Here is a 122,663-nt window from a genome sequence, read left to right on the forward strand (position 1 = left end):
CGCCTATCCATGCAAGTATCTTACGCCTGAACACCATGGGCTCTTATTTTATTTAGCAGTCTCCTGTGAAGCACCTTGTCAAAAGCCTTCTGGGAATCCAAATTGGCTCCTCTTTGTCTGAAGTCCACTGAATCACACATCAGTCAGACAGTGGATGGCACTGGTCTAGTCATGTCCTCTGCCTATGGTCAGAGGACATGCTAGTCACCAACTCCATCTACTGGAGCTAACAATTCCTCTCAAAGTTCAATTTCGCACTTAAGTTTTATCGTGAGAGAGGAAAGATATAAAAGAGACCTAAGGGGCAACTTTTTTCACGCAAAGGGCGGTACATGTATGTAATGAGCCGCAAGAGGAAGTGGTGGAGGCTGGTACAATTGCAACATTTAAACGGCATCTGGATGGGTATATGAATAGGAAAGGTTTGGAGGGATATGGGCTGGGTGCTGGCAGATGGGACGAGATTAGGTTGGGATATTTGGTCAGCATGGACGAGTTGGACCAAAGGGTCTGTTTCCGTGCTGTACATCTCTATGACTCTATTTACATGAATAGAGTGTTAACTTCCTCTTGAACTTCCAAAATTTCGAAATCTGGCAAAGACAATCAACCCTGGGAAAATTAATATGCGTTGATTTGAATGCCCGTACTGTGGCTAGAGGTTCATGGGAGATGACAACACTCACTGAGTGTTTGGCAGTGAAGACCAGGTCAGATTGTTGGGTCAGCTAAATTGGTTCAAACCCTGCCTTCCTCGTCAACCTCCTCCTGATTTGACAGAGAGCCAGCTTATTTGAAACTGGGCTGGAAATTGGATTGTCATTGGAACGTTTAAAAAAAAATTATAGCACAGAAGGAAGTAATTCAACCCAAGGGATTAGTTCATCGCCTCTGTAGAGCAATTCAGTCTGCCCCATTCTCCCACTGTTTTCCCGTAACTCTGTAAAATTATTTCCCTCAAGTGCTCCAACTAAATTTTGTTTCAAATCATTAATTGTCCCTGCTTCCAACCCCTAATAGAGAAAACCAGACAAAAGTAGATGTTGGCCCACCTATTTTATTTTCGGCCATCCTGGCAGTCAAACAATATGATACTTAAGTTGCTACTAATTAGGTAATCAATCCCTTAAAGCAACTTGAGGAAACCTTTCAGTAATGGAGAGCTTTGAGTATCAAAGGGACCCATGCCTAAGGAACCCATTCCTCCCAAACAATCCTCTACTCATCCTGTTTCAAAGGATCCCATGCATGCTATCCCAAAGTATTTAGCAACACGTTGGTTGAGGTATCTGTGTCATTCTGCAGACCCAAATTAATTGACACTAAAGTCGCTGTTTGTTCATTAAGTCCTGCCAGCCCGCCTCATTAAATGTTTCTGCACTCTGAAAACTCAGCAAAAGGTGGCTTCTTAGATGACCTACTGTGGGGATACAGGCCATTTGGCCCAAACCGACCCTCCAAAGAGTAACCCACTCAGACCCAATTCCTTCTGACTAATGCACCTAGCACTATGGGCATGACCCATCCACTTGACCCGCAAATCTTTGGATTGTGGGAGGAAACTCTGTGCAAAGAGTCACCCAAGGCTGGGATCAAACCTAAGTCCCTGGTGCTGTGAGGCTGCAGTGCTAACCACAGACCCACCATGCAGCCGTTCTTAGCTACAGTTCTGTAAACAAAGACAAATTTCCATTTATATAGCAACTCCTATCACCTCAGGAGGTTACAATTGGCTGCCAATGAAGTTCTTTCACTGTTGCAACATAGGAAAATGCAACAGCCAAAACAACAAGCTTCCCAGCTGAAAGAATCTGTTTTTGCAATAGTGATTGGCCTCAACACTGGGGAGCCCTCCCTTGTCATTTTACAAACAGCAACATGGGGTGATGTAGAATCAAGTGCCTCAGTTTAATAGCTCAACTGAATGCAAGTACTCCCTCAGTTCTCTACTGAACTGAAATGTTAGCCAGGATTATGCCATTAAATCCTTGGAGTAGGATAATGAATGCAAAGTCATCTGACTCAAAGGCAATGCTGCTTAACTCTGAGCCAAGGCTAACACTAAGCTGTGTTCTGTGCAGTTTATTAATGGCTGCAATTATATGTTAGAACGTGCATTGAAAATTGAGAATGTAGGTGATAGAGTGAAGAACAAAGGGTAAAGATCTGGTATTGATTTTGCACTTAGGTTGCATACATGTGAGCTAAAGGCTTAACTAAAATACATTTAAACAAAGTTTGTATACAGCCAATGGTCCATAGTGGTCTATTATTTATTGGTGGTGAAACATTTGCACTGACGCTGTAACAACAGAAGGATCATAGATGAGGATGAGTCATCATCTATTCCCAAACTTTATTTTCCAAACCTTAACATAGAACCAGCAGGCAATCTTTTACAGCTCTGTACTAACTAGTTGCAAGACTAAACTGAAAAAGAGAGGGATTTACACTTACATAGTGTGTTTAACAAACCTAACTACCCCAAAGCACGCTATCGCCAGTGGAGCACTTTTGAAATACAGGTACTGCAGTAAGGTAGAAAGTGCAGCAGCAAATTTTTACAGAAGGTAATGTGATGCTTGCAAGATAATCTGTTTTTGGTGATCATGGATGAGGGATAAATGTTGGCCTGTGCACTGGAAGGATTCCCTGGCTCCTTGAAATTGCACAATGTCTATGTAATAGGAAAAACAAGACCTTGAGCTGAAATCTCAACCATGGGACAGCATTTCCAGCAGTGCAGCTCTCCCCCGCGTATTGCACTGAAGATTTGGTCTAAATGGTTTTTGTCCTCAGGCTCTAAAGCAGGACTTTGCACCCACAACTTTCTGAATTGGGGCAAGTGTGCGACTTACTGACCCACGACTGTCAGTCTGTTTTCCCAATGTCAGTAATTAGGAGTAGGCTGCACCATCAGGATCATTGTTGTGTAAGGCGATGGTTCAGGAGGGGTCAATGTTGCATTAAGCTTCACCCATGCTGATAATGCCACACACTGTTTGATGGCAACAATGGAGGTCAACGCAAAGTCCCGAGAGGAGAAGATGTGTTCTGCACAGCTTCTGTGAGTGCTAAGTAATTATGCCCAGCAGGTTCATTTATATGAGACCAATTGCTATCATTCAATAAACTACTTATTTGCAAAATAAGTGCCTCTCCCGTTTAGACTTATCAATGATCTATCCTCTATTACCAATAATTAGACAGAATCAATACTCAACTAGAGAACTGAATTAGCTTTATTGTCACATGTACTCAAATGAATACAGTGAAAAGTTTATAAGTAGCCACTCTCAGCACCATCTTACGTCCAGAATACCTAGGTACAATGCTTAGTTACAGAATAGAGAAGCAAGGAAATGAGAAAATGAGGAATGTAGGGATATTTGTTGAGGGCTGTCCCAAACAGCTCCATGACACGGACTCCGTGCTTACGGTCTGTTCCCTGGGACACACGCAGAGACAAACATCCATTGCACCTGGAGGACCATCAACTCGGTGAAAGATGCTGTTTGGTCTGCTCGAAACTTGCTGGTCTTCCAGTTGAAGGAGTTGACCCCAACCAAGTGTTGCGGACTGGCACATTCCAAGCTCCAGGACTACGTGCTGAGGGATGCAGTTAAGCTTGGGGCAGCTGCCGCCAAGGCGCAGTGGGGAAAGACCACCGTGTAAGGTCTTCCTGCCAAAGAAAAACAGGGGTCCATTCAGTAATTGAGCCCTCAGCAAAATGCCAAGAGGTTGATTGTAAATATAGAGAATGGTGAACATCAAAGCTTAATTTGTTCTCTGTAAGTGAAGAGAGTATAGATCTGGATGGCTTCATTAACTGTACATGGACATAAGGATTGATTTTTATGAAGAAAGCTTTTTTTTGCATAAAAAATAGAGACATAAGGCAAAAAAACGTAAATTACAGGTATACACAGTCCAGCTATAGGTGAGGGAAACAGGTAGCAAAGCAAAATTAACATCATCACAGTTTCTCTCCAAAGGCTCTCTGGGTCGGTGGGATGGGGGGTTCCATATGGTTTGACTACTGGCATTAGTAACTGACATCCTTGCTTCGAACACTGGTCACTGCCATCCCCGTCTCAGGCATTGGTCACTGATGTCTCTGCATCGAGTTGCCGAATGTCGACCCGGCTTCTGAGGCCGGGGCCAGGTGTCCAAGGCAAAGACGAGGGAGAGGAGGGAGGAGAGAGGGAGATTAAAAAAAAGGAAAATGAAGAAAATTGTCCAGAGCAGAGGAGCTCCGACTGGAGTGACCGACTCCACTGTCATCTTACCCACTAGGAGAAAGGGAAGATGGTTGGCAGTGAACTATCCAAGCCAGAATACAACAACTGTCTTTGGTACTGACTGTTTGATGTTGGAGTTTTGACCGACTATGTTCCTGTGAAGTACCTTGGAATGTTTTATGACATTTAAAGGCATGATAGAAGTGCAAGTTATCAATGTGTTCCTGATGCCATTTGGAAGATCATGTAAATGCTAGTGACTTAATGCTCCAAATTGCTAATGATGATATACATATCAACTAACCAAGCCTGACAGTGAATGAATCTGAATTTATGAAGCATTTGTAAATTGCACAAATAATGATAAATTGATAGGCTAATCATGGAAGTAAATCACATCCAATGGGTTTTTCTGCATAATTCAAAAATAAATACAATAAGATAATGTTTCTTTTATGTCTGTAGTTGCTTTATCAGATTTCTATTGATTCTATTGAGTCATCTACTCCCCTAGCAATGAAAAAAGATGTAACTTAATATCAGGGAGGCCCTCATGGAGAGAACGTTTCAGTGCTGGAAACACATTTGTACAGTTTAGGCTGTTTGAAGTGCTCTTTAACATGTCCCACAGACAATCGTGCCAATCCTTGTTGAATGTTCTTTGCTTCACATAGTAACACATGCCATAGCAGGATGTTCTTCATCAAATTTCACTGATACATCAACTTTTAGAAAGAGACAAAAGAAACTGCAGATGCTGGAATTGAATCCAATTGATAGCTGGAAGGAAGGGCAGTCAGATTAAGGCAACAAACAGCCTAGAGAACACAACACTGAATTCTCCAATTTCAAATAGCCTCCCTTCCCAACCCCTGACTCCCTTCCCAGCCCCTCCCCCTCCCTTCCAGCCCTCTGACCGACCCATCCTTCCAGCTACCAACCGGATTAATTCTTCCCATTCACCAACCAGGCCATACCCTACACCTGCGTTCACCTATAACTAACCCACCATTCTACCCCTCTCCCCACCCAAAACCCTCCCCCACCTTTATCTGCAGACCCCCTTACACCCACCCCTAGTCCTGGAGAAGGGTTACATCCGAAATGTTGACTTCTCCACCTCCAGATGCTGCCTGACTGGCTGTATTCTTCCAGCCTCCTGCTTGTCTAACTTTTAGAAAGAGCTACCTAGTTGATCCAGCTTCTCCTCCCCAATCCTAGAGTCATGCAGGTTTTGCATTTTTAAGTGTCTATCTACTTCCCTTCTGCAACTTTCCATTGAATCTGCTTCCCTCACCCTACCCTTCCAAGCACTGCGTTCTCAGTCATAACTCACTACTTAAAACAAAATTCTCCCTGTCTAACTCCACAACTGTTTTTTTCACCAGTTTCCCTCAGTCTCTGTCCTTTTGGTGAGATTCCCCCTCCAACCCGTCAAAGAGAATGATTTTCGAAAAAACCCCTATAATTTCATGAAATTGTAGAATGTTTGCAACACAGAAGCAGGCCATTCAGCCTGTTGAGTCATGCTGGCTCTCTTGTAGGAGGAATTCACTCATTCCATTCCCTCACCTTCTCCCCGCAGCCCTAAAAAATTCCTGTCTTCAGGCACTTGGCCAATTGTCTTTTGAAAACCACAATCAAATCTTCCCACATCCTATCATTAGTCAAAATTCTAAATTCTCTGCACGCAAAAGCAAATTTTCTAATTTTGCCTTCATTTCCTTTGCTTCTCATCTTTGGTGTTGAAAGGAAAAGTTTCTCTCTCCCCTGTGATTTTGGCAAAGTCGATCACATCTCCCTCTCTCCAAGGCAATGAAAACTCTAATGTGTCCGCAAAACTGTCACCCCTTGTCCTTGGAAGCATTTTTGAAACCTCTCTATTCCCTTGACGTCTTACCTAAAGGCCAATACTCAAAATTGAACACAATACTCCAGATGAGGCTGAGCCGGTGTTTCATTAAGGATCATCGTAAGTCCACTGCCTTTGTAGTTTAGGCAAACACTTTATCAAACACTAGGAGGGAGCTGGAAATTAATGAAGGTGAACACGCTGAAAGATTAAAACAGAAATCCCAGCAGAGAGAAGAGCAGAGCTTCTTCAAGGTGGAAGAAACCTGTATACTTCAACCCAGACTGGTCAGCAAATTGAGAGAAAACATTTGCTTCAACAAGTTGGATATGAACTTCAGACAAGTTCTGAAGAAGAGTCTTATTGCACTCAAAATATTGACTTAGAAGCTGCTAGACCACTGAGTTTTCCTCGCCTTTCTGTTTTTATTTCAGACGTGCGGCAACTACAGTATTTTTGCTTTTGTCTGTAGTTTATGTCTTTGTTTATGGAAGCCAGGGTTCCTTTTTTTTTTCATTTTCCTGTTTTGTTCTTTCCTTATTCTTCTTATAAAAATGTACCTTTTCACCCATCTCTGTATAAACATCAGTTGACATGCACCCACCCATTCCACCAGGCATTCCACATCATCTAGATGTCTTTTACTCTCCTTCTCCTCGTTCACAACCTTCTTTCAAATTGTAACTCCATGCAGCAAGTTGAGGTCAATAATATCAGAAAAGGCAGTAGTGTGGTGCTAGACGGATAATGAACACTATTCCCTAGTCTGAAAAACAACCATTCACCAATAGTTTCAGATTGCTTAAATCAGCTATGCATCCAGAATGCCTTTTATTCTATGGGCTTCAACTTTGCTTGCAAGACCATGATGTAACACTTTCCACTTTTGGAAATCCACACACACCACATGAAATAACTCCACAGAGGCCCAATATTCCGTCACCAAGTCACCCTTTGTTTCCACATGCGCAGCGCTTGCTTGACATCGGCCCAGCTCCCTCAGAGCCAACTCTCGTGGTGAATAGAACCTCTGACATTCCTGTTTATATCTGTCAGCCAGCACTCCCTGATTGGACCAGATTAACAGCCCCAGTCAGGGAACTCACATTCCATGAGGTCCATGTGGCTGGCATCATTACAATCAATGCACCAAATCAACAGCATTATTCAAACCAAGCCTCTTTGTTGCTACATCAAAATACCTCAAGCACCTCCAAAATGATTTGTCTTTAACAAATCTGTGCTGACTTTCGTTAATTAATTCATATTTGTCTAAGTGACTATCTTTTTGTTTTGCTTTCCCTCCAGTTAAACTGTCAGGTCTGTAGTTGCTGTGTTTATCCTCACACTCTCTTTTTGAACAAATGTGCAACATTTACAATTCTCCAGTCCACTGGCACCATCCACAAACAATTGGAAGATTACAATCAGTGCTTCTGCGTTTCTGTCAGTAACCTCTGATGTACCCTCTTCAGTCCTGGTTACTTATCAGCTTTAATTAACTTTCTAATACCGACATTTCATGAAAATTTAGCCCACCCAATGTCTCAATGGCCTTCTCTTTCATTATCACTTTGGCAGCATCTTTTTCCAACAAAAACAACAAATACAAAATTATTAATGTAGCATTTCACCATACTGTGTGCATCCATGTCATAGAGTCATACAGCATGGATACAGACCCTTCAGTCCAACTAGTCCATACCAACCATTTTGCCAAACCAAACTAGTCCCATCTGCCTGCATTTGGCCCATGTCCCCTCAAATCTCTCCTCTTCACACACCTCCAAATATCATTTAATGTTGTGACTATACCTGCATCCATCACTTCCTCTGGCAGTTCATTCCATACATGAATCACACTCTGTGTAAAAACATTCCTTCTTGCCTCCTTTTTAAGTCTTTACCCTCCCACCTTAAAAATACACCCCCTAGTTTTGAACTCCCACACCTGAGGGAAAGGACCCTTGCTATTGACCTTATCTATGCCCCTCATGATTTTATAAATCTTTATAAGGTCACAGCTGAACCTTCTACTCTCCAGTGAAAGAAAGTCCCAGCCTAGTCAGCCTATTCTTATCTGTCAAACCTTCCACTCCTGGCAACACCATGGTAAATCTCTTCTGAACCCTCTCCAGTTTGATTTATGGGCGGCATGGTGACACTGTGGTTAGCACTGCTGCCTCACAACGCCAGAGACAGGGGTTCAATTCCCGCCTCAGGCAACTGTCTGTGTGGAGTTTGCACATTCTCCCCGTGTCTGTGTGGGTTTCCTCTGGGTGCTCTGGTTTCCTCCCACAGTCCAAAAATGTGCAGGTAAGGTGAATCAGCCATGCTAAATTGCCTGTAGTGTTAGGTGTAGGGTTATGGGTGGGTTGCTCTTCAGAGGGTCGGTGTGCACCTGTTAGGCCAAAGGGCCTGTTTCCACACTGTAAAGTAATCTAATAATATCCTTCCTATAACAGGGCAGTCAGAACTGGAAACAGTAGTACAGAAAAGTCCTTAACAACATCCTGTACAACCTCCCATGACATTCCAACTCTTATACTCAAAGGCCTGAATATTGAAAACAAGCATGCTAAATGCCTTCTTAAGCACCGGCCTACACGACACAAATTTTAAAGAATTATGTACCTGAACCGCTTGGTCTCTCTGTTCTGTAACACTATCCAGAGCCCTACCATTAATTGTATAAGTCCAGCCATTGCTTGTTTTACCAAAATGCAATGCCTCACATTTAGAGTCATAGAGATGTACAGCATGGAAACAGACCCTTCGGTTCAACTCATCCATGCCGACCAGACATCCCAACCCAATCTAGTCCCACCTGCCAGCACCCAGCCCATATCCCTCCAAACCCTTCCTATTCATATACCCATCCAAATGCCTCTTAAATGTTGCAATTGTACCAGCCTCCACCATATCCTCTGGCAGCTCATTCCATACACGTACCACCCTCTGCATGAAAAAGTTGCCCCTTATATCTTTCTCCTCTCACCCTAAACCTATGGCCTCTAGTTCTGGACTCCCCGACCCCAGGGAAAAGACTTTGCCTATTTATCCTATCCAAGCCTCTCATAATTTTGTAAACCTCTATAAGGTCACCCCTGAGCCTCCGACGCTCCAGGGAAAACAGCCCCAGCCTGTTCAGCCTCTCCCTGGAGCTCAGATCCTCCAACCCTGGCAACATCCTTGTAAATCTTTTCTGAACCCTTTCAAGTTTCGCAACATGTTTCCGATAGGAAGGAGATCCACTTCTCAGCACATCGAGCCAATTAATCAAGATCTCTTCGTAATCTTACATAACCTTCTTCACTGTCCTCCTTTTGACCCCTATTCTTCCATTTTTGCTATTTAGTTGCCTATAAAAAGATATTTGTATTCCTCATTGCATTACCTATATTTGGGACAGCACAGTGGTTAGCACTGCTGCCTCAGCGCCAGGGACTCGGGTTTGATTCCAGCCTTGGGCTACTGTCTGTGTGGAATTTGCACACTCTCCCTGTGTCTGTGTAGGTTTCTGCTGGGTGCTTCAGCTTCCTCCCACAGTTCAAAGATGTACAGGTGCGACGAATTGGCTGTGCTAAATTGCCCTTAGTGTTCAGGGAGGTGTTGGTTAGATGTACTAGTCATGGTTAAATATAGGGTAGAGGGAATGGGTTGGGTTTGCTACTCTTCAGAGGGTCAGTGTGGACATGTTGGGCCAAAGGGCCTGTTTCCCCATTGCAGAGATTCTATGATACCAGTCACTTCTCAAACTCTTCCTTTGCCTCACTCTGATTTTCTGCAGCCAAGGAAAGGCGATATATTTCCAAGTCAGGGAGTTGAGTAGCACAGAGGAGAACTTGAAGGTGGTGGTGTTCCCATGTATCACTGCCTGTGTCTTTCCAAATGGAGGTGACTTTGGGTTTAGAAGGCGCTGTCATAGGATCTTTGGTGAATTTCTGCAGTGAATCTTGTAGATAGCACACGCTGCTGCTACTGGATTTTGGTGATGGGAAGAAATGGATGCGTGTGGATGTGGTGTCAATTAAATGGGCTGCTTTGACCTGGATGGCATCAAGCTTCTTGAGTGTGGGCAGCCCTAACTGCACTCATCCAGACAATTGAGGAGTATTCCACCACACCCCTGACTTGTGTCTTGTGGATGGTGACAGGCTCTGGGGAGTCAAGAGGTGCATTACTCACAGCAGTCTCCTAGCCTCTGACCGGTTCTTATAGCCACAGGGTTTATATGGTGAGTCCAGTTGAATTTCGGGTCTATGGTAACCCCAAGGATGCTGACAGTGGGGGTTTCAGTGATGGTAACACCATTGAATGTCAAGGGGTAGTAGTTAGATTGTATCTTATTGGAGATGGTCAAAGCCTCGCATTTGTGTGATGTAAATGTTACTTGCCACTTGTCAGCCCAAGCCTGGATATTGCCCAGATCTTGTTGCATTTGGACATGGACTGCTTCAATATCTGAGGAGTCACGAAAGGTGCTGAACATTGTTCAATCATCGGCTAACACCCCCACTTCTGACCTTATGATGGAGGTAAGGATATTGATGAAGCAGCTGAAGATGGGTTGGGCCTAGGACACTACCCTGAGGAACTCCTGCAGAGATGTCCTGGAGCTGAGATGACTGACCCCCAACAACCACAATCATCTTCCTACCGTGCCAGATATGACTCCAACAAATGGAGTGTTTGCCTCCAATTCCCATTGATTCTAGTTTTGCTGGGGCTCCTTGATGCCACACTTGGTCAAATACAGCCTTGACATCAAGGGCTGTCACCTCTGGAATTCAGCTCTTTTGCCCATGTTTGAACCAAGTCTATAATAACATTAGGGGCTGAGTGGCCCTGGTGGAACCCAAACTGGGCGTCACTGAGTAGATTATTGCTGAGCAGGTGCTGCTTAATAACTCTATTAATAACACCTTCCATCACTTTACTGATGATCGGGAGTGGATGGATGACGTGGTAATCGACTGGTATTTCAGTGCTATTGAATGGCAAAGAGCAATGGTTACATTCTCACTTGTTGAAGATGGTCACTGTCTAGTACTTAGTCATAGAGTCAACAAAACTTACAGTACAGAAACAGACCTTTAGTCCAACCAGTCCATGTCAAAAGTAATCCTAAACTAAACTAGTTCCACCCGCCTGCTCCTGGTCCATTTCCCTCCAAACATTTCCTACTCACGTAGTTATCGAAATGTGTTTCAAACATTATAATTGTAATTGTATCAACAACCACCACTTCCTCAAGAAGTTTATTGCACAGGTGAACCACAGTCTGTGTAAGACATTTTCCCCTCATGTTCCTTTTAAATCATTCTTTTCTCACCTTAGAGCTAGTCTCGAAATCCCCCATCTTGAGGAAAAGACAACTACCATTAACTCTATCTATACCTTTCATTATTTTATAAACTTGTTGCCTCTCAACCTGCTACACTCCAGTGAAAATAATCCCAGCCTATCCAGCCTTTCTTTATACCTCAAACCTTCCCTCCCGGCAACATGCTGGTAAATCTCTTTTGAACCCTCTCCAGCCTAATAGTATCCTTCATATAACTGGGCGACCAAACTAGACACAGTACTCCAGAATGAGGCCTCACCAACATCCTGTACAACCTCAACAAGATGCCCCAACTCCTATACTCAAAGGTCTGAGCAATGAAGGCAAGCGTGCCAAACTCCTTTTTAACCACCCCAATCTTTGTGTGATGAAAACGCCAAAGAATGATGTACCTGAACGCCTAAGTCCCTCTGTTCTACAACACTACCCAAAGCCAAACCATTGTTTGTTGTACCAAAATGCAACACCTCACATTTATCCAAGTTGAACTCCATCTGTCATTTCTCAGTCCATTGACCCATTTGATCAAGATCCCTTTGTAATCTTAGAAAAATGCCCGAAATTCTCAGATATGGTGAGTTAGCATGAAAGGGGAATTGAGACCTTGGGCAAAAGAGCCATAATCTTGTTAAATGCAAGGGCAGACTTGAGGGGCTGAACAGCCTTCTCTTGCTCCTATTACCTATGTGTTTATGTTCTTATGAGACTGACTGCCCTTGACATCAAGGCCACATTTGAGAGAGTGCGGCATGAAGGAGACCTAACAAAGGTGTCATATAAATGACAATTGGCACTTGTGAGCTAAAACCTGAATATTGTCCAGGTCTTGGTGCACTTAGACATGAATGGCTTCAATATCTGTGCAGGCTTGCTTTTCAGACTGGAGGCCTGTGACCAATGGTGTATTACAAGGATCAGTGCTGGGTCCACCGCTTTTGTCATTTATACAAAAGACTTGGATGTGAACATAGGAGGTATTGTTAGTAAGTTTGCAGATGACACCAAAAATGGAGGTGTAGTGGACAGCCAAGAAGGTTATCTCAGAGTATAATGGGATCTTGAACAGATGGGCTAATGAGCTGTAGAGTGGCAGATGGAGTTTAATTTAGATAAACGTGAGGTGCTGCATTTTGGAAAGGGAAATCAGGACAAAGCTTATACACTAAATGGTAGGGTAATGGGCAGTGTTGCTGAACAAAGAGACCTTGGAGTGCATGTTCATAGTTCCTTGAAAGTGGAGTCGCAGGTAGATAGGATAGTGAAGTTGGCATTTGTTATGCTTTCCTTTATTGGATAGTGCATTGAGTATAGGGATTGGGAGGTCATATTGCGGCTGTACAGGACGTTGGTTAGGCCACTTTTGGAATATTGTGTGCAATTCTGGTGTCCATCCTATAAGAAAGATGTTGTGACACTTGAAAGGGTTCAGAAAATACTTGCAAGGATGCTGCCAGGATTGGAGGAGTTGAGCTATAGGGAGAGGCTGAATAGGCTGGGGCTATTTTCCGTGGAGTGTCGGAGGCTGAGGAGTGACCTGAAAGAGGTTTATAAAACCATGAGGGGCATAGATGGGGTAAATAGACAAGGAATTTTTCCTGGGTGGGGGAGACCAGAACTAGAGGGCAGAGACTTAGGGTGAGAGGGGAAAGATTTAAAAGGGACCTCAGGGACAACATGTTTCACATGGAGGGTGATACATATGTGGAATGAGCTACCAGAGGAAGTGATGGAGGTTGGTACAATTATAGCATTTAACAGGCATCTGGATGGGCATATGAATAGGAAGGGTTTAGAAGGACATGGGCCAAATGCTGGCAAATGGGAGTAGATTAATTTAGGATATTGGGACATGGGCATGTTGGATTAAAGGGTCTGTTTCCATGCTGTACATCTCAATGAATCTATGACTAACACTGTGCAACACTGTGCAATCATCAGCGAACAGCTCCACCTTTGACCTTATGTTGGAGAGAAGCCATTTATGAAGTAGTTGAACATGCTTGCATCTCAGACAGTACTTGAGGATCTCTTGCAGATTTATCCTGGAGCTGAGATGTGACCTTCACCATCTTCCTTTGTGCTAGATATGATGCCAACCAGTGAAGAGTTTTCCCCTGATTCCCATTGACTTGACTTTTGTTAGGTCTCCTTAATGCCACACCTTGTCAAATATGGCCTTGATGTCAAGGGCAGTCGGGTCTCATTGACGTCATAGAATCCTTACAGTGTAGAAACAGGCCATTTGGCCCAACATCAGTATTTCAAAGAGTATCCCACCCAGACCCATCCTCCTACCCTATAACTCTACATTTACCCCTGATTAATGCACGTAATCCACATATCAATGAACATATGGGCAAATTAGCCAATTCACCTAACCTGCACATCTTTGGATTGTGTGAGGAAACCGGAGCACATGGAGGAAACCCACGCAGATACGGGGAGAATGTGCAAACTCCACACAGACAGTCATCTAAGGCTGGAAAAGAACCTGGTTCCCTGGTGCTGTGAGGCAGCAGCGCTAACCACTGAGCCACTGTGCCGCCATCAAAACACAAAAATGTCAGAAATAGGATTAACGGAAAGCCATTCAGCCCCTCAAGCGTGCCCTTGCTTTTAACAAGATTATGGCTTATCTGCCCCACACGTCAATTCTTCATTCATGCTAGCTCAGCATAGCTGACAACTCCATGGTATATCAAAAATCCATCAATATCCTCTTTGAATAGAGAATTCCAAGCATCCCGTGCCCTCTGGGAGAAGAAATTCCGATGTATCTCAGTCTTAAATGAGTTTCCCTTTTTTCTTTAACAATGACGAAGGATCTGTTTCCGTGCTGAACATCTCTGACTCTATGACTCTTTGTTTGAGATTCTCCCACTAGTCGAAACATTCTCTCAACACATATCCTGTCAAGGACTCCTCAGAGTCGTGTATGTGTCAATAAGATCACCCCTTACTTTTTAAAACTCTAATGAATAAAGACTTATCCCGTTTAGGCACTTTTGATAAATCATCCCGACAGCAATCAGCCCAGGGATCTCTTTTGAACAGCCTCCAATGCCAATACATTCTTTTTTTTTAAATACAGGGAATCAAAACTGCAGACAGTGTTCCAGGTGCGACCACAAACAACACCCTGCACAGTTGTAACAAGACTTCCCTGTTTTTAAACTCCAGTCGCGAGCAATAAAGGGCAAAATTCCATTTACTTTCTTAGTTACTTTCTGCATCCGCATGCTAACTTTTCATGTTTCATGGCAACACCCAGATCCCTTTGTGCTGCATATTTTTGAAGTCTCTCCTCCCATTTAAAAACAGTCTGGCTTTTGATTATTCCTCACAAGTGGATGACCTCACACTTTCCGACATAGTTAAAAAAAACCCATTAGCCAACTTTTTGCCCATTCACTCACCCTATCTGTAGATGCTCACAGATTCCTTATGTCATCATTACAACATGCCTTCCCATATAGCTTCATTTCATCTCTAAATTTGGATACATACATGCTGCCTCCTCCTCCAAGCTCGATAATGACTAATTGAGGCCCTCGGACTGACCCTTGTAGAACTCTACTCGCTAACTCTTTCCATCCTGACAAAGACGCCATGTTGCTTTGTTTTCTGTGTGTCAACCAATCTGCAATCCATTACCTACCCCTTTAGTCCTGCTTTCCGTCTCCCCCCCCTTCTCAAACAGGGGAGTCCCATCAGCAGTTTTCAATCCATTGGTACTCTCCCAGAATCCAGTGAGTTCTGAACTATTTCAGCCAATGTCTCCCACTATCTCTGCAGCCACTTCCTTGGATATAGGCCGTCAGGCCCTATTACTTGTTTGCCCTTAGTTCCATCGGTTTGCCAAATGCAGTCATGCTGAAGGTGTTTACAAAAGCTTTTTTCTCACGAGCATCTTGCTTATCTGTTATTTTTAGGATGTTGATTCTGTCCTCCACGAGAAGACTGGTTTAAATGATCTGTCATTTTCTGTTTCCTGTTGTCAATTCCCCAGTTACATTCTCCACACTTTCTTTAGCTACTTTTTTTAAAATATATACTCATAGAAGTGCTTGCTGGTTGTTTTCATATTAACTTTTACTTCCATAATCATTTTTCTCCCTCTTTATTAGCTTTTTATCCACAGTTAGTTCCTGAGAAGAATCCCAATCCTTAGGGATATCATTAGTTTTTGCCACCTTGTTAGCTTTGACTTTTGATTGGATACTTTTCTTGACTGCCTTTATTAACCACGGTAGTCCAATCTTCTTATCAATTCCTTCATTTCAACCAGAATAAATTTTGCTGAGTGTTTTAAAATATCTGCTTAAATGTTTGCTACTATTTATCCAAAGCCATTATCCCAGCCTGCTTTTAGATAACTCTTCCTTCATATACCTGCCATTTGCCCTGTTTAAGTTGAGGACACTGGTTTCAGACCCAAGTTCATCTCCCTCAAACTGAATTCGAAATTCTATTGTTTTGTGATTTTTAACCCCTAAAATATCCTTAAATACAAGATCTCTTATTATTCCTACTTCATTAGAATTAGAAAAATTAGGTTTTGTTGTCACATGTACTCATGTTAAAAGATATTCATTACAATCCTTCTACAGACTGTCGTCACTCCACACTGGTGATTCCACTCATGGTCTCGCTCTCTCCCAAATTGGGCCAACCCCAACTGGACTCACCTAGGCCCAAGCCCACTGACCGCCAGCTACCCAGCTCTGGGCACCCAGCCTGCTGGCTGCTCCACTCTGCTCCAGGTCTGCCAACGACTGGCCATCCTCCTCCACTCCGGCCCACCAATTATCCCACTCTGAGCCTTCAGCTGCTACAACACTCTGATGCCATCACTGCCACTCTGTCTGCAAGGTAAGTTACAAAATTCTAAAAAAAGAGAACGAGAAAAGGGAAAAGAAGAGAAGTGGACAGAAAGGATGAGCTGTGGGCTGAGCTCGGACGCTGCCTACCCTGTGCCAGCCATCTTGGAATTACCCATGTCTACATCTAAAAATCCCAGGGTAGTTTCTGAACTTACTACACCGTTGGTGACAATCTTCGAGCATCTCACTGATCATTGAAATTGGACTGATTGGGCAGTAATTGCCTGGGCTGGATTTTTTGAGTACAGGATACACCTGGGCAATTGTCCACATGGTTGGGTAGCTGTATTGGCTAAGGGCACTGCAAGTTCCAGAGTCTTAGGTACTATTGCTGGAATGTTGTCAGAGCCCATTGTGTTTGCAATATCCAATGCCTACAGCTGTTTCATGATGTCATGTGGAGCGAATCAAATTGGCTGAAGACTGCCATCTGTAATGTAGGAAACTCTGCAGGTCTTGGTCTTACAGTGCTTCAGTTAGTGCCATGGTTTGGTCTTATATCCCTCTATTCCCTTCTCCCTCTTGAACACTGTAAGCTCCCAGTTAATGAATCAATGTTACCTACTTTGACTACTCTGTAGGAATGAGCTCCATGTTCTTACTGGTCAATGCAAAAGCATTCCTCTTATAAAAGTCACGAGTAGAGAAAATTTTACAAGGATGATGCCAGAAATTAAGGTTTATAACTTAACAGAAGAGTTGTGATCTCTTCTGTTGAGATAGGTTGGCTGAAGAGGCTCAAAGAACTTAGTCCAGCTGCCTGTGCTATCGCATGTAATTCCCAACACAGGTCGGTTCTGCTATAATGCGACAGTTGCGTCCCTCTGCAACCTTGGACTATAAAAAGTCGAGCTATGTAAAACCACGATAGAAAAATCGTGCTGTAGAAGATCGATATGGAATATTACAATGCCCATTTAGTGGAAAGTTCACGTTATCCAAATAGCGTCCCCAACTCATCAACCGTGTTACAGCCAATTAATGTTAATGAAATGCGTGTTATAACAAAAGGATCTGGTAAATGTCATATTAGACAAACTAGTGCCTTTCTTGTATTGTGAAGTGTACTGTGAAAATGACGATTGAATGTTCCTAGCAGAGGGCTTAATGTTTTCATTAAGCAAGCAGACATGGAGCTTTGGGTTGTTGCAGACATTCATAAAGTCATGGATAGAAATAAAGAGATATAAAATGTTCCTTGTATCAGCTTTATCTCACAAAGAGCCTATTAATTTTATACAGTGGGTAAACAATATGGCCATTAAACCTTGTGCATGGATGAAGTTAGCTTGCTCTCAGCTTCGTTAATGTCAGGATAAATTAATGATTCAGTTCAGTCAAAGGAAGTATGGATCAGAGGTATCAGTGGTGCAATGATGTAAGATTATCTTCAGCCCACACTCCCATAGAGTGGAGCATCGCACTTCATTTATGAATTTGATCAGTGCCCAGTGGAACAACATGTTACAAAATGCAACATCACATGAGAGAGGGGCATCGCAGATGGCGCTGTTAGCGCTGAATCCAGTTGGGGTTATGAGAATAATGACAACTTTTGTTCCGATTCAAAGTTTTCGCTGATGTCAGTCGACATTTTTCAAAATGATTCCTTTTTTTAAAAAAAGGTAATTAATTTGTGTTGTATGGGTGTCACCCATCCCTAGTTGCCTTTAATAAGATGATGATGGTCAGCCTTTTTTCAATTAGTGCAGTCTGTTATGATGAAGATGCTTTCTCAGTGCCACTAGCTAGGGAGTTCCAGGATTTTGACTCAAAGGTGATGAAGGAATGACAACATACAGACTGATTAATGAGAGAAAACCTTGCAGGAGGTGGCGTTCATCAGATCAGCAAAGCTTGAGCACTTGCCGGGCATCCTGAGGCTCCTCGCCAGTAAACACATTTTAATTTTGAGCCACTGCATCTCCAGCCTGTGTGTACCCCCGTTCATGAATATAGCTATTGTTGGAGGTGCCTGGAGCTGCCACATGGTTCTGCTAGAATCCTCTTTGGCTACGCTTTCTGCCACCACCCCTTCTTCTGATGCTAGTCTATAGTGATTGGAACAAGGTGAGTTCCCTAATTGGGACCTTTAACCTAGTCAAATCGGGAATCCTGGCTGACAGACATAAACAGGAGTGTCAGGGGTTCTGCTGACTAAAGGAGCCTGCTCTGAGCCAGCTGGGTCAGTGTCATATACTATGTATGTGTAAATAAAGGGTGAACTGGTGAGAGGATACTGGCTTCCGTGGAGTTATTTCAGACAACACCGTTTACTAGCATTAAGTGGTGATGGACTAACCATGAATAAGTCTTTGGCAGAGGAGGCACATACTCAAGTAACAGGTAGCAGCTCATTCCATTAGCTTCAGAATGGTTCACTACATTAACTACTAGCTAAAAGACAGTGCTATCTCTGGGAGATAATAACTAGATCTACATTACATGGCTGAAGACTGTAGAACTGACCAACAAATTCTAACAAATGAGAACTGACAAGTTCCTCTCAGAAGTAGTCAATGGGTGAAGCTATTCCAGAGCTTTCACATTAACCCTTTCAGGCCAACTGTCTAATATAACACTATCCAGTTGGTCCCACCTCTTTGCAAGTTCCCCACAGATCGGAATCCTATCAAGTAGATTTCCCTTACTCTTCAGCAGTTGCTATCTTCAGGGAACAGGGCTGTAGACACTTAGCAGTTCACTCCTTTTTGGAAATACTTGCTCACAAATTACCTTTCACAAAACCGCCCGCCAGAAATCAACAAGATATCTGACGCAGTGGCAGTCAGCAAAATACTCCAAGGGAACAAAGAAGCAGGAAGAGACAGTATTAAACAGCAACTCCGTGTTGTCTGAATTCTGTTGGGATGCTTGGATCTCATCAGCAGTCAGAGCACAGCCCTGACAGATTTATCAAAGGCGAAGCTATAGAATGGAAATATCTCCAAGCTGCACCACTGAGAAATAACTCTTCAAACAGAGGTGACTGGGGAGCAGATCAGTATGTATTAATTGTGAACAGGGACTGTCTATGTATGCAGAATAGCCTAGAGTGTGCTCAGTTTAACAGCCTCAGATATCTCACAAGCCCCAGCTCAGATGGAAAAGGAGTTCAATTAGTACAGGTGCCAGGGAGAAATCTGTTGCTGATGCAAACTCAGGGATCAATAACAAACTGGAGATCCACAGAGCAGGTGGGTGGCTTAAACTTGAGAAAAGACTTTCATGAGAAGAGAGCTCACTGGATTTCTTTTATTACCCCATTTGAAGATGAGTCACATCATCCTGTCATGATCCCCCTCACAGTGGCTCAGTGGTTAGCACTGCTGCCTCAAAGCATCAGGGACCCAGTTTTGATTCCACCTTCGGGTGACTGTCTGTGTGGAGATTGTACATTCTCCCCATGTCTGTGTGGATTTCCTCCAGGTGTTCTGGCTTCCTCCCACAGTCCAACAATGTGCCAGTTATGTGGATTAGCCATGGGAAATGCAGGGTTGCAGGGATAGGGCAGGGCGTGGGTCTGGGTGAGATGCTCTTCAGAGGGTCGGTGTGGACTCGATGGGCCAAATGGCCAGCTTCCACACTGTAGGGATTTTATGTCAGGATGGTTTCCTCAGGCCATGCCCTGGCTCAATGGGAGCACTCTCACCTCTCAGTCTGAAGATTCTGGTTTCAAGCATCACAGTTGAGGTGTTGTCCTCTCGCATGGATTTAAAAGATTCCACTATTTCAGAAAAAAAAGCAGTGTGGTTCGCTTGGTCAACATTTATCCTTCAACCAGCATCAATAAAGCAGATAATCTGGTTGTTATCATGGTGATGTTTGTGTGATTTTACTGTGTGCAAGTTTATATTAAGATTAGATTAGATTCCCTACAGTGTGGAAACAGGCCCTTCTTGTCACCATATTTGCTAAACTCCTCGAGTGATCACACTACAGTAGAACTTCATTAGCTGTATTAATGCTTTGGGACATCCTGAGATTACAAAAGCACTCAGAATTACACTTTCACTCACATGTACGAGGAATATCTGACCATCTGAACCTTTCAGAACAGAGCTTATTGCTCGATTAGCATCTTTTCCACCACCTTAAGCTTACACTGCCTCTATTTCTCCCCAGTGCAGTGCCTACAATCTACACAGCAGCAACGCTGAAAGCCCTTCTGAATAGCACGTTGGAATTTGTTTGTTATAATTCTATTAAAGAAAATGGGCTGATCATATCAGCATCATTTTGTTACCTTCTTAGTTCAATTTTCAAAAATTGTATCTAATAAGTGAATTTTCAAATCACCCCCCTGATTTTTAGACTCTTCACTTCTGTCTAATTCTATGGGCCTGAGATCTAGTCACGATACAGTTGAGTAACAATTCAGGATGTTCCTCCTGTAACATTTCAGTTTCTTTTATCTCCACTGGTTCTTCCACCATCCTTGATGAGGCCAGTATTCTTGAACTTGCCAGGTCATTCCCATAAATGTGGGGATATGTTATCTATGAAACAATGTCCTTATAGACAAAGTCTAGAGAAATTAGTTCATTTGAATAAAGAGGTTAAGTTCATGATGAACATGGACATTATACCAAAGCCGATCATGTCTTCACATTGTACTTGGGATCATAACACTTCTTCTACTTCCATTTGTGGTTATTTTCAATCTCCCTGACCTTCCCATGATTCTGAGACATTATATTTGGTCTGAGGTTTTGATAAAGCAGGGCAATGTTTGCTTTCAATCTTCTGCCTATGAGTTACGCTGCCAGTGAATATCCATTTACTCCAAGTGATTTAATAAGGCTAAATCCCAATTTGTGTTTTTGGCTTTTAACAACGCCATGGGTTTATCAATCTGTCTGCCTCTCCATCTAACTGGGGATGTAATGGGGAACTTTGACCTGGTTGATTCCTGCCTTCTGTTGTGAACTTCCAATATGATTCATTCATGACGTACAAACTGCTGTCTAAAACAATCTCATCTGGGAACCCATGCGAATGAAAGGTTCTCTTCAGTACTTTAATCACTGACTCAGCTACAGTTGTGTTAGCTGTGGAAACTTTGGTCCTTCTGGGATAGTAATCTGCCAGAATCAATGTGCTTTCAGTTGAAAGTTGAATAAATCCAAACAAGCCTGTGCTAAAACCAATGCAGTAGACTGGAAGATATTACGGGCTCGATTGATACCTGACCACTGATCACAAATGGTTGGCAAGACAATCTAAAATTCTCTACCTCTTTTGAAAGCTTTGGTCACCATATAGACTGTCGCACTCCTACCATGTCTGTGGTGATTTATAAATGGCCTTCATGAATTCATTTTTGAATTTTTCTCTTCATGGGTTCTACATTATCAGCCAGTGATCAAACATGAGCAAATCATCTATGCAGTCAGTGTTGCTTCTGTTCATGACATATTCTTAGAAGCTAGACTGTTGGACTGCACTTCAACCATCTCGATAAATGTTCTGATTTTGGCGCATTCTTCATCTGCATTCTGTGTGTCATGAATTTTTTGCAACTACTTCTCCAAACCTGATGACTGGAATTAGTTATTATGGTAAAAAATGGCTTTCTTTCTTCGATGAGGAACCATATCTCCTAATTCAGTCTTATACACTAACACTGTGAATTGGCTGTAATTTGTTCCTTCCTTACATCATGGACTGTCAAGTAGCCATATCGTATTAATTTGAGTCTGAACGTCTAGATTCACAGGGGCCTTTTCACTATTTCTTTAAAATCCAAGAATATATTGAGTGGCCTTCAGTCTGCAAGGGCCAGCATGGTTTGTGAGGGAGAACAAGCAATGAGATGACCAAAAAAAACAGCCTAATTGAGTCTGTGGATAAATGTATAACTGATGAAACTCAGAATATCACACAGCTTGGTGAACAAATAGCTATGAGTGTCTCAAGACTGATACCTCAGTAGAGGCAAAGGATGATTTCATTATCGCCCTAAGAATAGTCCTTTGTAATTGTGACAAAGATCACGCTAAGCCATAAACAATCTGCAAGTGGCAAATTGATTAAATGAGCATGTTGATTTCACCACCAATGCACGGCAAAATAAAATCCAAGAGCGTAGGTGAAAATGTGTTGCTGGAAAAGCGCAGCAGGTCAGGCAGCATCCAAGGAACAGGAGATTCTTTTCAGCATACATTTATAGATGGGTTAAGAATAAAGATCTGCTGACATAGCTTTCAGTTGTGGGATGTGTACAACTACCACTGAGAAGGATGAACAATGCCCAAGGATTCAACCTACTGCAAAGAAGTTAAAAATCACACAACACCAGGTTATAGTCCAACAGGTTTATTTGGAAGCACTAGCTTTTGGAGCGCTGCTCCTTTATCAGGTAACACCGGCACCTCCACATCATACTCCAAAGAAGAAATTGCCTATTTCAGGAAATGAAGGAAATCCAATACATTAAAAGCCCTCAGGTTTAAAGGGGCCTACAACTGTCAGACTGTGAGGATGAGAATGCAGTGCAATGGTCTTCCACTTAATCAACTATCAGTCTTCAAAATCCAAAGAGTGTGCACTGCAGGAGAAACTGAAACATCGAGGCCAACATCGAATTTGTCAAGCCAGAGATTTGGGGTGGTGAGGTTATTGGCAAATGTGATTTTTACACAAATACATGATATCAGCAATAAGATAAAAAGCTCAGAAGGAGATGTTGTAAATGGGTCTGAATATGTCCGAATTGATTAATACTGAAGATGTACTATCAGCACTACTCGCTATGATGATGTCCTGTGGTCTGGTCATCAGAAAGGCTCAGGATCTCAAAGTTGCTGCAGCAGAGTCTATCATAGTAATATAACTTGTAACTAGTTTTTAACATACTATATCTCAGAACATAGAACAGCCCAGTCCAGGCCCTTCAGCCCATGATGTTTTGCTGAGCATTTACCTTAATATAAGGCCAACCTAACCTACACACCCCTCAATGTACTGCTGTCCATGTGCTTGTCTAGCAGTTGCTTAAATGCCCCTAATGTCTCTGACTCTGCTACCACCACTGGCAGTGCACTCCACGCACCGACCATTTTCTGTGTAAAGAACCTACCTCTGACATCTCCCCTAAACCTTCCTCCAGTCACCTTAAAATTATGACCCCTCATGACAGCCATTTCTGTCCTGGGGAAAGGTCTCTGGCTATCTACTCTATCTATACTGCTCATTACCTTGTACACCTCTATTAAGTCACCTCTCTTCCTTCTTCTCTACAGTGTGAAAAGCCCTTGCTCACTCAACCTTTCTTCATAAGACAAGCTTTCCAGTCCAAGCAGCATCCTGATAAATCTCGTCTGTACCCTCTCTAAAGTTTCCACATCCTTCCTATAATAGGATGACCGGAACTGGACACAATACTCCAAGTGTGGTCTGTAGCTTCAGCAAAACCTCATGGCTCTTAAACTCAATACCCCTGTTAATGAAAGCCAAAACATCATACACCTTCTTAACAACCCTATCAATTTGGGTGGTAACTTTGAGGGATCTATGTACGTGGACCCCAAGATCCAGCTGTTCCTCCACAGTGCCAAGAATCCTGTCTTTAAACCTAGATTCAGTATTCAAATAGAATCACATCGCATTTATCCATGTTGAACTCCATCTGCCACTTTCAACCCAGCTCTGCATCCTGTCCATGTCCTGTTGTAGCTTGCAACAGCCCTCAACACCACTGACCTTTGTGTCATCGGCAAACTTACTAACCCACCCTTCATTTCTTCATCCAAGTCATTTATAAATATTACAAAGAGCAGAGGCCCAAAAACAGATCCCTGGGGGTCACCACTGGTCGCCGACATCCAGGAGGAATACTTTCCATCCACTACCACTCGTTATCTTCTTTCCACCAGTCAATTCTGTCTCCAGACAGCCAAATTTCCCTGTAACCCATACCTCCTAACTTTCTGAATAAGCCTACCGTGGGCAACCTTATCAAATGCCTTACTGAAATCCATATCCACTGCTCGACCTTCTTCAACTTGTCCCGTCACATCCTCAAAGAACTCAATAAGGCTTTTGAGACAAGGTGTGCCCCTAACAAAGCCATGCTAACTATCTTTAATCAAACTATGTGTTTCTAAATAGTAGTAAATTCTATCTCTCAGAATTCTTTGCAGTACCTTACTCACCGCAGGCGTAAGACTGACTGGCCTGTAATTCCCAGGGATTTTCCTTATTCCCTTTCTTGAACAGAGGAACAACATTCGCCTCCTTCCAATCATTCAGTACTACCCCTGTGGAGAGTATGGATGCAAAGATCTCTCTCTCTCCATTACAGACCATGTGCTTGTTGACTTTGTCTGTCTTTCTTCCTCTTAAAAGTCCTGTTGTTTTTGCTATTTTTTTTCCCAAGGTTCCAAAACAATTGCAACAGCATTTAAAATAGTAATTGCTGCTTCTAGAATTCAAGGAAATCACCTCCAACACTTAAAGTACCTCAAAAAAAAAGGAACAGCCTATTACAGCCAGAAATTTTCCCATCCTCCATCTTGGATTACCCAGAATCCTATTGGAAATATGTTATGAAACTTTTTTTAAGATGAGATTCCCTACAGTGTGGAAACAGGCCCCTCAGCCCAACCAGTCCACACCGACCCTCAGAACAATAACCCACCCAGACCCATCTCCCTCTTACTAATGCACTTCACACTATGGGCAATTTAGCATGGCCAATTCACCTAACCTACAATCTCTGTGATCGTGGGAGGAAACCAGAGCACCCGGGAAACCAGAGACACTGGGAGAAAGTGCTGTTTCCGTGATATACATCTCCATGATTCTAATCTCATTCCTCATTTCCTGCAATAATCTTGGATATATCCGGTCCGGCCCTGGGGTCTTGCCTATCTTGATGCTTCCCAGAATTTCTAGCCACTGATGACAGGCTCACTGGTCTATAGTTCCCAGGATTATCATTACCACCTTTCTTAAACAGTGGCACCATGTTAACGAATTATGAGAGAAAAAAGGGGAAATGAGATAGCTCAGGAAATAGAGTTAAGGAGAATTCAAAGGGTTTTTACAAATACATTAAGGACAAAATGATAATTCAGGAGAGGATAGAGCCCCTCAAAGATCAGCAAGGTGGCCTTTGCGTGGATCAGCAGGAGATGGGGAGATACTAAACAAATATCTTGCATCAATGTTTCCTGTGGAAAAGGACATGGAAGATATAGAATGTATGGAAATAGATGGTGACATCTTTAAAAATATCCATATTACAGAGAAGTAACTGCTGGATGTCTTGAAATGCATAACAGTGGATAAATCCTCAGGACCTGATAAGGTGCACCCTTGAACTCTGTGGGAAGCTAGGGAAGTGATTGCTGGGGCCCTTGCTGAGATATTTGTATCAACAATAGTCACAGGTGAGGTGACGGAAGACTGGAGGTTGGCTAATGTGGTGCCACTGTTCAAGAAAAGTGGTAAGGATAAGCCAGGGAACCTGACCAGTGAGCCTGACATCAGTGGGGGACAAGTTGTTGGAGGGAATCTTGAGGGACAGGATATACACTTATTTGCAAAGGCAAGGACTGATTTGGGATAGTCAACATGGGTTTGTGCATGGGAAATCATGTCTCACAAACTTGATTGAGTTTTTTGAAGAAGTAACAGAAGATTAATGAGGGCAGAGCAATAGATATGATCTATATGGACTTCAGTAAGGCGTTCGACAAGGTTCCCCATGGGAGACTGATTAGCAAGGTTGGAACTCATGGAATACAGGGAGAACTAGCTATTTGGATACAGAACTGGCTCCAAGGTAGAAGATAGAGGGTGGTGGTGGAGGGTTGTTTTTCAGACTGGAGGCCTGTGGCCAGTGGAGTGCCACAAGGATCGGTGTTTCATCATTTATATAAATGATTTGGCTGTAAGCATAAGAGGTATAGTTAGTAAGTTTGCAGCTGACACCAAAATTAGAGGTGTAGTGGACAGTGAAGAAGATTACCTTAGATTACAATGGGATCTTGATCAGATGGGCCAATGGGCTGAGGAGTGGCAAATGGAATTTAATTCCGATAAATGCGAGGTGTTGTATTTAGGGAAAGCTAATTGTAGCAAGACTTACATACTTCATGGTAAGATCCTAGGGAGCATTGCTGAACAAAGAGACCTTTCAGAGCAGATTCATAGCTCCTTGAAAGTAGAGCTGCAGGTAGATAGGATAGTGAAGAAGGCTTTTTGTATGCTTTCCTTTATTGGTCATAGTACTGAGTACAGGAGTTGAGAGGTCATGTTGCAGCTGTACAGGACATTGGTTAGGCCGCTGTTGGAATACTGCGTGCAATTCTGGTCTCCTTCCTATCGGAAAGATGTTGTGAAACTTGAAAGGGTTCAGAAAAGATTTACAAGGATGTTGCCAGGGTTGGAGGATCTGAGCTTTAGAGAGAGGTTGAATTGGCTGGGGCTGTTTTCCCTGGAGTGTTGGAGGCTTAGGGGGTGACCTAACAGAGGTTTACAAAATTATGAGGGGGATGGATAGGATAAATAGACAAGGTCTTTTCCCTGCGGTGGGGGCATCCAGAACTAGAAGGCATAGGTTTAGGGTGGTGCATGTGTGGAATGAACTGCCAGAGGAAGTGGTGGAGGCTGGTACAGTTGCAACATTTAAAAGGCATCTGGGTGGGTATATGAATAGGAAGGGTTTGGAGGCATATGGGCCAAGTGCTGGCAGGTGGGACTAGATTGGGTTGGGATATCTGGTTGGCATGGACAGGTTGGATTGAAAGGTCTGTTTCTGTGGTGCGCATCTCTATGATTCTATGACATCCACTTTCTTAATATCAATTTGTTCAAGCCTATTAACCGGGTCCACGCTGTTTTCACTGTTTAAAAGGTCCCTCTTTCTATTGAATACTAAAGCAAAAAACCCAATTTAGGATCTCCCCTACCTCTTCAGACTCCAGCCACAAGTTCCCTCCAGTACTCTCGATCGGCCCTAACCTCTCTCTGATCATTCCTTTATTCCTCACCTCAGTGTGGAACGCCTTTGGGTTTTCCCTCGATCCTCCAGACAAGGCTATTTCGTTCCCCCCTAGCTCTCTTTGGTCCATTTTTGAGTTCTTTTCTAGCTACCCTGTAATCCTCTAAAGCTGTGCCAGATCCTTGCTTCCTCTTGTTAACTGCAAGAGACTCTTTTAGTTCGACCACAAAATGATTTTCCTCTACCATGTTAGACTAAGCAAGTCCTGTAGTTTCCTACACTTAGAAAGGATAGTGGTAGAAACCTTCATCATGAGTAGAAGCTCGTACAGTGCCCACACAATGCACGTCACCATCATCACTAACATATTCATCGTCACATGATAATCATCATTTATTGTGCAACATGAGAATTTAATCTCAAAATGTTTTTAACTTCCTGGTTTGCTCTGTGTGAATCCCTCAGAGATTAGTCTTTAAACCGCTTGTTCATATTAGATTAAAGATTCTGCCAAGCATGAGAGAGTGCAGTTCATGCTCTCTTAACACCGCCTCCTGCAGTAAAAAGGAAAGTTCTTACATTGATACAGATCCTTTCCTGAACTCAGGAAAGCCAAAACACTGTATAGCCAATGGTGTACTTTTAAAGTGTCATCACTGTTATGATGTAGGGAAATGGGCATCTAACCTGTGAATAGTCAGTGCCCACAAATAGCAATCTGAACAGATCATTTTGTTTTAATGATGTAAATTGAGGGATAAATAATAATGATGACAGAGGGGAGAATTTTCCCTGTCATCTTCAGAATAGCGGTATGTTTTATTTTATGTTCATCTGAGACAACTGACCAGCATTTAATCCAACATATCATCCGAAAGGTGATATCTCAGACGGTGTAGTACTCCTGCAGTGCTATTAGATTAGATTACTTACAGTGTGGAAACAGGCCCTTCGGCCCAACAATTCCACACCGTCCCGCCGAAGCGCAACCCACTCATACCCTTACATCTACCCCTTACCTAACACTACGGGCAATTTAGCATGGCCAATTCACCTGACCTGCACATCTTTGGACTGTGGGAGGAAACCGGGGCACCCGGAGGAAACCCACACAGACACGGGGAGAATGTGCAAACTCCACACAGTCAGTCGCCTGAGGCAGGAATTGAACCCAGGTCTCTGGCGCTGTGAGGCAGCAGTGCTAACCAATGTGCCACCGTGCTGCCCTGTCAACCTGTACATTGTGCTTTAGTCTCTAGAATTAGACTCATACCCCATAGAAATAGCACCAGAGAGGCCTGTATCCCGTCACCAAGTCACCCTTTATGACACGTGCATAATACTTGTCACTGATCCAGCTTCCTCACATCCAACACTCAGAGTGAGCAGAACCTCTGACACTTCTGTTTATATCTGTCAGCCAGGGCTCCCTGATTCAACCAGGTTAACAGCCCCAATCAGGGAACTCATACTCTATTGTTACAATCACTGCATCCCTCCCTCTCTAAGGCTGTTTCCATAGGTCTGTTCTTTTCTTGTACAGTTTCCTGGGTGTTTTTGCATCAGATATGGTTCCTCCGACATAGCCTTGGATCCAGGCAGCATGTACCAACCACATCCCCCTCTTGTTGCTACTGAAATAACTCCACAGAAGCCGTCACCAAGTAACCCTTTATTTGTAACTGAAGAGTCCATGACACTGATCCAACTCCCTCAGAGCCTGCTATCAGAGTGAACAGAGCCTCTGACACTCCTGTTTATATCTGTCAGCTAGGGCTCCCTGATTGATTCAGAAATACAGCCCCAATCAGGGAACTCACATTCTATGAGACTAGCTGATCTCGTTACAATTACTACATTGATAAAAATTAACCAATGCAAACTGTATGAAAGAGATGATATTTATCTACAAGTCAGTCACACAGTTTAGCACTCTTGTCTTGCTTAAATGCATATAAAGGGATCTATCTTAGCCACAGCTAATTTCAATGTTTTAAGTGAAAATGTTTTGCCTTTGTGAAAAACAACATCTTAATTAAGCAACACAGTGTCTGTCTTCATTTTTCTACATGTAAAGATGCTATCCAAGCTTCTGAAATCTAATTGTGAAGCCATCCAGTTTTAATCTTGTTACTATGCCACAGGAAGTATTTATCCATTGATTCACCAAGAGTTCTGAAAAATGCTTTATCTTAAAATTGTCTCGTCAATCTGCTTGTTAAAACCTATTCTTTGAGCTTTCAATGTGTTCGGGGTTCTTGTGGATATTTAAGGATAAAGCTTCATTATATAAGACATAGGAGCCAAATTAGGCCATTCAGCCCATCTGCTTCACTATTCAACAAGATGATGGCTGATCTGATAACCCTTGACTCCACGTCCCTATCCTTTCCACATAACAGTGATTCCCTTGCTAATTAAAAATCTGTCTATCTCAACCATGAATTTACTTAATGACTCAATCTCAACAACCCTTTGAAATGCAGAATTGAACAGGTTCACAACCCTATTCACACTTGGAATATTGTGTTCATTTCTGGTCACCTCATTATAGGAAAGATGTGGCAGCTTTAGAGAGGGTGCAGAGGAGATTTACCAGGATGCTGCCTGGACTGGAGGGCATTCAATATGAAGAAAGGTTGAGGAAGCTCAGGCTTTTCTCATTGGAGCGAAGAAGGATGAGAGATGACTTGATAGAGGTGTACGAGATGATGAAAGGCATAGATAGAGTGGATAGCCAGAAACGTTTCTCCCAGGGCCGAAATGGCTATCACAAGGAGGCATAATTTTAAGGTGATGGGAGGAAGGTTTAGGGGAGATGTCAGAGGTACAGCCTTTACACAGAGAGTGGTGGGTGCGTGGAATGCACTGCCAACAGTGATAGTAGAGTCAAATACATTACAGATATTTAAGCGACTCTTGGATAGGCACATGGAAGGTAGTAAAATGAAGGGTATGTAGGTTAGTTAAATCTTAGAGTAGGATAAATGGCTGGTACACCATTGAGAGCCAAAGGGCCTGTATTGTTCTACGTTATATGTTCTATGCGAGAAGAAATTCTTCCTCATCTCTATCTTAAATTTATGACCCCCTTATTCTAAGACCCCTCTGGTCTTATCCTCTCCAACAAGGGGCAACTATCTGTCCATATCTATCCTGTCAAGTTCCGGAAGAACCTTGTATTGTTTATAAAGGTCCTCTCTTATTCTTAGAGTCACTACAGTGTGGAAGCAGGCCATTTAGCCCATCGAGTGCACACCAACCCTCCAAAGAGTATCCCACCCAGACCCAACCTTATTCCTGTAACCCGGCATTTCCTATGTCTCATCCACCGAGCCTGCACATCCCTGGGCACTATAGGCAATTTAGCACAGCCAATCCACCTCACCTGCACATCTTTGAACTTTCGGAGGAAGCCAGAGCAACCAAAGGAAACCCATGCAGAAAATATGCAAACTCAACACAGATAGTCACAGAGTCATAGAGTCATAGAGATGTATCGCACAGAAACAGACCCTTCGGTCCAGCTTGTCCATGCCAACCAGATATCCCAACCTCATCTAGTCCCACCTGCCAGCACCCGGCCCATATCCCTCCAAACCTTCCCTATTCATATACCCACACAGATGCCTTTTAAATGTTGTAATTGTACCAGACTCCACCACTTCCTCTGGCAGCTCATTCCATACACATACCACCCTCTGAGTGAAAAAGTTGCCCCTTAGGTGTCTTTTATCTTTCCCCTCTCACCCTAAACCTATGCCCTCTAATTCTGGACTCCACCACCCCAGGGAAAAGACTTTGTTTATTTATCATATCCATGCCCCTCATGATTTTATAAACCTCTATGAAGTCACCCCTCAGCCTCCGACACTCCAGGGAAAACAGCCCCAGCCCATTCAACCTCTGCCTAAAGCTCAAATCCTCCAACCCTGGCAACATCCTTGTAAATCTTTTCTGAACCCTTTCAAGTTTCACAGCATCTTTCCAATAGGAAGGAGACCAGAATTGCATGCAATATTCCAACAGTGGCCCAACCAATGACCTGTACAGCCGCACCATGACCTCCCAACTCCTGTACTCAGTACTCTGACCAATAAAGGAAAGCATACCAAACGCCTTCTTCCCTATCCTATCTACCTGCGACTCCACTTTCAAGGAGCTCTTTGGTCAAGGTCTCTTTGTGCAGCAATACTCCTTCACCTGAGATTGGAATCGAACCCAGGTTCCTGGTGTTGGGAGTCAGCAGTGCGAACAAAGCATAAATATTTGAGGCTGACAGGGCAGGTTGAGGAAGAGGGTTAGAGTTAGGGCAAGACGGCGGCTCAGTTGTTAGCACTGCTGCCTCACAGCATTAGGGATCCAAGTTCAATTCCAGCCTCAGGTGGCTGTGTAGAGTTTGCAAATTCTCTCGTGTTTGTGTGGATTCCCACTGGAAGCTCCGGTTTCCTTCCACAGTCCAAACATATGTATATTAGGTGGATCGATGATGCCAAATTGTGCATAGTGTCAGGGGATGTGCAAGATAGGTAGATGGGGTTACAGGGATGAGGGGGGTGGCGGCGGTGGGGGGACGAGGTCTCGGTGGGATGCTTTTCGGAATGTCAGTGTGGACTCTGGGCCAAAAGGTCTCTTTCCATATTGTCGCAATTCTATCATTAAAAATAAATTATGGGGGTGTACAAAAATGCATAGAATATAAAAGTAAGGAAGATCAAATGTACATTTATAAAATGTATAGCTGCAACATCACCTGGAGAATTGTACCAAATTTTGGTACTGCAAAGTTAGAAGGAAGTGAAAGCTTTAGAGGAGGTGCAGAAAAGGTTTACAAGAATGGCACCAGACAATGAGAGACTTGAGTTGCATAAAGAGATAGTGAGTTGTTTTCCTGAGAGATGATTGAAAGGAAATTTGATGCATGTCCAATTTCATAAGGGTCCTGGACAGATATAGGAGAAAGTGTCGAGAGTATGGTGCTGGAAAAGCACAGCACGTCAGGCATCATCTGAGGAGCGGGAGAATCAATGATTCTGGCAAGAGCCTTTCATCAGGAATGAGGCTTGTGAGCCAAGGGGGTAGAGAGATAAATGGGAGGGGAGGGGGCTGGGGGAAAGGTAGCTGAAAGTGCAACAGGTAGAGGGAGGTAGGGGTAATGGCGATAGGTCGGAGAGGAGGGTGGAGCGGATGGGTGAGAAGGAAAATGGACAGGTAGGACAAGTCATAAGGGCGGTGCCGAGTTGGAAGACTGGAACTGGGATAAGGTGGGGCAAAGGGGAAATGAGGATACTGGTGAAGTCCACATTGATGCCATGTGGTTGGAAGGTCACAAGGCAGAAGATGAAGCATTCTTCGTTCAGGCATTGGGAGGAAGAACGCCTCATCTTCCGCCTTGGGACCCTCCAACCACATGGTATCTATATGGATTTCACCAGTTTCCTCATTTCCCCTCCCCCCGCCTTATCCCAGTTCCAACCTTCCAATTCAGCACTGCCCTCATGACCTGTTCTACCTGTCCATTTTCCTTCCCACCTATCTGCTCCACCCTCCTCTCCGACCTATCACCATTACCCCTACCTCCATCTACCTATCGTACTCTCAGCTACCTTACTCCCCCAGCCCCATCCCCCTCCCATTTATCTCTCTCACCCCTCAGCTCACAAGTCTCATTCTACATGAAGGGCTCTTGCTCGAAACTTCAATTCTCCTGCTCCTCAGATGCTGCCTGATTTCCTGTGCTTTTCCAGCAACACACTCCAAGACAGACATGACAATATTATGGCTTTAAGAAGCGTATGTTGTTCTGGTTTATTTCTATGAAGAAAGGTTGAGGCAGAGGTGCCAATCAGTCTGGCTCAGCCAATAAATTAAACAGTTTGTGAGGTCTTGGGGTTTTTATTTAGTCAGAACAATAGAAGCAGCCTGAATGGGTGGGGTCAAGCTCCCATAGAGGCAGGACTTTTAGTTTTAGCTTTCTACAATTGCTGGGGTCTTGAAGCTGGGCTTGAAAGCTGCAGCTCCTCTCTTCCTGCTACTATCTCTCTCTCTCTGAGTTTTCTCTGTTTTTTCCTTGTGGGCTGGATTGCATGTGAGACAATCTATTTTCATGACGTTGCCTTTGCCAAGTGTGTGTTTATGTGATGTTACTGTATCGGAACAGTTACTGCTTAGTAGTTAAATAATTTATTGTTCTGCTAAGTTTTCCAATAGAGTTGGGTTATTGCAATTTTTTCTTTCTTTTGTTGTCTTTTAACTACAGTGTATAAAGAAAGTGTGTTTTGCTTGGTAGTTTGACCAATTGAATTACATCTGGAATGCAATCCTGACACTGGTCTTTAAAATACGCAAAAGTTAGGGTCTAAGCTATCTCCTTAATATTTTGAGTGGGTTTGGTCCGGTCCATAACACAGAATACACAGAGAGAAACTGTTCCCATTGGCAGTGTGTTGGGAGTCAGGGAATTCTAACTTAATACCAAAAAGTGAAATAAAGAAGATCTCTTTTACACAATGAATGACTTGAATCCAGAATGCACTGCCCGAGAGAGTGGTGGAGGCAGATACAATTGAGACATTCAAAAAGCAATTGAACAAACACCTGATGAGAAAAGATTGAGCTAGTGGAATTAAGGAATTAAGGCATCTCAATACCTCACATGTAAAGAATTGGCTGTATAAAGCATTCAAAGGTAACAGTATTTCAGGTAGATGAGGCTAAAGTGGCTGAAACATCAGTCAAAACAGAATAGCACTGATGATTGGAAGGAAATGATTTTGAAATTTCTTTCAAGATTTTGGGCATTCAACTATACACATTGATCTTCATGATTCAGATTGAGTGGAGAATTCTCAAAAGGACTTTTACCAACAACACGTTATTTCTTTCAGGCTAATGCGTTTCATCATTTGGTTTCTTGACATCAAGTCTTCGATTTTATTTTTTGAGTATTTTAGCTGAGGGTTGATCCACTTACAGTGACAACACGATTCATCATAGGGTCACTACTGGCATGGAGGAAGGTCACTTTGCCCATCACCAGTCCTATGGAACTACCCTATCAGCCCCATTACCCAGCTGTAAATTCATAGACTTGCAAGTTTATTTCCCCTCACTGCCTTTCTAACTTCCTTCCGAAATCATCAATCATCTCATATTCTGCCACTATGCTACGGTCAGTCATCATTTCCACCACCTATCATAGGCAGCAAGTTCCACTCCCTGCATAAAAATATTAAATTAGATTCCCTACAGTATGGAAACAGGTCCTTTGGCCCAACAAGTCCATACCAACCCTCTGAAGAGTAACCCAGCCAGACCCATTCCCCTACCCCAACACTATGGGCAATTTAGTATGGCCAATTCACCTGACATCCACATCCTTGGGATGGTGGGAGGAAACCCATGCAGACACGGAAGGAATGTGCAAACTCCACACAGACAGTCGCCCGAGGTAGTAATCGAACCTGCATCCCTGGTGCTGTTAACCACCAGTGCTGACCACTGAGCCACCGTGCCGTCCTGTTATGGACCAGATTAGATCCCCCTCAAATATATCAAAGAGATAACATACGCCTTAACTTTTATTTTATTTAAAGGCAAGCATAAGGTGCTTTGATGCAGACGTAATTCAATCAGTTACACTATTCGGCTTTACGCACTTTATTCTTACCCTATAGTTAAAATACAAACAAAAGAAAGAAGAATTGGAAAAACTTAACCCTACTGGAAAACTTAACAGAATAATAGATTATTCAACTATTAAACAGTAATTGTTCCCATATAGTAAGATCCCATAAACACACCCTTGTCAAAGACAAAGTCAGTAAAATAGACTGTAATGTCACATGCAATGTTTTTCCAATCCAGGAGGAAAGAATGTCAAGAGAAAATTCTGGCAGAGAGAGAGAGAGGGAGAGACAGAGAGAGAGAACTCAAGTGTTTTGCTGTGGAGGGAGAGATGTATGGCAGCTTCAAAACACCAATAACTACTGAAAATTACACTAAAGCCCTGGTTCGATGGGACCCTGACTCCATCCTGCATGATGCTTCTATTGTTCCAACTTTAAATAAAAACCCCAAAGCCTCACATGCTATTTATTCTATTGGTTTGGAACAGACCACTTGGCACTTCTGCTTCAATCTCTCTTCAAAGCAAAAATCAGGACAAAGCAATAATACTGTCACATTACTCACACACATACTTCCATCCCCAACCCCTCCAATGTCCCCCTCGTATCTTTCTCAAAACCTGAGATCTATATTCCCCTAGACCTTGTAACATCAGCCAATGGAATGACTATTCTTTGGCCTCCTTATTTAAGCTTGCCATAATCTTGGACACCTCGCTGGTAAGATTTTGCAGTTCAATGTAACTTTAAATGTAAGACCTAAATAAATGACAATCATAGACTGAAGTTGAAAGAGCCTATGCTTGATAAGTACAAGACCTATTCCAGGTACACATATGTTTTCACAAATTTCACACAATTTATAACTTGTATCAAAACAAGTATAAAAGAATGATAGTTAATAAAGGCGGCGATTTAAGCTGAACCTCTTGGAACACTGGCTCCTGTTTTCTGGCAGACTGGGTACATGTCTCTTGTTCTCACCTCTTGAATGAAGCTGTTTATCTGTCTTACATTTTCTTTCTGTACACAGGCTTTGCAACAGATCTTAGTGTTATACCTTGAAGGATGCTGGTGCCTTATCATACAAACATGATTAGAGTTGGGTTATACCATTGTCTCCCTTATGATGAGTCATGGCTGAGGTGATTGAATTAGATTTCTATCAATCAATCTGGAATGCTTGGATTCATCTGATACAATTGTTTTGTTTTGTAGTCTACAGTCAAGCTTACCTAACCAAATTATTATAGCTTGACAAGATTTTACAGTCAGGATTTAAAACTGAAGATTTGCTTGACGAATTACCAATCAGATATTGCTTCTTAGCATTTTCTCACTTCTAAATAACTTTTAGCTAACATTCAACTGAACTTATCCATCATCGTTTGCAAATTATGTTTTATATATTAATAAATATACTTCAATTTATAAAAACTCAATGCTAACAGTGTTACATTTATGAAAATGAACCTTACCTTACATTATCAAATGTCTCCTCCATTCCATTGTTTCAAGTAATACAAGTCCAGGTTCTTAAAGCTAAATTTGTAGCTAAAATTCATCCACACTGGAACCACGCGGGTGAATCTCCTTTGTTGCCTTTCAAGAACTTCACATCTTTCCTAAAGCATGGTGACCAGAATTAACCAGTTAGGGTTAAACATAACAAAGAACTGCCAATGCTGGAAATCTGAAACATAAACTGAAATTGCTGGTGAAACACAGGTCTGGCAGCATCTGTGGGAACAAAGTAGAGTTAACGTTTCAAATTCTTTAGAAACACCAATTCTTTAGGTGTTGCCCAATGAAAGCTTCATAATGATTCAGAATGATATTTCTGCTTTTGTACCAAATTAAATAAAAATTAAATGACTGAATGGCCTTCTTCAGCAGCATAATTTGTTTTCAATTCTAGGACACTTTTCAAATCCAAGATCCCATATGCTTTGCTTTCTATCTATCTCTCTAGATATTCTACAATCTTCAACAATCTATGCACCTGAAACCCAGGCCCTCCATCTCTACACATTCATTGGAGTTGTGCCATTAATTTTGTAATGCCTTTACACCAACACATACCATCAGATGCACTGTGTGGCATTTCAATTTCACTTGTGTGCCAATTCTTGCTAGTCTGTTGATGTCCTGTTGCAGCCAATTTATATCATTTGTTCATTTGGCAGTCATGAAAGTGTCCCTAAGTAGATCATAACTTGATAAGTAGATCATAGCTTGATAATCTTATCTGGGATCATAACATAATGCTGGTGGTTTGGTCTGCTCTGGGATTGTAAGATAATTTAAGATGAATGCAGTGACCACCCCTGCTACCACAGTCTACTTTTTGTCCGCCTCTACTGAACCTCATCATCAACCCAAGATTGTAAAATAAGACCAAAAGACATAGGAGCAGAAATGAGGCCATTCAGCCCATCGAGTCTGCTCCACCATTCAATCATGGCTGAGAAGTTTCTTAACCCCATTCTCCCACTTTCTCCCTGTAACCCTTGATCACCTCGATACTCAAGAAACTATTTATCTCCATCTTAAATATAATCAATGACCTGGCCTCCACAGCCTTCTGGGGCAATGAATTCCATAGATTCACCACTCTCTAGCTGAAGAAGTTTCTCCTTATCTCCGTTCTAAAAGGTTTTCCCTTTATTCTAAGCCTGTGCCTAGTATCACCTACCAATGGAAGCATCTTCTCAACATCTACTCTGTCCAGACCATTCAGTATTCTGTATGTTTCAATTAGATCCACCCTCATCCTTCTAAACTCCATTGAGTATAGACCCAGAGTCCTCATATGTTCCTCATAAGTTAAGCTTTTCATTCCTGGGACCATTCTTGTGAACCTCCTCTGAACATGCTCCAGGGCCAGTACATCTTCCTGAGATATGGGGCCCAAAACTGCACATAATGCTCCAAATGTGGTCTGACCAGAGCCTTACAGAGCCTCAGGAGTACATTCTTGCTTTTATATTAAGTCCTCTCAAAATAAATGCCATCAATTGTGGGCGGCACGGTGGCACAGTGGTTAGCACTGCTGCCTCACAGCGCTGGAGACCCGGGTTCAATTCCCGCCTCAGGCGACTGACTGTGTGGAGTTTGCACATTCTCCCCGTGTCTGCGTGGGTTTCCTCCGGGTGCTCCGGTTTCCTCCCACAGTCCAAAGATGTGCAGGTCAGGTGAATTGGCCATGCTAAATTGCCCGTAGTGTTAGGTAAGGGGTAGATGTAGATGTAGGGGTATGGGTGGGTTACGCTTCGGCGGGGCGGTGTGGACTTGTTGGGCCGAAGGGCCTGTTTCCACACTGTAAGTAATCTAATCTAATTGCATTTGCCTTCCTAACTACTGACTCAACCTCCAAATTTACCTTAAGAGAATCCTGGACTAGAACTCTCAACTCTTTTTGCACTTCAGACTTTTGAATTTTCTCCCCATTTAGAAAATAGTCCTTGCCTCTATTCTTTCTACCCAAGTGCATGACCTCACACTTTCCCAAGTTGCACTCCATCTGCCACTCCTTTGCCCACTCTCCTAACCTGTCTGCAGCCTCTCCACCTCCTCGAAGCTGCCTGTACCTCTGCCTATCACCATATCATCTGCAAACCTAGCCAGAATGCCCTCAGTTCCTTCATCTAGTATGAAGTAAAAAGTTGTAGTTGCAACACTGAGCCTTGCAGAACATCACTTGTCACCGGCAGCCATCCTGAAAATCTTCTATCCATGCCTCTGACATCATGGACTCTTACCTTACTCAGTAGCATCCTGTGCGGCACCTTGTCAAAGGCCCTCTTGAAGTCTAGGTACATGTCATCCATTGGCTCTCCTTGGTCTAACCTACTTGTTACTTCCTCAAAGAATTCTAGCAGATTTTTCAGACATGGCCTCTCCTTGATGAAACCATGCTGACTCTGCCCAATTTTAACATACATTTCCAAGTATTCAGAAATCGCATTTTTCACAAGGGATTCCAGGGTCTTACCCACGTGAGGTTAGGCTAATCAGGGGTGTTCAGTTAGTGATTTTCCAGTCCTTTGGGACCCACCTTGATTCTAGCAATTCCTGAAAGATCACCACTAATGCCTTTGCTATCTCTTCAGTTATCTCCCTTAGAACTGTGGAATGTAGTCCATCTGGTCCAGGTGATTTATCCACCTTCAGGCTGTTCAGTTTTTCTAGCACCTTCTTCTTGCTGATGGCCACCATACTCTGCTCTGCCCCCTCACTCTCTTGAACATTTTTGTATATTATTTGTGTCTTCCACTGTGAAGACTGATGCAAAATAATTGTTCAGTTCCTCAGCCATATCTTTGTTCCCCACTACTATCTCTCCAGTATCATTTTCCACTGGCCCAATGTCCACTTTTGCCTCTCTTTTGCCCTTTATATATCTAAAGAAACTCTTACAGTCTTCTTGTATATTACTGGTTAGCTCACCCTCTTATTTAATCTTCTCCCTCCTTATTTCTTTTTTTGATGTTCTTTGTGGGTCTTTGTAAGCTTCCCAATCCTCTGGTTTCCCACTGCCCTTCGCTACATAAAATGCTTTCTCTTTTGCTTTTATGCTATCCCTGACTTCCCTAATCAGCCATGGTTGCCTCATCCTCCCTGTACCATGCCTCTTTTTCCTCGGGATGAATCTCTGCTGTATTGCCTGAATTACTCCCAGAAACTCCTACCATTGCTGTTCCACTGTCTTCTAGGCTCCTCTCCTATTCAATCTTCCCAGCTCCTCCCTCATGTCTCTTTTCAGGTGTAATACCGTTACCTCTGATTCTATCTTCTCCCTCTCAAATTGGGGAGTAAATTCTGTCATATAATGATCACTGCCTTCTAAGGACTCCTTCACTTAAGCTCCCTTAACAAGTCTGCCTTATTGTACACTAATAAATCCAGTATTGCCTGTTCTTAGTGGACTCACCACAAGCTGCTCCATAAGCCATTTCATAGATATCCACAAATTCCTTTTCTTCCTATACCCTGATAACAAGGAAAAGACAAACACATAACCTCAACTCCAAGGAGAGGGAAGCACTAAAAGCACTAAGAAATGATAGAACATAATCATACTACCAGCAGACAAAGGCAGAATGACGGTCATCATGGACAAAGCAGAATACATCCAAAAAGCACAACAGCTACTTGCAAGATACTAACACCTACCAAAAGAGGGAGTTTGACCCCACCCCACAGCTCACCCATAGGATAAACAACACACTGAGGAACCTACAAAAATACGGACAGCTAACCAGGTTTGACCTACAGAGAATGAAACCTGAAAGCAACAACACCCCCAGATTCTATGGATTACCTAAAGTGCACAAACCAGACATCCCACTCAGACCCATAGTATCACTACCAGGGACACCATCACACAAACTGGCTAAAGAACTACAGCAGAAATGGAAACACCTGATCAGCAGATCCAGACACTCTATACAGTCAACACAGGAATTCTTGGACATCAGAAATATACACATAGACAAGGAAGAAATCATGGTCTCATTCGATGTAACGGCACTGTTCACCTCTATCGACAAAACCCTAGCCAGAGGAACAATAGCCAACCTGCTGGACATACAAAACAGACAACAGGACGTTGAACCTATCAACAAAGACTGCATACTCAAACTACTGGACCTGTGCCTCACAACACACTTCACATTCAACAAGCAAATATATGAACAAATCAAAGGCACACCCATGGGCTCACCGATCTCTGGACTCATAGCAGAAGCAGTAATGCAAAGGTTAGAACAGTCTTACCGCAAATTCAACCCAAACTCTGGGTCAGATATGTAGATGATACCTTTGTAATCATTAAAAACACAGAAATAGACAACACACACCGGATCATTAATGCCACACTCACAGGAATCCGATTCACTAGAGAGGAAGAAAAGGACAACCAACTCCCATTCCTAGACGTGATGGTACAGAGAACACCAAACGGAGAATTCACCACAAAGGTATACAGGAGAGCCACATACACAGACTAAGTCCTGAACTACGAAAGCAACCACCCCAACACACACACACAAGAAGTTGCATCAAGACACTGTTCAAAAGGGCCACAACACACTGCAGTACACCAGAACTACAAAAAGAGGAAGAAGAACACCTATACAATGTATTTGCCAAAAACGGACACCTGCGCAATTTCAACAACAGATGCCTATGGGAAAGACAACAGAACGAGGACATGCCACAACCCAAAGGACTAGTCACACTACCATACATCAAAAACATTTCTGAACTGACAGCCAGACTACTGCGACCACTAGGACTCAAAATAGCACACAAACCAACAGCCACACTCAGACAACAACTCACCAGGATGAAGGACCCGATACCCAGCATGAGCAAAACCAATGTAGTGTACAAAATCCCATGCAAGGACTGCACAAAACACGACATAGGACAAACAGGAAGACAGCTAACGATCTGCATCCATGAACACCAACTAGCCACGAAACGACATGACCTTAGTAGCCACACACTCAGATGACAAGCAACATGAGTTCGACTGGGACAACACTACTATTATAGGACAAGCCAAACAGAGAACAGCCAGGGAATTCCTAGAGGCATGGCACTCATCCACAGATTCAATCAATAAGCACATCGACCTGGACCCAATATACCGACTACTGCAACGGACAGCTGGAACTGACAACCGGAAGCGGCAGATACAAATCACTATAAATGCCAGAGGAAACATCACAGAAACGCTTCACAGGAGGCTCCCAAGCACTGAGGATGTCACCTAGACAGGGGACAAAATGTCTGCAACACAAATTCCCAGCTCGGCGAACAGAACCACAACAACGAGCACCTGAGCTGCAAATCTTCTCCCAAACCTTGAACTTCCTATACCCTACCAACCTGATTTTCTCAGTCCACTTGCATATTGAAATCCTCCATGATCACTGTAACTTTGCCTTTCCTGCACATCTTTACTGTCTCCTGGTGTATCTTGTGGCCCAGCTCCAGACTACTGTTTGGAGGCCTGTACATAACTCCAACTCTTACTTTTGCAGTTCCTCAATTCTATCTACACAGATTTTGCACCACCTGACCCTACTTTGTTTCTTACTATTGATTTAATTTCATTTCTTACAAATAAGGTAACCCCACTCCCTCTATCCACCTGCCTATCTTTTCGATAGGATGTATATCCTTGAAGGTTCAGCTCCCAATCCTGATCCTCATACAGCCACGTCTCCACATTGCCCCCCAAGTCATACCTGTCAGTTTCAATTTGCGTCACAAGCTCATTTACGTCATTCCTTATACTGCGTGCATTCAGATATAACACCTTCAGTCCTGCATTAACCGTCCCTCTTCTCATTGTCATTTGTTTGTGCAATGTGCCTTAAATTTAATTGCTAACCTTTTCTATGCAGTCTGTCTTATTTTTGTCTGTGCTGGAGATTTTAATAACCTCTCCCAAGTTCTGCACTCTTACCTCCTCCTTTAATTCGGATGTTCTAATTTCCCTCTTCACTGAACCCTTCCCACCATCCCCTCCATTTGTTTTAAAGCCCTGTCTACAACTCTAGTTGTGTGATTCACTGAGTTTCTCCCACTGTCCTGCAACTTGCAAATGATAAATGCCAAATGAACCGGTGTATGGGAGTTGGAGACAGCTGTGTTTGTCTTCACTGAATGCCATTAACATGCAGATTGCATTGTAGAAAATATGCATAAGCAAACTCAATTGTGTGTATACATAAACTTCAGTTTTAAGAACTGTCCATCTCCTGCTGAAAGCTAAAAGAAAAACATTCTGCCTGATGAATTTGCTTTTTAAATAGTTTCTTTTCCAGTTTACATAGAAATATGTTGAATTTTCAGCAGATCATTTAAACTCAAATGAGTCTATCTCATCCTTTATACCCTACTCTACTGCCCTTTACCTCTACAGAACCGGAGTCTAAGAATGCAGAAGTTAGGCTGCAGAGAAACAAAGTCCTGATTAGACCCCACTTGAAGTACGCTGAGCAGATCTGGACACCATACCTGAGGAAGGAGGTTATGGCTTTGCAGGGAATACAATATTGGTTTTCTAAGAGTTATATCTGGACTTCAGAGGTTAAGTTAGAGGAGAAATTGTACAAATCCGGTTTTTACCAGAATTTAGAAATTTAATGGATGATCTGATTGAAGTCTTCAAGAAATAAATAGGGAAAAACAATGTGGAAAAAGATAAACTATTTCCACTGGTTGGGGATTCTTGAACCAGGGGCACAGTCTGAGAATTAGGGCAGAACCGTTCAGGAGAGATGCTACCACATAGGATGGTAGAGGTTTGTAATTCTCTTCCAGAAATGGCAGTGAATACTAGATCGGTTGTTATTTTTGAATCTGAGATAGCTAAATTTTTATTAAGCAAAGGGATCTGAGCCAAAATCACATGGAGTTGGGCTACTGATCAGTCACAAACTCATTGAATGGCATAAGAGGCTTGAGGGGCTGAATGGCCTATTCCTGTTCCTATGTTCCTTCTCAAGCCCTATCCAACTCCTTTCTACCTAAACTGGACAGCTCTTTCCTCACTGAGGCTGCCCTGCCTTGTCATAGAAAGAAAAGATCATTGGTCCCATTCAGCTCAATTCACCAGAGTCTGTATGTGATATCCAACTATAGACTGGACATCAATATTAGTCAGGATTGATTTCTTTTGACATTCAGTAGACAAGCAGGAGGCTGAAAGAACACAGCAAGCCAGGCAGCTTCTGGAGGTGGAGAAGTCGATGTTTCAGTTGTAAACCTTCTTCAAGACTGGAGGTTGGGGTAGGGAGATCTGCAGATAAAGAGAGGGAGGGCAAGGGTTATGGGTGGGGAGTGGGGCGGAGTGTGACGCAGTGATGGGGAATACAGATGGTCGGGCAATGGAAGGAATGACTACAATTGGTAGCTGGAAGGGTCAGTCGGAGGAAAGGAAGGGAGGAGGCAGGGCTGTAAAGGGATCAGGGGATGGCGGGGAAGGTTATTTGAAATTGGAGAATTCAATGTTGAGTCTTCCAGTCTGTAGGCTGTCCAAGCGGAAGATGAGGTGTTGTTCCTCCAATTTAGATTAGATTACTTATGGTGTGGAAATAGGCCCTTCAGCCCAACAAGTCCACACCAACCCTCCAAAGAGCAACCCACCCAGACCCATTCCCCTACATTTACCCCTTCACCTAACACTACGGGCAATTTAGCATGGCCAATTCACCTAACCTGCACGTTTTTGGACTGTGGGAGGAAACCGGAGCACCTGGAGGAAACCCACACAGACATGAGGAGAACATGCAAACTCCACATAGACAGTTGCCTGAGGCAGGAATTGAACCCGGGTCTCTGGCACTGTTAGGCAGCAGTGCTAACCACTGTGCCACCATGCCGCCCCAATTGTGGCCTAATTCATAGCGACATTCAGGTGTCAAGAGCTGCCCACCTGATTTCATTTATTTTACACTACCAGCCAAAACATTAACTTCCCCCAATACTTTCTTGTTTGAAACGTCAGTGCAGCCAGGTTATAATATTATTGGTATCTTTTGTTTATATTGTACAAACTCAAACACAGAAATAGTGCAGCATAGATAAAAAGAGAGCATTAATGCAATGTGCTAAATGCAGACCAGAAGCTTCTTTGCCCTTCCTTTGATGGTGTGACATTTAGACAAGCGGTCTGTCTGATCATAAAACAATTGTATTGGAAAAAATATGAAGTTGACTTTAAATTTCTATTTATAACTCAGTCAATACTGTATGAGGTGAGCATGACACATATAAGAACCTGAGAGGAGTTAACAGTGTGATTACTCTTATGAAAAAGGGGAAGCAGTTTTAATATAAAGAGAGTCCTTCCTAATGTAGGATGATAGAGCATTTCTTTGGTCTGTGGAATCCTCTTCCCCACAGTGTAGTGACAGCAGGGCTTTGAATGTACTTAAGGCTGAGTTTGATAGATTCTTCATTGATAAGGACGTCAAGGGGATGCAGTGATAGACAGGAAAGTAAAGTCGACGTCATAATCAGATCAGTCATGATCTTATTGAATTCCAAACCTGGTTTGAGGGGGCAAATGGCATAGTTCTTCTCCTAATTTGTAAGTTTGTGTGTTGTTCCCAGACCCACTGAAAGGATTATGAACTACCCACCCCCTCAGTCACAGGAAATGGTACATACTAGTTACTGATACCCCGTATCTGCTGTACTCACTTAGACAAACTTACCACATGCCTTAGAGTATCTTGCTGCTGGAGGGAAAGAAGTCAGATAGACTCATAAAGTCATAAAGCATGGAAACACACCCTTTGGTCCAACTAGAGCCACACCAACCAGATTCACAAACTAAACTAGTTTCACCTGCCTATATTTGGCCCACATCCCTCCAAATCTTTCCAGTGCTCATCCAATGTCTTCTAAACATTATAACTGTATCTAAATACAGCACTTCCTCTGGAAGTTCATTCCACACGCAAACCACTCTCTGTGTAAAAAAATTGCCTCCCCCGTGACCTTTTAAATCTTTTTCCTCTCGCCTTGACAATTTGCCCCCTAGTTTTGAACTCCTTCACCCGAGGGAAAAGACCCTTATTATTCACCGTATCTATGCCCCTCACTATTTCATAAAACTCTATCAGGTCACGCCTCAACCTCTTAAACTCCAGTGAAAAAAGTCCCAGCCTAATAACCTTTCTTTATATCTCAAACCCTCCATTCCCAGCAACATCCTAGTAAATCTTTTCTAAACCCTCTCCAGTTTAATACTATCCTCCCTATAAATGGGCGACCAGTACTGGACACAGTACTCTTGAAGAAGCCTCGCCAATGTCCTGTACAACCTCAATATGACGTCCCAATTCCTATGCTCAAAGTTCTGAACAAAGAAGACAAGCATGTTAAAAGCCTTCTTAAGTATCCTGTCTACCTGTGATGCAAATTTCAAAGAACGCCTAATTCTCCCTTATCGACAACACTACCAGGACCCTACCATTAATTAGATTAGATTAGATTCCCCACAGTGTGGAAACAGGCCCTTCGGCCCAACCAGTCCACACCGACCCTCTGAAGAGTAACCCACCCAGACCCATTTTTCTCTGCCTAATGCACCTAGCACTGTGGGCAATTTAGCATGGCCAGTTCACCTCTCCTGCACATCTTCGGACTGTGGAAGGAAACCAGAGCACCCAGAGGAAGCCCACGCAGACACGGGGAGAATGTGCAAACTCCACACAGACAGTTGTCTGGTGCTGAGAGGCTGCTATGCTAACCAGTGAGCCACTGTGCCGCCCCAATTGTATAAGTCCTGTCCTCATTCGTATTTCCAAAATACAATACTTCACATTTATCCAAACTAAACTTCTCATTTGGCAATGAATGTATTCTTCATACTGGTCCTCCATTTTGAGGTATAAGTTGAGTTGGATCAGTACATTGTATTCACCAATTTTACTGGTTTTGTTGAAGGATTATCTTGCTTCTCACCTCTCTAAACCACCAAATTATACAGACAAATAGTTTTTTTACAGCATGGGAAGAAACCCTTCAGTCCATCATGTCTATACTGGTCATCAAACTGTCTATTCTAATACATAATGCTACGGGGCTGCATATCTTCTCTCATGAAGCCCCCAGAGATCTGAGTGTGGTGGCCCAGTGATTAGCACTGCTGCCTCACAGCACCAAAGAGCCACATTCAATTCCAGCCTCGGGTGACTGTGTGCAGTTTGCAGGTCTGCGTTTTTTGCTGGATGCTCCGGTTTCCTCCCCCTGTCCAAAGATACGCCAGTTAGGAGGACTGGCAATGTTAAATTACCCATAGCATCCAGCGATGTGCATACTATGTGGATTAGGGAGAAAGTGAGGACTGCAGATGCTAGAGGTCAGAGTCGAGAGTGTAGCGCTGGAAAAGCACGGCAGGTCAGGCAGCATCCGAGGAGCAGGAGAATCGATGTTTCGGCCATAAGGTCTTCATAAGCTCATTCCTGACAAAGAGCTTATGCTCGAAATATCGATGTCCTGCTCCTCGGATGCTGCCTGACCTGCTGTGCTTTTCCAGCATCACACTACATACATTATCTATGGGAAATGCAGGGATGCAAAGATAGGAAAGAGGTGGGTCTGGATGGGATCAGAGAGGCAATTTATACTTCATGGGTTAAATGGCCTGCTTCCACACTGTAGGGATTCTACGTTTCTAAGTAGGTCTTTACAATTATTAAAAGATTTAATACAGACAGAATGTTCCTCTACTGGGGAAAAGCTTAATTCGAGACCATCAATAAGACCATAAGACTATAAGACATAGGAGTGGAAATAAGGCCATTCGGCCCATCGAGTCCGCTCTGCCATTCAATCATGGCTGATGGGCACTTCAACTCCACTTACCCGCATTCTCCCCAAAGCCCTTAATTCCCCGAGACAACAAGAATCTATCAATCTCTGCCTTGAAGACATTTAGCGTCCCGGCCTCCACTGCACTCTTAGGCAATGAATTCCACAGGCCCACCACTCTCTGGCTGAAGAAATGTCTCTGCATTTCTGTTCTGAATTTACCCCCTCTAATTCTAAGGCTGTGCCCACGGGTCCTAGTCTCCTCACCTAACGGAAACAATTTCCTAGCGTCCACCCTTTCCAAGCCATGTATTATCTTGTATGTCTCTATTAAGTCTCCCCTTAATCTTCTAAACTCCAATGAATACAATCCCAGGATCCTCAGCCGTTCCTCGTATGTTAGACCTACCATTCCAGGGATCATCCGTGAGAATCTCCGCTGGACACGTTCCAGTGCCAGTATGGCCCTCCTGAGGTGTGGGGACCAAAACTGGACACAGTACTCCAAATGGGGCCTAACCAGAGCTTTATAAAGTCTCAGTAGCACAATGGTGTTTTTATATTCCAACCCTCTTGAGATAAGTGACAACATCGCATTCGCTTTCTTAATCACAGACTCAACCTGCATGTTGACCTTTAGAGAAATATAAATTAGCTACCAAATCTGTGAGAAAATTCAATTGCAATGTCTTTATATGAGCAAAATGAGAAGGTAAAATTTGCTATGAAATGGATTAAAGTGAATAGATTCATTTGCTGAGTAATTAGATAACTATAAGATGCATAAGGGAATAATGCAAAACAAATGAAAAACTTAGGGGAGAAGGGAGGAGACTCAAATGGACTAAAAGGAGCAAATGGCCTGTTTCTATGCCATATGTCTCCTGTAATCTTATGTAATCTTCCATTCTATCGAAACAGGTAGAAGGAGACTTGGATCAATAGCTCACCTGAAAGGTAGCAGCCCCACACTGCAGCAGTTCCTTAGGTACTGCACCAGAGTTTCAACCCTGGGTTTTGTGCTCTGTCAGGTACAGTTCAAGTAAGAAGGGGAAGACCACAGTAAGGAGCAGTGATTGACAGTGGGGTGAGAGTAAAAGTTAGTGACAGAGAGTGACTGAAATGGGCAGAGAGTGAGAGATAGTGTGGGGAAAGTGAATGGCAGTGACAGGAACTGTGTGACAGTGAGGGGAGGGTGGATGGCCACAGGGAGTGAGTGACGGTGAGGAGAGGGTGGATGGTCATAGGGAGTGAGTGACGGTGTGGAGAGGGTGGATGGCCACAGGGAGTGAGTGACAGTGAGGAGAGGGTGGATGGCAGTGACAGGGAGTAAGTGACGGTGAGGAGAGGGTGGATGGTCACAGGGAGTGAGTGACGGTGAGGAGAGGGTGGATGGTCACAGGGAGTGAGTGACGGTGAGGAGAGGGTGGATGGCCACAGGGAGTAAGTGACGGTGAGGAGAGGGTGGATGGCCACAGGGAGTAAGTGACGGTGAGGAGAGGGTGGATGGTCACAGGGAGTGAGTGACAGTGAGGAGAGGGTGGATGGCCACAGGGAGTGAGTGACGGTGAGGAGAGGGTGGATGGCCACAGGGAGTAAGTGACGGTGAGGAGAGGGTGGATGGCCACAGGGAGTGAGTGACGGTGAGGAGAAGGTGGATGGTCACAGGGAGTGAGTGACAGTGAGGAGAGATTGGATGGACATAAGGAGTGAGTGATGTGTGGAGAGGGTGGATGGCAGTGACAGGGAGTAAGTGACGGTGAGGAGAGGGTGGATGGTCACAGGGAGTGAGTGATGGTAAGGAGAGTGGTGGATGGTCACAGGGAGTGAGTGACGGTGAGGAGAGTGGTGGATGTCCACAGGAAGTGAGTGACGGTGAGGAGAGGGTGGATGGTCACAGGGAGTGAGTGACTGTGAGGAGAGGGTAGATGGAAGTGCACAATGGCAGTCGGGAATAAATGACAGTAAAATAGTAATTGGAAGATCCATGACAGGGAAATAGGAATGAGCATGGACACAGAAACAGAAACCACTGGTAAAAGAAGTAAACCAATGGTGCCATGGCGATAGACAAAATGGGCAATGAGGTAATTGGATGGAAGACGCTCAGAACTTTGTTGGACAGCAGAGGTAGTGGAGTTCAGACCTTTCCTGAGATCGGAAACAAAAACAGAAATTGCTGTCGAAACTCAGCAGGTCTGGTAGCATCAGTGGGAAGAAAGCAGAGTTAACATTTCAAGTCCAATGTCTCTTCATCACTATCTGGGTGAGTATCTCCTACACCCTGTCTATTACAATTAAATCCTTCTGACAGTGAAATGACCAGAAATGCACACTGTCCTCCAACTGTGACCAAACATAATCTACAGCTCCATTTGAACTTCCTTGCTTTTGTATTCAATGCTGAAAATGTGTTGCTGGAAAAGCGCAGGAATCTGAAGAAGGGCTCATGCCCGAAACGTCGATTCTCCTGCTCCTTGGATGCTGCCTGACCTGCTGCGCTTTTCCAGCAACACATTTTCAGCTCTGATCTCCAGCATCTGCAGTCCTCACTTTCTCCTTTTGTATTCAATGCTTTGACTAATACAGGCAAGTTTCCCATGTGCTTCCTTAACCACCTTATTTACCTATCCTGCAGGTCTCCAGGATTTATGTTGTGTATATCAAGGTCTCATTGATCCTCTGCACTTTCTGCAATCTCAACATTCAAGGTGCACTCTCTTGCCTTGTTAGTTTTTCTAAAATGCATTTTCAGGATTAAATTTCATTTGTCAATGTTTGGCCCACCAGACTAGCCTATCAACCTCCTGATCCATGAGTATTTTTGCGTGATAATTGTCATCTTACTATCATCCACCAGCACGAGAGGAAAGTTACCGGAGCAGCACTAGGAGTATTCTTGCTTTTTGAGGCCCAAGTACCTGGTGCTGATGTAGTACACTCGGATGCTCTGACACTAGCTGTGGTAGGCCCCAAAGCTGGGACCTGATGTTAGCTATGGTGGCCCAAGGGGGGATATTTGCTGTGGTAAGTCCCTACCATGATAAGCCCTGTACATACAGGCTATAAGGGTATCACAACTGAAGTAAAAAACTGCACCTTGTGAGCTGTCTAATGTTGATGTTTTTGTGTACCTCACTGGTACATCTTTATTCTAAGTACTATCCATGAGTTCCATTGTGTCTAATCTTCCAAAGTTCACCTCATGTGGCTACTGAATGCTCAAGGTAGAGCGCAACAGTTGGCCCCTAAGTGCAGGACTCTCACTGGATTTTAACAGGAAACATTCTTGCAGTCATGGTGTCCTCATCGTCATGGAAACAAAAGTGTTGAGAATACAGCTTGCGATAGTCATTGGGGGCATGACTTCAACCGGATTTTGACTCACCTATGTAGGACCCTATGGATAGATGTCCCCTCTGCATCTGTTCTGTCTGACTTAGTACACACAAAAGATAAAGCCTCAGCTTCTTTACGAGCTCTATTTTATTGCAATTCCATTTACGTAGACTGTCAAGTCAAGCGCATTAATCTTAAGTGTTCTAACCATTAAGTACCTGAGTGAAGGTCAGTACATTAGGGAACTAGGTAGTTCTCGTCAACAGGGACAGCTTGCAAATATTTAGCTTACACCTTCCACCTAGTGACAGTGGCAAAAAGGAGTAACGTCTAAAGGAATTGCTGAACATACAAGAAAACTGTTGACTAATTAGTCACTTTTTATCACATTGGTAAACATACAATGCAATATGATAATGAAATTGGTGACTGATCATTACAATCAATTTCCATCAATTAGGCCACTACAAATTCAGACCGGAGGTGACAAAACTCCAGTTTAAGAGAGTTTGGGACACCATAGATCCAATGTCATCTCTTCCTCACAAGCATCAGATGCCAGGTCTCATATGGACAGTATTCCAAACATTATATTCTGATTTGAATTTGAATTTGGGATCCTTGCATTGTCTTCCAAGACAGCCTGCACGAGAGACCAGTAATTGAAGTTGTTTCCATAGAGGAAGTTTTAATTTATCCTCTTGAAAGGGAGTCTGTATGCTCTGGATAAGACCACAAGGAACAGAAGTAGTTCATTCAGCCCATCCCGTAAGCTTTACCATTCAGTGAGATCATGGCTGATCTGATAACCCTCAACTCCACTTTTCCCTATAACCCACTGTCTGGCCAAAGCTAAAATTTTTGCCATGGTCAATATTGTCTAATCCATTCATGAAACAGCAATCATACCAACCATCAACCTTCATGTTTCCAACCAGTCTGCCCCTTTTACAGTAATTTATAACAAATCTTATTATTGCGTATCTGCTGCACTGTGGCATTACCTGCAGCTAGCTGGGGATGTCAAAGCTGTGGGGCTGGATATTCCACATACAGATATTGGCCATTTCTGAAGTTTAGCTAGTCCTCATAACCACAATCCAGAGGTGACACCTAGGTTCCTTAGATGGTTACCCTAAACTAGGATGATGACTCGGTGCTTCAGAAATGGATCAGGGAAGAAGAGGCAGGTCTGGCATTTTAAGGAGAAATTTCAGTAAGGCAACCTGTCACCTGATATCAAGGGGGGAGATGATGGAGAAGTATACTGGCTTAGTCAGCTGGTGGATACCAAGCTGACTAGGACCTCTTATTACATGTCTAACCCCATTCAACTGAGAATTAAATATTGCCAAAACTTTATACCCAGAGTTCAAGAGAAAAGCTAACCAATTAATGAAAGCTAATTAATTGTGTAAATCCTGCCCTGGTTTGTCTTACCAAAGTGCAACACCTTGCATTTATCTGAATTAACCCCATCTGTCATTCACTGCCCACTATACCACCAATTTTGGCATCACCCACAAACGTATTAACAATGCCCCCTAGATTCTCACCCAAACCATTTATATAAATGACCAACAACAGTGGACCCAACACTGATCCTTGTGGCACACTGCTGGTCACAAGCCTCCAGTATGAACAACAACCCCCAACCACCACACTCTGTCTCTTACTTTCTTATTTCCAAAAATGTCAAACATCTAGCGTAGTAGTCATTATAAAGGCTTAATAATGAAAATGAAATCCATTCATGAAAGCTTCAAAGCTTTTAAATATCTTCAAGTAGTTAAGATTTTATAACAACCAACTGTTTATACTCTAAAAAAGCCTCTCTAACCTGTCGATTAAACTATGAGCTCCGCGCATCATGTTGAGTTTTTTTGAGATTCAGTCAAGCATTCTTAATGACTTGCTGATATCTGTACAGGAAATGTCAACAAAGAGATCTATTGAAACTGATTGAACAGATGTTATACCAGCTGATCTGTCAATCAAATCTGTTCAGCTCATACAATTGTAACATTTAAAAGGCATCTGGATGGGTATACGAATAGAAAGCATTTGGAGGGATATGGGCTAAATGCTGGCCAATGGGACTAGATTACTTAGGACATCTGGTTGGCATGGATGAATTAGATCGGAGGGTCTACTTCCGTGCTATACATCTCTATGACTCTATGACAGTTTCTTGACCATCACTGACAACTGCAGCCAGTTTTATTTAACACTTTGGAGGGCAAAGGATTTGAAAGACTTCATCTCATGAAAGCTAAGCATATCTTATCTGCTCTTCATTTATATCTGTTCTGTCATTTTGTGACTCTCTCACTACAGCTTAATGCTCTTAAAACAGTCAAAATTGTATCCTTTGGAACTCAGCACTAATTTGTATGTCACCGTTTAGTTTGGGTTTCTGTTGGAAGTGGGGGTGTGACTTCTCCATCCAATACCTGCCTGAATGGAGATCTATGGAGTCAGGCTAACTCTGCAAATAGCTCACCCCAGAGGTCATGCACTTCAGCCTGAAGTAGAGTTTGTTGAAGTAAAATGACTGGCATTAAGCATGTGATATGCTCTATGATAAGATGAAGGGATGCAGCTACAGCAGATGGTGAGATTTTGGTATGAGTGTAGATGGCTTGTTCAAAGTTATCAACTTGAGTCATGCCACTTCAGCTGCACAATATTGGCTACATCACCTTAATGAAAGTAGAATACTAGACATTTGACAGCACATGAGAACATTCAGTTTATTGTGCCCAGTTAACTGCTACTACTCAGGAAGTGGGTAAAATGTGGAGAACACAGCGGACATTTAAAGCAAATAGTAGTATTGATGCTTTTAAGAGGAAGCTTACTCGATACTTGAGGGAGAAATGAATGGAAGGATTTTTTGAAATAAAGATAGAGGAGGCTCAGATGGAGTATAAATCCCCACATAAAGCTGTTCCTGTGCTGTTACATTTCTGTAACAGTACTTGCCTGAGTCACCATTCTGAGAAACTGATGCACATAATTCCCAAGTCCTTTCTAATTGCTCCTTTTCCAAGTTTTATCCACTCCTGTTTGAAATTGATTCTACCTCCACCATTGTGTTTGGTAGCAACAGGAGTAAACAATACCTTCTTACAGTCCTGGGCTGGTTTACGGAAAACCCTGTTTATGTGTTACTAATCTATATAATCCTAATCTTTACCTCTGATCTCTTGGTGTTAATCTTACATTTAGGCTCATTTACCATCAATTACTCAACAAGCAAAGCATTAAGTAGTTCAACGTGTGCTCTATACCTTTTTTTTCTAAGATACCTTTTTTTATTCATGGTTTCATTCCTTTCCCATGTTTTCATTCCTTAGTTTTACATGATGGCAGCTTTGAGAAGGTCCCTCGCAAAGTGAAATTGATGGGGGCCTTTTCTTGCAGAATTGAGATGATGAAGATATTGTGAGGGACCAATAATGAAGTTTCACCAATCTCTGATGTATTCTGCGGTCATCTGCTACTATTCCAGGAGGAACCACACTTGGACACATGAGCAGAATTACTCCCTTGGCTTTCTGAGTAGCCTGTTACTAAGTTGTGCCAAATGCTGCACTGTAGCTGGCATACAAAATCTGAACCCAAAAACGATTGCAAGAGGAAATTGGATAGGCACTTGCAAAACTAGGAGAATAAGGGAATAGGGCCGGCTGAGCTTTACAGAGACTGATTGGCCAAATGGGCTCCTTCTGTGCCACGATGACTTTATGATTTGACAGATTGGGATTATTCGAACAAAACTGAAGCCTATGGCCCACTGGGTTTTTCAGAATCACCTCCGGAGATAACTGCCATGTCTGGAGATCTGTAATGTGCACATGTATCAGTGAAGGAATAATTTAAATGCTTGCATTGCCTCCCTTAAACATCCTCTTTCTGAATGTAAGAGATCATTTGGACAGGACTGTAGCTGATTTCCAAACTATCAAACAAGATAACCATGTATAGATTGTCAGGGAAGGCAGCAGCATAGCAGTAATATCACTAGTAATCCAGAACCCCAGGCTAACTGTAACAGATGGTGAGAGTTGAATTCAATTAACAATATTCTGGAATAATAGCTAATTGTGACCACTTTCGACAGTTGTCTTAACAACATACATTTGATTCACTAATATCCTTGAAGGAAGGAATTCTGTCATCCTTGTCTGGTCTAAATGTGACTCCACATCATTGTGGTTGAGTCTCAATTCCCCGCAGGAAATTCGGGACGGGCGATCAATGTTGGTATAGCCTGTGACACCCATATGCCATGGATGCATTAAAAAAGTGAGCATTTATGCCCTTTATATCAACTCCCTTATTAGAAAAGCTCTTCACTGAACAGATTCATCAGGTACTATCTGGCTGAAGTGTTGTCATGTACTATAGTGACCATAATTCATGCAGCAGTCATGCTGCCCTCATTGGACTACACACTTAGGTGCTTGCATTGTTTGAAGGAGGAGAAGCACTTAGTCACTGGACCTACGCTGAAGCAGGGAGGAAGCTCATTGCAGCAAAACAGCATCTCAACCTGGGACCCTCATCATCTGTCTGTGGTGTGAGACGCATCAGCTATAAGTGTCCAACTTCAAGAGGAACTTTTTCATTGTTGTTAGGTCGTACAGAACTTGGGTACAGCTGAGAAAGCTGCGTACTATCGAAGACTATTTTGTCTAGCAACAATCAGGCCAATTCACAAGAAATACCCGAAGGGAGCTGCCATGGAAAATGCACCCATGGATAATGATTGACAGTTAACTGCTATGAGAAAGTGAGGACTGCAGATGCTGGAGATCAGAACTAAAAAAGCTGGAAAAGCGCAGCAGGTCAGGCAGCATCCAAGGAGCAGGAGAATCGATGTTTCGGGCATAAGCCCTTCTTCAGGAGTGAGGAGGGTGTGCCAAGCAGGCTAAGATAAAAGGTAGGGAGGAGGGACTTGGGGGAGGGGTGTTGGGAATGTGATAGGTGGAAGGAGGTTAAGGTGAGGGTGATAGGCTGGAGAGGGGGTGGGGGCGGAGAGGTCAGGAAGAAGATAACAGGTCAAGAAGAGGGTGCTGAGTCCGAGGGTTGGGACTGAGATAAGGTGGGGGGAGGGGAAATGAGGAAACTGGAAAAATCTGCATTCATCCCTTGTGGTTGGAGGGTTTCTAGGCGGAAGATGCATGCTCTTCCTCCAGGCATCGTGTTGCCATGGTCTGGCGATGGAGGAGGCCAAGGACCTGCATGTCCTTGGCGGAGTGGGAGGGGAAGTTAAAGTGTTCAGCCACAGGGCGGTTGGGTTGGTTGGTGCGGATGCCCCAGAGGTGTTCTCTGAAACGTTTGGCCTACTTGCGGAACGTTTCAGAGAACACCTCTGGTCCCCAGCATCTGCAGTCCTCACTTTCTCCTGCTCACACAGAATTCCCAGCCTGCAGCTACAGGAGTTATATGGCTTATTCAGATGCATTTCTGGTGAGTGGTAAACGCCAGGATGTTGATACACCCAATGAAGTATTTCAGACGAGTTGTCACTCTTGTGATATGGCAAGCACACCTGCCAATTTGAAACAGCAAGAGTCCACAAATAATAACATGAATAAGAAATGTCTGGAGGGAGGTAGACCAAGCACAGGCAGGTGGGTTTAGTTTAGTTTGGTATTATGGTCAACATGGACTGGTTGGACTGAAGGGTCTGTTTCTGTGTTGTATAGCTCTATGATAATGCCTAGATCATTTATTTTGTCTGATGTTGGGGGGTCGAGTGTTAAATATTGGCAAGCCCAGGTTTTCTTTGTAACAAGGCCAAGGGATCTTTTATGTTTGACTGAGAGAGCAAACAGCACTTCAGCTGAATTTCTCACCTGAACGATGGCACATCTGACAGTGCAACACTCCCTCGGTACTGCACTGAAGTGCCAGGCTAGATTCTGCGCTCAGGCCACTGGATTAGAGCATGAATGCACAATCCTCTGACTCAGAGTGCTACCAACTAAGCCACAACTGACACGTGAGCTACGGTTACGCACCTATCTAACTATGGAATTATGTTTATGGAATGCAGAATCAGAGTTTGGCGTTCTGCTTTATTGTACAATGATTACAGGAAGACTGGTTGCCATACAAACCTCTTCACACTTCAAAGTCAAAAATAATCCAACATTGTACTGCAGCCAAATTACTAATTACCAATTATAAACCCTTTCAGTTTAATCAACTGAGTGATACGTAAATATTTATTTAGTGTGTGCAGCCAGTCACTGATGATATAACACCAGTGAAGTAACATCACTTTTGGCATAATTATCAACTGTCAAGGACAGGAAGGCTCCTGTTTCTGCTCAGCTCATCCTTTTCTTAAGTTTAGGGGAGAGATGAATGTTTCATTGTGGTGATAACTTTCCTTTCGGGTGAGAAATGTCATTGCAGGAACTGGAATACCTTCAACTAACTGTGACGCAAGGCTGTGTACAGCTGGATAGTGCTCTTCCAATTCCGCACATTAAAGACAAATATCATTTCTAAATTGAGGTGGAAGGTCAAGTTCCTTTTGATCAGCCCCACCAATGCACTGTGATACAGCCTCAGAACAGACAAAACATTCTGCAGTCAACAGCTCCACCATTCACTCTAACATGGCTTCTGTGGAGAAGCACCTGACAGAGAAATGTATTTTTATTTCATTTTATTTTAATTTTCAGCAGTCGGGCATTACTGATAAATTCAACACCCATGATTCATTTACAACAATAATGTATATTCACTTTGCACCTTTATTGGAGCAAACTGGACTAAGGAGATTAACTGGAATGATACAAATTGATATTTGATTCTGCACCATTTAAGGAGAAACTGAAGCAGTAATCAAAAATTTGTGTCAAATCAGTCGGTTTTAAGCAGTGTAAAGGAGAATGTGAAGTGAATCACACATTAAACTAATTTGTATGTTATTTTATATTTTCTGCCTCCCTCCCTTTTTAAATAATGGTGTCATATTAGCATTTTTTCAATGCAGTGGAACCTTTTCCATATCCATAGAATTTTGGAATATTATAACCAATGAATCCACTTTCTTTGCTGCCACTTCTTATAAGACACTAGGATGGAGGTTCGTAGGCACTGGCGACTTGGATGCCTTGACTACATAGGGATGTGAACACTCGTATGAGTATTACTTGAAGGCATTTCTGGACCTGGAGACAAATTAGATCAGCAGGCATATGGTTGAATTGTATCTTTCTGACTTTTTATGAAGAAGGCTGTGATGGTCCATTTGTTTAAAGGTGCTTGGCCACTCCAGGTAACAGGTAAAAGCATACCATATTAGTATGGGACTAATGTCACGTATGGGCCTACATTGATAAGAATAGCAGGATACTGCCCTAGTTGTTTTAGCATTAAGATTCAAATATGTGGATGCCTCAAATATCCAGAAGCAGGAATTCTTTATTCCACTGTCTGCAGGTCATTACAAATGTGAAGGGAAATTAAGGTTAAACAAGGAATTATTTACTGAATTTACATGAAGTAAAGGCTGTAGTTTGAATTTTAGATTACTTACAGTGTGGAAACAGGCCCTTCAGCCCAACAAGTCCACACCGACCCTCAGAAGAGCAACCCACCCAGACCCATTCCCCTACATTTAACCCTTCACCTAACACTATGGGCAATTTAGCATGGCCAATTCACCTGACCTGCACATTTTTGGACTGTGGGAGGAAACTGCAGCACCCGGAGGAAACCCACGCAGACACAGGGAGAATGTACAAACTCCACACAGGCAGTTGCCTGAGGTGGGAATTGCTAACCACTGTGCCATCGTGCCGCCCACACGGAATTGAGCTGAGGAATCCTTTGTCTCTCTGCTCCTTCTTCCCATGAAACCTCTTTCCACCAAAGACAGCTCTTTTTCCAGAGATAGTCCATTCAACTTGTGCCAGCGGCCTGCCTTCCCCCATCGCCACCTGCTGCTGGAGTTCCTGTTGCATTAGGTTTTGTAACAATTCCACAGTGTCGAGGTCAGTTTTAGCAATACCAAACTTTGCAGAGCAGATATTTGTCCTGTCATTCTGAGCTGGATTTGAAACCCAGGTCTAAAGATATGCAGCACCATTCATGTCTGAATGAAGTACTTTGAAGTGTGGTCATTGTAATATGGCAAACGTAGCAAGAACCCAAAAATACCAATTAAATAAGTGACAAATAATCTAACTCAGAGGATGTTGATTGAGAGCTTAAAATTAAAGAAGCTCCCTTCTTTGAAATTGTGCTGAGGAATTCTTGCATTGAAATGAGAGAGCCCTATTTCAGAAGGTAGAGCCACAAAGTGGGTGTAGAACTCCTTCAGTACTACATTCAGGTGTCAGTCTAGCCATACTCTCTGATTTGTAGGGCAGCCAGCTAAATCACAGGTGGCACATGGGCATTGCTTCAATCCAACGTGAGCAAGTGTGAGATAATTCACAATAGCTGCTTTTGAAGCCGTTGAACCTTGCCATCTGGCAGCTGGCCATTGTGTTTGCCTACAAGTCAACAGCAAGTACACCTTTGGCCTGGCACCTATTCAAGAAGTAAATTGTTCAAAATTCTGAATGCAAAGCAGTAGGGGTGATGCAGTGAGGATTGTGAAATACATCATTAGTTCACTCTCCACACAAGGAACATAGGTGTATTTTGGGAGATGGATGGGGCGGGGAGGTGGGCAAATACTGTATGATGAAAATTGACTTCCTCAATCCTGTGACATAGGAGCTCAAGCAGTCACAATTCGGAGCTGTGATGTCTCTCTAAAATATTCTCTGTATCATAGAGCAGTATCCTTGCAAAAAAACTTCCCTTTTTTTTTAAGTTTGCATGACTCAAAATGCAAATAAGTGGGCAACCATTGATCTCAGAAAAGCTATTAGTCTTTCTGCCTAAGGTTATCCCTGAATTTGCCTTAAAGGCACTTATCAACCTCATTAATGTCATAGATCGGAATAAGTGCCATTTGATTATAAAAAGGTCGTGTTGGGAACACCTGAGAATGTGAAAGGAGCCCAGGGCATTCGTCCAGAAAAGAGACAGTTCTGATTCACTCAAAACAACTCCGTTTGTCAAAACAACTGCCCATTAAGAACATGCAAATTGCTCCATTTTGCTGCAAAATTGAAGTATTTTTCCACAGTCCACAGTAGATAATGTCACTCAGTACAACCTATAAATCTTCCTGGTCTGAATTACACCAGTTTTGCTAAAAATCCAAACTATGTCTTATTTTGCAGTGACTAGAAGATGGTTAATAAGAAACTAAGCTTGTCTGCAGAGGAAAGCAACAATATATAAATAACAGATAATTTTATTGAGTGATGTTGATTAAGTGTTAAATATTGATCTGACCAATGCACTGACTAAGGTGCAGTATAAATAATCTTTAAATAATTGTAAGACAGAGGTAGATAGATTCATGATAACCAGGCGAATGAGAGGTTATCAGGGATATGCAGAAATGGGCAGTGGAGGTTATAACCAGATCAGCCATGATCTTATTGAATGATGGAACATGCTCGAAGGGCTAAGTGGCTTACTCTTGTCTTGTTCATATAGGCTAAGATACAGAGTAACCTTTTCTCATTGTGCGAGGGGAAATTTTGTAGAAATATGGCATGACTGCAAGGGAGGGTTAATATTTTGAATCCAATGCCAGCTGAATGTGCCCACTTTCTGTCTTTGCCAAAAAACATTGGGTCATGTTTAGCTTTCACCTGTTCACCTTATATGTTCCTGTCTTCTGGTTTGTGAAAGGATTTGTTGGAATATGCTCATTGCCTCCCTCTTGTGTTCCACAGCCAGCACAAAACCAAAGGTTAAAAATGTCCTTCCATGACGCTATTCAGGCAACATGTCATCTATCTGCAACTTCCTTTGATACACATATGACAGTGCAGTAAACAATGCTTATTTGAATTTTAGTAAAGCCTTTGACAACGTTCCGCACAGTGGACTAATTAATAAAGTTAGATCACATGGGATTCAGAATGAGCTCGCCAATTGGCTTAATGGCAAGAGATAGAGACTAACAGTCAAGGATTGCTTTACAGACTGGAGGCCAGTGGCCAGCAATGCTCCAAAGGGTTCGGTTCTGGGTCAGCTTTTGTCTTTCATTCATAAAAATGATTTGCATGTGAATATAGAAGACATGGTTAGTAAGTTTGAGGATGACACCAAAATTGGTGGCATAATAGATAGTGAAGAAGGTTTTCTAAGATTACACAAGGATCTTGATCAAATGGGTCAATGGGCTGAAAAATGGTGGATGGTGTTCAATCGGGATAAATGTGAGGTATTGCATTTTGGTAAAACAAACAAGGATAGGATCTTGGGTAGTGTTGTAGAACAGAGGGAACAATGGGTGGATTCTTTGAAATTTGCATCACATATAGACATGGTGGTTAAAAAGGCATTTGGCACACTTGCCTTCATTGCTCAGTCCTTTGAGTATAGGAGTAGGGAAGTCATGTTGAGGTTGTACAGGATATTGGTGAGGCCTCTTCTGGAATACTTTATCAAGTTCTGGTCGCCCAGTTATACAAATGTCATTATCAAGCTGGTGAAGATTCAGAAGAGAAGGTTTGAGTTATAAAGAAAGGCTGGATAGGCTGGGACTTTTTTCACTGGAGTGCAGGAGGTTGAGGGATGACCCTTTAGAGATTTAGAGAGTTAACGGTAGTCATCTTTTCCCTAGGGTGGGGGATTTCAAGATTTGGGGGCACAGTTTTAAGGTCAGAGGAGAGAGATCTTAAAAAGTCATGACAGGCAAATTTTTACACAGGAGGTGGTTCGCATGTGGAATGAACTTCCTGAGGAAGTGATGAATGTGGGTACAATTACAACATTTAAAAGACATTTGAATAGATACATGAATAGGAAATGTTTGAAGGGATATTGGCCAGGAGCAGGCAGGTAGGACTAGTTCAGTTTGGGATTATGTTCGGCATGGACTGGTTGGACCAAAGTGTCTGTTACCATGCGGTATGACTCTATAACATACATACAGACAGACAAGTTAGGAGCAAGAGTAGGGCCTTTGATCTTGCTCTGCCCTTCGATTAGATCATGGCAATGCTGCTAATGATGTAAATATAAATAACAAACCAGATAGTAATATAAGCTCATTTGCCATCCTCCTCGTTACCTTTTTCCCCAAGATCAACATGTCATTGCACATCCTTCCACAACTGAATGGCACGACTTGCCTGCCACTCTCAACAACTACTCCCTTTATTTAAACATGTCTTGGCCCTGAACTGAATACACTGTAAATTCCTCATGTTTTTATTTAATTGTCCTTGAGATTCCTAACTCCAATGCACCTCTAATAAAGCTGCATCACTTGCTGCCTCATTTTTTTTTAATCACTTCAGTCCTTGCAGCAATAGTAATCCGATAAGGGTAGCACCCAGAAATGAACAATGAGGCAATGGCAGTGCATATTCAGGTCAGGATGTTTTATGCAATTTGGAGGGGAAGTTTGAAGATGAAAGTGCCACAAAGTTGCTGCTCTGTCCTTCTTGATGGTAAAGGCGACAGGGCCAGGCAAATGGGTCCAGTCATAGTAATCCGAATGTGTGTACATCCTGCAAAAGTACACAGTGCAAAGTAAAGGCAGAGATCTGAGCAGATGATCTAGCCTAATAATCCCATGCAGTTAATGAGGGAGTTACTGAAGTCATACTGTTGGGAATGCAATCTTCCATCTGCCCTCTCAGATGGATGCAAAATATTCCACAACAGGAACAATGCTGTCAGAGGCAGTCCAGAGAAGTTTCACTCAGTTGATCCCAGGCATGGAAGGATTCTCTTCTGAGGAGAGGTTGAGTAGGTTAGAGTAGGCCTATTAAAGGTTAGAAGAATGAGAGACTACATTGAAACATTTAAGATTCTTTGGAGGCTTGACAGTTGTTATGGACCAGACCAGACCGGCTCTAAAATATATTAAGAAGGTAGTCTAGACCTTAAGTTTTTCTTATTTTAAAGATAAATGTGAGACTGTGTTCCAGATGTAATTTGATTGGCCAAACTACTCGATGTTAAGCAGAACACAATTTATTCAAACACTATAGTTAAAATGTAACAAAAGAAAGAGGAACTTGTAATAACTTAAATCTACTGGAAAACTTAACTGTAAGTACATTATTTTACTTCTATACAGTAACTGTCCCAATATAACAACATCCCATAAACATATCCTTGGCAAAAGACAAATTCAGAAAACAGATTGTCCTATATGCTGTTCTCCAATCCAAGAGGAAAGAACATCAAAAGACAATTCTGGGAGAAACCTCAGATATGGTGTAGCAGCCGGAAGAGATTCACAGCCTTCCAACCCTGCAACAACTCAGCAACAACTGCCAAAAGCTAACTAAAAATCTGTGAGAGTTCCACCACACCCACTCAGGCTGCTTCTATTGTTCCAACTTTAAAAAATACCCATGGCCTCACAAGTTGTTCATCTCTCATTGACTGCTCGCCACCTGTCAATTTTTCTCGAAAAGAAACCAAGACAAAATACACAGCATCATCACACAGTATAAATGCAAAGAGTTTGTTTCCCCTTGCTGGAGAGTCCAGGGCAAGAGGCCATCATCTCAAAGTAAGGAGTTACTCATTTAAAACAGAGATAAGAAAGATGTTTTTCTCTCAGAGAGTGGTGAATCTGTGGAATTCTTTACTGCAGAAAGATATCAAGGCTGGACCCATTAAATATATTCAAGACTGATATAGAAAGATTTATAATAACTGAGGGTTAACATAACTCTCAAGGGTTATGAGGCTAAGGCAGGAAACTGGAGTTGAGGATTAATGGATCAGCCATGGTCTCATGGAATGGCTGAGTTGACTCAATGAGCCAACTGGTCTACACCTGCTCCTACACCTTATGATAATGCAGTTTGATAACACATTCTGAAGAAATACAGGGCAGTTCTCCCTAATGTCCTAGCTGATTCAGCTAATGATATTCCTCCTCGGCTAAAACAGATAATTAGATTCCCTACCGCACAGAAACAGGCCCTTCAGCCCAACAAGTCCACACCGACCCTCCGAAGAGTAACCCACCTCAACCCATTTTCCCTCTGACTAACGCACCTACCACTACGGGCAATTTAGCATGACCAATTCACCCGACCTGCACATCTTTGGTCTGTGGGAGGAAACCAGAACACCCAGAGGAAACCCACGCAGACAAGGGGAGAATGTGCAAACTCCACACAGACAGTCGCCCGAGGGTGGAATTGAACCCAGGTCACTGGCGCTGCAAGGCAACAGTGCTAACCACTGAACCACCAATAATCTGCTCACAAACCTCATTGTTGAATGTGGGAGCTTGCTGTGTGCTAATTAGCTGCTGCATTTAAGACATTAAAAGAATGGTGATATTTGAAAATTTTACAAAGGCTGTGAAACATTTTGAGACATATACAAGGTCATCAGAAAGTGCAACTCACCACCAGGTGTAGGTGAAGCAAATAATATAGACAGAGTTAAAAGGAAACTGGATAGCCAAAGGAGGGAGAATGGAATGAAGAGGTTATGACAGGGCAATGAAACATGGGAAGGGGCCAGATATAAGAATAAGCACTTGCATGGATTGGTTGGGCTCAATGGTCTATTTCTCTTCTTAATGAACAAAGCTGGACTCAAGAAAGGAATTTTAAAAACCCCTGCTCGAGTTTTAGTTTTTGGGTATTGCTCAACAGATGAGGATTAACCTCTTGTGCTTGCTTCTTCCAGCATTGGGAGACTGTGCTTTTAGCAGTCTGGGCCCCAAGGCCTGTAAGTCCCTCCTAAAACTTCTCCATCTCTCCCTTCTCATTTAAGAATCTCTTTAGCTTTTGGTCATGTGACCGGGTACCACCTTCTGTGGCTTGGTTCAGGTTGGAGTTGGTGTTACCCATACCATTGCCAACATAAATTGGGTGCAATGTGGGCCAGTCTGTCTTGAAATGATGCAAATTTGAGTATGCTCTCGACAAAGTTCAAATTGCAGCAAGCCTGAATCACTGATGAAGTTAAACAGCTTACTGTCAAGAAAGGTAATGCCTACATTTCTATAATGTCTCTGATTTCATAGAATTACAAGGGAGAACTGCCTGCTCCTCTTCAGAATGTCTTATAAGACCCTAAGGTCATAAAACATAACAGCAGAAATAGGCTATATGGCTCATCAACTCCATTCTATCATTCCCAGCACACGGTTGGTCTGATAACCCTCATTTCCACTTTCCTGATCTTCAATTCCCTGAATGATTAGGGTCAGTGACTGTGGGAAAAGGAAAGAAAAATATTTTGGATATCAAACTGAGATTTTAAAAAACTTTAATCTGGCCTGGAATTCATTTCCAGCTTAACAGGAGTGATATAATAAATACTTTTAATTCCTTTTTTTTGAGTCCAGCTTTGCTAATTTCTAAAGATTCTGCTTTTCCTCTGAATGGACAAAGCAAACAGATGAACTTGATCCGAACATCCATACTCTGCTACTGCATATATTAGCCAGGTCCATTGTCTGTCCATGAAGTACTACTGGAGATGGAGACGATTAAAGACATGGTACTTAGGTATACAACAAAAGATTCACTTTTGGATTGTATTTGATTGCTTACGGGAATGAGTGAATCAGTGACACTTCCTCCCCTGTCATTCCCTCTATCTCCCTCCCCTGTCACTCTCTCTCTCCTTCCCCTGCCTCTCTCTGTTCTCTGTCACTGTCCCTCCCTTGCCTCTCTCTGTTCTCTGTCATTGTCCCTCCCCGCCTCTTTCTGTCCCCTTCTGTCTCCCTGACCCATCACTCTCCCTCCCAGCTCTGTTCTGTCGCTATCCCTCTCCCACTTCTCTCTGTCCCCTCTTCTCACCCCTCACCCACCACTTCTCCCTCTCCCTCCCACCTCTCTGACCCCTGTCTCTCTCCCTCCCCCTGTCACTCTTCCCCCCTCCCCACCTCTGACCCCTGTCACTCTCCCTCCCCCTGTCACTCTTCCTCCCTCCCCACCTCTGACCCCTGTCACTCTCCCACCCCCCTGTCACTCCCCCCCCACCTCTCTGACCCCCTGTCACTCTTCCCCCCTCCCCACCTCTCTGACCCCCATCAGTGTCCCTCTCCCTGTCACTCTTCCCCCTCCCCACCTCTCTGACCCCTGTCACTCTCCCTCCCCCTGTCATTCTTCCCCCCCTCCCCACCTCTCTGACCCCTGTCACTCTCCCTCTCCCTGTCACTCTTCCTCCCTCCCCACCTCTGACCCCTGTCACTCTCCCTCCCCCTGTCACTCTTCCCCCCCACCTCTCTGACCCCCTGTCACTCCTCCCCCCCACCTCTCTGACCCCTGTCACTCTCCCTCCTCCTGTCACTCTTCCCCCTTCCCCATCTCTCTGACCCCTGTCACTCTCCCTCCCCCTGTCACTCTTCCCCCCCTCCCCACCTCTCTGACCCCTGTCACTCTCCCTCCCCCTGTCACTCTTCCCCCCCTCCCCACCTCTCTGACCCCTGTCACTCTCCCTCCCCGTCACTCTTCCCCCCCTCCCCACCTCTCTGACCCCTGTCACTCTCCCTCCCCGTCACTCTTCCCCCCCTCCCCACCTCTCTGACCCCTGTCACTCTTCCTCCCCCCTGTCACTCTTCCCCCCTCCCCACCTCTCTGACCCCCTGTCACTCTCCCTCCCCCTATCACTCTTCCCCCCCCTCACCTCTCTGACCCCTGTCACTCTTCCTCCCCCCTGTCACTCTTCCCCCCTCCCCACCTCTCTGACCCCTGTCACTCTCCCTCCCCGTCACTCTTCCCCCCCTCCCCACCTCTCTGACCCCTGTCACTCTCCCTCCCCCTATCACTCTTCCCCCCCCACCTCTCTGACCCCTGTCACTCTTCCTCCCCCCTGTCATTCTTCCCCCCTCCCCACCTCTCTGACCCCTGTCACTCTCCCTCCCCCTGTCACTCTTCCCCCCCTCCCCACCTCTCTGACCCCTGTCACTCTCCCTCCCCCTGTCACTCTTCCCCCCTCCCCACCTCTCTGACCCCTGTCACTCTTCCTCCCCCCGTCACTCTTCCCCCCTCCCCACCTCTCTGACCCCCTGTCACTCTTCCTCCCTCCCCACCTCTCTGACCCCTGTCACTCTTCCTCCCCCCTGTCACTCTTCCCCTCTCCCCACCTCTCTGACCCCCTATCAGTGTCCCTCTCCTGTTCTTTCCTCTGATGTAGATTAAGCGCGGAAACCCTCTCAGGACACTGAGCGAGAGTTGCTGAGTCTCGCAGCACCCCCTATCGCGGAGAGCCGGCCCGCTCCCTGCCCTGCCCAGAATCTGCTATAAATATTTGGCAGCTGCAAACTCAGGTCAGTCTGTGGGAACTGCTGCTTCTGATACAGTTGTCAACGAGCGAGAGGGAAGCCACAGAGCAAACCGAACCCGCCAATGAAAGGGGGGTGGAAATAAACGTGCTCGCACCTTGGTGTCAATTCCTGACGGCAGACTTTTTTCACAACGATAACTCCCAGATGGTTGGCTGTGAGGACAGCGAAGCTGCGAGACTTTGCGCTGTTACACCAAATAGGTAACTCTTCATATTTATTCAGCTTTTAGCTACAGAAATGTAATTGTCACCGGGGGTACGGTAGGTGAATAATTATTTGGGAAGTTTTTCATTACATTAGAATGCCTGAGACAATAAATGTCCGTGCTGTCTTTACTCTGCGCTGGTGTTGTCTAATATTACACTACTGTCTATAGGCTGTGTTAAAGTTGGATCTCGAACTTATTTGAACATCATCTGCGTTTGAAAAAAAAATTAAAACGATTCGCTCTCCATCTATTTCAGGCCGTGAGTTAACTTGCCAACGAATAGCAGCGGACTGAGTTGTGTAATTGTGTTTTGCTTTGACTGGAGGTTGGGATAGAATCGGTTCCATTAAAAAAAACTCTCAAAAAGGATATTTCAAAAGGGAGGGTCCAATGCAAACACTTGGGGAAAGGGTTGGGGGGGGGGGGGGGGGTGGTTTGGGACCAATTCCTTATTAAGTCTGGAAAGGGGAATTTCTTACAAAAGGGTGGGGGTGTCAAACAGAATCATGGAATCCCTACAATGCAAAAAGAAGCGACTCGGCCCAGCGGATCGACACCGACCCTCCGAAAATTCATCCCACCCAAACCCATAACCCCTCAGGGATGTTTCATTGCCATGAGCAATCTGCACATCCCTGGACACTACAGGGCAAAATATTTCTGTATATTCAATACACCTAACATGCACATCCTTGGACACTACAGGGCAAAATAGTTCTGTATATTCAATACACCTAACATGCACATCCCTGGACACTACAGGGCAAAATAGTTCTGTATATCCATTACACCGAGCATGCACATCCCTGGACACTACAGGACAAAATATTTTTGTATATCCAATATACCTAACATGCACGTCCCTGACACTACAGGACAAAATATTTCTGTATATCCAATACACTTAACGTGCACATCCCTGGACACTACAGGACAAAATATTTTTGTATATCCAATACACCTAACGTGCACATCCCTGACACTACAGGACAAAATATTTCTGTATATCCAATACACCTAACGTGCACATCCCTGACACTACAGGGCAATTCAGCATGGCTAATCCACCTAACCTGCGCATCTTTGATGCAGGGACTTTGGCGAGAATGAGACTGGACCTTGCAAAGAACACAGTTTGGGCTGGCCGCGCTGTTGACAGTGTCTCTTTCTGCCTTTCTTCAGCCCCGGTGGACAGGCTGAAACTGACCGGGGGTCCCCCGAGGAAGTGGACACGATCCGAGCCGGCGGCGGTGGGGAGTAAAGCCGGCAGGAGCGCGAAGGGCCCGGGGGAGCTGCCGAGGGGAGACTGATCGCTGAGTTGGAGAGATCGACCCACGTGTGGGGAGAAAGTCCAGATCCAACCCAGAGAGAGAGAGAGGAGGAGGAGGGGGTGGCGGGTTGTAAGATAAAAGAGAGAGAGGAGAGGAGTTTGCATCAACCTTGCAGCCATGCAATAAAAGTTAGTGCGGAAATTGCACCGTCCGCAACAGAAATACCAACCCGATGGCTTGGCTCTGCAACCAGGGGGGCAACGCGTCTGTGAACGGCTCCGGGCTCCGGCCGGACAACGCCAGCTCTCCGTGCGACGCCTCGGCCCCTCCGCCGCCGGTGCTGGTGGTGAGGAACGAGCTGGTGGCGCGCGTGGAGGTGGCCGTTCTGTCCGTCATCCTGGTGCTGGCGCTGAGCGGCAACCTGGGCGTGCTGCTGGCCATCCGCTCGAGCCGCCGCAAGGCCTCCTCGCGGATGTTCTACCTGGTCAAGCACCTGAGCATCGCCGACCTGGTGGTGGCCGTCTTCCAGGTGCTGCCCCAGCTCATCTGGGAGGTCACCTTCCGCTTCCAGGCGCCCGACTTCCTCTGCCGGGCGGTCAAGTACCTGCAGGTGGTCGGCATGTTCGCCTCCACCTACCTGCTCATCGTCATGTCCATTGACCGCTGCCTGACCATCTGCCAGCCGCTCAAGTCCCTGCAGCAGCGCTCCAACAGGCCCTACGTGGTCTGCTCCTGGGTGGTCAGCCTCCTCTTCAGCATCCCCCAAGTCTTCATCTTCTCCCTCAAGCAAGTGGTGCCAGGTGCCTATGACTGCTGGGGGGACTTTGCCCAGCCCTGGGGAGCCCGGGCCTATGTCACCTGGATCACCCTGGCCGTCTACGTGCTGCCCGTCATCGTGCTCGCCGTCTGCTACTCGCTCATCAGCCTCAAGATCTGGCGCAACGTCAAGTTGAAGACCCAGCGGGAAGCCCGCGCCTCCTCGTCCTCCTCGTCCGCCGCCGGCAGCCTCATGCTGTCCCGGGTCAGCAGCGTCAAGATCATCTCCCGCGCCAAGATCCGCACCGTCAAGATGACCTTTGTCATCGTCCTGGCCTACATGGTCTGCTGGACGCCGTTCTTCGTCGTGCAGATGTGGAAGGTGTGGGACGAGCACGCCCCCGAAGAGAGTAAGTCTCTCCCTCTTCCTCCCCCACTCCCCAACCCACGCGGGGCCAATCATCATGACCATCATCCAATTCAATCTCCCCATCCCCTTTCCCATTTTCATCATCCAACTCAACCCCCCCCCAAACTATTCCCACTTTCATCATCCAGCTCAATACCCCTATTCCCACTTTCATCATTCAATTCAATCCAGACCTCCCCATTCCCACTTTGACCCCATGCCCCATCTCCTTCTACCTCTTTAACCTTTATATATATTTCCTTCTTGAATACTCCCAATGCTTTGAACTGTATAGCGGAGAATTCCACATACTCACCACCCTCTGGGTGAAGACGTTTCCCTTCATCACAGTTCTAAATGGTCTACCCGTATCCTTAAGCTGTGACCCCTGGCTCTGGGCTCCCCGGTTATCTGGAACATCCTTCTTACATTTCCTCTGTCTAGTACTGTTTTTAAAATTTTATACGTTGTTATAAGATACTTCCTCATTCTTCTAAATTCCTGTTAATACTGTGCTAACTGATCCAATGTTTCTTCATACGTCTGTGAAGCCGTGCTAGGAATCAGTCTGTTACTTTTTTGTTGCATTCTCTCCATAGCTGTAACATCCTTTCTCAGATAAGGAAACTGAGTATAATACTCCTGGCGTGGTCTCACCAAGGCCCTGTACAATTACAGGAAGACATCCCTGTTCCTGTACTTGAATCCTCTTGCAATGAAAGCCATTTGCTTTCTTTACCACCTGCATGCGTAATTTCAGTGATTGGTGGACCCAGGTCTCATTGCACCTCCCCTCTCCTAATCATTCAGGTAAAAATCCGCCTTCCTATTTTTCCCACCAGTTTGGATAATCTCACAATTATCAGCATTATACTTCATTAGCTATGCATTTTCCCATTCACTCAGTTTGTCCAAATCACACTGAAACATCTCTGCATCCTTCTTTCAGCTCACTGTCCCACCCAGCTTTGTGTTGTCTGTTAACTTGGAGATACAACACTTAGTTCATTCACTTAAATCATGAATATATGTTGTGAATTGCTGTGGTCCAAGCATTGATCCCAGCTATTTAGCTATTAACAGCTTCACTTCCACTTGGTTATTTAGTAGAATGGGTACCTGAAATTATGCTAAATTTCAGAGAGGCGAGCAGGTGTAGAAGGTGAATGAGGGAGTGGTGTCTGGCACCATTAAATTAATTAATTTATATTGTTATACTAAATACTTATGTTGGTTAGAACAATTGCAAGTATTATTAGATTGACAGGTTTATAACAATTGTATTAAGTGTCACATTAATATTGTTCCATTAATTATTCTGACATATATGTATTAGTCATATTGACTGTTATTTGATTGTATTACCTTCACAGCCTAATATTGATTAAGTAACTGTAAACTGGCATGGGCAGAAGCAGATGAAGAAGAACAATGTGTGGGACAGAAAAGAGTGGAATGGGGAAAACAGAGGGAATTATGCTATTAGCACGAGCCTGACCTGAACAAAGCACGGACCAGTGAAAGGGATATAACATTGATTACTGGGACTTTAAACTAATTAATGAGTTCATCCGGTTGGAGAGGGAGGGGGGAGGATTTCAGATGGAGTACAGTAGATATAGATTATAATAGTTCCAAAACAGTTGAAGGAAACAGCATACCGAAATTTGGGCTTTAGGTACTACGAATAGAGAGAACATTAAAAGATGTAAAGTTATTAATGAAGGAGACAGAAGTAAATTGAGTGAAACATAAGAATCAAGGGACAGGTTATGGTATGTGACCCAAATAAACATTCTTTATTCAATAATATAAAGCAAAGAATTGCAGATCCGGGAGATCTGAAACAAACACAGATAATGCTGGATAAACTCAGCAGATCTGGCAGCATCTGTAGAGAGAGAAATGGTTAATGTTTCAGGCCAGGTGATCCTGCTTCAGAAGCATTCTTTACACACAAACAGAGAACAAATTGAATAAACTGCATTTGTTCATTTCAAGTTCAGTTTGGAGGGTGTGACACTCTAGCCAATATTGAGTCACGGATGCAAAATTGTCAAGTCTGGAAACAAAATTTACCCGTTTAAAGAGGCTACAAGAATGAGAGGGAAATTCATAAAATGGAGGAGCTGTAGTTCCAGTGGTTAAGGAGAAAATGACTTCAATTTTATGAAAGAATATAACAAAAGGTAATCACACAATGTAAACTTTATGGATCAAATTTAAAATGAGAAAAAAAAACATTTAAGACTCTTGTTGGAGTGGGATAATAACCTGGTCATAACTGTGAAGTAGTAAATTGTACTAATGTACTGATTAGACAAGGAGGAAAGGCAATATAAGATCATAGGATACAGGGACAGAAGCAGACCATTCAGCCGATCAGGTCTGCACTGCCAGTCAATGAGATCATGGCTGATCTGATAATCCTCAACTCCACTTTCCTATCCTTTCCTCTCAACGCTTGATTCCCTTACTGATTGCAAATCTGTCTTGTATATATTTAATGACCCAGCCTCAATAACTCTCTGTGGGAAAGAATTAGACAGCATCACTACCCTCTGAGAGAAAAGAATTCATCCTCATCTGTTTTAAATCTTGTGCTGAGATGATGCCCTCTGGTCCTAGACTCTCCCACAAGGGAAAACAGCCTTTCTGCATCCGCCTTTTCAAATCGCCTAAGAATCACATATGTTTCAATAAGATCGACTCTCATTCTTCTAAATGTCAATGAGTACAAGCTCAACCTACTGTTATTTGGTTGTATTACTTTCATAGCCTAATACTGGTTAAGTAACCGTAAATTGCCATAGGAATAAGCGGATGAAGAAAAACAATAAGACAGTCCATAAAACAGTCCCTCCATACCTGGGCGGTATGATTAGGTTCGGAGATATAGGCAATTTGGTCATTGCATTGACTTTTTTAAAAAAGGTCTTCCCTATTGGGGGTTGGCTTCTGGACAGGGAACAGAATTCAGAAGGAAAATGTGGAAACTGGTATTTGAGCTAAACTATAGACCTACAATAAAACCCTTGTGAAACTCCGAAAATCTCTTACTGCCTAATTGAACACATGGAGATCGGTCAATTATTTAGCGAGCTCTTCATTGCAAGTGCAGCTGTCCTTTTGAGTTGATTTTGGCCAAAGCACCAAACAAGCCTTTGTTCCTCTCTGCGGTGGCCATAACATGGGCATCTTGGATTTGCTCCTTCAGGAGACCCACCTGTGCCCATCGTTTCCCCAGTAGACGGCATCTTGATATAGGAATAATGGGTGATTTTAACTTTCAGGTAGTTGGGGATAAGTTGGATGATAATGAATTGTTTGAATGAGTATAGTGTGATAGTCTTCTGCCACAGTATGCCCTGGGACTGACATGGAGGCTGAACATATTTTGATTTCATAATAAATAATGACTAATAGGTCAGATTTAGACAATAGCCTGTGTGTGAGCAATGTGCTAATGTAATCACAATGTGATCAAGTTCAATATAATGTTTAAAAAGGAAGAAATACCAATGATAGATACTAGATTTAGCTAAAGCTGACTTCAAAGGCATTAGACAGAGATAGTAAAATGAACAAATCTGCTAATGGGTAAAATAACAAAAGATCAATAGAAGGTGTTCAAAAGATGACATACTGAGACACAAAATCAGTTTATACCTCTAAGGGACAAGAACCACCATGTGCCAAAAGAAAAGAAATGCAATGGATGACCAAGTGGATGTGATAAATGCAAACTTAATGAATAGAGCTTTTAAATGTTGAGAAGCTGGAAACAATTAAGATTGGAAGTGAGTTGCAGCCTTGGTATATTGGTCATTGAATTGTCATGAACAGGTACAGAAAATAGTCAAAAAGAGCACTGAAAGAGGAAGTATAAGTCATGTTTTCTACATAATCTTGATTAGACCACACCAGGAGTACTATAAACAGCATTGTGATCCACAACTTAGAAAGGATATTTTGATCCTGGAGGGAATGCAATACAGATTTAACAGAATGATACCTGAACTCCAATGGTTAGATTAGGAAGAGAGTTTACACAAATCAGTGTTACATTATTTGGAGATGCTGGTTTTGGACTGGGGTGTACAAAGTTAAAAATCACACAACACCAGGTTTATAGTCCAACAGGTTCAATTGGAAGCACACTAGCTTTCGGAGCGACTATCACCTGATGAAGGAGCGTCGCTCTGAAAGCTAGTGTGCTTCCAACTAAACCTGTTTGACTATAACCTGGTGTTGTGTGATTTTTAACAGTGTTACATTGCCTGATATTTGGAAGGTTAAGGAGTGATTTGGTTGATGTCTCAAGATATTAAGGGGAAATGACAGAGCAGACAGAGAGGAATTATTTTCTCTGGCTGGGATGATCAAAGCTAGGGTCCTAGTCTACAAATTAGAGCCCAACATTTCAGGAATAAAATTACAAGTTACCTTTACCCTAAAGGATGGTAGAAATTTGGAACTCCCTTCCACAAATCAAAACTGATGTTAAACCAGTTGTCAGTTTTAATTCTGGGATTGGTAGATATTTTTTAAGCAAAGGTATGAAGGAATATTTAGCAAAGATTGGGTTATCCCAGACTAACAATGATCTCAAGGTTACACACCAATAATGGCCTCATTGCCTGGTGAGACAGGCTGGAGAGACTAAATGCTCTCCTCCTGTTCCTCCATTTTAGATCATTATCAGTCCCTTTCATTATCAAAGTTAGTCATTGCTTGTGCACATAGTGTCACCTACTTTGTATTCTAACATATCTGTGGAGCCTAATTGTGGACCTGCAAGACTTTCCTCAGTGTGGTCAAGATTGAATTGTCTAATTTTGTTTGGACTGCTTAATCTTTCCAACGTCCCTTTTGTTCTTAGCTGCTGCTATTCTTTGATGCTTGAAGGGAATAATGTCACTACTTGAGATCACTCCCCAGGGAATTCTTTCTTGTGCATTTTTCTCCTAATGGTTGACATGTCCCATTTCCTGAGGTTCACCCTCAAGAGGTCCTTGAGTCTTAAACCTGACCACATCACAGGTGCATTCCCGTCCATGTTCAAGTTGTGAACACACAAGTGCCTTAGCGATCTAGTCATCAGCCTGTCTTGACAGAAATCATGGCAGCCCAGCCCATTTATTCATGGGAGAGGCTACCCGTCAGATTCCCGATAGAGTGAAAATCTCCAGAATGAGGCCATGCTAAATTGCCCACAGGGTTGTGTAGGTTAGGTGCATTAGTCATGGGAAATGTAGAGTAATAGGGTAGGGGAATGGATCTGGGTGAGATACACTTCGGAGGGTCATTATGGACTAGTTGGGCCAAATGGCCTGTTTCTACCCTGTATGAAAAAAAAGATTAGCAGTGGGAATTGCCAGTGGAAGAAACACACCTGTTTGCAGTGGAATGTCAAATATGACTATAAGAAATAGGGACAGGAGTTGGCCATTCAGCCCTTCATGCCTGCTCCACCACTCAGGTAGGATCATAGCTGATCCCACACTCTTTGGGTCGACTTCCCGTGTTTTCCCCATAACCCTTGATTCCCTACTGATCAAGATTCTGTCTCAACCTTAAATATACATGAGAACTCTGCAAACACCGCTTTCTGTGGTAAGGTGTTTCAAAGACTCTCAACTATCTAAAAGAAGAATTTCCTCCTCACCTCAGTCTTAAATTGGTGCATCTTAATTCTAAGTTTATACCTTATATTCTCCCATGAGAGGAAATATCCTTTCAGCATTTACCCTGACAAGTTATACAGTCATACAGCATATGAAACAACTCGTCCACGCTGACCATGTTCCCAAACTAAACTAGTCTCATTTGTCTGTGTTTGGTCCATGTCACTCCAAACCTTTCCTACTCATGAACTTAGTGAAATGTCTTTTAAATATTGCAACTATACCTGCATCCACCACTTCCCCTGGCAGTTCATTCCACACACAAGGAATGTGAGCACACCTCCCTGAGCTTTATTATAGGAGGGATAGGAGCAGACGGTATAGAAAAGTATTTAATTGGGGGAGGGGAATTACAATGCTATGAGGCAGCAACTGTGGAGCATATGTTCTCAGGGAAATGCATGACAGAAATATGGAGGTTGTTTAGGGAGCATTTGCTGGATAGGTTTGTCCCACTGAGGCAAGGAAGGGATGGTAGGGTGAAGGATGACAAGAGATATGGAACATCTAGTCAAGAGGAAGAAGGAAGCTTACTTAAGGTTGAGGAAGCAAGGATCAGACAGGGCTTTAGAAGGTTACAAGGGTAGCCAGAAAGGAACTGAACATTGGACTTAAGAGAGCTAGAAGGGGGCATGAAAAAGCGTAAACCCAGGATTCAGAAAAACCCAGGATCAAGGCATTCTACATTTATGTGAGGAACAAGAGTGGAATATAGAGGAATGAGAGGTGATCTCACTGAAACATAGAGGATTCTTAAGGAGTTTGACAGGGCAAATGCTGAGAAGATATTTCAGATCAAAGGGCATAGACTCAGAATTAAGGAATGCCAATTTAAGACAGAGATGAGGAGATTCGCTCCAATCAGAGATTTGTGAGTTTTTTTTTTAATTTCTTGCCACAGAGACCTGTGGGGGCATAGTCCTTGGTTATATTCCTGAAGGAAGGAATGTGAAGAGACTCATTCAGACAAATATGCAGTGACAAGCCAAAAGTAATATTCAGGGTAAAGAGAAGTTTGGGGAAAAGGGCATTGCTACAGAAGGCAAATATCGCATTAAAATTGGTTTCACAAACACAATGAGATGTAATTAGGCAAACCGTGGAAAACCATATATAAAACGTTTGCTCTGGGACAGGGAGCTGGTCATTGTGTTCAGTTCTGATCACCTCATTATAGGAAGTATGTGGAAGCTTTAGGGAGGGTGCAGAGCAGATTGACCAGGATGCTGCCTGGACTGGAGGGCATGTCTTATGAAGAAAGGTTGAAGGAGCTAGAGCTTTTCTCATTGGAGCGAAGAAGGATGAGAGGTGACTTAATAGAGGTGTACAAGATGATGAGAGGCATAGATAGAGTGGATAGATAGGCACAAGGAGGCATAATTTGAAGGTGATTGGAGGAAGGTTTAGGGGAGATGTCAGAGGTATGTTCTTTACACAGAGAGTGATGGGTGCATGGAATGCACTGCCAACAGTGATAGTAGAGGCAGAGACATTCGGAACATTTAAGCAACTCTTGAATAGGCACATGGATGATAGTACAATGAAGGGTATGATCTTCATGTATGATCTTAGAGTAGGTTAACACAACATTGAGGACTGAAGGGCCTGTATTGTGCTTCACTGTTCTATGTTCTAATCCACTGAAACATTAACTTTGATTAACACAGATACTGGAATATTGCTGATTATCTCCAGCACTTTTCTTTATTTTCCAAATTTCCAGCATCCACAGTATTTTCCTTTTGCATGAACATCAAGAATGTGATGCATCTTGATTTGTCCTGGAAAAGAAAATATCAGAAATGTGAACAAGACAATTAATTTATGGCTGACTCTCGTTCACAGTTGAATATTTTCATTCAAGTAAACTGAAGGGATGCAATTGGAAGATCACAAAATAAGGTTTTGATTGCTTGTCTTGCCTTCGGTTAAACCATTGTCAAAGGGTGAGTGTTTCCATCTGTGTGGTTGAGGTACCTGCCAAATTCTAAAATAATTCTTGCATCATTTGTGCTCAACCTTTAAATGTCATAGTGGAACGTGGATATTGCAGAAAAATAGAGACCTGTTCCACAAGGTTAAATAGACTGGGACTCTACTGAGTGGAATAGAGAGGAATGAGAGGTGATCTCACTGAAACATAAAAGATTCTTAAGGAGTTTGACAGGGCAAATGCTGAGAAGATATTTCAGATCAAAAGGCATAGACTCAGAATTAAGGAATGCCAATTTAAGGCAGAGATGAGGAGATTTGTGAGTTTTTATTTTAATTTCTTGCCACAGAGACCTGTGGGGGCATAGTCCTTGATTATATTCCTGAAGGAAGGAATGTGAAGAGACTCATTCAGACAAAATGCAGTGACAAGCCAGAAGTAATATTTACGGTAAAGAGAAGTTTGGGGAAAAGGGCATTGCTACAGAAGGCAAATATCGCATTAAAATTGGTTTCACAAACACAATGAGATGTAATTTGGCAAACCGTGGAAAATCACATAGAAAACGTTTGCTCTGGGGCAGGGAGCTGGTCATTGTGACAGACCCTGGAAGCATATTCTTAATACTTCCATGTGGGATTGTTTTGAGTTAAATAAATAAGACTGCAATTGTTCCCAGTTTTGTGATCAACATTCCTGCAATTGTCCCTCCAAGAATAAGACCCCACCAAGAATAACACCACAGGTTTTCCTGTCGAACTAAAAGGTAAAACAACTGAATGATAGTTTTGGTAAAACCCATTAGCAACACCATTGACTGTGAAGTAATAGTATCTGAAATGATTTGTGTATTCAACTATTCACAAGGGGAAATATGAGCTTTCTGCAACAAAACCAACCTAAGTGTCATTAAACACTTCACCATAATTGAGAGCTTAAGCAACTAAATCTATACTGATAAATAATATTTATCCCAGAGTGTTGAGGCAGACAAAGGAGGGATTTGTGAAGTGTTAATAATCATTAAGAGACAGCTGTTGGACGTTAGCTGATGCCATTAGATCAGGAACAAAGCACTGTGGTGTTCTAAAGGAGTGATACAGGCTTTGAATATTTGTTGTAAGATTTATATCAGCACTCCAGAGAAATGCTGGATGTGTTGCCTCATGACTCAGTTTTAAATCACTGCAGTGTCTCATTCACATGGATAATGTGGATTCAGAATCTCAGTGCACAGTGCCTCAGTGGTCAGCACTGCTGCCTCACAGCAACAGGGACCCGTGCTTGATTCCATCCTTGGGTGAGTGTCTGTGTGGAGTTTGCGCAATCTCCCTGTGTCTACGTGGGTTCCCTCTGTGTGCTCCAGTTTCCTCCCACAGTCCAAAAATGTTGAGGTTAGGTGAATTGGCCAAGCTAAATTGCCCAGTATTCAGGGATGTATAGGTTAGGTACATTAGTCAAGATGAATGGGACTGGGTGGGATACTCTTCAGAGATTCGGTGTGGACTTGTTAGGCCAAAGGGCTGTTTCCACACTGTAAGGATTCTGTGACTTTTGCAAATGATGCAAAACTCAGAAAGCTGGTGGAATCGGCAGATGCAAGTCAGAACCTATGCAGGTGGACAGAATGGTGGCAGATGAAACTTAAGGTGGACAAGGATAAACTGCTTCATATAAGAAAGGAAAGGCATTCAGCCTCTATGAATGGTGTTGAAAAACTAAGGATGATGCCTTAGAGAGTTCTTGTATTCTTAGTTGACTTGACACTAAACATGTCCAAATAATGCTGAGCAGCAATTGATATGGATTAACAAGCTCAGAAAATGATTTCTCAGAGACTGGCAGCCATTTTGAAGGTGTTCTGAATATTGCTGATTCCAACAAATTCCTCTTCTGTACCCATGTTTTCAGGTGGGAATTCAGTGGGAAAGAGGAACCTCTGCAAGACTGGGAGCAAAAGTTTTTTCCCTGGGGTCAGGGAGTCCAGAACTAGAGGGCATAGGTTTAGGGTGAGAGGGGAAGGATATAACAGAGACCTAAGGGGCAATCTTTTTACACAGAGGGTGGTACATGTATGGAATGAGCTGCCAGAGGATGTGATGGAGGCTGGTACAATTGCAACATTTAAGAGGCATTTGGATGGGTATATGAATAGGAAGGGTTTGGAGGGACATGGGCCGGGTGCTGGCAGGAGGGACTGGATTGGGTTGGGATATCTGGTCGGCATGGACGGGTTGGACCGAAGGGTCTGTTTCCATGCTGTACATCTCTATAACTCTAATAGTAGAGTGTTAATCAAAAGAGACAATGATCAAAGTATACAGTGGTTTGATAAGAGCTCACATTAACTATTGCATCCAGTTCTGGTTGCTAAGTAACAGTAAAATGATAGAGGAAATGTCTGGAAGATTCACAAGGTATCAAGATTAAGAGGCAAAAGTGGAGACTTGGACTTTCGTATCAGATGTCTATAAGAACATTGATGGTATAGAAGAAGTTAACCTGAATTACTATGTCCCGCTATACTTTAGGGGTGGAACAAGGAGAGAATAAATGAACCACTTTGCAACAAAATTAGAGCACTTTTAGGACTGACATCAGAAAATATGTAAAGGAGGTAAAAATGAAGGGCTTTTGCCCGAAATGTCGATTTCGCTGCTCCTCGGATGCTGCCTGAACTGCTGTGCTCTTCCAGCACCACAATCCAGAATCAGAAAATATGTGTTTACCCCAGGGTAGTCTGACCAGGTAGGAAATCAGGAAACTCTCCAGCAAATAGTTGCATCGAACTGATTGAAACTTGCTGAAATTACAGAATACTGAGGAGCCTGGATAGAATGGACATGGAGATGTTTCTGCTGGCAGGAGAGACTAGGACCCAAGGGCACAGCCTCAGAGTGAAGGGACAACCCTTTAGAACTGAAATGACGAGGAATTTCTTCAGCCATAGGAAGCTGAAGAAGAAGCAGAAGGCCATGGAGGCCAACTAATTGAGCCCGAGATAGTAAGGGGATTGCGTTACACTGAAAAGGCAAGAGAATGGAAACATCAGCCATGATCAAATATCAATGGGCTGAATGGCCTAATTCTGCCCCTATATCTTATGGTCTGATGATTGTTGTGAAATCTTCAAACAATTCTCCTACTATTTTAATTTCTCTGTGCTTAAATACTATTCGGGGTAAGATGCTACAGTGGCTGGAAACATGCCCAGGGAACTGCATGGGTGACTAAATGGAGCCACTTCCATTCGACGCAGATAGTGCACACACATCTTGCAGCCAGCGGATTTTCACAATGGCTGCATTTGCTGTTTATTTGTTTCATGCATCAGCTGGGGGCCAAGCATGTGCAAGCCAAGCCATTTACTGAAGCTGGTCCACACCACTTAAATACAGCTCACATCACTGAAAGGGGGAGGTGAATTCTGGCTGAAGCTGATGCCATAAGGTGCAGGGCAAAGGGTAAAGGGTAAAGAGTGAAGAGAAAATATTCTTAATTGCACCACCAGAGGTTAGTGCAGGAGTTGGCCAGGAGGGGAGATAACCACTTTCCTTTGGGATCAGGGGACACTTCAGACATGCTCTAAGGGCATGGTTGGCCACTGTATAATGTACATCCCGCTATTTCTGCCCTTTCCTTCAACACCACTCAAACCTTGGGCATTTCTCCTTTCTGATACCCAAGAGCTGCCACCTGGCCAGGCACTGATTGGAAAAACAGGAATATGATGCCTGTGACCAGCGGTGTTCCACAGGGATCGGTGCTGGGTCAGCTTTTGTTTATCATTTATATCAATGTTTTAGATGAGAATATAGAAGACATGGTTAGTAAGTTTGCAGATGGTGGGATAGGGGACGGTGAAAAAGTTATCTAAGAATACAAAGAGATCTTGAACAGTTGGATCAATGGACTGAGGAGTGACAGATGGAGTTAATGTGGATAAATGCAAGGTATTGCATTTTAGTAAAACAAACAAAGGCAGGACTTATCCAATGAAAAGTAGGGTCTTGGGTAGAACTGTAGGACAGACAGACCTGGGGGTTCAGGTGCATAATTCTTTGAAGTTTGCATTAAATGTAGACAGGGTGATTAGAAAGGTGTTTAGCATGCTTGCCTTCATTGATCAGACCCTTGCATGCAGGAGTTGGGATGTCATGTTGAGGTTGTACAGGGTTGTATAGTTGGTGAAGGCTACTCTGGAGTACTGTGTCCAATTTTGGTCACCCTGTTACAGGAAGGATATTACCAACTTGGAGAAGGTTCCGAAAAGACTTACGACAATGTTGCTGGGAATGGAAGATTTGTATTGCAAGGAGAGGTTGGATATGGTGGGACCTTTTTCAATGTCTCCACGCTGTATGATTCTTTGACTTTCTTCCTCAAGCCTCATTCACATGCTGACATTGGATAGCATAGAAGTGGACCTCCACATTGTTAGAATCTCAGCTGATGTTAATACTGAACAAGTCAGATCCCAAAATGATACCTTATGTATCAGATTCTAATCTTTATTTTGTGAGCTGTTATACCCAGAGCAGCATTTTGCCTTCCAAAACTTAAAGCTGCTCTGCGCTCAGCCCCAGCTTTCAGCATCCCTGATAACTCATGTTATGTATTTCTAAATGGACTGCTATTACAATCGTTATGATAGGCTCTAACAGTTTTCAATAACAGATATTAAGCCAACTAGCCTATTGTTACCTTTTTGTTTTGTCTCCTTCCCTTTTTAAATAAAGGTGTTGCATTGCAATTTTATCAATTCTCTGGGACTCTTCCAGAAGCTAAGAATTCCTGGAAGTTTACTACCAGTGCATCCACTACCTCTCTCGCTAATTCCTTCGTATCCTATGATATGACCCATTGGCCCAGGGACATATATCAATCTTCAGCTCCATTAGATTCCCTAACACCAATCTTGGTGCCCATAAGGAAGTGGAGGCAATGAATGATTTTGAAAGAAAATTGAATGGGCATTTGAAGGAAAAAAAGATAATGGTGCAATTGGAATAGAGCAGGGTTGGAACTTAATTGGGTTCCTGTATGAAGAACTGACAAGAACCTGGTAGGCCAAATGATCTCCTCCTGTGCTGTAATAACTCAAAGAGCCTACCCAACAGTAGAAACAGCACCTCAGGGCAAGAATTGAATTGAATTGAATTTGTCGTCACGTGTACTGAGGCACAGTTAAAAGCTTTGTCTTGAGAGGATTACAGGCAGATCACATAGATAATTAAATAATAGGGAAACAATAGGTAAACAGCAGCACAAGCAAAAACAGGCAAATGAGATTGTGAATCCATTCAGTATTCTAACAACAGTAGGGTAGAAACTGTTGTGAAAGCTGCTGGTGTATGTATGTTCAGGCTTCTGTACCTTCTCCCCGATGGTAGAGGTTGCAGAAAAACATTGCCATGTTGGGATGGATCTTTGAGAATGCTGGCGGCCTTTCCTTGACAGCGGGCCTAGTAGATGAATTCTATAGATAGGACATTGGTCTTTGTGATTGTCCGGGCCGTGTTCACCACTCTCCGTAACCGCCTCCCATCTTGAATGGTACAATTGCCATACCAGGTAGTGATTCATCCAGACAGAATGCTCTCAATGGCGCACCTATAAAAGATGAGCCCCATGTTTAGGTAACCAGACTGGTTTGGCAGGGGTTTCAAAAAGCTGCATAATCCAGATGATCCACATTATATACACAACAGTTCTTGTGAACAATTTCCCTGGAAAACAGCCATAACATACCGTTCTGAAATTCTACCAGCAAATTATTTATCATTACAGTCTAATGCTAAAATGACTTCATTTCATTTTCTTTAACTCCATAATGAAATAATACGTTGATGCACGGTTTGATGTCCTTCATTAATTGCATTGACATTTTCAGATTTTTTATTTTTGTTATATTTATGCACAGTGTGGAAAGAGCTGCCAGAGGAAGTGGTGGAGGCTGGTGAAATTACAACATTTAAAAGGCATATCATGGGTACATGAATGGGAAGAGTTTAGAGGGATATGGGCCAAATGCTAGCAGGTGGTATTAGATTAGGTCAGGATATTTGGTTGGCATGAATGAGTTGGACTGAAAGGTCTGTTTCCATGCTGTACACCTTTATAAATAAATTCAAATTTTGTTTACTGTGTTCAAACGTATATTTGAAGTGTCAGCTGTTTGGCTGCATTTTCCTCTTTATGTTCATAATAACTTCTCCCGGTATTTTTATTGTTTTCAACCTGCAATGTTTCTGTTCCTATTTTGGCTGTCAGTGTTTGTTTCACTGTGCTCTGTCTTTTAACTTCTCAGGTCATTCTCACTCCACCTTTTTCAATCATAATTTCTTCTTCTTCACATTCTCTCCCCTTCCCCTCACCATTCCTCCCCCTTTGTACTCCCTCTGTCACACACTGACCTCTTCAGTTAATTTCATTCTCACTTTCTCACTCCCTCTCTCTGCTTGTCTCTCTGTCCTTCTCTTCTGCCTTACCTTCCCTCTGTCATTCTCCCTCCTATCATCCTCTTTTACCCAACTTCACTTCTCCTTTCTCTCCCATCCCCAGTGTCACTGACCATGACAAAGCAAAAGTACACAAAAAAATCCATTGCAAAATCTTCTGGGCAGCACGCTAGCTTCGGGATTAGCGCTGCTGCCTCATGGTGCTAGGACCCAGGTTCGATTCCAGTCTTGGTCAACTGTCTGTGTGGAGTTTGCATGTTCTCCCCATGTCTATATGGGTTTACTCCAGGTGCCCTGATTTCCTCCCACAATCCAAAGATGTGCAGGTTAGGTGAATTGGCCATGCTAAATTACCCATAGTATTTAGGGATGTGTAGGTTAGGTGCAATAGTTAGAGGGAAATGTAGAGTAATATGTAAATGTAGAGGATGAGTCTGGATGGGTTACTCATGGACTTGTTGGGCCAAAGGCTTGTTTCCACACTGTAGGGATTCTATGAAAACACATCTATAAATCTCATCACCAATATTGCATACAAATGTCACCTTGAGGTCAACATCCCAAACATTCCCTCCCCCGCCCCCCCAACCCACCTTAGTCGTCTGTCCTCCATGTGCTCTTGACTGTTCAGAGCTCCTGGGCTTTGGTCCCTCACTGTTTGCAACATGGTTTGCAGAGTGATATTTGTCATTGCTGAGTGACACTGCATTTGATCTAGCAGGGTTACTTTGAGCTATTCTGGTGCTACAATGGCTGGCCACGTGGTATGGGTGCCAGCAGTCTGGGCTATTTGGCTGAAAGGCAACAGCAAAGATAGAGGGCAAGAATGGCAGTGGTGGGAGAGTGGATGCCATATTCCTGAGAGCGGGCAACAGGTTTGCTGTTACAGTGTCACTGCCACTCCCAAAGGGCAGTTCCTCAGCAACCTTAATTATTGTAGGATGTGGCCTATGGTGGCTGGACTGGCATTTATTGCCTATCCTTCATTGCCCTTGAGAAGGTGATGGTGTGTTGCCTTCTTGAATCATGGCAGTCCATTTAGTTCAGGTAGACTCACAGTGCTATCAGGAAGGGATTTCCATGATTTTGATCCAACAATAGTGAAGGGACAGTGGTGTATTTCCAAGTCACGATGGTGAGTTGCTTGGAGGGGAACTTGCAGTTGGTGCTGTTCCCATGTATCTGCTGCCCTTGTCCTTCTAGATGGTAATGGTCATGGGTGAGGAAGGTGCTGTTTAAGGATTTTTGGTAACTTTCTGCAGAATATCTTGTAGATGGTACACACTGATGCTACTGAGTAGTGGAGGGAGTGGATGCTTGTGGATGTGGTGCCAATCAAGTGGGCTACTTTGTTCTGGCATAAAGCTTCTTGAGTATTGTTAGAGCTGCACCCATCCAAGCAAGTGGGGAGTATTCCATCATTCTCCAGGTCTGCGCTTTGTTAATGTTGGAGGGGTTTAGGGGAGACAGGAGGTAAGTTACATGCTGTAGAATTCCTAGCCCATGTATGCGGTGTTTGAGGAAGTATCTTACATGGACAAGGGACTGCCTGACTAATAGAAGACCTAAAGGCGCACGCTCAAATTCACACTCACTGTCTGTCTGCAGCATGTCTTTATTTGTCAGGACAGAGCAAATTCTAGAATTTCATATATTTCTGTTTCAGTTTTAAATACTGGCCTTTTCCTTCCCTGATTAATAGCCAGATTATTAGGAATATCCAGGGTCTTATTAGCACAGTGGAGTGGTTTGTGTTGTTTTTTCTGAATAATATCCTGAATATTCCTGATAATCTGGCTGTTAATCAGGCCAAGGAAGAAACGAAAAGGTCAGTATTTAAACTGAAACAGAAATATATACAGCGAAAGACTTTCAATCGCAACCGTACTCTCCCAGTCTCTCAATATCCGCTAGCGCAGTCATCATTATGGATCATTTCCATTACTATCCACCTCCTCGGATGCTGCCTGACTTGCTGTGCTTTTTCCAGCGCTACACTTTATCGACTCTGACTCTCCAGCATCTGCAGTCCTCACTTTCTCCTAACGACAGCCTTTACGTGAAGACTGAATTTTTAACTCTATTTCTCAGCAAAAGGAGGAAATAAAACTCTCAATTTCTCTACTGGATTGTTGCAAGCTTACCCAATGCAGATTTGTCTGGCTAGGGGGTATCTGAAATTCCACCTCATCACCAAATGTGATATCTTTGCAGGACGGGCAAAAACACTGGTGCAGTATGTGGACCGTCAACACCAAACTGAACCAGTTTATTCTGGTATATGCAAATGTACAACCAGCCACGAGGACATGCTATTACAACATGTACAAATTACTCTCCTTTGTCAGCCAAGGCATGGGTTATAACAGTTGGAAGGTTATTTTGGAGCTTAGTAAATCACTACTCTAGAGTGTGGCACTGGAAAAGCACAGCAGGTCAGGCAGCATCCAAGGTGCAGGAAAATTGACGTTTCAGGCATAAGCCCTTCATCAGGAATGAGACTTGTGGGCTGGGGTGGCTGAGAGATGAATGAGAGAGGGGTGGAGCTGTGGGAAGGTAGCTGAGAATGTGATAGGTAGATGAAGATGGGGGTGAAGCCCCCTTGGCCCACAAGCCTCATTCCTGGTGACGGGCTTATGCCCGAAACGTCAATTCTCTTGCTCCTCGGATGCTGCCTGACCAGCTGTGCTTTTCCAGCAACACACTCTCGACTCTGATCTCCAGCATCTGCAGTCCTCACTTTCTCCTGTGTAAGTCACTAGTTAGACAATTTTTGGAGGACTGCATGCGGCTGTGGTCACCACATTATAGAAAAGTCATGATTTGCACTGGAGAGGGGTACAAAGGATACCCAAGAAGATGTTGCTGAACCGAAGATTTTTAGCTTATAAACTAATGCTGTTTTCTTTGGACTAGAACAAGGTGAGGAAAGAGCTAATTAAAATGTGTAAAATGTGAAGAGTCTAAATAGAACATGTGAGAAGGCCTTTTTACTTTGGTGGAGGCATCCATAGCCAAGGATGTATTTAAACTAAGAGGTAGGAGGTTTAGATGGGAATTGAGGGGAATTTGTTCACCCAGAGGATGATGGGGATCTGGAACTCATTGGAAAGTTAGTGAAAGCAGAAACACTCACCATAGTAAAAGATACTTGGAAATGTTGTTGAAATGCCATAACCTACAACGTACAAACCAAAAGCCGGGAAATGAGATTAGGCTGGACAGATGCTGAGGACATGATGAGCTTAATGACCTCCTTCTGTGTTATAACTGTCTATGATTCAATGACCTTTAGTTTTAGTTCCAGGTTAGTTGAATGGGTGAGGTATTGACTGCAACCCATCCAAGATGCAGTAACTGTTCAAACTTGTCCTGAAAAACCATTGCCCTTATAAAAGTTGCGTGTTTTACATGGTATAGTGTAGGCCAACTCTCCAGTGTGCATACCAGAGATTTCCAAGGGTCAGTCCCAGGTGAGTGCTCAGGGATTAGTATTCTTCCACTGATTAGAAGCGAGGTATCAAAATAGGCCATTGTAATGTCAACAATTCCTTGCAACATTTAAGAAGCATCTGAATGAGTACTAAAATGCCAGGCATAGTAGTTATTGACAAAGTGTAGGTATCTGGGATTAGTGTAGTTTGGTGTTTGTTGGTCGGAATAGACATGGAGGACTGAAGGTCCTGTTCCTATGCTGTATGACTCTCTGACTCTAATATCAGTAAGGCGCAATCAGGTTTTGCAGCTGCTAAGTTTAAGTACACAAATTAATTAAAGGTTACAGCCTTGCCAAAGCAAATACTATGGTTGACATTTATAAAAGCCCCCTTCCATTGTACCACACCCAGTTCTCTCAGAACAATGGCATCGTGCATTAGATGCAGAGTTGGCTCCCTCAATACTGATCCAACAAACAATGACGGGCAGGATGGAGGGAGAGAGAGAACTAAAGGAATGAAGGGAAGAAGGAGGTCAGAGGAGAGGTGGAGAGAAAGAGAAAACAATGGGCAAGGAAAGGGAGGGAGAGATGATGAGTGTGAGAGTGAGTGAGAATCAAATTAACTGAGGGGGAGGGAGGGAGAAAAGGTCCTTTCACTCCTTCAGAAGAGGAAGAAGGAGAAATGAACAAAAGAGGGGAGAAGGATGTGGGATTGAGAGAAAAGGAGTGAAAATGTTATGAAATGAAGGACAACAAAGCTCCAAAAGAACAGAGAAGAAGTGAGATAGAGACTTTTTAACAGTCAGGATCTGTGTTGTATTGCCTCAGAGTGTGATGGATGTAACTTCAATTGTGACATCCAAAGGCAAATTCCACAAGTATCTAGAAACACATTACTTGAAAGGATGTGGGGAGATGGTGTGGGAGTGAGACAGGCAGAGATAGTCTGATCGGGAGCCAGCATAGACTCAGTGAGGTAAATGGCCTCCTTCTATGTTGTTACAACCCTATGGTCGAATAAAAGATTGTGAAGCAAATATTGCCAGCAATATTTGATCGATAAATAGTCAGCCCTTGTGCAATAAAAGGACCAGAAAGAAATACGATTTAAAAATGAAAATGCAGCAAAACAGTTAAAACTCTGCAATTCAACACAAAAATAGGCTTATGTGATTGTGTATAAATTAATAAAATATGCTTGTGGATAAATTAATTAAGAGAAGGAAGTTGTGTGAGAAACCATTTGTTTCTTGAGATAAAGAAAATGAAATGAAGTGTTACAATGGTAGAGTGAAGTGGTGATTAATTCTGTGCTAAGCTCCCTTTTCAATACTTGTGTTGATGGTGCGTCCAGGGAAACCATTTAGCGTAAATCTACTGTAAATGGTGGAGAATATATGAAATGTGCAGCTTTTGAAAACCTGTTTGGTCAGATCAGAGTTGGGCTTACGTTGCACTGAAATGCTTTGTCCACTGCAGAGACCTGGATTCTTTGACACTGAAACTGACAACCTCAGCTCCACCCTCAGATTTACATCCAGGCAATTTCAATAATATCAGCACATTCATCGTTACCTTAAAACACTTCAGCCATTCTGTTTGCTGTCCTGTAAAATGATTTCAACGTTCACCAGAAACGGTCCAGTCTTGAATTACTTGTTGGAAATTTATTGGAAACCAAACTTCATACACTCAGTTACCTTCCTCTTAATTGACTTTGGCAAATAGAGTTAAGGAGAATCCAAAGGGTTTTTACAAATACGTTAAGAACAAAAGCCTAACTAGGGAGAGAATAGGGCCCCTCAAAGATCAGCAAAGCTACCTTTGTGTGGAGCTGCAGGAGATGGAGGAGATACTAAATGAGTACTTTGCATTAGTGTTTACTGTGGAAAAGAACATGGAAATATAGAATGTAGGGAAATAAATGGTGACAGCTTGAAAAATGTCCATATGACAGAGGAGAAAGTTCTGGATGTCTTGAAACACATAAAGGTGTATAAATCCACAGGACCTGGTCAGGTGCACCCTACAACCCTGTGATAAGCTAGAGAAGTGATTGCTGGGCCTCTTGCTGAGATATTTGAATTACCCATAGTCACAGGTGAGATGCCAGAAGACTGGAGTTTGGCAAACGTGGTGCCACTGTTTAAGAAGGGCGGTAAAGACAAGCCAGGGAACTATCGCCTAACCTCGGTGGTGGGCATGTTGTTGAAGGGAATCTTGAGGGACAGGACGTACATGTATTTGGAAAGGCAACGATTGATTAGGATAGTCAACATGGTTTTGTGCGTGGGAAATCATGTCTCACAAACCTGATTGAGTTTTTTGAAGAAGTAACTAAGAGGATTGATGAGGGCAGAGCAGTAGATATGATCTATATGGACTTCAGTAAGGCGTCCGATATGGTTCCCCATGGGAGACTGGTTAGCAACATTAGATCTCATGGAATACAGGGAGAACTAGCCATTGGATACAGAACTGGCTCAAAGGTAGAAGACAGAGGGTGGTGGTGGAGGGTTGTTTTTCAGACTGGAGGTCTGTGACCAGTGGAGTGCCACAAGGATCAGTGCTGGGTCCTCTACTTTTCATCATTTATATAAATGATTTGGATGTGAGCATAAGAGGTACAGTTAGTAAGTTTGCAGATGACACCAAAATTGGAGGTGTAGTGGACAGCGAAGAGGGTTACCTCAGATTACAGCAGGATCTGGACCAGATGGGCTAATGGGCTGAGAAGTGGCAGATGGAGTTTAATTCAGATAAATGCCGAGGTGCTACATTTTGGGAAAGCAAATCTTAGCAGGACTTATGCACTTAATGGTAAGGTCCTAGGGAGTGTTGCTGAACAAAGAGACCTTGGAGTGCAGGTTCATAGCTCCTTGAAAGTGGAGCCGCAGGTAGATACGATAGTGAAGAAGGCGTTTGATATGCTTTCCTTTATTGGTCAGAGTATTGAATACAGGAGTTGGGAGGTCATGTTGCGGCTGTACAGGACATTGGTAAGGCCACTGTTGGAATATTGCGTGCAATTCTGCTCTCCTTCCTATCAGAAAGATGTTGTGAAACTTGAAAGGGTTCAGAAAAGATTTACAGGGATGCTGCCAGGTTTGGAGGATTTGAGTATAGGGAGGGGTTGAATAGGCTAGAGCAGTTTTCCCTGGAGCGTCAGAGGCTGAGGGGTGACCTTATAGAGGTTTATAAAATCATGAGGGGCATTGATAGGATAAATAGATAAAGTCTTTTCCCTGGGTGGGGGAGTCCAGAACTAGAGGGCATAGGTTTAGGGTGAGAGTGGAAAGCTGTAAAAGAGGCAACTTTTTCCACACAAAGAGTGGTACATGTATGAAATGAGCTGCCAGAGGAAGTGGTGGAGGCTGGTACAATTACAGCATTTAAAAGGCATCTGGATGGGTATATGAATAGGAAGGATTTGGAGGGAAATGGGCCGGGTGCTGGTTTGTTTCTGCGCTGTATATCTCTATGACTTTCTGTTATTTTCACTTTATTCAGCTATTTGACAGATTTAGAAGTTTAAAACAAATGTTTCATATACACAGAGAGTGTAAAGCTTCAACTATTGTGGTGCAGTGGTAGTGTCTTGACTCCTGGACTAGCAGACCCAGGCTCATGTCCCACCTGCTCTGGCGGTGTGTAATGCCATCCATGAACTGGTTGGTTAGGTAAAAGTTTTTTAAAATGTGTAACTTTGACTGAAGGACTGTTGTGACCCATCCCTGGGCCAAGTTGATAGAAGATCAACTTCATGGGCGGCACGGTGGCACAATAAAATCATGAGGGGCATTGATAGGATAAATAGATAAAGTCTTTTCACAGCACCAGAGACCTGGGTTCAAATCCCGCCTCACGCGCTTGCACATTCTCCCTGTGTCTTTGTGCGTTTGCTCCGGTTTCCTCCCACAGTCCAAAAACGTGCAGGTTAGGTGAATTGGCCACGCTAAATTGCCCGTAGTGTTAGGTGAAGGGGTAAATGGAGGGGAATGGGTCTGGGTTGGTTGCTCTTCGGAGGGTCGGTGTGGATTTGTTGGGCCGAAAGGCCTGTTTCCACCCAGGGAGATAGTGAGGAAAGAGATCAATCTGAGACTGGTACAGTTCAGAAAAGAAGCAAATCAAACAGTCAGGGCAGGCAGGGACAAAGCAGAGAACAAGGTAGGACTGATAAATTAAACTGCATTTATTTCAATGCAAGAGGCCTAACAGGGAAGGCAGATGAACTCAGGGTATGGTTAGGAACATGGGACTGGGATATCATAGCAATTACAGAAACATGGCTCAGGGATGGACAGGACTGGCAGCTTAATGTTCCAGGATACAAATGCTACAGGAAGGATAGAAAGGGAGGTAAGAGAGGAGGGGGAGTGACATTTTTGATAAGGGATAGCATTACAGCTGTGCTGAGGGAGGATATTCCTGGAAATACATCCAGGGAAGTTATTTGGGTGGAACTGAGAAATAAGAAAGGGATGATAACCTAATTGGTTTTGTATTATAGACCCCCCAGTAGTCAGAGGGAAATTAAGAAACAAATTTGTAAGGGGATCTCAGTTATCAATAAGAGCGTGGTTATGGTAGGGGATTTTAACTTTCCAAACATAGACTGGGAATGCCGTAGCGTTAAGGGTTCAGATGGAGAGGAATTTGTTAAGCGTGTACAAGAAAGTTTTCTGATTCAGTATGTGGATGTACCTACTAGAGAAGGTGCAAAACGTGACCTACTCTTGGGAAATAAGACAGGACAGGTGACTGAGGTGTCAGTGGGGGAGCTCTTTGGGGCCAGCTACCATAATTCTATTCATTTTAAAATAGTGATGGGAAAGGATAGACCAGATCTAAAAGATGAAGTTCTAAATTGGAGAAAGGCCAATTTTGACAGTATTAGGCAAGAACTTTCAAAAGCTGATTGGGGGCAGATGTTCGCAGGTAAAGGGACGGCTGGAAAATGGGAAGCCTTCAGAAATGAGATAACAAGAATCCAGAGAAAGTATATTCCTGTCAGGGTGAAAGGGAAGGCTGGTAGGTATTGGGAATGCTGGATAATTAAAGAAATTGAGGATTTGGTTAAGAAAAAGAAGGACGCATATGTCAGGTATAGACAGCAGAGATCAAATGAATCCCCAGAAGAGTATAAAGGCAATAGGAGTATACTGAAGAGGAAAATCAGGAGGGTAAAAAGGGGACATGAGATAACTTTGGCAAATAGAGTTAAGGAGAATCCATAGGGTTATTACAAATACATTAATGACAAAAATGCAACTAGAGAGAAAATAGGGCCCCTCAAAGATCAGCCAGGCGGCCTTTGTGTGGAGGCACAGGAGATGAGGCAGATACTAAATGAATATTTTGCATCAGTATTTACTGTGGAAAAGGATATGGAAGATGTAGACTGTAGGGAAATAGATGGTGACATCTTGCAAAATGTCCAGATTACAGAGGAGGAAGTGCTTGATGTCTTGAAACGCATAGAAGTGGATTAATCCCCAGGACCTGATCAGGTGTACCCTAGAACTCTGTGGGAAGTTTGGGAAGTGATTGCTGGGCCTCTTGCTAAGATATTTGTATCATCGATAGTCACAGGTGAGGTGCCGGAAGACTGGAGGTTGGCTAACGTGGTGCCACTGTTTAAGAAGGGTGGTAAGGACAAGCCAGGGAACTATAGACCAGTGAGCCTGACATTGGTGGTGGGCAAGTTGTTGGAGGAAATCCTGAGGGACAGGATGTACATGTATTTGGAAAGGCAAGGACTGATTCGAGATAGTCAACATGGCTTTGTGCGTGGGAAATCATGTCTCACAAACTTGATTGAGTTTTTTGAAGAAGTAACAAAGAGGATTGATGAGCAAGAGCAGCAGACGTGACCTACATGAGCTTCAGTAAAATGTTCGACCAGGTTCCCCATGGGAGATTGATTAGCAAGCTTAGATCTCATGGAATACAGGGAGAACTAGACACTTGGATACAGAACTGGCTCAAAGGTAGAAGACAGAGGGTGGTGGTGGAGGGTTGTTTCTCAGACTGGAGGCCTGTGACCAGTGGAGTGCCACAAGGATCAGTGCTGGGTCTACTACTTTTTGTCATTTATATAAATGATTTGGGTGTGAGCATATGAGGTGTAATTAGTAAGTTCTGCTCCATGGCACCTGTAAGCTGGAGCTGCAATGCTGATCACAAACACTTACACATGAAGCAGGTTTATGGTAATGCAGGAATTACCTGCCTGGATTAGTAATCCACCGATCCAATGTTCATTGCTCCCTGGCCAAATGCTTGCTTTGTCTGGTTGAGAAGTTGGTTTAAACTTTCAATTAAAAGTATGTAGGAGACAGCGGAGCTGTCAAGTGGTGATGCAAACCTGAATGGTTCATGAATACTCTTTAGGGTATGATGACAAGTCCCACATGAAGAGAGCTGACCCCTTATCAGTCCTGTGAAGTGACACAGCCAGCCCTCACACCTCCTACACACTGCCAAATAATAAATACTGACCTAACCAGTGAGGACTACATTCTGAGAATGAGTGAGTGAGCGAGTGACTGAGTGTGTCTGTACGTGTATTGGACAATAAGATCATAAGACATAGGAACAGAAGTAGGCCTTTCAGCCAATAGGATTTGTTCCACCTCTCAATGAAATCATGGCTCATCTGATAATCCTCAGTTTCACTTTTGTGCCTTTAGCCCATAACCATTGATTCCCTTACTGATTACAAATCTCAGTCAACAAATAAAGTTAATGATCCAGCCTCAACAGTACTGAGCAGCAAAGGATTTCACGTAAATAAATTCCTCCTCATCTCTGCCTTAAATGCACAGTCTTTTTCACTGAGATGATGCCCTTTGGTCTGAGATTCTCCCATAAGGGGAAACAGCCTCTCCGCATTTATCCTGTCGAGCTTAAGAATCTCATATGTTTCAATAAGGTCACCTCTCATTCCTCTAAACTGCAGTGAGTACATGCCCAACTTACTCAACTTTCCCTTATAAGACAGGCCCTCCAAACCCAAGATCAGCTTAGTAAACCTTGTCTGGACTGCTTCCACTGCGAGTATATCTCCTTCAGTATGGGGATGCTCAAAGTATTCCAGCTGTCGTCCAACTAGAGCCTTGTATAGTTTTTCAAGACTTCCCAATTTTGGTGACCTATTCACTTTGCAATAAAGGACAGCATTGACTTCCCTATTACCTGCCGAATCTGTATGCTAATTTTTCATCTTCTATGCAAGGACTTTGAAAATGCCTCTGTTCTGTAGCTTCTTGCAGTCCTTCCCCATTTAAATAATATTCAGCCCCTCTGAATAGCTTCACATTTTTCCATATTTTTTTTTCCATCTGCCAAGTTTTTTGCCCACCAGGTTAACCTGTCTGTATAGCTCTCCAGACCCTTCGCCATGCTTCATCCACACAATGACAGGCTGTGGGTGCCCTGGGAGGACTGGGGACAGAGTAGCCAGGACTTGGAGAGGATATGTAGGTGGGACATAACTGAGGATGTGTAAACTGTGTGACCCTGGTGATTAAATGGCAACTGAGGTGAGCAAATGAGGTTGTTATGTGCAAGGGAAAGCCAGCCATGTGTTGTGAGGTTTGTGGCTGCAGTGCCATTATGTTGTTGGTGAGAGGTAACACCAGGCCACTCGTCTGGTGGACAGCAGTCTTGCGTGAGTGAAATGGATGCCAGTGATTGGTGAGTTGTTCAGGAAGGGCTTGTGGTAAGAAGGGAATAGAATGTGAAGAAAAGGGGTGAGGTAGTGGTTAATAGGGTGAGTTTGGTAAAATACGGGGAGAAAACTCATTTAGACTCAAAGAGATATGAAATCGATACTTCACCAAAAAAAATGCAAGATTAACCTTGTATGTTTCCATTCAGAAAAGATCTTCCAAGATGTTGCCAGGAATGAAAGGTTTGAGTTGTAGGGAGAGGCTGGGACTTGTTTCCACTGGAGTGTAGGAGGTTGAGGGTTGACCTTATAAAATCATGAGGGTCATGGATAATGGCAGGTATCTTTTCCCTCGGGTGGGAGAGTTCGAGACTCAGCGGCATCATTTTTAAAGTGAGAGGAGAAGATTTAAAAAAGACGCAAAGAGCATAATTTTTACGTAGGGAGTGATTCGTGAGTGGAAAGGGCCTCTAGAGGAAGTGGTGAATACAGGAACAGTTACAACATTTAAAGGACATTTGCATAAGTACATGAACAGGAAGTGCTTGAAGGGATAGGGGTGAAGCGCAGGCAAGTGGGAATTTCCAAATTCTGAGTTCAGTACTGAAATGTCATCTTGGATTATATGCACAGGTGTCTGGGGTGAGGCTGCAATTCATAATCCGTCCAGCTTCCTCCTCCTAACTGAGTCAAACTGGCATCTCTAAGGATCTCAACCAGACTGACTTGCTGGGTTTGATTCCAATGCCAGTCAGAACCCAGGACCGCTTTGCAACCTCCTGTGCTCTGCTGCCCTCTGCAGGCAGCTCTCACATGTACACAGTGGTCAGCAGAGACTCGACTTTGTGTCTCTCGCACAAACTCTGTATTAAGTGGAATGTGAGTTCCAATCTGTTTCACCCCAGGGTTCCAATTACATGCCATCAACTAACAGACTTCTCTCGCACGTTTCAGACTCAAAATTGGATTTCACCCAGTGCAACTCATAAATCAGACTGTGTGATAGCCACTAACACAGAACCTCATAACTGGCGTTATTTCTAGTAACAAAATTGCAATTAACTCTACATTTTTATTTTGTAAACTTCTCTGTCCACTGAAGAGCGTGAATGTAGGACTGGTACCTCAAATAAATTCATTTAATGGTGCACCGTTTTCAAGAAAACTGTTTTTAAGGTAAATTGGAAAGAACATTGATTGAGGATGATCCGCCATGATCATACTGAATGGTGGTGCTGGCTCGAAGGGCAGAATGGCCTACTCCTGCACCTATTGTCTGTTGTCCATTGTCAACAAGCAGATGATGATAGGAAAAATCAGGTGAGGTGTGAAAGTCACATGGTAAGCTAAACCACCACATGGCATGTGACTGTCTGGTGATACTGAGGAATTGTCATATGAGATGTAAAAGTTACATTTTGACATGCTTTGTCACTCTCACCATTGTTTCTCACTATTCAGAAACATTAACCAAAAAAAAATGAACCCAGGAACATTACAGAGTAACTCAGAAACAGGGGATAGAGTGACTCAGGAACAGGGGATAGAGGGTGACCCAGGAACAGGGGATAGAGGGTGACCCAGGAACAGGGTGTAGAGTGACCCAGGAACAGGGGATAGAGGGTGACCCAGGATCTGGGGAGAGAGGGTGACCCAGGAACTGGGAATAGAGGATGACCCAGGATCTAGGGATAGAGGATGACACAGGAACCGGGGATAGAGGGTGACCCAGGATCTAGGGATAGAGGGTGACCCAGGATCTAGGGATAGAGGGTGACCCAGGAACCGGGGATAGAGGGTGACCCAGGAACTGGGGATAGAGGGTGACCCAGGAACTGGGGATAGAGGGTGACCCAGGATCTAGGGATAGAGGGTGACCCAGGAAGTGGGGATAGAGGGTGAACCAGGATCTGGGGATAGAGGGTGACCCAGGATCTAGGGATAGAGGGTGACCCAGGATCTAGGGATAGAGGGTGACACAGGAACAGGGGATAGAGGATGACCCAGGATCTGGGGATTGAGGGTGACCCAGGAACTGGGAATTGAGGGTAACCCAGGATCTGGGGTTAGAGGGTGACCCAGGAACTGGGGATAGAGGGTGACCCAGGATCTGAGGATAGAGGGTGATCCAGGAACAGGGGATTAACGGTGACCCAGGAACAGGGGATAGAGGGTGACTCAGGATCTGGGGATAGAGGGTGACTCAGGATCTGGGGATAGAGGGTGACTCAGGATCTGGGGATAGAGGGTGACTCAGGATCTGGGGATAGAGGGTGACAGAGGAACAGGGGAGAGAGGGTGACCCAGGAACAGGGGAGAGAGGGTGACCCAGGATCTGAGGATAGAGGGTGACCCAGGAACAGGGGATTAAGGGTGACCCAGGAACAGGGGATAGAGGGTGACTCAGGATCTGGGGATAGAGGGTGACTCAGGATCTGGGGATAGAGGGTGACTCAGGATCTGGGGATAGAGGGTGACAGAGGAACTGGGGAGAGAGGGTGACCCAGGAACAGGGGAGAGAGGGTGACCCAGGAACAGGGGAGAGAGGGTGATCCAGGAACAGGGGAGAGAGGGTGACCCAGGAACTGGGGATTGAGGGTGATCCAGGAACAGGGGAGAGAGGGTGACCCAGGAACTGTGGATAGAGAATAGGAAGGTGCCTGAAAACCTTATAGCCCCTAATCTGTAGCCCTGCTATCATTCTCCTGAATATGCTAGGTAAGACCTGCAAGGGGGAAAGTATGTTAAAACACAGGTGTTGGAGTCCAAAAAATGAAACCACGTTATTGCTTGGCCATCTTCATAAGAAAACTCCTATTTCTCCAATTTTCACTCACAGACAGGAAATTTAAATTGAAACTTACCCCTTTTGGAAGCCATGAGATACCCATGAAATCGGTAAAATTGCATAATTTTGAGTGGCATTACAATGGCTGTTCACTATATTCTCCCCGAGGTGCAATCCTCAAAACTAAATGCTGATTTCTTCTTCTTCTGCGGAGTCATGTTGTCGATGGATACTACCTGACCCATTGCGATTTCCAGCATTGTTTTGTTTTCAGTCATGCTGAATTCCTAATTGGATCTGCTCAAGGTGAACAGGAGAATGTGAGTGATAAAGTGGAGGAAGTTTAATACCCCGTTACCAGGTGGCAGTTCTTTTTCACACTTTGCCAAACTTAATGGAGATCACGGGTGGGAGTGAAATTAGCACCTTAAACTCAACTGACATTTTAGTCATAGTTTTGACATTTGGTGACCACCAGAGGGAGCTTGATGGCCACTTTAGAATAAGAATGGGTTTCTTCACATGGCTCTGTAGAAGCACAGAGCAGAATGTTTTGTTTCTGATAGCGTCACATTCACAGAGAGGTACTGCATGAAAACAGACCCTTTGGTCTAATGCCGACCAGGTATCCTAAATTAATCTAGTCCCATTTGTTAGCACTTGGCCCATATCTCTCCAAACCCTTCCTATTCATATACCCGAGATACCTTTGAAATGTTGCAACTGTACCAGCCTCTACCATCTCCTCTGGCAGCTCATTCCATACACACACCACCCTCTGTGTGAAAAGGTTGCCCCTTAGGTCTCTTTTAAATCTTTCCCCTCTCACCTTAAACCTATGTCCTCTAGTTTTGGACTCCCCCGACCCCAGGGAAAAGACTTTGGCTATTCACCCTATCCATGCCTCTCATGATTTTGTCAACCTCTATTAGGTCACCCCTCAGCCTCCGACGCTCCTGGAAGAATGTTATTCAGCTCCTCCCTACAGCTCAAACCCTCCAACCCTGGCAACATGCTTGTAAATTTTTTCTGAACCCTTTCAAGTTTTACAATGTCTTTCCTAAAGCTGGGGGACCAAAATTGAACACAGTATTCCAAAAGTGGCCTGACCAATGTCCTGGACAGCTGCAATATGACCCCCCAGCTCCAATATTCAATACTCTGACCATATAGGAAAGCATACTGAACACCTTCTTCACTTCAAAGTTTGGGAGAAGATTTGTAGCTCGGGTGCTCGTTGTTGTGGTTCTGTTCGCCGAGCTGGGAATTTGTCTTGCAAACGTTTCGTCCCCTGTCTAGGTGACATCCTCAGTGCTTGGGAGCCTGGGACAACACTACCATTATAGGGCAAGCCAAACGGAGAACAGCCAGGGAATTCCTAGAGGCATGGCACTCATCCACAGATTCTATCAACAAACACATCGACCTGGACCCAATATACTGGCCACTACAGCGGACAGCTGGAACTGACAACCGGAAGCGGCAGAGACAGGCCACTATAAATGCCGGAGGAAACAGCACAGAAGCGCTTCACAGGAGGCTCCCAAGCACTGAGGATGTCACCTAGACAGGGGACGAAACGTTCGCAAGACAAATTCCCAGCTCGGCGAACAGAACCACAACACCTTCTTCACTATCCTATCTACCTGCGACTCCACTTTCAAGGAGCTATGAACCTCCATTCCAAGGTCTCTTAGTTCAGCAACTCTGCCCAGGACCTTACTGTAAGTCCTGCTCTAATTTACCCTACCAAAATGCAGCACCTCAGATTTACCCAAATCCAATTCCATTTACCACTCCTGAGCTCATCTGATCTGTACCCTGAGGTAACCTTCTTGGCTGTCCACGACCACCACCAATATTGATGTCATCTGTAAATTTACTAACTAATACCTCCTATATTCACATCCAGATAATAATGACAAAAGCAGTGGACCCAGCATCTATCCTTGTGCACACCCAGGCCTCCAGAGTGAAAAGCAACCCTCCACCATTACCATCTGTTCCCTTCAAGCCAGTTATGGATCCAAAAGGCTAGTGCTCTCTGTATTCCATGTGATCTGAAGTTAGGTTTACAGACAGGAGGGCCACGTAATTAAGCAGGGTGACAGCCCACCCAAAGCCTTCTGTCTTCGAGCCATCACAGAGTTAGATTCTTGGCAGGAAGCTCATAGTCAACTTTGTGCCCTCGTACAGATTTAGACTACTCACTACCACTGCTGCTGGGCCTATTGCAATCAAAGGCACTTCATACCTGATTGAGGGAATGGATGTTTGGCAGGAAGGGGGAAGGTTGCTTAGAATACCCCCCCCCCACCACCCTACCCCAACCCACCCCCCCACCTGCCCCAGTGTTACCTGTTTGTGCCAGTGGCTGTCTCATTGATCCCGAGGTGAAAGTGAGGACCGCAGATGCTGGAGATTAGAGGCAAGAGCGTGGCGCTGGAAAAGCACAGCAGGTCAGACAGCATCCGAGGAGGAGGAGAGTCGATGTTTCGGGCAAAAGCCCTTCATCAGGAATGATCCTGATACTCTCACAGCTTCCCCTCTAGCTGAGGCCTATACCTCCCCCAGTTGGTTCATCGGGCCTTCATGTGAAGAGGTAATGAAGGTTTCTCACTGTCTCTCCAGCTGGCAGGCGGTACCCCAGACACCTCAATAGGATTCCACCCATCAGAATTCAGAACAGAGGTAGGCCATTCACCCCTTCAATCTGTTCCTCAATTCAATTAGATTGTGGCTGATCTCTGACACAACTCCATCTACCTGCCTCAGTTCCATTATGTTCTTGTCTAACAAAAATATAATAACATTTTCAGCTGATTCGCCAGTCTCAGAAACATTTTGGGTGTTTTGGATTTCTATCATTCACAGTGCTTCCTGACACCACTCTGTTGTATCATCTTATTCCAGACTATCTCACCAGAGGAAGTAGCTTTCGTCCATTTTATTAAATTCATCTGTCTTCTTAAATGCCTCAATTTGGCCACTCCTTAATCCGACATCTTCTATTTCAGTTCTCTGTGAAGAGCAGGGCAGACTCATAGTGCCACATTCCCCACCTGGGAACGGAAGGGAGGCAGATCCCAAATCCACTACAGTTAGAACAGGGATCGAACCCTGTGCTTTTGGAACCAATATGATCTACATGGATCATCCAATCCAGCCAACTACCGAGGAGTCTGAGTTTCTGTGGAACATGCAGGACATAGTCTGCAGCTATGGACAGGGATGTTAGAGGCTCCATCACTTGGTTGACTAGTCCCATCTTCTTTGGTCATCAAGTCCTGGAATGGGGCTTGAACCTACACCTTCTAACTTCAAAACAGGGATACTACTCACTGCACCACAAGATCTCCTCTAACCTTTCATATTCAAGAGATCTCAAGCATCATCTATACATCCTGCCCTTAAATGTCAATTCTTTTAACCCCATTTTATATAATTTTGATTAATCGGCTTTGCATCCAGTTACAAGGTCAATATATTGATCTCGAAGTGCAGTGTGTTGACCTAAACATAGTTCTGTCAGTGGGGTCAAGTGTAGCTTTGCACAACTTCTGCCCTTTCTATTGCAGATACCCATTGGGTTACTGTTTTGGCCATTCACCTAATAAATCAGTTTCCCTTTGCAGGGTTCTGCTCCACTATTTACAGTGGTGTTCAACTTGGTGTCGTCAGCAAACTTAGATATGCAGCTCCATTCCTGTGTCCAAGTAGTTTATAAATACAGTGAACAGCTGAATCCCCAGCCAGGTCCCTGTGGGACACCACTAGTCACAACCTGTCAGTTTGAAAATCACAAATAGGGCCAGGAGTAGGCCGTATACCCCCTTGTGTCTTCTTTAATGTTTAAACAATTCATAGATGACCTTTGACCTCATTTTTATTTCCTCAGTTGATTTACATATCTCTTTATTGTCCTGAAATGGATATATGTACTCATCTTTGTCTTGACAAATATGCAATGATGGAGAATTCAGCAGCTCACTGGCACTAGGAAATCCAAAGGGAATTCACCACCTTCTGTATATAAAAGTTACTTCTCATCCCAGTCTTAAGTGATTGACCCTGATCCTGCCAACTAGTTCTAGACTCTATAGGTAGGAGAAATAATCTCTTAATAAGATCATTACAAATAGGAACAGTAGGATGCTATTGGACCTACCAAGCCTGCTCCTCCATTCAGTAAGATCATAGCTAATGTGATTGAACCCTTAACACCATTAACCACATTGACCTTGACTCCCCTGTCAATCAAGCGTCTGTGTAACATCTGTCTAACTCAGCCCTGAATATCGTCAGTGACCTACCCTCCACTGCTGTCTGGTGAAAAGAATTTCAAAAGCTGACATTAATCTGATAGAAGAAATTCCTCCCGATCTCCATTCTAAGTAGGAGACCCCTTATCTTAAAGCAGTGCTACTGTTTCTGGATTCTCTTATGAGAGGAAACATCCTCTCAGCGTCGACATTATCAAGCCCCTCAGAACTTTGTATTTCAATAAGATCATCTCTTATCTTTCTAAGTTTCAACAAGGAAAGATTAGATTAGATTACTTACAGTGTGGAAACAGGCCCTTTGGTCCAAAAAGTCCACACCGACCCGCCCCACCCAGACCCATTCCCCTACACTACGGGCAATTTAGCATGGCCAATTCACCTGACCTGCACATTTTTGGACTGTGGGAGGAAACCGGAGCAAACCCACGCAGACACGGGGAGAATGTGCAAACTCTACACAGTCAGTCGCCTGAGGCGGGAAGTGAACCCGGATTTCTGGCGCTGTGAAGCAGCAGTGCTAACCAACTGTGCCACCGTGATGCCCAACTCCCAACTTTTACCACCTTTCCTCATAAGACACCATAATCCCTTAGAACCATGCTAGTGAACCTTCTTTGAACTACATCCAATACACATGGACCCTTCCATAAATAGGGAGACCAGTCAGTGCATAATATTCCACGTGTGATCTTACCATTGCCTTGTACAGTTGTAGCAAGATGTTTCACTTTCATACTGCATCCTCCAACATTCTATTTGCCTTCCCAATTACTTACTGTACCTGGATGCAAACCTTTTAAGATTCAAGAACAAGAGCTCACAGATCCCTCTATAATGCTGTCCTTTCCAATTACACAATATTCTGCTTCACTATTCTTCCTGCCAAAATGGACAACCTTAAACCTTCTCAAAACATAATTCTATAGAACATAGAACAGTACAGCACAGAATAGGCCCTTCAGCCCACGATGCTGTGCTGACCACTGATCCTCATGTATGCACCCTCAAATTTCTGTGACCATATGCATGTCCAATAGTCTCTTAAATGTCCCCAATGACCTCGCTTCCACAATTGCTGCTGGCAACGCATTCCATGCTCTCACAACCCTCTGTGTAAAGAACCCGCCTCTGACATCCCCTCTATACTTTCCTCCAATCAGCTTAAAACTATGACCCCTTGTGTTAGTCATTTCTGCCCTGGGAAATAGTCTCTGGCTATCCTCTCATTATCTTGTATACCTCAGTTAGGTCCCCCTCCTCCTCCTTTTCTCCAATGAAAATGTCCGAGCTCAGTCAACCTCTCTTCATAAGCCCTCCAGTCCAGGCAGCATCCTGGTAAACCTCCACTGAACCCTCTCTAAAGCATCCACATCTTTCCTATAGTAGGGCGACCAGAACTGGACTATCTTTTGGATTTTTGTGTGCTCACTATCCGTATCCCTTTGCAAACTTTTTGGCATCCTCCTCACAAACAGCATTCTGACCTATGTTTGTATCATCAGTAAAATTGCCTGCAATATATTCAGCCCCTTCATCCAAGTTACTTACATGGTTTGTAAATAATTGAGATCCCAGCACTAATTCATGCTGCATGAGTTACAGTTCGTAACCTGAAAATGACCTATTTTTTCCTACTGTCTATTTCTTGTCAGTAAGATAATCCTCTATTTGCACTATTACATAACATGTACAGCCTCTCAAAATTGTCAGGCCCAAGGCTGAAGCTGTGCCAGATGTGGATTTTGCTGGATTTTGGTTTGGACAATGGGAAGTTCAAGCTAATCAAGGTCAGGTGGAATCATAGATCACTCAAAACACAAGAATTAGGCAAAGTGTAAGTAGCAAAACCAATAATAAGCCCAGCACCACGAATTCACAACATAAATTGTCCAATTATTTTAATTGAGAAAATAAAGATGCATGGCGCATTCAACAACTGTCAATTTTTCAGACAACTCTGTTTTATACACCACCAGTTTTGAGAGAGTGTACATGTACATCAGCCTTAACTCCATGAGCCCTTACCTTGTGTAGTAATCTTTCATGTGGAATTGCATTGAATATCATACGGAAATCCAAATACACTGTATCTACGGGCTTCCTTTTATCCACCTGCTTACCACATTCTGAAAGAATCCGAGTAAATCTGTCATATGTTGCCTGGATTTTCCACGGGCCAGGTGGTCTTTATTCCTGTGTGACTGGGAGTTGCATGAACCTTGCAGAGTCCCCATCGTAGCAGATTCCAAAGGCATTACTTCAAAATTTGCATTGTGCAAATACTCATGGTGAGTCCAGTGCTGGAAAGGGACCAAATACTGGAGTAACACCCGAGGTAGTAAATTAGGACAATTTAACAGCAGTAGCTTCCCAGACATAAGTTGGAGCTGTACCTTGAATAGATTACACAATGGAATAAAGGGCACAAAACAATCTCAAACAGAACTAGAAGCAGAAGTGACCATGATTGTCAAGTCTTGGTGGCTATAAAACAATGATCTTGACAAATTAAAAAAGCATAGGGAATTAAATTGTCAGAGATATTGGAATTTATGTTGAGGTTTGGTATTTTTGGTGTGGGTGTTTATTTTTCGCTGAAAATAGGTTGTGCTCCACTATTAGCAGATCCCGCAGTTCCCTTTAGTATCACGAAGGAATACTTCATGATAGGCTGCCTTTCTGTGCATGCAGATAATTCATAGAGTGTGACAGCATGGAAACAGGCCCTCTGGCCCACCTTGTCCATGCTGACTGGGCTTCCTAAACTGAACTAGTCCCATTCTCTAGCATTTGGCCCATATCCCTCTAAACCTTTCTTATCTATGTACCTGTCCAAATGTCTTTTAAATGTTGTTATTGGACCCACCTCCACCACTTCCTCTGGCAGCTCATTCCATACACGCAGCAGCCCCTGTGTGAAAATGTTGCCTCTTAGGCCCCTTTTAAATCTTTCCCCTCTCACCTAAAGCCTATGCTGTCTAATTTTGGGCTCCTTACCCTTGGAGAAAGACCTTGGCTATTCAGCTTATCTATGCCCCTCAAGATTTTATAAACCTCTATAAGGTCACCCCTCAGCCTCTGACACTCCAGGAAAAGAAACCCCCACTCTATTCAGCCTCTCCCTATAGCTCAAACCCTCCAGTCCTAGCAACATTCTTGTAAATATTTTCTGTACCCTTTCTAGTTTAACAACATCCTTCCTATAGCATGGTGACCAGAATTGTACACAATATTCTAAAAGTGGCCTAACCGACATCTTGTACATCCAACTCCTATGCACAGTGCTATAATCTGTGAAGGCAACCGTGCCAAATGCCTTCTTTATCACCCTGTCTACCTGCAAAGGCACTTTCAAGAGGAACTTGATAAATGTATAATGGGTAAGATTCAGACAAAATTTAAATGTGGGTGTTTGGCTTGCGGGAGGTGTAGATGTATTGCTTTTAGAAATGAAACAGAGTCAGTCTGGAATAATGTTTAATCAACAATCCAAATCCTCCCGATTTTCGCGGAAAGATGGTGTTTTATATATAAATAAGTGAAAGCGAAATCATGAAACTTGATTGGTCAGTTGAGCTGGCTGCTTGTTAGTTTTGATGCATTGTAGTTAAGTACTGCCTTAAAATGCCTTAAGGTCAGGAATGTATTAAGAGCAAATTAAACATTAACATAGTTAAATCTGGATAAATATGTGGTTAGGTATCTTAAAGAGAAGAAAACTAGACAGTTTAACAATAGTTCACATGCTGATCTTGAAGATTACTCCAGTCAATGGGGCTGGAAATGGGAAATAAAGTCCTTACTTCAAGAAGCTAAGAAAATAAGAAGGTTTGTTAAAAGTACATCAACTGTTGAAACACTGGTTCCGTCTGGGTAGAGCAATGAAATTGGATTCTATTTGTCAAATACTTTGAGTGAGATATTGCACAATTATCATAACTGAAAACAGTTTACTCATTGATTGATGTGTAGACATTCATTCATTATGAATAAATGTACACTTTTTGAAAGGTCTCAGTGAGGGAATATTGGGAAATTGCATTGTTAGATTAAAACCAGTGCTGGGAAGGAGGAAAATCTCTAAAATTACAGTAAGTGGATGCAAGTCATCACATTTTTTGAAAGCTTTACAAAAATAAATTCATGTACAAGAATCCTGGAGGACCTGTCACAAAGTAACAGTTTGCATAATATGAATGTTTTTGACTTTAAGCTGTTTTGAAATTTTGGTTGTGCATATTAACTTTTAAGTTTTGCTCGAAGAAGGAGATGGGAATCTGTTTTTTGTATTTAATTGTATACAGGTCAGAGTCATTAACTAAGAACTCTCTTGACCCTTCTCTCTGTTAATAAGAATGAGATAACGCAGAGTATAAAACCATTGGTTTAGGAGCATAATTAAGCCATTCAGCCCATTGAGTCTGCTCCACTACTCAATCCTGGCTGATATATTTCTCAACCCCATTCTTCTACCTTATCCCCATAACCCTTGATCCCCCTACTAATCACGAACCTAGCTATCTCTATTTTAAGTATACTCAATGAATTGGCCTCAACAGCCCTCCAGGCAATGAGTTTCACAGATTCACCACCCTCTGGCTAAAGAAATTCCTCCTTCATCTCAGTTCTAAAGGGTCACCCCTTCACTCTGAGTCTGTACCCTCGGGTCCTAGTCTCTCCTACTAGTGGAGTGATCTTCTCCACATTCTATCAATATCACTCGTTTCAGTATTCTGTAACTTTCAATCAGATTCCCCCTTATCTTTCTAAACTCCATCAAATACAGAACCAGAGTTCTCAGCTGCTCCTCATATGACAAGCACACCATCCCTGGGATCACTCTTATAAATATCTTCTGGACCCCTCCAATGCCAACATATCTTTCTTTACATAGAGGTTCCAGAACTGCTCACAATATTCCAAGTGTAGTCTGGTGTCTAGTGCCTTGTATGGGCTCAGCATACATCTCTTGTACTCTGGCCTTTTAAAATGAATGATAATCTTGCATTTGCCTTCCCCACCACCAACTGAGCCCACATGTTAACCTTAAGGAAATCCTGATCCCAAGACACAAGCTAAAACTGTCATTGTTGGATTTCAAGGTGTGTGTTTGTAATGTAATACTTGTGAAATAAATGTAGAAGTGTGTGAAGATTTGCTTCACTTTTATCCTTCACCAGCTGGCTTTTTGGACTAAAACATCGTGTTTAAGATGAAAATAATGAGGGATAAGCTTGAACTGGAGACATTTCAGAGGAGATTCAAAAGGCTGATTCCTGCAGATGAAGGGTTTGCCGTCTGAGCAAAGGTTATGCTGGTTAGGCCTATACTCATTGGAGATTAGAAGAATGAGAGGTGATTGTATTGAAGGGGCTTGACAGAGGTAATGCCAAAGGGTGTCACCTCTTGTGGAGGAATTTGGAGTGGAGACACATGGTTTCAAAATGATTTCTCACATTTATGATTATAGTGAGGAGGAACTTCTTCTCTCAGAAGTCATTAATCTCTGGAATTTGCTACCCAGGGAGCAGTGAAGGCTGGCTTAGTATATTCAAGATTTTGACCTCCAAGGGACTGGCTTAGTATATTCAAGATTTTGACCTCCAAGGGAGCCAAGAGGTAGGGTGGGAAACCATGGTAAGTGAAGTTAAGGCCATGATCACAACAGCCATGAAGGCAGGTTTGAGTTGTCACCTGGCTAACTCCTGTTCCTTGCGTTCTTCTGATTCTGTACAAACAGGGTGATGGTCAGTGTTAACGGCCCTTTTTTCCTATTTCTAATCTCACCACAGATTGGCTGTTTGTCATCGCCATGCTGCTGGCAAGTCTCAACAGCTGCTGTAACCCTTGGATCTACATGTTCTTCACTGGCCGGCTATTCCACGACCTGGTCCAGCGACTGCTCTGCTGCTGCTCCCCGAAGCTCAGCAAACCCGAGCAGCCCGTCAACGAGCTGACCTGCAGCAAGAAAAGCAACTCCTCCACCCTCGCCATTAGCCTCAAGAGCTCGAGCAGTCAGAAGAGCCTTTCACTTCATCAGCAGCATGAGCAGTAAAGCAAGTCCTGGGCAACTCTTTCTTTGTGTGTATGTGAGGGCCAGACTGCCGAGGCCTTTCTCTATGTTTCCCAGGCCTTTATCCATGATGTAAAATGCTGTGCTAATTATGAGCGATAAGTTCGAATTCCTCTCCAGTGGATTTTGATGCACTGACAAAAGCTTGTCCTTATAGTGGCTGGGTCCTGTGGGTTATGCTCCACCAGGAAAAGGCAGCTAGCGGAGGTTAAATAACAAGAGGAATGCAGTGGTACAATGGTTCCTTTTCCTGACTGGTATTCATTGACGCCTGGTGTCCATTGGGCATTTACACAGCTACCCTGCTGACAAAACAGGATGGGTTGGAGAAGGCCTAGCCGGGAGAGTGGAGTAGATAACTTTAAACAGCCTGTTCAGGAATACTGTGGCACACCTCTGAAGCGGGTAGGACATGATCCCAGGCCTTCTAGTGGGACATTACCATTGGGCCACAAGAACCCTTCTCAGGGGAATGGATGCTTGGGTTAACACCCTCAGTTGTTGGGGAGGCAGGTGGACGGTGGTGTGACCAGGAAACAAACCAGCACCTTTTTGATGTCCTGTGATGGCCAGCACTAGCCTGACTAAGGTTGTGACAATGATTTAAGCAGGTCCCCCTCTGCATCTTTGTGCCTTCTCACCAGCTCCACACCAGCAATTTGAAACAGCCATTGGTCTGTACAAGTAGGCTTTTGTTTCCAGGGTGCCACTACATACTTGTTGTCAGTTTGTGTTTCTGTTGTGTACTAGAATGCTTATTCTGTATTTATTTTGATTCATTCATTATTTTGTTGGTGTTGAGGCATTTTTTTTCTGGGCATTTACTCATGTCATGTTACTGGTTCATAAGAAGTGCGGGAGTTGGTGGGGAGGGAAACAATGTACCCTTTTGGACATTTTCCCTGATCCATGAGCTGTAACTTCAGCTCATCGATACTTGTTGAATTATTTTCCAGATAGCTGGATATATGGGATGATGCAATATTTTCATTGAATGACCTTGAAGTCAGGCATCTCCAAACATTTGGTCCCTTCGGATTAGAGGCTATTGATAAGGCAATGCATGGAGGGAACGTGAGTGATTAAGTTTCATTATCCTCTGCCTGAAAAATGGAAGGTTGTTCAGTTTATCCTTGTAGCTTTATTTCTGTAACACTGGTGATCTTATTTGTTGAAGGTCACTATTCAGATTGGCTATAATTTAATGAAATGGTACAGTAGGGTTAAGGAATGTTATGGCCTAATTCAGATACATCGGTAACATTGATAGTCAGTCAAAGGAATAAAGATGGAAAGTATGTTCCACTCAAAAAGATTGTAGATCCCAAAATGACTCACAATTCCGAAAAGCGCTGGGCCAAATTATCACTCTCTGGATTTCTTCATATTCATCTTCAGTGCTGGACAGGATTATCAATTGGGTCTTTGAGGTGTCATCTACGATGGGATGTTAGAGATTAACCTAAGGATTTTCTCAAACTTTCTCCTGCAATCAGCGGTTGTAATTGGTGGCATGGTCAGATTATCAAGAGGCAAGCCACTTGGAACTGAGATGAGGAGGAATTGCTTCGTTCTTGTGAATGGTGAATCTTTGGGATTCTGTACCCCAGACAGCTGTGGAAACTCGATCATTGGGGACATCCAAGACAGAACTTCCTACATTTCTAGCTACTAATTACATTAAAGGGTATGGCGATAGTGCAGGGAAATAGCATTGAGATAGCTGATCAGCATGATCTAGAATGACAGAGCAGATTAAAGAGGCAGAAAGGCCTACTTCTATCTCCCTTGTTCCTGTAGTCTAAACAGTAAAGAATTTTCCATGGGCCCTGTGAGTATTCAATTTCGAGAATCTAAAGCGCATATTAGGGATGGGATAGAGTGCAACAATCATAAGAGTCTGAGATATTTGGGAGGAGTTGTGGCTCTTCCTATCTTGGATAAGGTAATTTGTATATATAAGGGATAGAGGAAGAAGTTACTGAGGTGAAAGACAAAATTATAAAATGCCATTGTGTTCTGAGATGATATTGTCATGAGATTTCTATTCATTATTAAACATACTCTGTTCCACATACACTTGTGCTTGGAGGATTTTTTTGGAAGATCTGGTGACCCTTTTATCCAAAAGCATCTCCATAACATGTTTTGTTTCATCAACTTTACTACAAACCTTGTGGGCATCACACCATAACTCTTCTAGCAGGTTCACATTCTCACTGAACCAAAAATGCCACAGGGACCTCCTTGTGCCCATTCTCATCCTTACGCAGCACCTTTCTGACCAGCCCACCAAGAACAAAAATTGCTGCTTGCATCATGCAAAAGCTATGGACTTGGAAGGGGCAGCGATTCCCAATGACATGAATCTCTGCATTCCTGCAGTTTTCAAAGGTCTCGGTGTAATAGTGCCCTTGATGACACCAGCCATTCCGACCAACTCAAGGGGAACATGCACTCTCTTATTGCTAAATTTGTCTTTCTTTCACTTATTATCTTTCTCCTAGATTTAACATGAAGAGCAGGGACACAGGATTGAGTGTGTCAGCTGCTCATGATCAACAAAAGACTCATGGGACTGATGTTCCTCCCCTCTCATTGAGGCTGAGCCTCCTGGTAGGGATCCTGACTATCTCTGAAGCCACTCGTCCCCCATGCTTCCTTTGTGGAGGGAAGCAACCAACAAGCCTTTTTAAGGGTCCCTGAAGACCAGTTAATAGATGCTGACTGAGATTTCCTGGTTGGCCTCCAGAGGTAATGGGGAACCATTCAGCTGCTGGTGACAGATAGGAATTGGGGCAGAGAAGTGGTGTGGGTCCCAGGCATGTCTAGAAGCCCTCCCAGTGTACCTGTAACTAACCCCATCATCCCCCCTTTACTTGCCACACTGACTGCTACATTGCAGAAAGCAACCCTGATCTCACATGCTACCATCTTTCACACTGGAAGCCCTCTCATGGGACTCTGTGCAGCTTCTCAAACTTGCTGTCTGGTCGTAAGTTCTGGGAAGGAGAACAAGTGACCGTCTCTCACTTGCAATGAGCCTGGCAGTATGGTTCAGACGGCATAGGGGAAATCTTGCTGTAATTGGGAATTGGATAATTATTTGGAGAAAAAAATGGTGTGCAAGAATATGAGGAAAAAGCAGCAAATTAGCACTAAGTAATGATGCTCATTTAATGTGCTAGTGCAGGCATGATGGGCTGAATAGCCTCTTTTTATGCTGTAACACTTCAGTGATTCTCTAAATTGTCAATAGTACTTCTGTAAAGTGTAGACATTGACAAGTCATTGATAGGTTTTTTTATTTAGTGGGTTAGCTGCCAATTCCAGTATAGCTAGCATGCACTCTAATGAAGGAGAAGATTCCCTTACATTGCTGAAAATGAGGACTGCATAGTCGCGAGTCTTTCTTGTCAAGTATCTTCAGTGAGAGCTGGCAGACCCTGAATTTGCACACAGCAAGTGGCGGCCAACACAATAGGAAAGCCCAGATCCTGGTGGACTGACAGAGATTGTCACATTCAAGAGATCTTTCAAAAGGTTGTATCCTGTGGAGTATCAGTGGTCAAGGAGAATATTGTTTCTTCTCCCTCTAGTGTCACAGCGCTGTTGTTCCTCTTTTTGTTGTTCTTTTTGTTGCTGAACTGAAGTCCAAAATGCAGCTGCATCGACAGCTTGTCTGCTGCCATGAAGACCAACAGCTGAGAAATGCAGCTAAAAGGCAAAAGCTCCAAAGCAACTTACAAAGTCTGGGAAATCATCCCCAAAGCAGTGAAAGCAGATGCTTTGAACAAGTTCAGTCAATGAAATCCTTTCACCGTGCTGTTGATCTTACAACTGCATAAAAGTAAGATCATGCACAATATCTGACCATCTGTTCAAACTGCTTCTGTTGATATAGTTGCCACAGGTTAGTGTTATGAATGCTGGGCTGAGTTCCAACAATGAAAACTGGGTTTAGTTTAGCAGGCATCTGATAACACAGATTGAAGGTTAGTTTGCTTGATGGATTTATGACATTATAATAAGTTTATTATTTTGCATTCCTTCTTTGATTTATTTCCCAATACCTTTTTGTTGATTTGGATAATATCAAACAATGTTACCTTTATAATTGACACTTCAAATATCTATGTTTAATTGGCACTTTTAGAAGGTTATTAGATGAGCAATTGCTTTGAAAAGGAGATTTCAAAGCCATATTGCTTATAATGTCATTTCGGGACCATTACAGAAACTTGCAAGACTTGCCAATGGCTCAGTGATTCCATAAATGTATATAGTGGATAATGGAAGAATAGATATGGAGATTGTAGAGGGAACATGAAAAATATGTGGGAATAATGGAAGGGATAGAGAAGGAGCATGGGTACAGGGGGAATGAGATACAGAGGAGATATGAGGGTGCATGGGGAGGAAGAGTTGATATGAGGAGACATTGGCAAGAATCTTTAAACTTATTTGTCCGATGGTTCCCAACTCCTCTGCAGGTTTCCCTCGAAATTTACAAGCTTAGTCAGCTTGTACTGTTCACCATGATATTGCTCAGTGTGAAGCACTTTAGCTAGGAAGAGAGACTGGATAAGCCTGGGTTAGTTTCTTTGGAGCAGAGAAGATTGAGAAGCAACCTAAACAGAGATGGATAAGATTATAAGGAGCATGGATAGGAAGCAGACGTTCTCCTTAGTTGAAGGCTCAATAAAAACGGGGCACAATTTTAAGGTGAAAGGCAGGAGGTAGAGAGGGAATTTGAGGAAAATGTTTTTCAAAGAGCTGGTGGGAGTTTGGAATGCACTAAAGGGTAGTTGGAATTTGTAACCTTACTACCTTTAAAAAGTACTTAGATGAGCATTTGAAATGTCATAACATGCAAGGCTGTGAGCCCAGTGCTGGAAGGTGGGATTACTGTAGATTTACTGTAGTTTTGGTGGTACAGAATCATAGAGTCATGAATGTCTGCAGCATGGAAACAAGCCCTTCAGCTCAACTTGTCCATGCTGCTCAGTTTTCACAATTAAACTAGTCCCACTTGCCTGCGTTAGGCCCACGTCCCTCCATACTTATCCCATCCACGCACCTGTCAAAATGTTTCTTAAATGGGCCTCTTCTGTACCTGTATGACTCTTTGAGTATTGTGTTGGAGATGAAGGATGAATTACCCCTAGGCCAGACATCTTAAGTGCTGTGTGCGGAGTCATGCCTCAAACATTTTCCCCTGGGAGTAGCAGAGATGGAAGGCGGTTTTTAAAATTCAAGCCCCACCCACAATATTTTACCTTGTCCTGACTTAATTCCCACCTTGTGTGGGAATCAAAAGTCCAGTGCAAAGGTAGGGAGGTTATGCTGAATCTTTATAAATCTCTGGCTAGACCCCAACTACAGTATTCCATCCAGTTCTGATCAACACTTTAAGAAGGATGTTGGCGTCCTTGAGAATAGACAGGAGAATTGCTGGCATGATTCCAGGAATCGGGGATTTCACTTACAAGATAAGGTTAGAGAATTTGGGAGCTGTTCCCTTCGGAGAAAAGTAAATAGAGAGGAAATTTGCTCGAGGATTATGATGTTACAACATGCTTGGATGAAGTAGACACGGAAGCCCTGTTTTCATTGGCTAAGTGTCATGGTCAGGGGAGACAGATTGAAGACTTTGGATAGGAGATACATGGGAAAATGTTAGAAATAAATGAGTTATGCTGTGAGTGGTAATGACCTGGAATCCAAAAGGTTGGTGGAAGTGAAAGCAATTAATAATTCTTAAAGGAATTGGATGTGTCCTTTGTTTAATTCTTTCGCAGGCCAGTATTTATTGCCCATCCGCAATTGTCCAGAGGGCAGTTAAGAGTTAGAGTTACGCATATTTCTAGTCTGTCGCATATAGGCCAGACCAGGTAAGGACAGCAGATTTCCTTCCCTGTAGGACATTCATGATCCAGACAATCAACAATGGGTATCATTAGATTCATAATTCCAGATCTTTTTTGAACTCAAAGTCCACCATCTCGTATGGTGCACTTTGAATCCGAGTGCCTCCCCCAGGGTGAGATAACATGGCAGGGCTATAGAGATCAAGTGGAGGATTAAGATTGACTGGATTGCTTTGCAGTCAGCCAGCCTGGCCAAATGGCCCCCTTCAGTCCCATTTGTGGTGTATAAATGACCTAATACCTTTCTATTTCCTACCGTAGCTGTCTGTTCAACCTGCAACTTGAAGTTTTCTAATCATGACTTCTCAGTGTCCATCTTCTTATTGTTAGTTTAAACCCAATAGCACTAACAAATAATCCTGCAAGGATCACCAGTAGGAGTGCAAACTGCCTGACCTGTATATATCTTCCCCATTAGCAATCCCAATATCCCAGGAATCTGAAGTCCTTATTCCTACATATTCCTCAGTTCTTGCCCTGTTTATATATTTACTGTGTTGTGCTGGGAATCTTTGAAATCCTGCTTGCTGGATTCTTTCTTAGCATTCTAACCTCTGCCTAAAGGACCTCATACCTCAGTGACCATAGCTGCTATCTGCTCACACGCATACACACGCATGCACACACAGACACACAACACACACAGAGACACAGCACACACAGAGACACAACACACACAAACACGCAGACACAAATGCACACACAGGCACACAACACACAGACACACAACACACACAGACACAGCTCACACACACACAACACATACAGATACACAAACACACACACATACACACACACACACGCACACACACACACACACAAAGTGCTGTATATCCACTTAGTGGCATCTTTGGCCCTGCCCTTAGGGAACAACATACTATCCTGGATTCATGCCTGCAGCCACAGAAATATCCATTTATTCCCCCTGCTATTGAATCTCTGACTGTAATTGCCTTTCGAATCTTCCTCCTGCCCCTGATATAGCCAGCTCTGCTGCCAAGGACTGAGCAATGGCAACACAAACCAGAGGAACAAGCCCACAAGACTATTTGCAGTCACACCCAGTGTACAGATTCCAGTGCTACACCAGAATGTGCGTGGGTGAGTTGATGAGATGGCAGCTGTAACTTGTGGGATTTGAAGACCAGTTGTTCAGTGAGTGATTTGAGTCCTTCATACCATCTCCTGTCAGCGCTGCTTCTTGATATCTTAAGTGCTGCGTGTCTAGCAGATTCCTGCACATTCTTGGCTGGAATTCTGCTTTGTGTCCTGCTTCAGACTGCCATTGCATTGCAGAAATGAATCCATTCGGCCCATCTCAAATGCACCAGTCCTTCTTCAAATTCTAATTTTCCAATAAAAGCTGCTTGGTCTCCACCTCAAACTTGCCCTATGACAAAGAGTTTGATGGCTGCAATCATCTATTGTTTTTCAGTATGGAGTCCACATTACAGAAGAGATGCTACAAGTGTGTCCTGTCCACAAAAGTTGGATAAATCCAACCAGGCAAACTACTGTCTCATGAGCCTGATCTCAATCCTTAACAGATTGTCAGAAGGTGTCATTGACTGTCAAACAGTTGAGCCACACTTTGTCACCAATAACCTTTTCATCATTGCTTCATTTGACTTTTGCTCAGACCACTTGCCTCTGGATCTAATTACAAACCACATCCAAACATGAACAAAACAATTCAGTTCTAGAGAGTGAAATGAGGATGACTGCCTTTGCCATGAATACAGCATTTGTTGAATTATAGCATCAAGGAATTCAACCAAAACAAAGTCCGTGAATTCAGGAGGAGTATTCTCCACTGATTGGAGCCGTACTTAATATACAGCAAGATGGTAATAGTTGTTAATTTCAGGCCTAAGCCATCTCTGCTGAGGATAGAGTTCCTCGGGGTAGTGTCCTAGGCCTAAGCATCTTCAGGTGCCTCATCTACGACGTACCCTTCATTATCAGGTCAGAAGTGGGCAGGTTGTTGGAGGGAATCCTGAGGGACAGGATTTACACGTATTTGGAAAGGCAAGGACTGATTAGGAATAGTCAGCATGGCTTTGTGTGTGGGAAATGATGTCTCACAAACTTGAGTTTTTTGAAAAAGTAACAAAGAGGATGATGAGGGCAGAGCAGTAGATGTGATCTGTATGGATTTCAGTAAGGCGTCACGACAAGGTTCCCCATGGGAGATTGATTAGCAAGGTTAGATCTCACAGAACACAGGGAGAACTAGCCATTTGGATACAGAACTGGCTCAAAGGTAGAAGACAGAGGGTGGTGGTGGAGGGTTGTTTTTCAGACTGGAGGCCTGTCACCAGTGGAGTGCCACAAGGATCAGTGCTGGGTTCACTACGTTTTGTCATTTATATAAATGATTTGGATATGAACATAGGAGGTATGGTTAGTAAGTTTCCATATGACACCAAACTTGGAGGTGTAGTGGACAGTGAAGAAGGTTACCTCAGATTACAATGGGATCTTGATCAGATGGGCCAATGGGCTGAGTAGTGGCAGATGGAGTTTAATTTAGATAAATGCGAGGTGCTGCATTTTGGGAAAGCAAATCTTAGCAGGACTTATACATTAAATGGTAAGGTCCTAGGGAGTGTTGCTGAACAAAGAGACCTTGGAGTGCAGGTTCATAGCTCCTTGAAAGTGGAGTCACAGGTGGATAGGATAGTGAAGAAGGCGTTTGGTATGCTTTCCTTTATTGGTCAGAGTATTGAGTACAGGAGTTGAGAGTACAGGACGTTGGTTAGGCTGCTTTTGGAATATTGTGTGCAATTCTGGTCTCCTTCCTATTGGAAGGATGTTGTGTAACTTGAAAGGGTTCAGAAAAGATTTACAAGGATGTTTCCAGGGTTGGAGTATTTGATCTATAGGGAGAGACTGAATAGTCTGTGCCTGTTTTCCCTGGACCGTTGGAGGCTGAGGGGTGACTTTACAGAGGTTTATAAAATCATAAAAGACATGAATAGGGTAAATAGACATGGTCTTTTCCCTGGGGTGGGGGAGTACAGAACTAGAGGGCATATGTTTAGGGTGAGAGGGGAAAGATATAAAAGGGACCTAAGGGGCGACTTTTTCAGGCAGAGGGTAGTATGTGGATGGAGTGAGCTATAAGAGGAAGTGGTGGAAGCTGGTAGAATTACAACATTTAAAAGGCATCTGGATGGGCATATGAATAGGAAGGGTTTGGAGGGATATGGACCAGGTGCTGGCAAATGGGACCAGATTAGGTTGGGATATCTGGTTGACCTGTACTAGTTGGACTGAAGGGTCTGTTTCCGTGCTGTACATCTCTATGACTCTAAGTGGGGGATATTAGTGAATGGTCGTATAATATTAAGCACTATTCGCAACTCCCCAGATACTGAAGTAGTCCATGTTCACATGTAGCAAGCACTGAACAAAGTTCAGGCACAGGTTGATAAATAGCACAAAGCTACTTGTTTTAAGCAATGACAATCTCCACCACCAGTCTAATTACCATCGCTTGACATTCAATAGCTTTAAGAGAAAGTGAGGACTGCAGATGATGGAGACCAGAGTTGAAAAGTGTGGCGTTGGAAAAGCACAGCAGGTCAGGCAGCATCTGAGGAGCAAGAGAATAAATGTTTTGGGAATGGATTCCTGATGAAGGGTTTATGTTCGAAAGGTCGATTTTTCTGCTCCTCGGATGCTACCTTATCTGCTGTGCTTTTCCAGCACCACACTTTTCGATTCAATAACTTTACTGAATCCTTCACCATCAACAGAGTCACTATGGATCAGAACCTGACATAGACTAGCAGTATAAGTTCTGTATCCACAAGAACATGTCAGAGGCTGGCATTTTGCAGTGAGTGACTCACCTCCTGACTCCTTAATGTCTGCTCATTGGCCCAAGTTACAAGTGTAATGGGACACTCTTCATTCACATGCAAACTTCAATTATATTGAAGAAACTCCACATTCTCCAGGATAAAGCAGCCCACTTCAATGGCACCCCCAGTCACCATCTTAAACATTCACTCCATTCAACACTGATGCACAGTGGCAGAAGTGTGTACTGTCTACAAAAAAACACTGAAGTAAATCACCGAGACTCTTTCAAAATGAACTTCCAAGCCTGACAACCTCAACCACCTAGATGGACCAGGGCAGCAGATGCTTGGGAATATCACATGCAAACAAATAGCAGACTTGTGCAACCTGCAAAGCCAGGGGTCACCACCACTGCACAGGGCATGTCTGGAGGAGAAGTCAGTGATAAAAATACTACTGAACACAGAGGAGGCATCTCACTCCCACTCAATGAAGTCTGTGGCATGCAACCTTCTGGGGTCTTGGCAGTTGGCTGAGTGCCCCGATGACCAACAGCAAATGTGTTCACTGGCACTGTGCCCACATCCTGATCTCAGAGCTGAGAGAGTTACCGAGGAGAGGGCTTGTACTTCCTGAAAAGGAATCCTTTCATTTGAAGTCCTGTGGGGAGCCCTGTCAAAAGCTTCATTGCTAAAGGTCACCTAGCTAATGTCTATGCTGCAGTTGCTACAGTTTCAGAAGGAGATGGAAGAAGCAGCATTACCTTTGAAAATGTAATACACTCACCTAACAACCACACGAAGGATGCTAATAATCAGTGAAACAGGAAAGACAAATGTCTGATCAATGACAGGACTGCCGTAGGACATGAAAAACTCCACTATTGCTCAGACACTGTAAGGCAAGTATAGATTCCTGATACTCAAATGACTGGTATCCTCCTGGGCAGATATACAGAAGAGCTCAGCCCCTAGAGCTATTTCTGCCATTTAATTGCATTACAGCTAACATCAATGTTATTGCCATTTATCTGCCTTTGATTCCCAGCGCTCAATGCCTAAACCTTGCCTGATGTCCACCAACCTGGTGCAAATTGCACCAATTTGCAGGTGGCCCCAGATATTTTTTCCTGTCCTTTCCCCAAAAGGCACTGTCAGGCCCTAAAATGGTTAGCTGCTTTCACCAATCCCGCCCAATTGTATTATAGTCATACAGTCATACAGCACGGAATTAGACCCTTCAGTCCAACTCATCCATGCTGACCAAGTTTTCCAAACTAAACTAGTCCCACTTGTCTGCATTTGGCCCATATCCCTCTATATCTTTCCTATTCATGCAGATGTCCAAATGTTTTTTAAATGTTGAAACTGTCTGCATCTACCACTTCCGCTGCCAGTTCAATCCACATACGAACCACCTTCTGTGTGAAAAAGTTGCCTTTTTAATTATTTTTCCTGTTACTGTAAAAATATATGCCTTGGTTTTGAACTCCCCCACCCTGGGAAAAAGCCGTTTGCTATTCATGTTATCCAAGCCCCTCATGATTTTGAAAAGCTCTCAAAGGCAAGCCCTCAACCTTCTACACTCCAGTGACACTAGTCTCAGTTTATCCAGCCTTTCTTTATAATTCAAACCCTCCAATCCCAACAACATCCTTGTAAATCTTTTCTGAACTGTCTCCAACTTAATACCTTCCTATGGCAGAGCAATCAGAACTGTACATATTAGGGCCGAGGAATAGACAATGTCTACGTGCACTTCAGTAAAGCCTTTGACAAGGTTCTGCATGGTAGAATGATTAGTGAAACACATGAGATTCAGGGAGAGCTTACCAATTGGATACAAAATTGGCTTGACAGTAAGAGGCAGAGGGTGGTGGTCGAGGATTGTTTTCTGGACTAGAGAACTGTGACCAGTGGTTTTCTCTCAGGATTGGTGCTGAGTCCACTGTTTGTCATTTATATAAATGATTTAAATGAGAATTTAGGAGATGCGGTTAGTAAGCTTGCAGATGACACCAAAGTTGGTGTTGTAGTGGACAGTGAAGAAGCCTATCTCAGAGTACAAAGGGATCTTGATCAGATGGGCCAAGAGCTGAGAAGTGGCAGATGGAACTTAATATAGATAAATGCACGGTATTGGATATTGGTAAAACTAACAAGGGCAGGACTTACACAGACTAATCAGTCACGAAGGGCATCCACAGTCCCATATTGAACTCAGCTGACATTCATCTTTTCATCAGACAGGAATCAGTTACACAGGTTGTGGTGCATCGATTTGTCTCCTCACATCTGCCTCTCAGAACATGAACTCCAAGACTGTCTTGCTACTCCACCATACCACAGGAGAGGTCAGCTAATCTCCCACAGGGAGGCCACACTGGAACAGGAGTAGCCATTGGTTTATGTTTTCCCATCCAAGTAGGTCATGGTTGATGTACATCTCAAACTCTGTTCAGCTGCCTTGGTTCCATAACCTTACCTACAAAGGTGCATCAATATCTGTTTGACTCCTCATCTCAAGAGCTTTTCGGCAGTGAGTTCTAGATTTCCACTACCTTTTTTTATGAAGAAATTCTTCCGGGCATTATCCTAATTGGCTGAGCTTTCCTTTTAAGCTCATTTCCTTTCTCTGGGCTCCCTTCATCAGATAAAGTAGATTTTATTGTTCTGAACGATCAAGTAGGTGGTCTCATTATGCAATAAGGTAGCATTTCTGTCTCTGGGCCAGAAGCCCTGGGTTCAAGTCCAGTCAGAATTTGACGGCCAAGGGAGATGGGTCAAACAGGTTGTGGGCCAACTTCCAATTTGCCAATGGCAGGAAATAATTGGAGAGATTCCAGGTCAGTCCCGTGGTGGAAAGAAAATTGGAGCCTCACTGTCACTATCCATGGCTCTAAGTACAACAATCATGTAAAAGGGCATGTTGCGACAGCCCAGGCTTCTGAGTTAGCACAGCATGGTCACATGATCAAATCCTTTAATCATATTAAGCACCTCGATGAGGTCACTCCTTAATGTTCTATATTCAAGAGAATCTAAGCCAAATCTACACAAACCTGTCCCCACGATTAAAGACTTTTAGACCTGGCATCATTTGGAGGACAGGCCAGTAACAACGTAGGACAGAGTTTGCTCTGAATATCGCAAACACAGAACATTGACTGGTATGGATTTCTTTTGGGTTGGAATTATTTTTGACATGTTGGTGAATTTTTACAAACACCAGGCAACTTCCAATTAACAACAAATTGCTTTTAGTCTTTTCATCAACCTGTTCAGATGTGTTTTGACACACATCTAGAGTAGATGGGACTTGAACCCAGAGCTTGAATCAACCCTAAGGTAGGGACAATACCACTGTGCCACAACAGCCCTTTTAAAAGTGATTTTATGTAATTCTCCTAATGTAGGACAAATGTCCAAAGGCACTTCAAAGAGATACTTAGACAATGAGAAAAGGAAGGATATCTTGGGTGGGGGTGACCGAAGGTTCTATTACAGCTGTGAATTTTAAAGGTGCTGAGGGGGATGGAAAGTCAAAGAGGTTTAACAAAAGCATAAATGTTTGGTGAACTGACAGAAGACACAGGGTTGGGATAAGGGGGTCATTTTCAAGATGGAAACCTGGAACTAGTGGAATACCACTGGGATCAGTGCAGGGGCCACAATTATTTATCATATATATTAATGACTTGGATGTAGAAGGTGAATGTTCTACAGCTAAGTTTTCAGATGAAACAAAAATAGATGTGAATGTAAGTGGTGAGGGTGACACAAAGAATCTACAAAGGGATATGAATAGGTTAAGTGAATGGCAAAAACTCGGCATTTGGAATATAATATGGGAAAATGTGAGGTTATACACTTTGGCAGGAAGACTAGAAGAGCTAAATAATATAAATGGGGAAAGGCTGCAGAAAGCTACAGCACTAAGAGATTTGGGAGTACTCATGCAAAAGCCTAGCATACAAGTACAGCAGGGAATGGGGATGATAAATGAAATATTTGTCTTTACTTCAAAGGAAATAGAGGATTGCTATAGGGAGACTGTGTGACAGCCATACAAGACACTAGTCAGAGTACAACTGGAATATAGTGAACAGGTTTAGTCTCCTTATTTAAGGAAAGCTACACTGGCATTGGAGGCATTCCAGGGATGGTTCACTAAGCTGATCCTGGGTATAGAGAGATTGTGATGATGAGAATTAGGAGAGGTTGAGCAGGTTGGGCCTGTGCTCATTGGCAGTCAGAAAAATAGCAGAGACTTTATTGAAACATAGAAGATCCTTCCAGGAATTGACCCTGTAGAGGCAGAAAGGTTGTTTCCCTTTGTGGGGCAATCTATATTCAGAGGACATCATCTCAGAGTGAGGGGAACACCCATTTATGACAGAGATGAGGAGGAATTCTTTCTCTTGGAGGGGAGCGAATCTGCAGGATTCTTTACAACAGAGAGCTGGGACATGAAGTATATTCAAAACTAAGATAGACAGATTTTTCATGAGTAATGGAATCAAGGGAAGTGAAGTTGAGGATTATCACGTCAGCCACGATCGAATTGAAATGTCAGACCCCTCTTCCTATTAAAAACAAGGCTGCAAAGCAGCTGTAATATCCTGGGGGGTGGTCTAGGTGAGAATGGGACCTCTGCTCCTCAGCAGTGCCACACCTCAGTAATGGCCACTGCCAGGACTGCAACAAAGTGCATGGTTGAAGAAGACATGGGTCTGAGAGCGAGGCAACACAAAGGTGTTGGAAATTGGTGGGGGTTGGAGGGGAAGGGTAGAGTCACAGAGGTGGGGCTTTGGAGGAAAGGCGGTAAGGACAATGGATAGGTATTATCCTGGCTGGGGGTAAGGTGGAGCCCCCGATCAAAGAGGACACTCTCCCCAAACAATGATCCTCCACTTTCTTTGAAACAGTGCAATTTTAAAAAAACACTCAATCCTGCCCACGTGCCCATGCCCACTG

General features: G+C 43.4%; 1 protein-coding gene and 1 long non-coding RNA gene across 2 annotated transcripts; one reads left to right on the forward strand and one right to left on the reverse strand.

Annotated features, from left to right (window-relative positions):
• Positions 1–3,279: 3,279 nt before the first annotated feature.
• On the reverse strand, positions 3,280–68,777 carry LOC140483885 (uncharacterized). The gene is made up of 3 exons (XR_011962058.1): positions 68,676–68,777; positions 36,381–36,527; positions 3,280–3,682 (listed from the first exon to the last, which is right to left on the reverse strand). It is a non-coding gene; the product is annotated as an uncharacterized lncRNA (long non-coding RNA).
• On the forward strand, positions 66,966–110,022 carry oxtra (oxytocin receptor a). Its single transcript, XM_072582677.1, has 3 exons — positions 66,966–67,167; positions 68,358–69,612; positions 107,667–110,022. The coding sequence occupies exons 2-3, from the start codon at positions 68,679–68,681 to the stop codon at positions 107,927–107,929; spliced, it is 1,197 nt and encodes a 398-aa protein (XP_072438778.1). The 5' UTR covers positions 66,966–67,167; positions 68,358–68,678; the 3' UTR covers positions 107,930–110,022.
• Positions 110,023–122,663: the final 12,641 nt, after the last annotated feature.

Source organism: Chiloscyllium punctatum, chromosome 12, assembly GCF_047496795.1.
Source record: "Chiloscyllium punctatum isolate Juve2018m chromosome 12, sChiPun1.3, whole genome shotgun sequence".
Taxonomy (NCBI): domain Eukaryota; kingdom Metazoa; phylum Chordata; class Chondrichthyes; order Orectolobiformes; family Hemiscylliidae; genus Chiloscyllium; species Chiloscyllium punctatum.

Coding starts and splice junctions, on each gene's coding strand:
- oxtra (XM_072582677.1), top strand. CDS start 68,679: ATGGCTTGGCTCTGCAACCAGGGGGGCAACGCGTCTGTGAACGGCTCC. Junction 69,613..107,666: donor CGAGCACGCCCCCGAAGAGA/GTAAGTCTCTCC, acceptor ATCTCACCACAG/ATTGGCTGTTTGTCATCGCC.